The sequence below is a fragment of the Macaca thibetana genome, chromosome 5, assembly GCF_024542745.1.
Source record: "Macaca thibetana thibetana isolate TM-01 chromosome 5, ASM2454274v1, whole genome shotgun sequence".
NCBI classification, from domain to species: Eukaryota; Metazoa; Chordata; class Mammalia; order Primates; family Cercopithecidae; genus Macaca; species Macaca thibetana.
Window position 1 is genome coordinate 112,975,389 of NC_065582.1, and position 144,179 is coordinate 113,119,567.

Consider the following 144,179-nt stretch of genomic DNA (forward strand, 5'->3'; position numbering starts at 1 on the left):
CTTCTCTCACTCTCTCATGGGTGTTGTTCCCACAAGCACACTGGAATAATCCTATTCTCAGATTCTGATCCCTAAGGACTGTAGCCTACAACAGTTGGTGCCAGGAATTCTAAGAGGAAGATTCAAAAATGGAATTTGGGAGCTGGATTGCCAACCGCTCACCTAACAATGAAGACCACCTCCCTAGTAGGAGGAATGCTGATAGCCATTGGCAGGCAGAAGTGAAATTGCTGAAGCTTTCACTGATGATTAACTGGATTTTTTCATGAATACCAACATAAATGATTGAAATGGCAGGTATAATATCTCAGAGAAATTTATGAGGGTTGGGGTACAAAAGTATGTATAAGAACTATGGAATTGGATGATTAATTTGGAGGGATAGACGCACACACACACTTTAGAGAAGGACAATAAAATAATGAGAGTGATTATTACTAACTTAAAGTAAAACGTGAAGGTGGCATTACCTCCTTAGATGTTTGTTAAGGAGATTATTATCACTTGCAGAACAGCCAGAGTGCAGAAAAACTCAAAGATCTTGTTTGAAATTGCATTATATGGGCAGTGGAGATAATAAATTAAAATTATAGTCCTGACTGGAATTGAATGGGACCCTAAGATGTTGGATAGAGGCATTGATATGGTTTGGCTCTGTGTTCCCACCCAAATCTCATCTTGTAGCTTCCATAATTTTCATATGTTGTGGGAGGCACCTGGTGGGAGATGATTGAATCAAGTGGGTAGGTCTTTCCCATGCTATTCTCCTGATAGCGAATGGGTCTCACGTGAGCTGATGGTTTTAAAAATGGGAGTTTCTCTGCAAAAGATCTCGCTCTTTGCCTGCTGCCATCTACATAAGATGTGACTTGCTCCTCTTTGCCTTCTGCTATGATTGTGAGGCCTCTTCAGCCATGTGGAACTGTAAGTCCAATAACTCTCTTTCTTTTGTAAATTGGCCTGTCTTGGGTATGTCTTTAACAGCAGCATGTTAATATAGTAAATATTGGTACCAGTAGAGTGGGGTATTGCTGAAAAGATACCTGAAAATGTGGAAGTGGCTTTGGAACTGGGTAGCAGGCAGAAGTGGGAATAGTTTGGAAGGCTCAGAAGATAGGAAAATGAAGGTAAGTTTGGAACTCCCTAGAGACTTGTTGAATGGTTTTGACAAAAAATGCTGACAGATAGTCCAGTCTGAGGTGGTCTCAGATGGAAATGAGGAACATATTGGGAACTGGAACAAAGGTGACTCTTGTTATGTTTTAGCAAGGAGACTGGTGGCATTTTGCCCCTGCGCTAGAGATTTGTGGAACTTTGAACTTGAGAGAGATGATTTAGGGTATCTGGTGGAAAAATTTTTAAGCACCAAAGCATTCAAGAGGTGACTTGGGTGCTGTTAAAGGCATTCAGTTTCAAAAAAGAAATGGAGCATAAAAGTTTGGAAAATTTGCAGCCTACCAAAGCAACAGAAAAGAAAATCCTATTTTCTGAGGAGAAATTCAAGCCAGCTGCAGAAATTTACATAAGTAACGAGGAGCTAGAATAGAATGTTAATAACCAGGACAATGGGGAAAATGTCTCCAGGGCATGTCAGAATCCTTTGCAGCAGCCCCTTCCATCACAGGCTCAGATGCCTAGGAGGAAAAAGTGGTTTGGTGGTTTGGGCCCAGGGTCTCCCTGCTGTGTGTAGCTTAGAGACTTGGTGCCCTGCATCCCAGCTGCTCCAGCCATGGTTGAAAGGGACCAATGTAGAGTTCAGGCCATGGCTTCAGAGGGTGCAAGCCCCAAGTCTTGGCAGCTTCCAGGTGGTGTTGAGCCTGTGAGTGCACAGAAGTCAAGTTTTGAACTTTGGGAACCTCCTCCTATATTTCAGAAGATGTATGGAAATGCCTGGATTCCCAGGCAGAAGTTCACAGTAGGGGCAGGGTCCTCATGTAGAACCTCTGCCAGGGCAGTGCAAAAGGGAAATGTGGGGTCGGAGCCCCCACACAGAGGCCCTACTGGAGCACCACCTAGTGAAGCTGTGAGAAGAGGGCCATCATCCTCCAGACTCCAGAATGGTAGATCCATGGACAGCTTGCACAGTGCACCTAGAAAAGCTGCACACAGTCAACGCCAACCCGTGAAAGCAGCTGGGAGGGAGGCTGTACCCTACAAAGCCACAAGGGTGGAGCTGCCCAAGACCATGGGGACCTACCTCCTGCATCAGTATGATCTGGGTGTAAGAGATGGAGTCAAAAGAGATAATTTGGGAGCTTTAAGATTTGACTGCCCTGTTGGATTTGGACGTGCGTGGGCCTTAGAACCTCTCTATTTTGGCCAATTTATCCCATTTGGAATGGCTGCATTTACCCAATGCCTGGACCCCCATTGTATCTAGGAAGTAACTAACTTTCTTTTGATTTTACAAGCTGATAAGGGGAAGGGACTTGCCTTGCCTCAGATAAGACTTTGGACTGTGGACTTTTGAGTTAATGCTGAAATAAGTTGCAAGCTTGGGGTACTGTTGGGAAGGTATGATTAGTTTTGAAATGTGACAATATGAGATTGGGAGGGGTCATGGGCAGAATGATAGAGTTTTGCTCTGTGTCCCCACCCAAATCTCATCTTGTAACTCCCATAATTCCCACGTGTTGGGAGAGGGACCTAGTGAGACATGTTTGAATCATGGGGGTGGGTCTTTTCCATGCTGTCCTTCTGATAGTGAATGGGTCTCCTGAGATCTGATGGTTTTAAAAATGGAGGTTTCTCTGCATAATCTCTGTTTGCCTGCTGCCATCCATGTAAGATGCGACTTGCTCCTCCTTGCCTTCTGCCACGATTGTGAGGCCTCCCCAGCCATGTGGAGTGTAAGCCCAATACTCCTCTTTCTTTTGTAAATTTCCCAGTCTTGGGTATGTCTTTATCAACAGCATGAAAATAAAATAATACAGGCACTGAGATTATCATACTCAAAGCTTTGCAAACTCTAAGTCCCTTTTAACCCTCTGGAATTACAGTACTGACCAAATTCTGTGAGTTAACAGTAGTATTCTTTCTTCCTCAAAGATGGAACGGAGGCCTTTGCCTAAACAGACAACATGTTACATCCCTAGGTATCTACCCTAACGTTTCATCTTGACCCTTAAACCCATACCTAGAATGAAGTGGCAGTATAATTTGTTTGGAAAAATATCATAAGATCAGAATACCCGCAAGCTGACTAATATGCACAAAAGGGCCAGAGGACACTCTTTTTACTACAGAAATCAGAAATGCTCCATGGAGAACACAGAAACTTCATTGAATAGCTCAATAAGGCCTCTCTTCTTAGGCTAGAGCTGAAGGTAGGAGAGGCTGTTTCAGGTTTTCCAGAGGAGGAAACAGACTCTACCCTAAAATAACTTCAGTATATGTACCAGCAAGAGTAAAGACCTTGGAAACTGCCACTAAAAAATGCTGAATCGAAGAGAGTGATATATAAAGTTGGATAAATGAGATTTTTCAAAAAATGTGAGCACTCTCCCATAATGTAGAGTTTGAAAACCTGGCAAAGCCCCAGGAGAAGGTGCTAACACACAGCTGGGATGGCTCTCAGAAGCAGGGATAAATTGATGGCCCACGCTATGGGAAGTAGAAATACCAGAACTGCCATGGCAGACAGTGGAAGAAGAGATTATAAGTTAGAATGGATATAAAACATAAGGCAGAATACTCACAAGCTGACTAATATAGACAAGTGGGCCAGAGCACACTCTTTTTACTAAGGAAATGAGAAATGTTCCAGAGGGAACACAGAAACTTCAATGGGGCTTGTCCTCCGTAGGCTAGAGCTGAAGGTAGGAGAGGTTCTTTCAGAACTGAGGTGCCAAAAAGTAAAAGTCAAGAGAGGCAATAATAATCAGGCATACTTAGTGGATGAGTGGCTGGGTAGGAAGGCAGCCAGAGGTAATTTAAAACACACAGAGTTATGGAGATGATTAATAGAACACACCCCTAGGAAGAACCTAGATGGGCAACAAAAGTGTTAATCTAGATAATAAATAGAAATCAAGGTTGAATAACCAGGAGCTTAGAGCAGTTGACCTTTAAAAATGTCAAAGACCACAATTGAACAATGAGAACACTTGGACACAGGGTGGGGAACACCACACACTGAGGGCTGTCATGGGGTGGAGGGAGAGGGGAAGGATAGCATTAGGAGATATACTTTCTTTTTTTTTTTTTTTTTTTTTTCATTTTTAAAACTTGTTTTTATTTTTATTTTTTTTTTTTTTACATTTTTATTTTTTTATTTTTTTTTATTTTTTTTTATTATTATTATTATACTTTAAGTTCTAGGGTACATGTGCACAACATGCAGGTTTGTTACATATGTATACTTGTGCCATGTTGGTGTGCTGCACCCATCAACTCATCATTTACATCAGGTATAACTCCCAATGCAATCTCTCCCCCCTACCCCCTCCCCATGATAGGCTCCGGTGTGTGATGTTCCCCTTCCCGAGTCCAAGTGATCTCATTGTTCAGTTCCCACCTATGAGTGAGAACATGCGGTGTTTGGTTTTCTGTTCTTGTGATAGTTTGCTAAGAATGATGGTTTCCAGCTGCATCCATGTCCCTACAAAGGACACAAACTCATCCTTTTTTATGGCTGCATAGTATTCCATGGTGTATATGTGCCACATTTTCTTAATCCAGAGATATACTTAATGTAAATGACGAGTTAAATGGGTGCAGCACACCAACATGGCACATGTATACATATGTAACAAACCTGCACGTTGTGCACATGTACTCTAGAACTTAAAGTGTAATAATAATAATAATAATAATAATAATAATAAAGTCAAAGACCAGCTGGGCACGGTGACTCACACCTGTAATCCCAGCACTTTGGGAGGCGGAAGCGGGTGGATCACGAGGTCAGGAGATCGAGACCATCCTGGTTAACATGATGAAACCCCATCTCTACTAAAAATACAAAAAAATTAGCTGGGAATGGTGGCAGGCACCTGTAGTCCCAGCTACTTGAGAGGCTGAGGCAGGAGAATGGCGTGAACCCGGGAGGTGGAGCTTGCAGTGAGCTGAGATCATTCCACTGCACTCCAGTCTGGGCGACAGAGAGAGACTCTGTCTGAAAAAAAAAAAAATGTCAAAGACCTCGAGCCAATTTTCAGTCTTGGAATTCATTGACTGAGAGACCAGATTCCTCAGGAACAAGGACCTGCAAGACCACAGTAAATATATAAGGTAATAATTTTATATTCCTAGTGGGATTTATGGGACATTTATTCATATGACTGTTCACTGAAAAACAAAGGGTGAAGAGAATATTCCAATATTAAAATGATTATTGGGCATAAAGTCTGAGTTGAAATTGATTTCCAGTGACCTAAAGTGTCAGGAAAAGGTAGGTTGCTGTTACGCCATAGGGGAAAGGAAGGATATGCTTGCCATGTATGTGACCCATTGGAGCATTTATTAGTATTTTAGTATTCCCCTGCCCAAGGTTTTATACAAATTTATCTTTCTATTTCCAGATTGTGATTCCTGAGGACCCTAGCCTACAGCAGTTGGTGCCAGGAATAATTCTAGGAGGCAGATTCAAAAATGGGATGTGGGAGCTGGGTTTGCCAGCCACTCAGCTAACGACAAAGGCCATCTCACTGGCAGGGGGAATGCTGATAGCACCTGGTAGGCAGTAGTAAAATTGCTGAGGCTTTCACTGATGATTAACTGAATTTATTCATATATGCTAATGTAAATGTTTGAACTGGCAGGTATAATATCTCAGGTGTTTGTGAAGTTTGGGGTACAGCATGAAAAGATAGTAGATACATGAGAAGACAGTATATACAGCATGAGAAGGGCATGATAAGTGGAGGTGCAGACCCATCCCACAAAGTAAAGCACCTAGGCCATTGGAGTTTCTAAACGAAGATGAGGAAAATGTAGACTTGTTCGTGGAGCAGAGAGGTGGTGAAAGACCAACTGTAATTGGTGACTAAGACCAAATATGATAGGTGACTTATAGTTTGTCCCACTAAACTTCCTCCTGTGAGTTTTTACAGGAATTAAGGCTAATAAGAATTTCTGAGGATCTGTTCAAAGCCGAGTCCCATTTATTTCATGAAATAAATGGATCTTAGTCGCACAAAAAGTGAACTCCAGTAGATGCTATGCTATAAAGCTCCTTTCAGATAACACTTAGGATTGAGGCTTTCATTCTCCAAAAATTGATATGAATCAAAAGGAATTGCTTCACTGGAGATTGCCATCTTCTCAGGGGCAGTACTCATCCAGTGGTCAATGCAGGGATATAAAATCCAGACCCCCTTACCCGAAATAAAGACATCTCAGATTGAGAGCTTTCTACGTAGCATTACAACTTTCTCATTCCAGTCCTTCTTCCATCACTCCATAATCGGTGTTGATCCTGAGAGCACTCCTTAACAAACTACAGGCAAGCAAATCTCCATCTCAGAGTCTGTTTCCCAGGAAACCCTACTTATGACAGGGGTTACTTATTTTCACTTTTAAAATTTCTAGAATATTTTTGGACATACTGTCTTGTAGTTTGTCTGAAGGAACCCTAAATACCAAAACTTAAATGCATTACAGATCCTTTCCATAGTCAAACAATCAAACCATATTTTTAAAAGTTCAGGTAATATTTTCTTTGACACAGAGTATAACCAACATCTCCAACAGCCATCAGTGCACAAACTTGAGTCTAAATTATAGTTAAAATTAAATCTCAAACACCTTTAATTATGCTTAAGGATTGATTCCTTTGTGACAGGAAGTATGACATATACCCAGTGTCAAGGATTTCTACCATCATGTCTTGGTTCTAATAAAATGACAAGATTTTTTAAAAAGGAAGGAATGAGATGTTGCTAGTTACACCGACCAAAGTAAAATCGAAGAGAGGATATACTCACTAACTGCAAGTCAATTTAGCAGAAAAAGGAAATTATGAAACCTGAAATTTACTTCCTTTCCTCTGCTAAGAAGCAGGATCTTGAACCTATCCAAACGGAAGGATAAATGCATAACCTGAAACAGAAGCTAAAGATAATTGAGAAGATAGTGAAAGAACACAACTATACTCTTCAATGAATGCAACTTTCAGCCACAGAAATAATCCCTAACAGACTACTGAGTAAAGTTGTAGTAAGATTATAAAGGCATTGGTAGTAATTTCTGAGTAATCCTGGCTAGCTAGATAGTGATAAAAGAAAGATGGAAAGAATGATATCTTAATTGTGGAAAGGGCAAAAAAGGTGGGAAAAAATTACCATCCAGGAAATCTGTAATTAGATCAAATCTTGGATTGTTTAAAGCAGTGTCTGTATTTGGAAAGGGAAATAGTTACAGCTAGATGTCAGGCATGTTAGAATGACATCAATCTCTTTATTGATTCAAATATTAGAAAACCAGATCAGATGGAACCATAACATAGAGTACTTTAGAATGTCAGCAACACATTAACAAAGTCTCATAGTCATCATATGTATAAGAAAAAATTAATCAGTAGAATGATGGCAAAGTTTGAAACTCCATAGAAAAAAATACAGACAATACACTCAGGTCAACTGGAAGTGAAGTCCAGAGCACTTTGGCTGCAAAGATCCATAAAACGTTTCTTAATATTTTGTACAATTATATAGTCATCAATACTTTTTTTTCTTTTTTTGAGACAGAGTTTCAGTCTTGTTGCCCAGGCTGGAATACAAATGTGTGATCTCGGCTCACTGAAACCTCTGCCCTCTGCCTCCCAGGTTCAAGTGATTCTCCTTCCTCAGCCTCTTGAGTAGCTGGGATTACAGGCACATGCCACCACACCCAGCTAATTTTATATTTTTAGTAGAGATGGGATTTCTCCATGTTAATCAGGCTGGTCTTGAACTCCTGACCTCAGGTGATCCACCTGTCTCAGCCTCCCAAAGTGCTGGGATTCCAAGCGTGAACCACTGTGCGCAGCCTGATGGTCATCAATACTTCTGAGGATAATTGAGAAGACAAAAATCAGAAATCCAAAAAATTTCATATGTTATCAGATAACATAAACACAAAATGAAATCATGAATAGTAAGTCATATATTTAAGTAGCAACAGTCCAGGATGAGAAGAACACTAGCTTACTGCTGCTGTTTATGTGAAAGAGACTAAGGTTTCTGTTGATTAGAAATAGGAAGAAACATTGCAAAGGGTTACTGTATTGATAGCAGAATTATTATACGAGTAGTCAAAAAATGATCATCACAACCATGGGCTTGTGAAAGTGAATCTTAAAGTCTGTCTAGAGTTCAAATTGTTACATATTAAGGGAAAAAAGGGTGAGAAAGAGCATCAACATTAAACAGCATTTATTATATTCCAAGCACTATGTTAATTACACCAGAGCAGCCAATATTTATTTTTTCAATTAATTTTTCACAATAAGTCTTTGATGTAGATAAAACTATTCTAGTTTTATAGCCAAATAAACACAAACTCAAATTGTTTAATAAATTTGGTCAAGCAAAAACAACCGTAAGTGGAGAAAGTGAGCTTTAACCAAATTCTGTCAAACTCCAAAACTCTTCTCACTTAGAGTTCCTAATAGAAACACAACTCTTAGGTCCTTAATGAAGAAGCTGAAGTTCATGGAAGGTGTGGTGGCTATAATCTATAATAATGGACCTTTTAGCTCTACTCTTACTCATTATCACTGTGACTAAATCAGAAGAATCATAATTCTCTTGGTCTAAGTTTTGAAGATATTTTCCTTTGTACTACTGTTTTTTATTCCGCAGAGCCTCTCTCTCTCTGTCTTCTTTCTCTTCATGAATATAAGTGAATGCTACAATGTTATTTGTAACCACTGAAAATACAGCACAAATGCACAGTTCCCTAGCTCTTTCCAACTCACTGAAATTCTTATCTAGAGGTGAATGATTATTTTCATTTTATCACATGGTTTCTTAAGTAAGATTATTCTGTACATTTTTAATATCACACAAACTGAAACACATTGCATAGATTCCTTCACATTATTTATTGCAAGTGTTTTGTACTAAGTGATGTCTTAAGGGTGCTTTCTGTAACTTTGCTTACACATACACACAAAAGTTATCTCACAATTGGTTTTTGAATTGTTTCTTGAGGCTTATCAAGATCACTATAGTGCAAATCTGTTGGATGTGACAACAGTGGTGAGAATTTTCCGAGGCCAAATGGCTATCAGACTTTCAGTTGATCAAAGACAGTTGAGAGCCATTTTAATAGCTAACTAGTAATGATAAATAGATAAATTTTTAAATTTTGACTCTATTGGCTTAAAAGAAAATGTAAAATCTGTAACAGAAGACATTCATTTTTGGCATGAGGTCTCTGACTCATAAGACTATAGGCTCTAAGAAGGTTACTTTCTTTATGTTTGACTCCATTCCATGATATACTCTTGCAATCTTTTAAGGTTGTTTATTTTTAGACCTTGGAATACAAGGGCCACGACCCTTCAATCTGGGCTTACTACCTAGCTTCAGGATTCCTGACCTACAATGTTCTACCATGTTATTCACTATTTTGTCCTTTGCTTTTATGTAGATATTCCCCCACTGTAGACCTGAGGCATTATAATAGCAGCCCTATTGTCTGGCTGACTCAAAAGCAATAGTTTTCAAAACTTGTATATTTAAATTCTGCTACTCACTAAAAATAGCTTTTAAAATGTTTGCTTACTTATTTACATATTGTCTAGAGAAGCTTCTTTTATTTTGATATGGTAGAGAATCTGATTTGTAGTTAACCCAGGGCATATTAAGCTCATACTAAAATATTCAAACACTACGTTAAGAAATATATCCTAACTGGTCACAGTGGCTCATGCATGTAACCCCAGTGCTCTGGGAGGCCAAGGGAAGAGGATTGCTTGAGTCCAGTAGTTTGACAGCAGCCCAGATAACATACCAAGACTCCATCTTTACAAAAAATTTAAAAATTAGCTAGGAGTGGTAGTGCTTGCCTGCAGTCCTAGCTACTTAGAAGGCTAAGGCAGGAGAACTGCTTGAGCCCAGGAGTTAGAGGTTACAATGAGCTATGATGATGTCATTGCACTCTACCCTGGGTGGCAGAGCGAGACCTTGTCACTTAAAAGAAAAAACAATGTGTGTCCCATTTCTAGTCTGAGAGTACAGTTTAGTAGGTAAAACAGCAATGCATGACCTTATGATGATATTAATGATACTATAGTTTTCAAAGCTAAGTTACCAAAGAAGTAGTGTCCGAACTCAACTATTAAAATCCTAATCCTTAAGGAATTCACATGTGGGATGAAAAGTTTGAGTTATTTACTGAAGAAAATAATTATTAAATGCCTAAGTATAGAAAGATAGTGAAATAACTTTCTAAACTTTAATAATGTTGTATTTTTATTGTTGTGGTCTGTAATGTTTTATTTATTAATGATTTATATTTATGAATCAAAGTAAGATACTCTAATATTTTAAATATGAATTTAAATATTGTTTCTTCAATTTATGAGAAACAAAGGCAGAGAAGCATATGAAGCAATATTGTTTTATTTTAAAAGGAAAAAACAAAAATTATGAAAACTTAATGGTGTTTGTTAAAAGTAGATTCAGATCATCTTTCAATCTTAAAATATTGCTTGTATTCTAGTATAAATTGCTATACTCAATATGAATAATAATTTTAACTTATTACAACTTGTGTAATTCTTACATTGCTTGGTTAACTATAGCCCCATACATGTTAATGTATTTAGAAGTTGCTGTCATTGACACCACATAGGAACTATGTGTGGTATCAGCTATGGTGCCGTAACTGAAATATGTTAACAGCTGTTGCAACAGACCAAAGAAATAAATACGAATTAATATCCTTCTTGAGTTGTTTGAAAGTGAGAATTATTACAGTGATATTAATGATGAGTGTACAAATCTAGACCTATATACAACGTTCTACATATATATAATTAGATAGACTTCGATGGATAGATTAGATAGATAGATGCTACTAAGTATTGATTAGTGTTAATAAAAAACAAAATTAATTGAAGCACCAACCATGTGCTTCACTGTGCTAGGCCTTTAGTCCTAATAGGAACTCTATAAGGTAGGTAATTTTATAACTCTATATAACAGATTAAAAGACTGAAATTAAGAATTTAGGTAATTTTCCCTAATAGTCAACCAGGAGATAAATGAAGAAGGAGTCTTGACTCCTTCACATTTGGAATGTGAAGGCCAAAGGTGTTGACTCTAGCACTTCAGTTCTTGAATATGCCTTTATTTTATTTTTCACAGATTATTTTTTCTTCAAGAATCTCCATACTTGGAGATTTTTAAAAAGAACATACATATATGTATAAGTGTGTGTGTGTATGTGTGTGTGTGCGTGTGTGCATAAATAATAGCTACAGCAAAAAAACCTCCTCAGAAAGAGTGATTTAAGTTATATTCAAAATGGGGTGATTTAGCATAAGTCTATAAATATAAAAATATAAAATATAAACTTCAACAAAAAAGCTATGTCATGGTTTTCCCTGGTACATTAGTTCAAAGAAAACATATTTATTTTGCTCCTAGTGAGATACCTTGAGAACAAACAAGGATGAATCAGATATCAAGCCTATTATCAAAAATCTTATAATAATATAGAGGCAATGTCTTTTACAAGAATAAGAGCAAAACGTAATAATGAAATGTCATTTATAAAAGCATAAATAAAATAAATCTTGGGGGAGTTATAACAGGGGAAATGTCTACTTGGGAGATGATGAGCAGTTTCACTAGAAAAAAATAAGAGGGAAAATGACATTTCAGCTAGCTGTGAGTATGGACACATCAAACTGGAAGAAATAGAAGGACCAAAAAAAGAGAGGCTGTATAAAGGCAGTATGTCTGTTAAGCCAGATACGTTAGTGGAAAAATGGGAGGTAATATGAAGGAAACCTAGAGGCTACGAGACTGAGTTTTAAACTTTTTTCCATTACTGAGGGGAGACTTCATAAAGATGTATGTGCAGGAAACCAACATGTTCAAAAATGGACTTCAAGGGCATCAGTGTGTAAAAAGGATCAGAGCTGAGAAAGTCTAAAGCCTACCTGATAAGTTAGCTACTGCCATATTCCACTTAAATGTCACCTACACTTTGGATTTAAAGGTGGGTACCATATTACACAGAGTTCTACACATCTCTCTGGTAATAAACAAAAGTATTAGTAAATTTTTGTCATCAAGGGCAAAAATCAGCCTATGGGACAAATTCAGGGGCCATGAACAAAATATAAAGTAGCACCTATATTTTTTAAAATAAAACATAGTCATGCTCATTCATTTACGTCTTTTCTATGGCTGCTTTTACTCTGTGATGGCATAGTTGAATAGCTGCCACATATACCATGTGGCTATACCACTGTTTTTTCAAAAGTGGGAAAAGGCATTTTAATAGAAACGGGAAGTATTTTGAAATACTTTTCTCAACAAAATTGTTAGAGAACACACTTTTTACATAAATGAAACATATCTCCATCTGTTTCATATATAAATATCTCATGTGTTTGACTCATTTAATTTGCCTATATAGTCTCATAGGTATATAATAAGTTGTCAACCACTGTTTATTATTATACTTTAAGTTCTGGGATACAAGTGCAGAATGTGCAGGTCTGCTACATAGGTATACACATGCCATGGTAGTTTGTTGCACCCATCAATCCACCATCTACATCAGTTATTTCTCCTAAAGGTATCCCTTCCTTAGCCCTGCAACCCACAACAGGCCCCAGTGTGTGATGGTCCTCTCCCTGTGTCCATGTGTTCTCAATGTTCTACTCCCACTGATGAGTGAGAATATGCAGTATTTGGTTTTCTGTTTCTGTGTTAGTTTGCTGAGAATGATGGTTTTCAGCTTCATCCATGTCCCTGCAAAGGACATGAACTCATCCCTTTTTAAGGCTGCATAGTATTGCATGGCGCATGTGTGCCACATTTTCTTTATTCAGTCTATCATTGATGGGCACTTGGGATGGTTCCAAGTCTTTCCTATTGTGAATAGTACTCCAATAAACATATGTGTGCATCTGTCTTCATAGTGGAATGACTTATAATCCTTTGGGTATATACCCAGTAATGGGGTTGCTGTGTCAAATGGTATTTCTGGTTCTAGATCCTTGAGTAATTGCCACACTGTCTCCCACAATGGTTGAACTAATTTACACTCCCACCAAGAGTGTAAAAGCATTCCTATTTCTCCACATCCTCTCCAGTATCTGTTATTTCCTGACTTTTTAATGATGGCCATTCTAACTGACATGAGATGATATCTCATTGTGGTTTTGATTTACATTTCACTAATAAATCGTAATGATGAGCTTTTATTCATGTTTGTTGGCCACATAAATGTCTTAAGAAGTTTCTGTTTATATATTTGCCCACTTTTTGATGGGGTTGTTTGGTTTTTTCTTGTCAATTTGTTTAAGTTCTTTATATATTCCAGATATTAGCCCTTTGTCAGATGGATAAATTGCAAAAATTTTATCCCATTCTGTATGTTGCTTGTTCACTTTGATGATAGTTTCTTTTGCTGTGCTGAAGCACTTTTGTTTAATTAGATCCCACTTGTCAATTTTGACTTTGGTTGCCATTACTTTTGGTGTTGCAGCCATTAAGTCTTTGCCCATACCTATGTCCTGAATGGTATTGCCCAGGTTTTCTTCTCAGATTTTGATGGTTTTAGGTCTTACATTTAAGTCTTTAATCCACCTTGAGTTAATTTTTGTGTAAGGTGTAAGGAAGCGGTCCAGTTTCAGGTTTCTGCATATGGCTAGCCAGTTTTTGCCACACCGTTTATTAAACAGGAAATCCTTTCCCCATTGCTTGTTTTTTTCAGGTTTGTCAAAGATCAGATGGTTGTAGATGTGTGGTATTATTATTATTTTTATTATTATTATACTTTAAGTTCTAGGGTACATGTGCACAATGTGCAGGTTTGTTACATATGTATACATGTGCCATGTTGGTGTGCTGCACTCATTAACTCATCATTTACATTAGGTATATCTCCTAATGCTATCCCTCCCACCTCCCCCTTCCCCACAATAGGCCCTGGTGTGTGATATTCCCCTTCCTGGATCCAAGTGATCTCATGGTTCTATTCCTACCTATCAGTGAGAACATGCAGTGTTTGGTTTTCTGTTCTTGTGATAGTTTGCTGAGGAGATGGCTTCCAGTTGTATCCATGTCTCTACAAAGGACACAAACTCATCCTTTTTTATGGCTGCATAATATTCTGTGGTGTATATGTGCCACATGTTCTTAATCCAGTCTGTCACTGATGGACATGTGGGTTGATTCCAAGTCTTTGCTATTGTGAATAGTGCCACAATAAACATACGTGTACATGTGTCTTTATAGCAGCATGATTTATAATACTTTGGGTATATCCCCAGTAAAGGGATGGCTGGGTCAAATGGTATTTCCAGTTCTAAATCCTTGAGGAATCTCCACACTGTCCTCCACAATGGTTGAACTAGTTTACAGTCCCACCAACAGTGTAAAAGTGTTCCTATTTCTCCACATCCTCTCCAGCACCTGTTGTTTCCTGACTTTTTAATGATCGCCATTCTAGCTGGTGTGAGATGGTATCTCATTGTGGTTTTGATTTGCATTTCTCTGATGGCCAGTGATGATGAGCATTTTTTCATGTGTCTGTTGGCTGTATGAATGTCTTCTTTTGAGAAGTGTCTGTTCATATCCTTTGCCCACTTTTTGATGTGGTTGTTTGCTTTTTTCTTGTAAATTTGTTTGAGTTCTTTGTAGGTTCTGGATATTAGCCCTTTGTCGGATGAGTAGATGGCAAAAATTTTCTCCCATTCTGTAGGTTGCCTGTTCACTCTGATGGTAGTTTCTTTTGCTGTGCAGAAGCTCTTTGGTTTAATTAGATCCCATTTGTCAATTTTGGCTTTTGTTGCCGTTGCTTTTGGTGTTTTAGACATGAAGTTCTTGCCCATGCCTATGTCCTGAATGGTATTACCTAGGTTTTCTTCTAGGGTTTTTATGGATTTAGGTCTAATATTTAAGTGTCTAATCCATCTTGAATTAATTTTCATATAAGGAGTAAGGAAAGGATCCAGTTTCAGCTTTCTACTTATGGTTAGCCAATTTTCCCAGCACCATTTATTCAATAGGGAATCCTTTCCCCATTTCTTGTTTCTCTCAGGTTTGTCAAAGATCAGATGGCTGTAGATGTCTGGTATTATTTCTGAGGGCTGTGTTCTGTTCCATTGGTTTATATCTCTGTTTTGGTACCAGTGCCATGCTGTTTTGGTTACTGTAGCCTTGTAGTATAGTTTGAAGTTAGGTAGCGTGATGCCTCCAGCTTTGGTCTTTTCGGTTAGGATTGTCTTGGTAATGCGGGGTCTTTTTTGGTTCCATATGAACTTTAGAGCAGTTTTTTTCAAATCTGTGAAGAAAGTCATTGGTAGCTTAATGGGGATGGCATTGAATCTATAAATTACCTTGAGCAGTATGGCCATTTTCACAATATTGATTCTTCCTATCCGTGAGCATGGTATGTTCTTCCATTTGTTTGTGTCCTCTTTTATTTGACTGAGCAGTGGTTTGTAGTTCTCCTTGAAGAGGTCCTTTACATCCCTTGAAAATTAGATTCCTAGGTATTTTATTCTCTTTGAAGCTATTGTGAATGGGAGTTCATTCATGATTTGGCTCTTGAAAGTGGGATTACTAGGTATTTTATCTCTTTGAAGCTAGTGTGAATGGGAGTTCATTCATGATTTGGCTCTCTGTCTGTTACTGGTGTATAAGAATGCTTGTGATTTTTGCACATTGATTTTGTATCCTGAGACTTTGCTGACGTTGCTTATCAGCTTAAGAAGATTTTGGGCTGAGATGATGGGGTTTTCTAAATATACAATCATGTCATCTGCAAACAGAGACAATTACTTCTTTTCCTAACTGAATGTCTTTTATTTCTTTCTCTTGCCTGATTGCCCTAGCCAGAACTTCCAACACTATGTTGAAGAGGAGTGGTGAGAGGTGGCATCCCTGTCTTGCTTGTCTTGCTCCAGTTTTCAAAGGGAATACTTCCAGTTTTTGCCCATTCATATGATATTGGCTGTGGGTTTGTCATAAATAGCGCTTATTATTTTGAGATATGTTCCATCAATACCAAATTTATTGAGCGTTTTTATTTTTTTATTTTTTTTTATTTTTTATTATTTTTTTATTTTTTTGGTTTTTAACTTTTATTTTAAGTTCAGGGGTACAGTGCAAGTTTGTTACATAGGTAAACTTGTGTCATGGGGGTTTGTTGTACAGATTATTTTATCACCCAGGTATTAAACCTAGTACCCATTAGTTATTTTTCCTGATCCTCTCCCTCCTCCCCACCTGCACCCTCCTATAGACTCCAGTGCGTGTTGTTTCCCTCTATGTGTCCATGTGTTCTCATCACTTAGCTCCCACTTATAAGTGGGAACATGTAGTATTTGGTTTTCTGTTCCTGCACTGGTTTGCTAAGCATAATGGCCTCCAGCTCCATCCACGTCCCTGCAAAGGACATGATCTTACTCTTTTTTTGTGACTTCGTAGTATTCCATAGTAAATAGGTACCACATTTTCTTTATTCAGTCTATCACTGATGGGCATTTAGGTTGATTTTATGTCTTTGCTATTGTGAATAGAAAGCACAAATATTTAGTGAGGTCATCAAGTGATTTTTAGTTTGCAAAACTTTTTAAAATCTTTTAGTTAGATGAGTCCATTATCATTACTTGGAAGCATTTTCCATGGTTATCATCATCACCATCATCTCACTAACATGATCTGTGCATTCTTTTTTTTTTTTAATTTATTTATTATTATTATACTTTAAGTTCTAGGGTACATGTGCATAACGTGCAGGTTTGTTACATATGTATACTTGTGCCATGTTGGTGTGCTGCACCCATCAACTCGTCAGCACCCATCAACTCGTCATTTACATCAGGTATAACTCCCAATGCAATCCCTCCCCCCTACCCCCTCCCCATGATAGGCCCTGGTGTGTGATGTTCCCCTTCCTGAGTCCAAGTGATCTCATTGTTCAGTTCCCACCTATGAGTGAGAACATGCGGTGTTTGGTTTTCTGTTCTTGTGATAGTTTGCTAAGAATGATGGTTTCCAGCTGCATCCATGTCCCTACAAAGGACACAAACTCATCCTTTTTGATGGCTGCATAGTATTGCATGGTGTATATGTGCCACATTTTCTTAATCCAATCTGTCACTGATGGACATTTGGGTTGATTCCAAGTCTTTGCTATTGTGAATAGTGCCACAATAAACATACGTGTGCATGTGTCTTTATAGCAGCATAATTTATAATCCTTTGGGTATATACCCAGTAATGGGATGGCTGGGTCATATGGTACATCTAGTTCTAGATCCTTGAGGAATCGCCATACTGTTTTCCATAATGGTTGAACTAGTTTACAATACTACCAACCATGTAAAAGTGTTCCTATTTCTCCACATCCTCTCCAGCACCTGTTGTTTCCTGACTTTTTAATGATCGCCATTCTAACTGGTGTGAGATGGTATCTCATTGTGGTTTTGATTTGCATTTCTCTGATGGCCAGTGATGATGAGCATTTTTTCATGTGTCTGTTGGCTGTATGAATGTCTTCTTTTGAGAAATGTCTGTTCATATCCTTTGCCCACTTTTTGATGGGGTTGTTTGTTTTTTTCTTGTAAATTTGTTTGAGTTCTTTGTAGGTTCTGGATATTAGCCCTTTGTCAGATGAGTAGATGGCAAAAATTTTCTCCCATTCTGTAGGTTGCCTGTTCACTCTGATGGTAGTTTCTTTTGCTGTGCAGAAACTCTTTAGTTTAATTAGATCCCATTTGTCAATTTTGGCTTTTGTTGCCATTGCTTTTGGTGTTTTAGACATGAAGTCTTTGCCCATGCCTATGTCCTGAATGGTACTACCTAGGTTTTCCTCTAGGATTTTTATGGCATTAGGTCAAACATTTAAGTCTCTAATCCATCTTGAATTAATTTTCGTATAAGGAGTAAGGAAAGGATCCAGTTTCAGCTTTCTACTTATGGCTAGCCAATTTTCCCAGCACCATTTATTCAATAGGGAATCCTTTCCCCATTTCTTGTTTCTCTCAGGTTTGTCAAAGATCAGATGGCTGTAGATGTGTGGTATTATTTCTGAGGACTCTGTTCTGTTCCATTGGTCTATATCTCTGTTTTGGTACCAGTACCATGCTGTTTTGGTTACTGTAGCCTTGTAGTATAGTTTGAAGTCAGGTAGCGTGATGCCTCCAGCTTTGTTCTTTTGACTTAGGATTGTCTTGGAGATGCGGGCTCTTTTTTGGTTCCATATGAACTTTAAAGCAGTTTTTTCCAATTCTGTGAAGAAACTCATTGGTAGCTTGATGGGGATGGCATTGAATCTATAAATTACCTTGGGCAGTATGGCCATTTTCACGATATTGATTCTTCCTATCCATGAGCATGGTATGTTCTTCCATTTGTTTGTGTCCTCTTTGATTTCACTGAGCAGTGGTTTGTAGTTCTCCTTGAAGAGGTCCTTTACATCCCTTGTAAGTTGGATTCCTAGTTATTTTATTCTCTTTGAAGCAATTGTGAATGGAAGTTTATTCATGATTTGGCTCTGTGTTTGTCTGTTATTGGTGTATAAGAATGCTTGTGATTTTTGCACATTAATTTTGTATCCTGAGACTTTGCTGAAGTTGCTTATCAGCTTAAGGAGATTTTGGGCTGAGACAATGGGGTTTTCTAAATATACAAGCATGTCATCTGCAAACAGGGACAATTTGACTTCTTCTTTTCCTAACTGAATACCCTTGATTTCTTTCTCTTGCCTAATTGCCCTAGCCAGAACTTCCAACACTATGTTGAATAGGAGTGGTGAGAGAGGGCATCCCTGTCTTGTGCCAGTTTTCAAAGGGAATTTTTCCAGTTTTTGCCCATTCAGTATGATATTGGCTGTGGGTTTGTCATAAATAGCTCTTATTAATTTGAGGTACGTTCCATCAATACCGAATTTATTGAGCGTTTTTAGCATGAAGGGCTGTTGAATTTTGTCAAAAGCCTTTTCTGCATCTATTGAGATAATCATGTGGTTCTTGTCTTTGGTTCTGTTTATATGCTGGATTATGTTTATTGATTTGCGAATGTTGAACCAGCCTTGCATCCCAAGGATGAAGCCCACTTGATCATGGTAGACAAACTTTTTGATGTGCTGCTGGATTCGGTTTGCCAATATTTTATTGAGGATTTTTGCATCAATGTTCATCAGGGATATTGGTACAAAATTCTCTTTTTTTTTTTTTTTTTTTTTTTTTTTTTTTTGCTGTCTCTCTGCCAGGCTTTGGTATCAGAATGATGTTGGCCTCATAAAATGAGTTAGGGAGGATTCCCTCTTTTTCTATTGATTGGAATTGTTTCAGAAGGAATGCTACCAGCTCCTCCTTGAACCTCTGGTAGAACTCGGCTGTAAATCTGTCTGGTCCTGGACTTTTTTTGGTTGGTAGGCTATTAATTATTGCCTCAATTTCAGAGCCTGCTATTGGTCTTTTCAGGGATTCAACTTCTTCCTGATTTAGTCTTGGGAGAGTGTAAGTGCCCAGGAAATTATCCTTTTCTTCTAGGTGTTCTAGTTCATTTGCATAGAAGTTTTTATACTATTCTCTGATGATAGTTTGTATTTCTGTGCGATCGGTGGTGATATCCCCTTTTTCATTTTTTATTGCATCTGTTTGATTCTTCTCTTTTCTTCTTTATTAGTCTTGCTAGCAGTCTATCAATTTTGTTGATCTTTTCAAAAAACCAACTCCTGGATTCATTGATTTTTTGGAGGGTTTTTTGTGTCTCTATCTCCTTCAGTTCTGTTCGGATCTTAGTTATTTCTTGCCTTCTGCTAGCTTTTGAATGTGTTTGCTCTTGCTTCTCTAGTTCTTTTAATTGTGATGTTAGGGTGTCAATTGTAGATCTTTCCAGCTTTCTCTTGTGGGCATTTAGTGCTATAAATTTCCCTCTACACACTGCTTTAAATGTGTCCCAGAGATTCTGGTGTGTTGTATCATTGTTCTCATTGGTTTCAAAGAACATCTTTATGTCTGCCTTCATTTCGTTACATACCCAGTAGTCGTTCAGGAGCAGGTTATTCAGTTTCCATGTAGTTGAGCGGTTTTGATTGATTTTCTTAGTCCTGAGTTCTAGTTTGATTGCACTGTGGTCTGAGAGACAGTTTGTTATAATTTCTGTTCTTGTACATTTGCTGAGGAGTGCTTTACTTCCAATTATGTGGTCAATTTTGGAGTAAGTGCGATGTGGTGCTGAGAAGAATGTATATTCTGTTGATTTGGGGTGGAGAGTTCTGTAGATGTCTATTAGGTCCGCTTGGTGCAGAGTTGAGTTCAATTCCTGGATATCCTGTGAACTTTCTGTCTTGTTGATCTGTCTAATGTTGACAGTGGGGTGCTAAAGTCTCCCATTATTATTGTATGGGAGTCTAAGTCTCTTTGTAAGTCTCTAAGGACTGCTTTATAAATCTGGGTGCTCCTGTATTAGGTGCATATATATTTAGGATAGTTAACTCTTCCTGATGAATTGATCCCTTTACCATTATGTAATGGCCTTCTTTGTCTCTTTTGATCTTTGATGGTTTAATGTCTGTTTTATAAGAGACTAGGATTGCAACCCCTGATTTTTTTTGTTCTCCATTTGCTTGGTGGATCTTCCTCCATCCCTTTATTTTGAGCCTATGTGTGTCTCTGCATGTGAGATTGGTCTCTTGAATACCGCAAACTCATGGGTCTTTATCCAATTTGCCAGTCTGTGTCTTTTAATTGGACCATTTAGTTCATTTACATTTAAGGTTAATATTGTTATGTGTGAACTTGATCCTGTCATTATGATATTAGCTGGTTATTTTGCTCATTAGTTGATGTGGTTTCTTCCTAGCATCAATGAACTTTACATTTTGGCACATTTTTGCAATGGCTGGTAATGGTTTTTCCTTTCCATGTTTAGTGCTTCCTTCAGGATCTCTCATAGGGCAGGCCTGGTGGTGACAATATCTCTAAGCATTTGCTTGTCTGTAAAGGATTTTATTTCTCCTTCACTTATGAAACTTAGTTTGGCTGGATATGAAATTCTGGGTTGAAAATTCTTTTCTTGAAGAATGTTGAATATTGGCCGCCACTTTCTTCTGGCTTGTAGAGTTTCTGCTGAGAGATCTGCTATTAGTCTGATGGGCTTCCCTTTGTGGGTAACCCAACCTTTCTCTCTGTCTGCCCTTAACATATTTCCTTCATTTCAACTTGGCGAATCTGACAATTATGTGTCTTGGAGTTGCTCTTCTCGAGGAGTATCTTTGTGGCGTTCTCTGTATTTCCTGAATTTGAATGTTGGCCTGCCTTACTAGGTTGGGGATGTTCTCCTCGATGATATTCTGCAGAGTGTTTTCCAACTTGGTTCCATTTTCCCCGTCACTTTCAGGCACACCAATCAGACGTAGATTTGGTCTTTTCACATAATCCCATATTTCTTGGAGGCTTTGTTCATTTCTTTTTACTCTTTTTTCTCTAAACTTCTCTTGTCACTTCATTTCAATTATTTGATCTTCAATCACTGATACTCTTTCTTCCAGTTGATCGATTCAGTTACTGAAGCTTGTGCATTTGTCACGTAATTCTCGTGTCATGGTTTTCATCTCTATCATTCTTTTATCTGCATTCTTTTATCTGCATATCAGTTTTCTCTGCATTCATTATTCTAGTTATCTATTCATCCATTCTTTTTTCAACGTTTTAATTTCTTTGCACTGGGTACATACTTCCTCCTTTAGCTCTGAGATGTTTGATCAACTGAAGCCTTCTCTCAAATTGTCAAAGTCATTCTCCATCCAGCTTTGTTCCATTGCTGATGATGAGATGTGTTCCTTTGGAGGGGGAGATGCGCTCTGATTTTTTGAATTTCCAGCTTTTCTGCACTGCTTTTTCCCCATCTTTTTGATTTTATCTGTCTTTGGTCTTTGATGATGGTGATGTACTGATGGGGTTTTGGTGTGGGTGTCCTTTCTGTTTGTTAGTTTTCCTTCTAACAGTCAGGACCCCTCAGCTGAGGGTCTGTTGGGGTTTGCTTGAGGTCCACTCCAGAGCGTGTTTGCCTGAGTATTAGCAGTGAAGGCTGCAGAAGATAGAATATTGCTGACAGTGAGTGTTGCTGTCTGATTCTTGCTCTGGGAGCTTCATCTCATAGGTGTACCCAGCCATGTGAGTTGTGAGGTGTTGGTCTGCACCTAGTGGGGGATGTCTCCCAGTTAGGCTACTCAGGGGTCAGGGATCCACTTGAGCAGGTAGTCTGTCTGTTCTGAGTTCACAACCTCCATGCTGGGAGAACCACTGATCTCTTCAAAGCTGTTAGACAGGGACATTTACATCTCTAGAGGTTTCTGCTGCTTTTTGTTTAGCTATGCCCTGTCCCCAGAGGTGGAGTCTATTGAGGCAAGTAGGGGTCCTTGAACTGTGGTAGGCTCCACCTAATTCGAGCTTCCTGGTGGCTTTGTTTATCTACTTAAGCCTCAGCAATGGTAGGCTCCCCTCCCGCAACCTCGCTCCTGCCTTGCAGTTAGATCTGAGACTGCTGTGCTAGCAATGAGGGAGGCTCTGTGGGTGTGGGACCCTCTGGACCAGGTGTGGGATATAATCTCCTGGTGTACCATTTGCTAAGACCCTTGGTAAAGTGCAGTAGTAAAGTGGGAGTTACCCAATTTTCCAGGTGTTGTGTCTCAGTTTCCCTTGGCTAGAAAAAGTAATTCCCTTCACCCTTGTGCTTCTCAGGTGAGGTGATGCCTCATCCTGCTTCAGCTCTTGCTGGTTGGGCTCCACCCACTGACCAACACCGACTGACACATCCCAGTGAGACGAACCCAGTACCTCAGTTGAAAATGCAGAAATCATCTGTCTTCTGTGTCGCTCAGGCTGGGAGCTGGAGGCTGGAGCTGTTCCTATTCGGCCATCTTGGGTGCCACTCGATGTGTGGTGTTATTTCTAAGGCTGCTGTTCTGTTGCATTTTTCTCATATCTGTTTTGGTATTAGTACCATGCTGTTTTGGTTTCTGTAGCCTTATAGTATAGTTTGAAGTCAGGTAGCATGATGTGGCCAGCTTTGTTCTTTTGCTTGGAATTGTCTTGGCAATACAGGCTCTTTTTTGGTTCCATATGAAATTTAAAGTAGTTTTTTCTAATTTTGTGAAGGAAGTCAATGCTACACGGGGATAGCATTGAATGTGTAAATTTCTTTGGGCAGTATGACCATTTTCACGATGTTGATTCTTCCTATCCATGAGCATAGAATGTTTTTCCATTTGTTTGTGTCCTCTTTTATTTTCTTATTTCCTTAGTTCTCAGTTCTGTGGGATCAGTGGTGATCTCCTCTTTATCAATTTTCATTGTGTCTATTTGATTCTTCTCTCTTTTCTTCTTTATTAGTCTGGCTAGAAGTCTATCTATTTCTTATTTCCTTAGTTCTCGTTCCAGAGGTGCTTAACATCCTTTGTAAGTTGTATTTCTAGGTATGTTATTCTCTTTGTAGCAATTGTAAATGGGAATTCACTCATGATTTGGCTGTCTGTTTTTCTATTATTTGTATACAGGACTGCTTGTGATTTTTGTCCTTTGATTTTGTATCCTTATATTTTGCTAAAGTTGCTTATCAGCCCAAGGAGATTTGGGACTGAGATGATGAAATTTTCTAATTATACAATCATGTCATCTGCAAACAGAGACAGTTAGACTTTCTTTCTTCCTATTTGAATGTCATTTATTTATTTCTCTTGCCTGATTGCCCTAGCCATAACTTCCAATACTTTGTTGAATAGGAGTGGTGAGAGAGGGCATCCTTGTCTTGTGCTGGTTTTCAAAAGGAATTCTTCCAGGTTTTGCCCATTCAGTATGATATTGGCTGTGGATTTGTCATAAATAGCTCTTATTATTTTGAGATATGTCCCATCAATATCTAGTTTATTGAGAGTTTTTAGCATGAAGGGGAGTTGAATTTTATAAAAGTTATTTTCTGCATCTATTGAGAAAATCATGTGGTTTTTGTCATTGGTTGCATTTATGCATTCAATTACGTTTATTGATTTGCATATATTTAACCAGACTTGCATCTCAGGGATGAAACTGACTTGATTGTGTGGGATAAGCTTTTTGATGTGCTGCTGGATTCAGTTTGACTGTATTTTATTGAGGATTTTTGCATCGATATTCATCAGGGATATTGGCCTGAAATTTTCCTTTTTTTTTTTTTTTTTTGTTGTGTCTCTGCCAGGTTTTGGTATCAGGATGATGCTGGCCTAATAAAATGAATTAGTGAGGAGATCCTGTTTTTCTATTGTGTGTAATAGTTTCAGAAGGAATGGTACGAGATCCTCTTTGTACCTCTGGTAGAATTTGGCTGTGAATCCATCTGTTCCTGGGCTTTTTTTTTTTTTTTTTTTTTTGGTTGATAGGCTATTAACTACTGCCTCAATTTCAGAACTTGTTATTGTTCTATTCAGGGAGTCAACTTATTCCTGGTTTAGTCCTGGGAGGGTGCATGTGTCCAGGAATTTATTCATTTCTTCTAGATTTTCTAGTTTATTTGCATAGAGGTGTTTATAGTATCTTCTGATGGTAGTTTGTATTTCTGGGGAGTCAGTGTTGATCTCCTTTTTATCATTTTTTATTGTATCTATTTCATTCTTCTCTCTTTTCTTCTTTATTAGTCTGACTAGCAGTCTATTTTTTTTTTGATCTTTTCAAAAAACAAGCTCCTGGATTCATTTATTTTTTGAAGTATTTTTCATATCTCTATCTCCTTCAGTTCTGCTCTGATCTTAGTTATTTCTTGTCTTCTCTTAGCTTTTGAGTTTACTCTTGCTTCTCTAGTTCTTTTAATTATGATGTTAGGTATTGATTTTAGATCTTTGACTTTTAATTTTGGTTCAGGGTACATGTGCAGGTTTGCTACATGGGTAAATTATGTATCACTGAGGTTTGGTATACAAATGATGCCATCATGTATGTAGTAAACGTGGTACCTCATAGGTAGTTTTTCAATCCATTCTCCCCTCACACCTTCCCACATCAAGTAGTCCCCGGTGTCTATTGTTACCATCTTTATATCCATGTGTACTCAATATTTAGTACCCTACTTATAAGTAAGAATGTCAGAATTTGGTTTTCTTTATCTATGTTAATTTGTTTAGGATAATAGCCTCCAGTTGCATCCATGCTACTGCAGAGAACGTAATCTCATTATTGTTATGGTTGTGTAGTATTCCATGTTGTATAGGTACCATATTTTCTTTATCCACTGCACAATTGATGGACATCTTCGTTGACATTATGTCTTTGTTTTTGTGAGCAGTGCTGCAAGTGACACATGAATACATATGTATTTTTGGTAGAATGATTTCTTTTCCTTTGAAAGTTTGGCTTTTTTGAAATTACTTGTGGGGACTAAATTATAAATTATTTGGCAAGGGTAATGTCAAGAATGGTATTTCCTATTTTTTTCTGTGAGTTTTACTGTCTTATATTAAGCTTTTAATCATCTTTGGTTGATTTTGTACATGGTTAAAGGAAGAGGTTCAATTTCAATTTTCTACATAGTGCTAGCCAGTTTTCCCAGCACCATTTATTGAATAGGGATTCCTTTCCCTGTTGCTTGTTACTGTGGATTTTGTCAAACATCAGATGGTTGTAGGTGTGTGACTTTATTTCTGTGTTCTCTAACCAGTTTCATTGGTTCATGTATCTGTTTTTGTACCAGCACTAGTCTGTTTTGGTTATTGTAGCCTTGCAGTATAGTTTGAAGTCTATTAGTATGATGCCTCCAACTTTGTTCTTTTACCTTAGGATGGCTTCGGATATCCAGGCTCTTTTTTGATTCTGTGCCAATGTTATAATAGATTTTTATAATTAGGTGAAAAAAGACATTCTTAGTTTGATAGGATAACATTAAATCTGCAGATTGCTTTGAGCAAAATTACCATTTTAACAATATTGATTCTTTCTATCCATGAGCTTGAAGTCTTTTATCATTTGTTTTTCATGTATCTGATTTCTCCCAGTAGTGTTTTTTTGTAATTCATATTTTTGAGATTTTGTTACATTGCTTAGCTGTGTTCCTAGGTATTTTATTCTTTTTCTGGCTATTTTAAACGAGATTTTGTTCTCTATTTGGCTCTCAGCTTTAATGCTACTGGTGTATAGATATTTTACTAATTTTTGTACTTTGATTTTTGTATCCTGAAATTTCACTGAATTAGTTGATCAGTCCTAGGAGCTGGTTGGTAGACTCTCTGGGTTTTCCTAGTAATAATAGTTTGACCTCCTCCCTTCTTATTTGATTGCTTTTATTTCTTTCTCTTGCCTGATTGCTCTGGCTTGGTCTTCCAGTAGTATGTTGAATAGGTATGGTGACAGTGGGCATTCTTGTCTTGTCTCAGTTCTTAAGGGGAATGCTTCCAGGTTTTACCCATTCAGTGTGATGCTGGATGTGGGTTTGTGATAGATGTCTTTTATTATTTTGAGATATTTTCCTTTGATGCCTAGTTTGTTGAGGGTTTTTAACATGAGGGGCTGTTTAATTTTATTAAAAGTATTTTCTGCATCTGCTGAGATAAGCATGTGATTATTGTTTTTAATTTGGTTTGTGAGGTGAATTACATTTACTGATTTTTGTATGTTGAAACAACTTCGAATCCCAGGAATAAAGCCCACTTAATTGGAGTGAATTAACTTATTGATGTGCTGCTGCATTTGTTGTTGTTGTTGTTGTTGTTGTTGTTGTTATTTTCTTGAGAATTTTTGCATGTATGTTCATTAGGGATGTTGGTCTGAAGTTTTCTTATTTCAATGTGTTTCTGCCAGGTTTTGATACAGACATGATGATGGTTTTATACAGTAAATTGGGGAAAAGTCCCTCCTCCTTTACTTTTTGAAATAACTTCAGCAGGATTGCTACCAGTTCTTCCTTGTATGTCTGATAAAATTTGGCTGTAAATATGTCTTGTTCCGGGGTGGGTTTTTTTTTTTTTTTTTTTTTTTTTTTTGGTTGGTTTCTTTTTTTAAAATATACTGAATTTATTTTTGAACTAATTATTGGTCTAACTAGTATTTCTATGTTTTTCTGGTTGAATCTTGGGAGACTATGCTTCCAGGAATTTATCCATTTCTCTTGGGTTTCTAGTTTGTGTGCAGAGATGTGTTCATAATAGTCTCTGAGGGTTTTTGTATTTATGTGGGGTTGGTGGTAATGTCACCTTTGTGATTCCTGATTGTGCTTGTTTTGATCTTTTTATCTTCACTAGCCCTGCTCTCAGTTTATCAATCTTGCTTATTCTTTAAAAAAAATTTTGTTGATTTTTTGTGTGAATTTTTACATCTCAATTTCATTCAGTTTAGCTCTCATTTTGGTTATTTCCTATATTCTGTTATCTTTGGAGTTGTTGGCTTTTTTTTCTAGGTCCTCTAGGTGTGATGTTAGGTTGCTAATTTGAGATCTTTCTAACTTCTTGATGTAAGCATTTAGTGCTACAAACTTTCCTTTTAACACTACTTTAGCTATGTCCCACAGTGTCTGGTATATGTCTCTGTTTTCAGTAGTCTCAAATAATTTTTTGATTTCCGCTTTAATTTCATTCATTGCTCAAAAGTCACTCAGGAGCAGTTTGATTTATTTCCATGTGATTTTTATAGTTTTGAGAGACCTTCTTGGTATTGGTTACTATATTTTATTGTGCTGTGGTCCAAGAGTGTGGCTAATATGATTGTTATTTTGTTAAGACTTACTTTCTGGCTGAGCATGTGGTGAATCTTAGAATATATGTTGTGTGAAGATGAGTATATTGCATATTCTGTTGTTGTTAGGTGGAGTATTATGCAGAAGTTTGCTAGGTCCATTTGATCAAATGTTGAGTTTAACTCCTGAATATCTTTATTGGTATTCTGCCTTGATGATCTGTCTGATACTGTCAGTGGGTTGAAGTCACCATTATTTTGTCATTATCAAAGTCTTTTTGGAGGTGTCTAAAAAATTATTTTATGAATCTGGGTTTCTGATGTTGGCTGAGTATCTATTTAGAATTATGTCTTCTTGTGGAATTGAACCCTGTATCAAAATGTAATGCCTTTCTTTGTCCCTTTAAATCACTGTTGGTGTAAAGTTTGTTTTGTCTGATATAAGAATTTTCACCCCTACTCATTTTTTTTTGTTGTTCTCTGTTTGCCTGCTACATCTTTCTCTATCTCTTTACTTTGAGCCTATGTGTGTCATTGCATGTGAAATAGGTCTCTTGAAGACAGCAGACAGGTGAGTGTTGTCTCTGTATCCTTGCCACCCTATGCCTTTTAAGTGGGTCATTAACCCCTTTATATTCATGGTGAATATTGATATGTAAAGATTTGACCCTGTCATCTTGTTTTTAGCTAGTTGTTACATAAACTTGATTGTCTAGTTGCTTTATATTGTCAGTGAGCTATATACGTAAGTATGATTTTTGTGGTGGCATGTATCAGTCTTTTGTTTTCATATTTAGCACTCCTATGTGGACCTCTTCTAAGGTAGCTCTAGTGGTAATGAATTCCCTTAGTGTTTGCTTGTCTGAAAAGGATTTTATTTCTCCTTCACTTAAGGAGCTTAGTTTGGTGGGATATGATATTCTTGGTTGAAATTTATATATATATTTTTTTAAGGATGCAGAAAATAGGCTCCTTGTCTCTTCTGGCTTGTAAGGTTTCTAGTGAAAGCACAATTGTTAGTTTAACAGAATTTCATTTACAAGTAACTGGCCTCTTCTCTCTAGTTACCATTAATATCTTTTCTTTACCCTTGACCTTGGAAAATATGATAACTATGTATCTTGAGCTGCTTGTGTTGTATATTGTCTCACAGGAGTTCTTCGAATTTATTGAATTTGCATACTGACCTCTCTCATGAGATTGAGAAAAACTTTGTAGACTATATCCTTAAATATAATTTCCATGTTACTTACTCTCTCTTCTTCTCTTTTAGGAATGCCAACAAGTTGTAGATTTGGTCAATTTACATAATTTCATATTTCTTGGAGGTTTTGTTAATTTATTAAAATCTTATTTTCTTTATTTTTGTCTGTCTGTGTTGATTCCAATGAGTGGTCTTCAAACTATTTGATCCTTTCCTCAGCTTGGTCTACTCTGTTATTAATGTTTCCAGTTGTATTATGAAATCCCTGTAGTGAATTTTTTAATTCTAGAAGTTCAGTTTGGTTCTTTCTTAAAATGGTTATGTCATATTTTAACTCTTGGATCGTTATATTGTTTTCCTTGAACTGGATTTCAACTTTCTCCTATATTTTCATGAGTTTTCTTGCCATCCAGATTCTGAATTCCGTCTGTCATTTCTGCTGTTTCAATCTGGTTAAGAAGCATTGCTGGGAGCTAGTTTGATCATTTGGAGATAAGAAGAAAATCTGGCTTTTAGAGTTGTCAGAATTCCTACACTAGTTCTTTCTCATCTGTGTATACTGATGTTTCTTTAACCTTTAAAGTGGTTATACTTTGGATGAGGATTTTTGCTTTTATATTCTTTAATAACCTTAAGGGTTTGATTGTGGTATAAGCTGGGTTTAGTCAATTGGCATCATTTCCAGATGCTTTCAGAAGGCCAAAGCTCAGCTCAGCAACCCTCGGCTGCATGCTCTAACCACTGGGGACAGTCCTGCAGGAAAGACAGCTCTACTCTCTCCAGGTCCATCAGTTAACAAAGATTAATGCCATCTAAAGACAGATGGCCATGGAGGATAGGCAAGTATGGTCATGTTCCACTGCAGTTGTCCCCATGTGAAACCCTTTGGGCTCTGTGCAGACTCAAGTTTTGTCTCTGCTGACTCTCTTGGTAGTTCCCCCACCCAGTAAAATGTCCATGGGGCTTGTGGGGTTTCCTGCAGTTAGGATCTCAGAGGTCAATGGCAGGTGTGCAGCACTCCACAGTTATTTCACTCTCCTCTTCCTTGGGAACTCTTCAGGGCCAGAAATGAGTCCTGGCACTTGGTAACACTACATGGTTCACAGCTTCCTCTCTCATCAGCCTTGGTGTCTGTGTTGTCTCCCCTTCCACTTTAAATGCATTCTGTCAGAAGATCTGTTTGGATTATATCAGTCTACTCAATATTCTACATTCTCAGGAGGAGAAGCTCTTCCTGGCTGCTTCAAGTCTGCCACCTTGGATCTATATCTTTTAATTAACTTTTAATTCTTAAGACATTAGAGATATTTTTTAAAACAGTCACATGTAGCTAATCTCAGGCATCTCCCCACTATTCTATATCATATTTCTTTCTTAGGTATTAAACCACCCAAATGAGTCTTTTTTTACTTTTAGCGATTGTGTTGGTTCCTAAAGTTGCATAATACATTACCAAAAAAACTGATGGCTTAAAACATCAGAAACCAGATGTTTTACTATTTCTGATCTTAAATATGTCCCTTTTCTGTCCCTTTCAGTACTTTTTGGCAGTGTTTCTGCTGTTATAAAATTGCCAAAATCCTTATTTGTCTTCTGTCAATATAAAGACAAGACATGACATTAAACATTAACATTCTGTACAAATCCTTCCTCAATAACTTTGTTTTTATTTCTAGATTCTACTGAGATGGTTGCTAGATCCTTAAGTCACACACCTACTTATATGCCTAACCAGTATCTTAGTATACAATTGTGCAACTACACACTTGACCCAATTTTCAGATCATTTTATTTGGGTGGACTGAAAACTTTCAAAATAATCAAGTGCTCATTCATTTTTACTTAATAGTTTATGCCCTAATTTATCTCTTTACTGTCACAATTATAATAAAGAAACAATGAGAAACTAAGCTGTTCCTTCCACATTTGACTTAGAAATCTCCTCAGCTAACTATCCAACTTAATCAGTTAGAAATTACATCTTCCACTCAGTGGCTGCAAACAATTCAGCTCAGTTTTCTTACACATTATAAAAAGGATAGCCTTTCCTCCAGTTTCAAATAGCATGTTCCTCATTACCATCTGAAATATCACCAGAAAAACTATTACTGTTCATAATCTAGCAACATTCTGCTCATAATATATGTATTCTCTCAGGTAGTAGAGGCTTTCTCTCTAGCTCTCCTCATTATTTTCAGAGCCCTCACCAGAATCAACAGTAACATCTGTATATACAAGTATTCCCTTCAAAGCAGTTTAGTCTTTTTTTTTTTTTTTTTTATCATGTGCCTCCAATCATTAATAGGCTCTACTTGTTACCTTTAATAGAACATTTTATTTATTTATTTATTTATTTTTTATTTTTTAGATGGAGTCTCACTCTTTAGCCCAGGCTGGAATGCAGTGGGGTAATCTCGGCTCACTGCAACCTCCACCTCCTGGGTTCAAGCGATTCTCCTGCCTCAGCCTCCAGAGTAGCTGGGATTACAGGTGTACACCACCACGCCCAGCTAATTTTTGTATTTTTAGTAGAGACGGGGTTTCACCATGTTAGTCAGGCTGGTCTCCAACTCCTGACCTTGTGATCTGCCAGCCTCAGCCTCCCAAAGTGTTGGAATTACCGGCGTGTAATTCCAACCTAGAATTCTACCACATCCAACCTAGAACACATTTTTTTTTTTTTTTGCATAAATAACAAATATTTTCATGTGTTTGAATAGCCACTTTCCCATTTTAATGCATTTGTTATACCAGTACCTAAATTCTCAATACCAAAACTTGAATTTGTTTCTTGGACCTACTGTACAAATTACCAAAAATGTATCTATTAAAACAATAGACATTTTTATCTCACAGTTCCAGAGACTAGAAGTTCCAAATCAAGTTGTAAGCAAGACCATGATTCCTCTTAACCCCGTAGGGGAAAATTCTGTTGGCTATAAGCAATCTTTGGTGTTCCAATTTTCCCATGTCCTTCTTTCTATGTCTGTGTTTGTGTGTCCGAATTTTCTGCTTATTATAAGAACAGAAGTCTTATTGAATTTGGGTCTACATCAGCTCAATTACATTTTCTAAGATCATGTTTCCAAATAACATTCTATTCACAGGTTTTAGGTGCATATGAATTTTGGAGGAATGCTATTAAACACACTATAAAGTTATTTAAAAAGCTTTGAGAAAGCCATGGAAATTCCATTTGGAATAACCTATATCTAAAATTTTTGTCTTTCCTAGCAAAATAATTCAAATAACTTTTGTTAACACTTATTAATCTCATTAAAAAAATATTTTGGGCTTTATGTAAGTCATAAGTTATGTTTAGGTTTTTACTTTTATAGAGGAGACCCAAATATGAGGGTTTAGGAGGCCAAAAATAGAATACCTTACTATGTAAAATGGGAAAAATAGTATTAATGAGTAAATTTTCAGAAGAATTGATATATGCAACAAAAACCTAAATTTAATTCAAGGTAGGAAGCCATTTATTCTTCTGATGGCATCGATTACCATTTAGACACAAGCTTGATTAAACCAAACAAAGGAATACAAAACATACCATTTTCTATTCCTCTTTTAAACCATTTTACTGCAGTGGTTGATTGGCTCCAGGCTTTGGTGCCCCTGTGCCAAGGGTCTTTGTGTAAACATCAGGTTTTGTTAAGGGTCTACATGACAACAGATCTCCTTCCTTTCCAGGTGATTGTGTTGGCACCCAGATATAAGCTGCTTTCATCAGTCACAAATCAAACTCTAACACCAATTAGACTGCATAGTCACTAAAGGGAGATTTCCTGAAAGGACAGAATTGGCACATGATGTGCCAGACAGGTTGCCAATATCCTTGTTTTATTTCTATGTATCATTTTATGCTATTCCATTATAATGTGTGACTGGTCACCTAAAGATTACATTTTCCTTTCAGCATATTCTACCTCAAAGCAAATGTAAGATTGGCATTCTACAAACACTGTGGAACTTACGTATGATAATGAAACAACAAATAGGTAAAAACAGAAATAATCATTTATAGTTATCTAGAATGCTATTGACCCATTTATTTATTTATTTGCTCTTCACTGATGTCTACTATATGCCAGGTATCTTTGCATATAAAGATGTTAAAAACTAATTTTACTGTTTTTAAAATTTAGTTTTAGTAGAATAACAAATTTTATTCTACAGCACATTTAACAGCTTTACGTAAAACGTGAACAAGGGGCTTCATTAATCTACCTTGAATAAATAATTTCAGCAGGCATATTCTTCATGCGAGTAGACTGAGGGTTTCTAGAATGTTCACTGACAAAGTGCTTATTTTTTATATTGTCAGTGAATCAAAAATGCAAAAATCATGTCATAAAATAAAAATAATTTACCTTTCTAACAGTAGAGGTCAATTCAATTCAATTCACTTCAATTCAACTCTCAGGAGGTATATTAGTCCCTTCTCATGCTGCTAATAAAAACATACCCGAGACTGGGTAATTTATAAAGAAAAATAGGTTTCATGTCCGGAGAGTCTTCACAATCATGGCAGAAGGTGAAGGAGGAGCAAATATAGTCTTACATGGTGCAATAGGCAAGAGAGAGTGTGCAGGGAAACTGCCCTTTATAAAACCATCAGATCTCTTGAGACTTATTCACTATCACAAGAACAGCATGGGAAAAGCACACCTCCATGATTTAATCACCTCCCACAGGGTGCCTCCCACAACACATGGGAATTATGGGAGCTACAATGAAATATGAGATTTGGGTAGGGATACAGCCAAACCATATCAGAAGGGCCTACTACATTGCCAATCTAATGGAAGTTTCCACTAAGAGTAGATCAACCATTATCTTTCTTCTCCAAAAATAAAATAGTAACTTCAACTATATACATATTCATTTATCTTCTTTTGTTTGCTATCCTGTTATGGTGATTGTGTGTCATATGTCATCCTAATTTGCTCCTGTACTTAAAAAATATCGAAAATATATTAAACTGGTGAACAAATTCACAATTTACTAATTGGCATCCTAACAATTATTATAATATGTCAAGGAAAATCAAACAGGAGTAACATATAATCTTAATTTATTATCAATGTGAAGAGAGTATAACTGACACTTACCCCTGCAAGAAAACCCTCTAAAGTGATGTCTGGGTCTATAGGAAGTTCTTTCTTCCTACTTCAGTAACATAAGTTAAAACTTGGGTTGAAACAATACTGCTGTCTTTCAGTTACATACTTAAAGAACAAAATCCATACCAAAAAGGAAGAGAAAGGGAGATATTAAAATTTACAGGGCATCAATACAGAAATTTCACCTCATTTAATCCTATTAATCATCTACACGATGTTATAAATCAAAAAATTGACTTCTTTCTTCAGTGATGTGTATTGTCACCTTCAAAATGCTGTCAATCTGTCTCACATCTCTGTATAAATCCTTAGGGTTAAATCATTTTGTTTACACTTCCAAACATAAAACAGTTTAAATCTCCTCCATTTCAGTTCACAAAAGGCTTTTTTTTTCCTCTTTTTTTTTCTTTTTGTCTATGACAATGTATTATAGGTAATGTAAAAAAAAAAGAAAGAAAAGTCAAAATGATGGGACCTAATTCAGAATAGGTAATTAACTTACTTAGTTAAATGGAGGACAACAGTATAAAAATATAATTCCAAATTTTCTTTTTTAATTTTTTATAGCTGCCATAAGAGAAGAAACTTTGATAGCAGTTGAACATTGAGAGTGGAATCAACTTGCATTATTGTGATTCAGACTCTTTACTGAATTGTTGTCATGATGGTTTTAAGTTATGTTTTATAGCACAGAGTTAGATCTTTCAAATATTTGTATCTAGTGGTTTTTGTTTTTAGTGTTTCATTATCATTATATTTAAAATCGACATTCAGAAGAATTCTTGTTTTTCATTACAATGTCTCCAATTGTGTGTGTAATTCCAACTTATCTCTTTAATTGACTGGGCTTTATTAATACTATTTGTATTTACAAGGAAAATGCATTTTATTGAGGTTGGCTGCTTAATTTTTTGAAATAGATAAAAAGAGAGAAAAGTGGAATGTTTTCACAATAACTGATGCAATTTTTCTTTAATATTTGTGTTTTCTTGTTGCTCCATTTTTGTATATAATATCTCTTCTTCATTTATACAAGTAATTTTCTATAATTATTATCATAGTCACAGTTTTTTCTATTAAACTCCTGTGCCTTCTTTTAAAATTAATTTCCATATAGTCATTGTATTTATTGTTCAATGGTGAATATCTTATGTTTTACTGTTTACTAATTATTTCTGGTATTTAAAAATGCAATTTTTATATTGATCTAATATATAACATAATTATCAAACTTTTAATTATAAAAGTTTGTTAGTAGTAATCTATTTTTCTGACAATCATACAATGTGGCAATATTAATTTCTTATTATTCTAATCTTACATCTATTTTTCTTGTCTTGTTAAGTTGGCTAACAACTCCAGAAAAATATAGAAGAAATACACTGATAATGGCTGTCCTTTTATATTTCTTGATTTTACAGGTAATTCTTCTCTTTGATTGTGGCCTAGACTTGATTGACCACTTGCTGTTAATGAACAGAATATTGTAAAAACGATGGGATGCCATTTTCAATACTAAGTTCTAAAAATACTGAAACTTCCATCTCATTTACTCTTATGTGCATTTCTGTCTTATATAAATTTGTTCTAGATGTGTGTTGTGAGCAGCCTTATGCAGAGAACCACATGGCTCCATTCATGAGAGCTCTGCTCTTATGACCTAATGACCTCTTAAAGGCCCTGCTTCCATATAGCCTCACACTGGAAATGGGATTTCAACATGTTAATTTTGGAGAACAAATGTATTCAGACTATGGCAACTACTTATTTCTTAATATTCTGAGTGTCATATACATTCTAAACCATCTAGGACTTGTGTTTTCTATCTGGGAAAATTTTAAATTTCAGACTTAATTTTTTACTTAAAGGAATTATTTGAACTTATTTTTCTTGTCAGTTCTGTTAATTTATATTTTTCTAATAAGCAAACTGTCTAAATGTATTTTATCATATTTAAATACCTTCTGTCATTGAAGTTATATTTTTATTTGTGCTCTTTCTTTTTCCTGAATATTTTTAAAGTTTCGTCAATGTACTAATCTTTTGAAAGAATCACATTTTGTGAGTTTAAAAATGTTGTTATATCTTGATTTTCTATCTCCTTAATTTATTTTTCTTATACTTTCTTTTTATTTTCTTTGTGTATACATTAGTGTTCATTTTCTAAATGCATAACACAAATGCTGCATTTATTTGTTTAGTCTTTCTTTTTCTTAATACGTATACTTTAGACTATAAATTTACCTCTAACTACTACTTTACCAACATCTCACAAGTTTGATAAGTAGTATTTTAATTGTGTTAGCTGAATTTCCATTTTTATTTCATCTGAACTCAAATATTATTTAGAAATGTATATGACATGTAAATTCCTGAAGATTTATTTTTTCATCTTTTTGTGGTTTTTGATTTATAAAAATCCTATTTTGGTAAGAAACTGTTCTGTATAAAATATTTTCTTTGGATTTCTTTGGCTCATATTATAATTCATTATATATGCTTAATTTTACAACTTGTCTGTGCATGCTTTCAAATGTTTATTTTGTAATAATTGGCAGAAGTTTCTATATGGCAATTATTATTATTGATTGTTTTTCTATTCCTTTAATAAATATGTACCTGCTTGACAAAAATACTAGAATAAAAGTGTTCCGATATAATGGTGGATTTGTTTCCATTTCATTGCGATTGTGTGAGATTTACTTTATATATTTTGAAACTTCATTATTAGGTTTGTAAAAATTTGTAATATTTCTTTCTCTTGCCTGATTGCTCTCCCGGTAGTAAGTTGAATAGGAGGGGTGAGAGTGGGCATCCTGTTCTTGTTCCAGTTTACAAGAGGAATGCTTCCAGCTTTTGCCTGTTCGGTATAATGTTGACTGTAGGTTTGTTACAGATGGTTCATTTTATTTTGAGGTATGTACCTTTGATGCCTAGTTTGTTGAGGGTTTTTAACATGAAAGGATGTTGAATTTCAACAAAAACCTTTTCTGCATTTATGGAGATGATCATGTGGGTGTTTTCTGAACTATTGCACACTTTCAAATTGATCTACTTTTTCAAATTCTGATACCTAGTTCTCATTTTTACTGGTTAAGAAGATATGCATTTTCTTTCTATTCTTCAGGTAGTTGCTGTTGAAATGATAACCTGCAATGTTAGCTTTACGGTGTCTTCTCTTAATAATTTACTCTCTTCTCAAGACATAGGAGGATCATAAGCTACTATAATGTCAATCACATTTCTTTCACTTTGCTTAAATGCTATAATTCCCAGTATTTAATGTATTTTAAACAACAAAATCTAGACATCATTCAAGTATTTTTATACACTATATACTTGTTTAAACACATACAAGCATTTATCATTATCTTTAGTCATCATTTCTTCTTTTTTTGACCTTGCTTCTAGAATCAGCTCCCATCTATTAAAGTAAGTTATTTAAGAATTTCCCATACGATTCTCTTGACTGTAAATTCTTCATTTTTTCCACCCTTTTTTTTGAAAAAAAAAAAAAAGTTTTACTAAAAACGCAATTTTATTTGACTGAGAGTTTCTACAGAATTTTGATTACTATCTGGATTCCACTGGTGCCCTTGAGAAGTCACCTTTCACCAGAATATTTTATTTCTCCCTTGTTTCTGATTATTTTTAAAGTTTCCTATTGCTCTTTAAAGTTTTACTGTGTGACTAGAAAATTTCCATTATGCATATTTATCTTTGTCAACTATTTTGAAAAATATTTGCTATTACCTCTTTGATTATTACCTCACATTATTGTTTTTATGTTTCCTTTAGATCATGATTAAGAAATAGCTTTTGAGTCTTATCCTCCTAAGAGTAGAATTTTTTTTTTAGGCTTTTATTTCTTTCACTTTTTCCATGACCAGATCACAGCCAAAAATCAATCTGTGGAAGCCGTTAAGTTACTTGGATCTAAATACATGCTCCAAAATTACCCAGTGTTCATCACCATGTGATTTACCTGGCTTGGTATTTATAATTTGTTTTCATCCTTTAAGTGATTGTATTTACTTTTTGTAGGCTTCACCATTAATTTAAAAATATCCATTTTCGAGTGTATAAATGTGTATATATATATGTGTGTGTGTGTGTGTGTGTGCGTGCACGTGTGTTGTGTTCATACAGTCCATAACTCTATAGTCAGGAGATATCCAGAAATTATATTTCTGGGAAAATATTTTTTGTCTTTTTTTCTCTTTTACAAAATCATACTTAAAATTCAAAGTCCAGGTGTCTTTTTAAACCTACCATAATTCTTTCAACCGGAGTTATCACACATTCCTCTTTGCTTCCAAGGCATTTTGCACATCCCCAAATTTTAATAACTACCAATTAAGTGTGAGGAATTATAGTCTATCATTAGAGATAAGTTAGATGAGAAATAAGCATTGCTCATCATTAAAAATGTCACATGACCCAATTTAAGTTACAATTCACGTATCCATGTACTAATAAGAAAATGGAAAAAAAAATCGTTGAAGAAGAGCAAACAGATTTTCTGCAGTTCATTTTTAGTCAACTTGTTAAAAATAGTTTATGAGGCCGAGCGCGGTGGCTCACGCCTGTAATCCCAGCACTTTGGAAGGAGGAGACAGGCGGATCACGAGGTCAGGATATCGAGACCATCCTGGCTAACACGGTGAAACTCCGTCTCTACTAAAAATACAAAAAAATTAGCCGGGCGTGTTGGCGGGCGCCTGTAGCCTGTAGTCCCAGCTACTCGGGAGGCTGAGGCAGGAAAATGGCATGAACCCGGGAGGCGGAGCTTGCAGTGAGCCGAGATCGCGCCACTGCACTCCAGCCTGGGCAACAGAGTGAGACTCCGCCTCAAAAAAAAAAAAAGAGTTTATGAATTTGGCATAATAACATTTTAGTTCCAAATTATAGATACAATTCAAAATTTTAAGGTACTGGTTGTGATGGACAATATTTGAACACTTGGATAGAGTTAGGATTTCAAAAAGATTTCAGCAACCTAGTGATACACTGGATAGCTACTATTCCATTTTATCCTCAGAGGAGAAGCAATTTGTTGTGTAATAATATGACCAATTTTTTTACAGAGATTATTTTATAAACTGAAATTAAGTTGTCTTAATAGGAGACAGTTGGATAATTCTAATTACCAAATCTAAATTAGCAAGATTTTCCATTTGATCAATGTATAAAGTAAAAAACATATAAGAACCTAAAAGGAAACATTTATTAAATACTTATCAAGGAAGTGTCTGAGCTCATTAGTCCTAAAGGACTATATATATGGACTATATATATATATATTATGCTGAATATATATCAGCATAAAAGCAAATCTGAAGGCATATTTAAGGAATGTATATTGCAAGTATTTTAAGCAATAATAATGAAATGATAATCGTTTTGTAAATAAAGGAATTAATTAGAAATAATACATATAACTGATTGCATTTATTAAATCATTTACTAAATGTTTATAGTAAAAACATATTAGATATGTACTATTGTCTTTTAGCTACAGAATCTTTCCTCTATACAGGTTGCTCTGTGTTCCCATAACAACCTAGCTGAGTCTTCACAGTTAAACCACCTTGCTAATATTTTGTATTTACCTGCTTATTTTCTTTGCCAATTGTAAATTTAGTGAAGGCATGAATTTCATTTATCTCGTTCATTGTGATAACGATGGTCTCTGGCACAAAGTCTAATATATAAAAAAGGTCACACTGAATGTATTAAACTAAACTCATTATACATAGCTTAGGCAATTGCAGAAATAAACAAAAACCAAGCAAATGAGAACAGACATAGCCTATTTATTCTGACTTTGCTGTAGCAAGGGAGTCAGGCGCCACCCCTTCTGGTTTCGCAGAGAGTCAAAGGCAGACAGAGGAGTGGGAAAACTTCATGGTGGAAAAAAAGGAAAGGTTTATGTATGTTCTAACAAGAGGATATTGGCATGAGGAAGCTGTAGGCAGGTTAAATAGAAATGGGGCATCATAGGTGAGGGTTGTGTTTTTGGCTTTTTTTTTGCTTGGCACTAAGTTGGAAATAGGGACAAAAATTAAGTAAGCTGTCAGTTACTAATCAAGTCCTGGCCATTTGGGTCCCATTGTTATAGAGGCTTTTGTTTTGCTATCTGGATAGTTTCATAGAGACAGTGGTTTGATTTCCTACAAGTCTGACTTATAGATAACAAGATGAGTTGGTTGCTGCAGATTGTAAGTTAGTCATAATATTATATATACTTTGACTATTGTTTCTGTATTTAGTCTCTCATAAGCATGTAATTGAGAACATAAAGAGTTTAATGGTTATTGTCATGCTTTTGTGAAGGATATACAATATACACTTTTGATTTTGTGATATATATATATGCTTCACAAAAAACACTCTTCAAAACATATCTATATAAAAGCATGAAGATGCATAAAAATAAAGCACAAAGCCTCTCAGTTTCAATATTTGATCTAACTTCAGCTGAATATATAAGCAATTTAAAAATTCTATTTTAGACCTGTTTAAGATCACGAATCTTCAAATATGTCTAAAAGTAGATGAGAATAGATAAATGTTGCAGATATAAAAATAAAAACAGTAACCATAATTGAAGAAGAAAAGGATATTGAACTAGTACTCATCAGTGCTAAATCAGATGTTAAAACATACAGACCCTGATGTCGAATACGATAGTTTACTATGATTCATTGGTAACTAACTGAAATGACTTTAACTGATTCTAGAATAGCAGGAAAGCTGGTTTAGCCTATCTTGTCATCATTACCAAGCCACAGAGGTAAGTTTGAAAAATATTGGTTCTATTACTCTGTTGATGTTTGGTGACCAGTGAGCAAGATAAATCTTTTCATAGAAGTCTACATTTGGTTTGCAAATCATAGATAATTATAATAACTGACATAAATTGTATGAATATACAGTCTCTCAGCTGAGAAGTAGATTTAGTAACAATGAGCACAGATTAACATAAGACTTAAACACCGTCCTCACCAATAACTCATTGATACTACAACAGACGCATCATGGCAAAAAAAAAAAAAAAAAAAAAAAAAAAAAATCAAAAAGTGAGCTAATTTCAACAGTACAGAAGAAAGATTAGTTAATTTAAATATGGTATTTAATGTCACCCAACTTTAGAGGACTTTAGTAGAAAACAAAACAAAATAAAACACTATACCTTGATTACAGTTTATATTCATAAAAATGTGTACAGAATTTAAGCCACAGGAGATACTAATAAACAACTTCCCTGGCCGAGCGCGGTGGCTCAAGCCTGTAATCCCAGCACTTTGGGAGGCCGAGACGGGCGGATCACGAGGTCAGGAGATCGAGACCACCCTGGCTAACATTGTGAAACCCCGTCTCTACTAAAAAAAAATACAAAAATCTAGCCAGGCGAGGTGGCGGGCGCCTGTAGTCCCAGCTACTCGGGAGGCTGAGGCAGGAGAATGGCGTGAACCCGGGAGGCGGAGCTTGTAGTGAGCTGAGATCTGGCCACTGCACTCCAGCCTGGGTGACAGAACGAGACTCCATCTCAAAAATAAAAAAAAATAATAAAAATAAAAAATGAACAACTTCCCCAACCTCTGATGAAAATCCCAAACCCATTTGGCTAACCAGAAGTAATACAGGGAAATTTCATTTTCAGTTCACTTAACTTGGTTTATTTCCTTCCACTTTGATCTGTGCTTCATCAACTCTTGCTGACCTAGGTCTTCTTAAAATGTCCCAACATAGACCAATCCTTTAGAAACTCCCTTCCTGTGCTCCCTAAATTATCTTTAAATTATCCAGGCTTTCACTAAGACTCTCCTCTATCAAAATATAAGAACTGTTCCACTTCCACTTATTCTTTTGAAGTACAATTATGTTGTTATCTTATTCAAATTCAGTAAGTAAACATGATTAAGGATAAACATAATTCAATATGCTCGTATTTTGTGAAGAAACATGATTACTGCCGTCCTGGAATCTGATAAACTTATTTGAGTTACCATCAATAAATCATAATAAACTACCATTCCATGTCAGAGTTTATCTCTATGTTTTTAACGTAAAATTATAATTAGCCTAATATTTATTGACTTCATACAATGTACCATCCACTTTATTAGGTGCCTTCAAAAATTATCTCATTCACTGTTTACATCTGGAGGAATAGTAATCTCTATTGAGTAGATGATAAAACTGAGTGTCTGAAGGTTAATTGCTTTGTTAAAGGTTACATGGGGCGTACGCAGTAAAACTGTGATGCAGTCCACCTCTTTTCTGATCTGCTGATACCAAAGCCAACATTCTTTATGCCCTCCCTTCTGGCTCAAGCTATAACACGGAAATGTGAGATAACTAATGAAACTCAAATTCAGCCTGGAAGGAAAAGATATTAGAAACAGAACAATATTTTCTGTTATCCTTCCACAAAGTTTATTGGCTTTCAGATATAGTAGAAAAATTAAACACTATATATGTCAACATATTCTTTTCCTTTTCGGAAACTAAACCCCAAAGTATGAGTCTTTCTCAAGCTCCAAAAACTATTATATACACAGATCCAAAACTAGAACACTTCTCATCTGACACAGGCACTATTCTGTATGCCTCAAGATCATATTGAAATCACACTTAATTGTGTGATATCTCACCTGTGTCATTTTAAATGCTCATTTGTTAATGTAATGTTATTTGAATTAACAGAGGTGTGATGGGAAGTTAGACCCAGGGACGATCCATGTGCCTTGAAATACATTTTGTTGGCCGGGCGCGGTGGCTCAAGCCTGTAATCCCAGCACTTTGGGAGGCCGAGACGGGCGGATCACAAGGTCAGGAGATCGAGACCATCCTGGCTAACATGGTGAAACCCCGTCTCTACTAAAAATACAAAAAACTAGCCGGGCGAGGTGGCGGGCGCCTGTAGTCCCAGCTACTCGGGAGGCTGAGGCAGGAGAATGGCGTAAACCCGGGAGGCGGAGCTTGCAGTGAGCTGAGATCGCGCCACTGCACTCCAGCCTGGGCGACAGAGCGAGACTCCGTCTCAAAAAAAAAAAAAGAAAAAAAAAGAAATACATTTTGTTAAGTGCTTGTTTATATATTTAATAGTAAACCACTTAAGAGTTTAAATAAACTCAACTTAGAGAATTTCTGGAGATAACAGCAGAATGAAGCCTGTAAACTTGTTATAGAGATTTAAACACAAAGATTTTGTTTCCCTCTGTTCTTATTTATTCAATGTAGCAAACTTTACGTAATCAGAAAGAGTAACGTTTTTATGCCAAAGAAAAGATGAGGCAGGAAGCATTTATCTCAGAATTAATCAAAAGATTTCTTAAAATTCAATAAAATCTGTCTCCTTTTTGTTATATTTAGTATGTTAATAAGGAATTAATGACCAAAATTAAATCATTTTAAGGTTGGTTAAGCAGAGGCACTTAAGAGTAAATTTTGTTCTTGGTAGAAGGATAATAAATGCTAAGCTTTATCTCTTGTCATAGGGAGATTTTAAAAGATGATAGAATTTTTATGACTACAGATTCCAATATCGTCTCTATGTAGAATCATTTAAAAATATTATAGTATTATTTTCTATAATACCATATATACCCAATAGATCTACATGATGCCAAAGCAGTTTTTAAATGTGGAAAGTTTAGTTGACTTTTTAGTCTGAATACTTCAAACAATCAATAATTAAATTGTATCCCTTTGTTTGTATTGATCAGTGATACCATCCTGGATACTTCAGAAAAATAAACATAAATATTCAAACACTTGAAAAAAAGGTTTTGTACAACATATATCAATAAAGGTATATTCCTGTAGATATCAATTTCCAAGTATCTTTTTCTAGTATGATAATTCCAAGTATATTTGCTAATGTCACATCATATGACACTAAGTCAATGTAAAGTAATGTAATTATTTTTACTCTATGATTACTGAGTATACACTGGCATTATGAATATACTAATAATGTTTAATCAAAGGTATTTATAGAAGTTAGTGCTGCATTTTGCAGAAAATTATTAGACACACACATACACACAAAACTTTCTTTAATAAATTAGTTTTTCCTCCTCATTTAATTCGTTCAGAGGAAGAGAGTGCAAGGCTGGCACAGTGGTTTTATGATATATTCACTGTCCCAGGCACCTTCTACTGTTTCTGTTTGGAATCTTCAGTCTATGCATGTCAGAAGATGTTTCTCTACTTTTAGCATCTCATTATCATTCTTGGAAAGTTATATAGGAAAAGAGAAGGTGATGGCAAATGACCATGAGGCAATAGGCAGCCCAATTTTAAAGGGGCTTCCTCAAGCCCCATCTAGTGTCTACTGAATTACATCTCGTTGACCATAACTACTAAGGAAGTAACATAGCTTTTAGTGGGCACCTCCCCCTAAATAGGAGTTATGCCTTTCCATAGAGAGTATAAATATTGAATAGGTAATTACCAGTGTCTGCCGCAGTATTCTGTAACTGCTGCAGAATGGTAAAAAGATTTAATATATCGCAAATAGGTCAATCTAATCGAGTAAAAAAGACGTCAAAGCATTCCTTATTTCCACCCCTCCACAAAAGAAATAACATAGTTATTGATTAACTAAATTTCACTAAGTAATGAAACACGCACAAAGCATACTGTCTTATGAGAAGACATTAAACAATGAGGAAATGGAAAAACAGCTATGAACAGAAAAACCAGGAAGGTGTACATGGCAGAAAACATACTTTGGAGTCCATATTACATTTATAGTAAAAAGAGAATAACACATGAACTCCGTAAATTTACATAATATAAACCACACTGTGCTTAAGAGATAAACTTTTCTGTACCCTAATGCTTCAGTGATGCAATTCTAAAACACGGGAGGAACAAGAGGGCTTGGTAAGAAAATCTATGCCTACCAACAGGATCAACTAGATGATGAAAGAATGAGTCTTTTAAATTAAAAAAAAAATTGTTAAACTAATTCGAGTTGGCTAGAGAGGGCATCTCCTAATCTACAATAAATTCAAGGTCATGAAAATAATGAATTCCCATAGTTCTAGAAAAGAAAGTCTATACTAATGATTATAAGGGAAGACTCAAACAGGTTTTACACTTTTAATTAGTGGCCGTTATTTAATCATGACAAGCAACACCATAACAGATTTTCATGTTTAATTGATCAATGCCAGATCACTACAGTGAACATTCTGAAAGCAAATCAATTGGTAGCTGCCTCACATTTTGAAAGTCAGCTGATCTGTGGTAGATTCATTCTCATCAACAAAATTTAGGAGGTAACTTCAATCCCTTCTTGTCTTTGAACTAACACAAATACTCTCCTAATGCAGAAATAAACTGAGTCTTTCCTCAATGGATATCACATTTCTAGAACAAACGTTCTCCAAAATCTCTAAGTTTGGCTGGGTTCTGAAATAGGGATTTTCCAAGAAATGTGAAGGTATTTTCTTTTTCTTTTGATTTCAGTCCACTCTTTGGTTGTGCTCTGTGTCAAAGCTACAGCAGAGTACATCAGGGATGATTCAGATCTTCACTATTGTTATTGACTTTCTTTGAAAAAGCTTTCATTTACAGAGAGAACTAGTCTTACTCTTCAAATGTCATTCGGAATGACTTCACCATGTCTTTGTCTTTGAGTCATTTGTCTGAATCCTTTGTAGAGGCAGTGAGCATAAAGATGCATTTTAAACTCAGAACAAGTGCCATTGAAAAACTTTGAGAAAAACAAACATAATGAATGATGATAGGTTTTACTGTGATGTATTAATGTCTGAATATGCTGTTAGATTCTGTTGCTAATGTTTTATTTATAATTTTTGTATCAATATTCATTACTAAGCTTTGTGTATAATTTTCCTTTGGGGGTTCCATTCATCAGGTTTAGGTATCAACTTTACATATATTCTGGAACAACTTATGTGGCAATGCAATTTTCTAACCTTGTTGCTAAATGCTGCTAAATGTCCCCAGTGAAATCATCTGAAGTTGGTACATTTCTGTAGTTTATTTTAATAACTTTCCTTATATCTTCCATGGAAATTTTCTGGTTTTTTCCTCTATTGTAGTCAAATTTAACTACAATCCATGTAGTAAAAATCCATGTATTTTCCTTAAAAATGTATGCATTTCAGCAACATTTTCTTTTTTTATTATACTTTAAATTCTGGGGTACATGTGCAGAACGTGCAGTTTTGTTACGTAGGTATACACATGCCATGTATACTACTGCACCCATCAACCTGACATCTACATTAGGTATTTCTTCTAATGATATTCCTCCTCTAGCCCCCCTGTCCCTGACAGACCCCAGTGTGTGATGGTCCCCTCCCTGTGTCCATGTGTTCTCATTGTTCAACTCCCACTTATGAGTGAGAACATGTGATGTTTGGATTTCTGTTCTTGTGATAGTTTGCTGAGATTGATGGTTTTCAACTTCATCCATGTCCCTGCAAAGGGCATAAACTCATCCTTTTTAATGGCTGCAAAGTATTCCATGGTGTATATATGCCACATTTTCTTTATCCAGTCTATCATTGATGGACAGTTGTGTTGGTTCCAAGACTTTGCTCTTTTGAATAGTGCCACAGTAAACATATGCGTGCATGTGTTTTTAAAGTAGAATGATTTATAATCCTTTGGGTATATATCCAGTAATGGGATTGCTTGGTCAAATGGTATTTCTGGTTCTAGATCCTTAAGGAATCGCCACACTGTCTTCCACATGGCTGAACTAATTTACACTCCCACCAAGAGTGTAAAAGCGTTCCTGTTTCTCCACATCCTCTCCAGCATCTGTTGTTTCCTGACTTTTTAATGATAGTGATTCTAACTGGTGTGAGATGGTATCTCATTGTGGTTTTGATTTGAAATTCTCTAATGACCAGTGATGATGAGCTTTTTTTCATATGTTTGTTGGCTGAATAAATGACTTATTTTGAGGAGTGTCTGTTCTTTGGGTAAAAATAAATGAAAAAATTTGAAAAAACAGATCTTCAAAATAAAAGATTACAAAGGAAAACTAAACATTGCAAAGAAAATTAACAAAAACAGACACTTTATATAAATTCATTAAAAATGCTTTGAAAATTTTTGAAAATTTTGAAAATTTTTAACGAATTTGGGGAAAATGTCAGTTTTTCTTTTGTGTAAAATGTCTTTTGTGTTAATTTTCTTTTGCAATGTTTAGTTTTCCTTTATAATCTTTTATTTTGAAGATCTGTTTTTCTAATTACTTTTATTTATTTTTCAATTATTTTCATTAGCTTTTAATAAACATTTTGATTTATTGATTGCTCATTATCTTTGTATTTGTTGTCTTAATCTTGTATTTCCCTTTGATTTACCTTATGCCTTTTCTACCTTGTTGAGTTGATTTGCATGTGCATTCTTAAATTTTCATTGATAATGCCCACCTCTTTAAAATGTATTCTTTTCATATTAGTTGTTTATACTGTCATATTTTACAAGTTCTACCATTTGGATTTATATTTTCCTTTTCATTTTGGAGATTTTCAATAGAAAGTTTTCAAATTTCCAGATGGAAAGATTTTTTTGAATTTTTATTTTGAATTTCTAGTCTTTTTATATAATTTTATAAGAAACTATTTGTAATTTCTCTATGGCATGTAACTTAATGATGTTGTTTTAAAATGTAATGTTTGAACAATTGTTTGTTAAAGTTATCTGTGTGCTTGAGCAGAATATATATTCTTTCTTACAGGGTAAAATGTTTGAGACATCACCTAAACTTTTATGTTAAGGATTATGCTGTTCACAAATTTTATTTCCTCATTTTTGGTTCACTTGGCCTATATTTAACTGTGAGTGCTGTATCTAACTCTCTTATTAGTGTTTTCTGTTTATATCTTCTTGGGTCTCCTGTAGTTTCTGTTTATGTAGATTATTATCATGTCACTTTATATGTAGATATTGGTAGTTTTTATACCTCATTGTGAATTGGGGCTTATACAATACTGAATCATCTTGTTTGGCATATTTAGTTCCTTTTTGTCCTGAATTCCTTTGTCTGGTATTTGGAATGCAACTTCTACTTTCTTGATATTCAAACATTTCTCCTAAGTACATATTTGCCCCTTTATTTTTAGGCCTCTTTTATACAGCTCAGAGTTATGTTTTATTTGTGAGCCAATCTGAAAATCTTTAAGTGAGTTAAACCTATTTACATTAATTTATATGACTGAAACGTCATGTTCCAACTCCGCCATCTTATTTTGTTATACTTATTGTATGTTTATTTTATGTATTATGTTTCTTTCTTTATGTGATATAATTCCTTAGATTTCTTATTAATTTATTTTAATTCATTTTGATATGTAGATTGTTTAGATTGATTTTATTATTATGTATTATTTATTTTATGTTGTTTTATTTTTTCTTCCAGGTACTCTAATTGAATATGTTATAGATTTTCATTACCCCTCATTATGTATGCATGTGGTGTTTTTGTTCAAGATTCTTTCCTGAGTTTGATTAATTTTTGTTTTATGTCTTTGTTTTTCATACATTTCTATATTGTTTTTGAATTCTACATTTAAGGTATTTCTCTTATCTGATAATTCTTCAAGTATATTTTATTCTGGCTGGAGTATTGTGATGCAGTTGTCTTGATGCCTTGAATTTATATTTGGTGAGAAAAATTCATAATTTGAAATATTTTCTGATTTTTTCTTCTTTCTGAACCATTGTATCAATGGTGTCTTCCACTTTCTGTTCACTTCCCAATTTTATTTCCCCAGAGACCAGCAATAACAGTTATTTCACTCATACAAGAAAGAGTGGGGGTCTAACTAGGTTTCTTAGTTCAAGACTGCCCTCTTCCACTGGCATAGAAAAGTGCAGTTTCTTTAAATTTATTGTGTTCTTTTATTTGGGTAGGAAGGCAATGCTGTAATTTTCAATAATGGGCCCCAAATATTTTCGTGTTCTCGTCCCTGGAACCTGTGAATGTTACTTTATATGACAAAAGGGAGTTTTGTTATTAAATTGAGAATCTTGAGATGTGGCAATTATCCTGGATTATGCAAGTATACCCAATATAATCAAAACAGTCTTTATAAGGAGGAAACAGGAGGATCAGAGACAGAAGGCAAAGCAATGATGGAAGCGGAGATTTGAGTGAAACACTTTGAAAATAAAGGAAAGGCTCATACGCCAAGGCCTCGGGCAACCACTAGAAACTTAAAAAGGCCAGAAAGAGACTCTTCGCTAGAGCCTTCAGAAAGAAGCGGTCTGGCTAACATCCTGACTTTGTGAAAGTCAAGTGAAATGATTTCAGTGAAAATGATTTCAGACTTCTTGTTTTAGCTACCAAGATATGGTAATTTATTATAGAAGCAATAAAATAGAAAACTAATTAAGGGCCTGACTTATGAATTTATAATTTCCTTGTATTTCAGCAGGATCATTTATGTCTTATTTATTTAAATATTTATTTTAAGTTGAGGGGTACAAGTACAGGTTTGTTACATAGGTAAACTTGTCTCATGGAGGTTTGTTATACAGATTATTGTATCACCCAGTATTAAGCCTAGTACCCATTAGTTATTTTTCCTGATCCTCTCCCTCCTCCCACACTTCACCCTCTGCCCTCCAAAAGACTCCAGTGTGTGTTATTCTCCTGGATGTTTCCTTGGGTCTTCATCATTTTGCTCCCACTTACAAGTTAGAACACGTGGCATTTGGTTTTTTGTTCCTGTGTTAGTCTGCTAAGGATAATGGACTCCAGCTATTTCTTTTCCTGATCGTTCTTTTTCTTTACCACCAAATCTCCAAGAGATGATTCCTCTTTCCATGTTATCACCTTATCCTAAAGAAGTGGCGCCTTCTCAGTACACGTCCCACAACCTTTCAAGCTTCTCCCTTTTGATTCCTCAATAGCTATCGCTGTAATGTATCAGATATCAGATTTGCTCTCAGTATTCTGCATTCCGCATGGTATCTGTCTTTCTGAAGTTATTGTGTCTGTATTCTGTCACAGCTAGGTATACAGTTGGGAGCTATTTCTGGTGAATTGGTGTGTTTATTTTCCATATGTACAGGTAGTTTGAAGTTCGTAGTACTGTCCATCTCACAGTTATGATGAAGACGTGAGTTTTAATTTTAATTGAGGTTATACTGCCATCGTTTTATGATAAACCAGAAATCAAAGCTGTATCTATTGACTCCATAGGAATGATGAGGATTTTGCTATTTTCAAAATTTGCTCTCTATAAATTAGGATTTTTAATATGTCTGTTATTATTTTTCTATTTGTTATATTTATTATTGTAAATTATATTCTTGAAACTCCATCAAGGTTTGAAAGGTTTCTTTAGCTCTACCCTTTGTCAGATAAGGATATTAGTGAGTAACACGAATTTTTTCTCCCTTTTCACTGCCCAAGTTCTTTCAGCTACACATTTACTTTCACTTTTACTTTTGCATTGCCGTGATGATTATCATTTACTTTTTGTTGTCCAATAACTTGCTTTTTCTTAGACTTAATCTGAAATTCATCTCCCAGTAAAGTATATTTATATGATTTTTTAAATCTTTTTTTATATCAAGTTGTGAGTTAGAATTATATTTATTTATTTAGCAAATAACATGAGCCTGCCCTTCTAAAAGGACATTGTATCTAGGAACAAGGTCAACTGGAAACTTTTATTATTCTCTTTAAGTCACGACATATTTCAGAAAGTTAATAGTTCTCGCAATCACTTTTTCTAAATACTTCATTTGTCTTATCATATCCTCATCTTTCCTTCATCTCTTACATATTGGTTTTTTGCGTGTCATGCATTGTTCTTATTCATTTATACATTTTTGCAATAATTTTTAATTTATTTTTCATTCATTTTTACAATAACGTTACTATATCAATACTGTGGTATTGATGAACATAAGTTACAGAGTTCATGACTTTTTAATGAAGCCTACTATCCTGATGTTAAATCACGTAATCACATAATCTTTTATTTTCAGTCCTCCTCACCCTTACACTGACCCTCTCTCTGGAAAGCTCCCATTTAGAGCTCTCTCTCCTGCTGCTCCAATCTATAATGCTCACAGTACAGGCCTGCTGACATGTTGACCTGTGACTCCTTGCCTTCCTTACACTGCTCTTCTGGATTAGATAGAGTGAATTATTTGACAAGTGCTAAAGCAAATCTGCTGGCATCCAATCTGATTGGTCTGTACCTAAGCTCTACAAACTGCACCTAGTTTATTTCCTAGTTTTCCTGGAGTACATCCCAAAAAAGTTTCCTAAGAATAAGTACATATCAGGTGAAAGTATTAAGTCCACAATGTTTTAAGAACATCTTATGATACCTTGGCAATTAATTTACAGATTATTCAGATGTGGACGATAGGTGAAAATTTTTAAATACTTTTTGAAGACGTCGTTACAGTGCCTAAGAAATTAGTTTCATGCCATGTTTAGCTTTAAATCTGCTAAAACCACCATTTGTTTTTCCTGAATATCCTAATAGGAGAAAAACTAGACACAAGGGACTAATATTTTTTCTACTAATAGAAAAGCCTGAACTCTTTTTATAGACTTCAGTAAGATTAACACAGTTCATTAACTTATTTTCCTACAACAGTCTATAGATTAAATAAACATTGAAATGTTTTGCAATTTAAATAAGACCCTTTTTGCACTTGTCTGATATATTAGTAGCAATCTCATTTTACCATGTTCCTGAGGTTATAGAGTTTAAATATCTCTATCTTACCAGGATAAGAATATTTTATTCTTAAGGCTTATCGAATACTTTTAAGACTACGATTTTTTTTTTTTTTTTTTTTTTTTTTTTTTTTTTTTTTTGAGACGGAGTCTCTCTCTGTCGCCCAGGCTGGAGTGCAGTGGCGCAATCTCGGTTCACTGCAAGCTCCGCCTCCCGGGTTTACGCCATTCTCCTGCCTCAGCCTCGCGAGTAGCTGGGACTACAGGCCCCCGCCACCTCGCCCGGCTAGTTTTCTTGTTTGTTTTGTTTTGTTTTGTTTTGTTTGTATTTTTTAGTAGAGACGGGATTTCAGCGTATTAGCCAGGATGGTCTCGATCTCCTAACCTCGTGATCAGCTCGTCTCGGCCTCCCAAAGTGCTGGGATTACAGGCTTGAGCCACCGCGCCCGGCCAAGACTATGATTTTAACCAAGGTGATATTATAAGTTGAGGTGATGTTACAACACATACAAATAGCTAAGTGTTTCAATTTGTATTGGAGAAGATACCAGTTAGAAAGCACTTCTACATAAACCTTTTTACTCTAAGGGAAAATTAATAACCACTTCTTTTGTCTTCCGTAGACCTGAAAGTGATAAACAATACTATTCTTAATTTGAAAGGTTGCTTCATTTCACTCAGTAGAAGAATTTAATAATGCTGTTTTTCAACCACTTGTGTACCATGGAAATTTTGGGAAGGAAAATTACTGACAGTAAAATTTCTGAGAACATTTGTTAGTTTTCTTGTGGTTTGTTCCTTGATACATTGTGTTCTACACTTGAGTATTGTTGACAATCTGTGGAAAGATATGATTCTTGTGTTCAGTATGATAAAATAAAAGCCTTCCTTTGGTATGTGAATACATATATGCATACACTGAAGCCGAATGCTATATGCAGTGTCTTTTCTGGGTCATTTATTTTTTTTTCAAATGTTACATCATTATGAAAATTTCCATTTCAAAGTGAAAAAAATAATAATATTATACTGTCACTGAAATGTAAGTGCTCTGTCAGGAACACATTCTATAGCAAAAGTGTATTATTATATGTTCAAACAAACAAAATAGTAAACCCAGTAATTATTCACATATTTAGAAGGAAGTAGTATTATGCATTTGCCAAAATATTCAACTACTACATCCAATACCACAGCATTTTATTTTACAAAGAGATAGTCCTTTGAGTAGAGTGTTTCACAAACTGATCATCTCATTTGCCACAGTACCATGCATCCAGACAATAAATCCTCAAACATATTTTCTAAGTAACAAATACTTGCAAAACTTTCCAAAATTTTGTCTCCATTTATTCATGTGGATGTTCCCTCTCAACAACACTTTTTTCCATATTAAGAGACAAAATAGCTTAATCTAGAACATTAGTATTCTTGTGTACCAACATAGAGAATATATTTAACTAAAGAATTTTGGCTCATGTCTGTAATCCCAACACTTTGGGAAGCTGAGGGGGTAAGATCGTGAGGTCAAGAGATCAAGACCATCGTGGCCAAAATGGTGAAACCCCATCTCTACTAAAATTACAAAAATTAGCTGGGCATAGTAATGTGTGCCTGCAGTTCCAGCTACTCAGGAGGCTGAGGCAGGAGAATCACTTGAAACTGGGAGGCAGAGGTCACAGTGAGTCGAGATCGCACCGCTACACTCCAGCCTGGCAACAGAAGACTCCGTCTCAAAATTAAAAAAAAAAAAAGAAAAAAAGAAAGAATTTCAATTATGCCTTTAAAACAAGTGTTCTTTGTAGCGTTGTTTAAATAGAAAATCTTTGTGTTTCAGAAGTGAGAAATCATTTGCTTTAGCAATGATTTATTAAATACAAGTAATCATATATTAAATACTAGAAAAAAATTTAGTGTAGAATTTGATCTTAAAAATAACTTTTATAATGTATGTTTATTAGACTACACCTTTTTGCCTAATTACAAATATTTTGCTTCTTTGTTTTTTAATCTTTTGAGACAGGGTCTTGCTATGTTGCCCAAGCTGGAGTACAAGGGCAATTCACATGTGTGATATTAGCACACTGTAGCCTAGAATTCCTGGGCTCAAATAATCTTCCTGCCTCAGTCTTCTGAGTATCTGGCACCACAAGAGTGTGCAACCACACACAACTCCCTAATTATAAGAATTTTAAAAATTATGGGGATGTCTGAATATCTGTCTTCTCTAAGTAGAAATTCAAGAGACAGATGTTACTATACAACCCATACATGAACTCTTAAGTTTTTGACATTGTATTTCCAATAAATAATTCACAAAGATATTAACTAGTTTGGTGAATTGTGTTACTTTAATGCTAATAAACTCTCTCTTTTTTTTTTTTTTTTTTTTTTTTTTTTTTTTGCTGTGTAGAAAAATGAACCTTTTCTGGTCATAGAGATTGATATGGTTTGGCTGTGTCCCCACCCAAATCTCATCTTGAATTGTAGTTCCCATAATCACCATGTGTCATGGGAGGGACCTATTGGGAAGTAATTGAATTATGGGTGCAGTTTCCCTCATGCTGATCTCGTAATAGTGAGTGAGTCCTCATCAGATTTGATGGCTTTATAACCATCTGGCATTTCCCTGCTGGAACTCGTTCTCTCTCCTGCCACCCTGTGAAGAGGTGCCTTCTGCCATAATTTTAAGTTTGATGAGGCCTCCCCAGCCATGCAGAACTGTGAGTGAATTAAACCTCTTTTCTTTATAAATTACCCAGTCTCGGGTATTTCTTCATAGCAGTGTGAGAACAGACTAATACAGTAAAGTGGTATCACAGAATGTAGGGCATTGCTATTGAAACGGGATACCTCTCTTGATCCCTACATGGGACATGTAAAGGCATTGGCTCATTTACTCAGCCTATGGCTCTCAACCCTTCACAGGAGGGGAAACATGCATGTGAGTAGGTACAGTGGCCAGAACAAGTGATTCTGGATGCCAGCAGGAGTAGATCGCTGTGCAGCCCTGTGACAGCATCTAAGGGGATGCCTGCAACCCCCAGAGCCCCAGAGCACATGTGATACAGTGTGTTCATTTAGCTTTGCCATCCATGGATGGCTTAAGTGTTTAAAAGCTCAGTGGAGGATGAGGGTGATAGCCTTTTGCACACCCCCTTGGTACCTGAGCTCTTGTCTGACATCCAGGAAGAATCAGGCTGTGTGAATGAATTGAAAGGTGGTAAATGTGAAGGATTTTATTTAACAACAGAAATGGCTCACAGCAGGAAGGGGAGCTGGAAAGGGGATGAAATGAAAAGGTGGTCTTTTCCTGGAGTTTGGCCATCCCCAGTCAAACTCTTATCCAAAGTCCCACCATCAAGCTATCCCTCTGAAGTCAAGCTCCTTCTCTCTGACACCCAGCTGCTTCTTCTCTTCCTTCCTTCTTTGCCAGTGGAGTCTGGAGTTTTATGGGTACAGGATGGTGAGGCAGGGCAGGCCAGAGTGGTTTTGGAAAAGCAACATTCAGGCGAGAACACAGGAATGCGTGTTCTCACTTTAGGTCATGGTCCCAGGCTTGAGGGTGTGACTCCTGCTGGTGGTCACCCTCTTCTACCCAGTATATCACTGCTTCCTGTCTGTGTCACCATAAACATACCCAAAAATGTGGAAGCAACTTTGGAACTGGGTAACAGGCAAGGGTTGGAACAGTTTGAATGGCTCAGTAGAAGGCAGAAATATGTGGGGAGGTTTGAAACTTCCTAGAGACTTGTTGAATGGTTTTGACCAATATGCTGATAGTGACATGGACAATGAAGTCCAGGCTAAGATGGTCTCAAATGGAGATGAAGAACTTCTTCGAAACTGGAGTAAAGTTGACTCCTGCTATGCTTTAGCAAAGAGACTGGTGGCATTTTGTCCCTGCCTTAGAAATCTGTCGAACTTTGAACTTGAGAGAAATGATTTAGGGTATCTGGTGGGAGAAATTCCTAAGTGCTAAAGCACTCAAGAGGGAGCAGAGTATAAATGTTTGAAAAATTTGCAGCCTCATGATGCAATAGAAAAGAAAAATCCATTTTCTGGGGAAAAATTCAAGACAGCTGCAGAAATTTGCATAAGTAACTAGGAGCCAAATGTTAATTGCCAAGACAATGGGGAAAACATCTCTAGAGCATGTCAGAGCCCTTCATGGCAGCCCCTCCCATCACAGGCCCAGAGACCTAGGAAGGAAGAATGGTTTCCTGGTCTGGGTCTAGGGCCCCCCAGCTTTGTGCAGGTTCAAAACTTGGTGCCCTGCATCTCAGCTGATCCATCCATAGATAAAAGGGGCCAAAGTACAACTCAGGCCATTGCTTTAGAGGGGGCAAGCCCTCAGCGTTAGCAGCTTCCATATAGTGTTGGTCCTGCATGTGTTCAGAAGACAAGAACTGAGGTCTGAGAACCTCTGCCTAGATTTCAGAGGATATATGGAATTGCCTGGATGTCTAGGCAGAAGTCTGTTGCAGGGGAGGAGCCCTCATGGAGAACCTCTGGTAGGGTAGTGCAGAAGGTTGGACCCCCACACCAAATCTCCACTAGGACATTGCCTAGAGAAGCCATGAGAAGAGAGCCACTGTCCTCCAGACCGCAGAATGGCAGATCCATGGACAACTTGCACAGTGTGCCTGGAAAAGCCAGACACCCAACACTAGCCCATGAAAACAGCCATGAAGGGAAACTGTGCCCTGAAAAGCCACAGGTGCAGAGTGCGCAAGGCCATGGGAGCCCACCTCTTGCATCAGCATGACTAGCATGTGAGATGTGGAGCCAAAGGTGATTATTTTGGAACTTTAGGGTTTAATGACTATCTTCTTAGATTGTAGATGTGCATTGAGCCTGTGTCCCCTTTGTTTTGACCAATTTATCCAAGTTTGAACCAGTACATTTACCCAATGCCTATACCCCGATTGTATCTAGGAAGTAACTGACTCATTTTTTATTTTACAGGCTCATAGGCAGAAAGAATTTGCCTTGTTTCAGGTAAGAATTTAGACTTGGACTTAAGTTAATGCTGGGATGAGATAAATCTTTGGGGGACTGTTGCAAAGGCAGTATTGGTTTTGAAACATGAGAACATGATCTTTGGGAAGGGCCAGTGGCAGAATAATATGGTTTGGCTGTGTCTCCAGTCAAATCTCATCTTGAATTGTATCTCCCATTGTCCCCATGTGTTGTGAGAGGGACTTGGTAGGAGGTAATTGAATCATGGGGGTCGTTTCCCCCATGATGTTCTCATGATAGTGAGTTCTCACCAGATCTGATGGTTTTATAAGAATCTGGCATTTCCCCTGCTGGCACTCATTCTCTCTCCAGTTGCCCTGTGAAGAGGTACCTTCCACCATGATAGTAATTTTGATGAGGCCTCCCCAGCCATGCAGAACTGTGAGTCAATTAAAGCTCTTTTCCTTATAAATTACAAAGTCTTGGGTATTTTTTCATAGCAGTGTGAGAACAAACTAATAGAGCGATGGAGTAGGGATATTATATATCCCTCTTAAAATCTAATAAATACCAGGAAAATGCAGTGATGGATATGCATACAAACTTTTTCACATATTTTCTATATTGATCATTAAGGATATGTTTGAAGGATGTGTTAGACATAGCACTATGGTGAACCTGAGAGTTAGAGAGGAAGAAAACGGGTAATAATAGCTGTAGCCTATTTCTTTGAGCCTAAAAAACTAAACATTGTTGAAAATGAATGATAGCAGGCAATAGGCCTTGACTCATCAAATAACTTAATGACATAGTGCAAGTTTTCTGGGAGTTATGAAATAGGAATAATCTTCCTTGAATCACCTAGTCAAAGTAGCCTCCCTGGAAAAAGATGAAATTTAAAATTTTGTTCCATAATAGTTTATTAAATAATTTAAATTTGAAAATAATTGGTAAAAGTTGATATAAAAAAGTTTTAGCGTGCTTTCTTTCATCAAAGCTGAATAAATTAGTTAAGACTCATTGCAACCTGAATTTTGACAAGTGGAAAGATTTGTGAAATTTGAATACAGTGACTGGAAAGTTAATTGTGAACAGGAACACAAAGAAGGCATAAAGACAATTGCAGAATGAATAAAATGTTTATTAGACAATGTTGACAATACAAAGCTCTGTCCTTGTAGCTAACATTTCAACTTTTGGAAAATTGTCATTGTCTATTAAAATTGTATGAACAGGTAAGCAGTAGTATTGATTTCAAATCTGATAGAAGCCTAGTTTAACAAAAATAGTATTCAAGATAGTCAAGGTTAAAAACAATGGCTTTTAGTAGAGAATACAGCTCAAAATGCTTGAGAAATTTTCTTTGTGAATGCTCAGTTAGGAACCATTTTGAAGAAATAAAATGTTGATTAAGTATGTATGCCATGTGCCCCTAATATTTCCCTATTGCCATCAAATATAATAATCTTTACAGCTTTCTGTGCAATTATTATACAAGATCATTTACCCTGAAAAAAAAAAAAAAAAAACAAAAACAAAAACTAAGATCAGAAAGGAATAAGGAAACCATACAATCTTATTATCTCATTTTCTATGCTTGATGTTTCTCTGTAATTATATCTTGTGCTATCTTTTTAAGTAAAATGACAATACATTTGTTCCTAAATCTATGCCAGTGTTTTCTCTTGAAGAGTAAAGTGTAGACAAGTATCTTGTTGGGTTGAACTTCCTGGGTTTTTTCCACTTCCATTCATCAATTGTTTCCTGTATGAGGGAATAATTATGAAAAAAAAATCCTGTGGGCTGAGTTTTTGCACATTATAGGTACAAATGAAAACAAGAAACAATGTGTGTGAAGTGTTTTGTAAACTTTGAAGTGCTATACAAATTTGTTTATTAGAAAATATAACTGGGGATGAGTTATCTCACTTTCCTACACATTGCCATCTGTTTTGAAAAATATTTTCATGCCCTCTTTTGTGCCTTAATCAAGAAATCAAAATTTTGTTGGCATTTTGTTTCCATTAAGAATTTTTATAGTAAATATTGTTTCAAGTGTGTAATAATATGTAACATTCTTGTAGTCTATTATCTCATTACAAATAGACATTTGATTATTTGATAATTCTTAGTCACTTCTCAAAATATCCTGAAATTCTTCCTTGTATTGACAATTTAAGTAAATATTACAATGTTGAGGAGATTAATATATTTTAACAACCCTATTAATTTACTAAGAATGTTCAGTAGATAAGATAACTACACTCCGAATATCTCATAAGTTTCTAATGATTTTGTAGATAGAGATGATAAAATTTCTACAGATGATTTGTTTCTACAGAAAAACATAGAACAAATTGGTGATGATATTCAAAGATTTTACTCCTGCATGCCCCTTTATTAGGATTTATTAATAACAGAGTCTTACATTTGTATAGTCAGCATTACCTTCATGTTAACTTCAAAGCTTTTACTAGGTTGGTGCAAAAGTACTTGCATATTTCGCTATGACTTTCAATGGCAAAAATCGCAATTACTTTTGCACCCACCTAATATTTTCAAGAAGAAGCAAAAAATAGTCCAATGCTGCATTTTCTGCTCTGGGCTGGAGGCTTTTGTATGATAGCACTGCTTAACTGATATAAAAATAGTCACTCTGATACATAGTAAGGATAATATTTTGCTTATACATGATACTATATCCCATAGTCCCTACATAAGCATTGAGCCATGTATCAGTCAGGTTTCCTTAAAGAAAAAGTAGTAATAAGATATGCATCCTGTTTTAGAGAAAGAGAGAAATTGTTAAGAATTGACTTGCATGACTATGGGAACTGGCAAGTCAAAAATCTGTAGAGCAGCTGGCAGGCTGGAAGGTAACAATTGATCTTGAGTCCAAAATCTACAGAACAGACCTACAGGCTGAGTACTCACACAGGATTTCTATTATAATAATAAGGCAGGATTATTTCTTCTCCAGAAAGCCTCAATTTTTGCTCTGAAGGCTTTGCACCAATTGGATAAAGCCTATCCACATTAGTGGGAGTAATCTGCTTGACTTAAAGTCAACTGATTATAAATGTTAATCACATCTACAATATACCCTCACAGCAAATTCTAGACTAAGAGTGTCACCAAACAACTAGGCACAATAGCCCAGTCAAATTGACATACAAAATTAACTATCACAAATTCTAAAACAACCTAGCCAATACTTGACTTTTCTTTTACATTCTTACTCTTGAATTAAAAATGTGTTGAAATATATTATTTAGGGTCCAGGAAGGCATAAAAATAATATATTACATTTTTATTTAGAATTGGAGCTAATGTTGGCTGGGCACAGTGGCTTACGCCTATAATCCTAGCACTTTGGGAGGCCAAAATGAGTGGATTACCTGAACTCACGAGGTCGAGGCCAGCCTGGGCAACAGGGTGAAACCCCATCTCTACTAAAATACAAAAAATTAGCCGGGAGTGGTGTCATAGCCTGCAGTCTCAACTACTCAGGAGGCTGAGGCAGGAGAATTGCTTGAATCCAGGAAATGGAGGTTACAGTGAGCCAAGATTGCACCACTGCACTCCAGCATGGGCAACAAAAGTGAAACCCTGTCTCTCCCAAATAAAAAATAAATAAAATAAAATAAAATAAATAAATAAACACATAAATAAAATTGTAGCTAATGTTTATTAGAAACTAACTGAACTAGTTATAACCAGTATTGATACATTATTGATGATTTGTTTCAAAATTGTGTGAAGTCACTAAACTAGGGCATGACATGGACAGGTACCCACTGCTAAAGGGAATTCTTTGTTATTTACCTTTCCATGACAGCATAAGTAAAGACATGTGCAATTCATCACATTATGCAAAGAAAAGCAATTACATGTACCAGTAGTTATGTTAACTTTTCATACACAAGACAAGTAAATGTTGCTTCCATTTGGCAGAAGTTATTTACTAGCTTGATAATTTCATGATTCATCTATTTCCCTTCAGAGCTTGTTTTGTTATAACATTGGTAGATGTACATTTCAATCTTTCCTGGAAGGTAGTGTTTCAGAGATTTTTACATCTATCTTTTCAATTCTTGTGCAATATTTTTCTATTTCAGAAAAAAATATATGTATATATATATATATAGGTGAAAATCCAGCCAGAGAACTAAACAGTAAAAGCCGTAACTGCTTCTCATGTGGCACCAAACAACCCATCACCCTCTTTACTCAAATGTTATTTATATAATCTTTTTATTCATCTCCCTTTTAACAACTCTTTTTCACCTTCCAGTAGAGATGAGACTTAAAATACAAGGACATGTTAGATCTTCTTCAGTTTAGTTAAAGTCAAACTGAAGATTCAGAAATCTCTCTGAAGATTTTAGATTTTTCACCACTTTGACCATGTCAAAATATGAGAAATTAAGTTGACAGTTTAAAGTCTTTTACAATATTTATAATTCCACTAGTTTTTTTCAGTGCCATCTTATTTACTATCATTTATGAAGGTCATTTGAATAGCTCTTTACAAACTGTAAAAGAATTCAAATATGACAATATGACATCAAATCTCTCACTCCCTATTAGACTTTTCTTTCTAAATAGATTCACTGTGGCTGTTTATAAACATTCAGGTGACTTTCCATACTGAATACATTTTCATACACAGGCCAATACAGCCTAATGTCTTAAGGACTTTTCAAAAATGGTAAAAGCACAAACTAATCCTTTAAATATCAGAAAATAGGGCCAATAAGTCCTGCTAATTTGCATATGATAAGTTTTTCCAATTACTTTTTAGTTTTCTCTTTTGAAACAGGATTACGCTCTGTCACCCAGGCTGGCATGTAGAGGCAGAATCATAGCTCACTGTAACCGCAAACTCCCGGGATCAAACAATTCTCCCACCTCAGCCTCTCAAGTAGCTAGGGCTACAGATGCATTCCACCACACTCAGTATTTTTTATATTTTTTATATTTGGTAGAGATGGGGATCTCACTATGTTGCCCATACTGATCTTGAATGCCTGGCCTCATGATCCTCTTGTCTCAGCCTCCCAAACTGCTGCAATTATAGGCATAAGCCACCATGCCCTGATTAATTTCTATTCGTTTATCTGCTTTTTTGTCAAAATTTTCAGGTCTGTCTTTCTCAGTTATAATTTTATGAGAAATTGACAAATAACATGATAATACTGTTCTATTTTAACATCATCATTAATATTCTTCTTTTCTGGACGATTGCTCTGTTAGATTTCCCCCGGGTATGATATCTTTGTAAAGGCTTTTTATTATAATCTTAAAAGCCATTAATAAACAATAAACTCATTCTATATTTGATTTTCTTCTTCAATGTGCTCTCTTAAATTATATGTAACTTTTTATATTCTGTTTCTTTTTTTCTCCTTGTTTCATTTTCAGAATGTCTATTCCTCTTTCCTTCTATAGCAGCTTTTTGTTCAGTTACCTCTTTTTCTTTTTTTTTTTTTTTTTTTTTTTTTTTTTGAGAGGGAGTCTTGCTCTGTCACCCAGGCTGGAGTGCAGTGGCCGGATCTCAGCTCACTGCAAGCTCCGCCTCCCGGGTTTACGCCGTTCTCCTGCCTCAGCCTCCCGAGTAGCTGGGACTACAGGGGCCCGCCACCTCGCCCGGCTAGTTTTTTTGTATTTTTTAGTAGAGACGGGGTTTCACCGTGTTAGCCGGGATCGTCTCTCGATCTCCTGGCCTCGTGATCCGCCCGTCTCGGCCTCCCAAAGTGCTGGGATTACAGGCTTGAGCCACCGCGCCCGGCCAGTTACCTCTTTTTCAAATAGAACTATAATTTAAATTACTTTTATTGTAATATCTTTTTATAATACAGCATCTTTCTAATTTTTTTAGATTTCTATACTTAATTTTTCCTTGTTAAGCCTTATAGATGCCTTAGTTCACTGAACTTTCTCTAATTGAAGTGAAATATCATTTCCCATAGTACTTAAAAGTAATATTCTACTATATTGAAACAAAGTAATTTCTGCTGCAAGACTGTTTTTAAAATTTGCAATAAAGATTTAATAATCATAAAAAAAGTTTTTTGTTTATATTTAATATAAGCTTAATAGAGTGGTCTATTTTGATTGAATTCTGTATTTTCTGGTTAATAAGGTCACTCAAAGTGAAATTTAATAATCTATTTGGTATAGTAGATTTAGCTGCATTTGTTATCTAAAAATAACTGATATATTATTAAAGTATAAAATATTACCAAATATTGTAAACTGCTTAAATAGCAGTCCAAACAACATATCTTCAGAAGCTGCTTGTGTTTCACGTGTTATTGTGTCAACTAAATAAGAGACAAGAACCACCTGTGTTATTTACTGTGTCATTTATTCATTAAGCAATTATTTTTTCATTATATGCTGGGCCTTGGTCTGCATTTGGGACCCAAATGGGACACCAGACAAGGCTCCTAATTTCACAATGCAGGGTAGAAGGGCAAAATAATCAATAAAACATCAATACGTAATTTAATGAAAAGAAAATAGGGTGAAATAATAGTGACCAGGAGACTTCTGAGAGGAGGTGTTTAGGGAAGGCTTTTGGATGACATGACATTTGAGCTGAGGTTTTACTAATAAATGGGAAACTGTCTTATAGGAGAGCTTCCCAGGTAGAGAGAAAGCTAGAATTAAAGCTCTGTATCCCAAAAGGCATGGCGTGATAAACTATCAGAAAACGAGCTGTGCAGTAGAAGCATAGAGACTTGAAGGTAGATGAGGTACCACACATTTGCCCTAGTTTTGCTATCTGAAGTGATATGTTCTCTCTTTCAAATGGCATTTCTTTTCATAGCTGGTTATAAGAAACATTTCGAGTTAATCAGTATCTTTAGGTACCAGAGTAATAGAGTAGTAATTGATGAAGAACAGTTGTTTAGCTTAATGGTCCTAAGAGCAATTTAAAGAGTCTTGCCTGCCTTGTGAGAGTCTCTGGGTTCTGCCTTGCGAGCAAGAAGAATATGTGAGTGGCTGCAAGGGTTAGAAGAGAGGAAAAACTCGCAGGTTTGAAAAAAGAGGATATTTTCATGGGATGTAACTTAAACCATATGAACCTAACATCATAGTAGGATCTGTACAGCAGCATCAGGTGCAGCAGAGACCAATACCCAATACCCTTGTCATGCACAAGACAATCTACGTCTGAGAAGTGGCCAGCAGAATACACTCAGGAAAATCCACCTCCTACATTACCAAATGTTGCTTTAATAAGTGAACTTATGCTTGAAAACTGAAATTCCCTTGGGAGAAAGAAATGAGGGGAAAAATAATGATTCCTGAACTAGGTAAGTATTCAACTGAGAATTGATTCACCTTAAGTCAGCAAGACATGTTCCAATCATAAGTTGATACTGGGGGAACTAGAACTAAGGTAAGTTAAATTGTAGGAAGCTCAGGTTGCATATTTGCACATCCAAAATTATAGCTATTAAAATATTAAACTTTTCCTCTTGTCTATGGACAGGACCTGTGACTTGAACTAACAGAATAAGACACAGTTGATGGGATGTCATTCTTGTAACAGATTATGCTATATATCAAAGAATTTCACTCTCATGATTGTTTTCAATAGATAACTTTTTGTTCATTTGTTTCTTTGGTTTTTGAGATGGAGTCTTACTCTATCACCCAGGCTGGAGTGGAGTTCATTGTCTCAATCTCGGCTCACTGCAACCTCCCCCTCCTGGGTTCAAGTAATTCTCCTGCCTCAGCTGTCCAAGTAGCTGATATCACAGGCTCCTGCCACCACTAAACATTTTTGTATTTTAGTAGAGATGGTGTTTTACCATATTGGCCAGGCTGGTCTCGAACTCCTGACCTCAGGTGATCCATCCGCCTTGCTTACCAAAGTATTGGGATTATAGCCATGAGACATCAAGCCCAGCCTCAATAGGTAACTTTATATGGCAAAGGTTGTGTGATGTCTTTCTTATAATTACATTACATTATATAAGACTTTATCTTGGCAGACTAGAGTGAGAAAGACTCTCTTTGTGACTTTGATGAAGTAAATGACCATGCTGAAGAAGTCCTTGTGGTAAGGAAATGCAGGTGGCCTTTAAATAATTGCAAGCAACCAAGTGATGTCAGCAAGGGGGCAGAATAGGAAGTCTCAGCCTCCACTCCCCTCTACAGAAAGTTCAACTAGCAACTAGGAACATTTTAGAGCACGCTTTTGAAAATCCCAACATTTGGAAACAAGCTCGAGATACTCGTATGGTACACAGAACTGAATGAAATCTGAATTAGTAAGGTAAGAATGGTTTCACTACAACTGTGCCTCTATCCCCACCAAACCAGCACAATGTCAGATAGAGGGGATTTTCCTGGGCCCATAGTTTCTGCATGAGGAAAGAAGAATTGAGAAAGTCATCCAGCTTCCCTAGCATTCTGAGACTCTTGCCAGGAGTCCCACTCTAGTTTTACCTCACACGGAGAACACTGGAGGAAATGGCATAGATAGAACACCCCTCCTAGCCATGTACAAACAAAAGAAGGCAGAGGTTATAGTGACAGGCATGCAGATCTTGGTGGTAGCTCTGTGGCTCTGTATTTCTGCCATCTTTAGCTCAGAGTCAGAGACATCAGCCAACCTCATAGTCCACAGCAAAACTGAGTGGTGACCTTCAAAAGCCTGATGGGAAGTGCAACCTACCTTGAGTGCCCAGATTGCTAGTCTCTCTGCCCAGCCTCAGATCCCACCCTAATGACCTTGTCCAGGTAGGAAGACTAATACCTCTGCACATTTCAAAGAAGCAGAGGGGCTAGATCTCTTGATCCAGGAGGTGAAACAGCCACTGAACTCAACTTAAAGCCCACCCCACAGTTCCACCCTGACAATAAGGCAATACTCAATTGCACATTCTTATTCTTTCATCCTTCATATTATTATTTACAGTGGCAAATGATAAGATACAATTAATTAGATTGAAAATGTAGGTAATTGATTATTTCAGTGAAATACACTTATTTATCTCACAGAATGACCCATAATAAAGGCAGATAATGTGTCCTCACCTTTTGTAACCAAACCAGATACCTAAAAATAAGTTAATCGAAACTAAAGAGCATAATCTTTAAATGATGAAATAATTTATCTATAAGTATAAAATATAAATATTTTTTGATACATTGCTATCTAATGGCTTTTTAAATCATTTTTATTTTTTCTACTAAAATTTTGCCAGATTGAATGAAAAGAGAATCTACTGTATTTTCATTTGCATCAGCATTAAACATCCTATAAATAGAAGCAAATTTTTATTATTTAAATTCTGCACAAAATGCAAGATGGCTACATTATTTTCAGAAAGATTGAAACAGTCTCAAAGAATAAGCCGATTCTCTTATAATTGCTATGAAATTCCAAGTTCCAATGTAGAGAATATTTTTGAGTCTAATTTTTATCTGATCTTCTACAGTAACATTACCATGGCCATATTAATTCATTCAAATTGACAGAGTTTATACTCAAAGATATAATACAATGCAATAGAAAAAAGTAATGTAGCCAAAATTTCAATGTTTTAGAGTCAAAGAAACATGCTTTCATAGCTACCTACTTGAATGATTAGAGATATATTCCAATTTCTCTGAGGCTGAGTTTACTTCTTAAATTGGAAATAAAATATTGTTTGTATTTTCTTATTTTTGGTAAGAAATACATAAAATATTCCTGTCATATAGTTGGTACACAAAAAAATGACAGTTGGTATCATTAAGTATAAACATCACTGATTAGGAAAACAAGATGTCAATTCATGATGAGTTAAGAAGGCCTAACATAATTTTCTAAACCTAATTAGAAAATAAACATTGAACATGCAGAAAACCAAAAATTATGTTTAATGATACTCTTCCTTACTGCTTTATTTTGTCTTTTCTAGTATCTATTCACTTATACTTTCTTATTCTGTAATTACATAATTCTGAAAAGTTAAGCTTCTACATGTTGGTACTACATAGCTGCTTGATGAAGAAGAAAAACGTCAGATCTCTGTCACTCAAAAAACGCAATATATAAAAGCTGACCAAATCTTTTGTAGCTCCATTGAGATTTTTTTAAAAAATGGTGTATTAAGCAGCTCATGACTAGGAGAAATAATTTAAGCACTATTCCTATTCCTAACTCAAGTGATGTGCATGATTCTGGAAAAAAACACCTCATTCATCAGGTAAAACATGTAAGATTATAGGTAAAAATAAACATGTTGCTTGATATAATCTTATTAACTTTAAATATTTTTCACACCAAATGAAAGGATTTTAAGCAACATCATATACAATTTAGGTTGGATGAGAATTTCCTTATTGTAGCAGTAATCAAATATTAGAATGACATATAAAATATATTTTGACGTCTTTCACAGCAGATTAGCATCTAAATTGGCAGCAGTTAATTATGTAAGCTTATGTTAAATAATTTCCCCAAATTATGTCTACCTACAGCATTATAAATGTTCAATAATTTAAAAAAATAAATTACATATGCTCATTTATAGGCACTCATTATAGGCACTCATTAAGTGCCTATAAATAAGCATATTTACTTAGACTGTACTTAGACTACAAATACTAATAAAAATTAGCTTCTAAGAGAACTATTTATTCTTCTTCCCATTATAAAAGATGTAAAACAAAACCTATTAGAACAGTTAGTTTAAAAAGAACCGATTTTAAGTTGTTTGTTTGTTTGCTAAATACCGACAGCTGTCATTGTGGATAGGAAAGGTACTAAAATCATATGGCTGACACATGTTTGAGACAAATACCTAGATATCACCAGTTTTAGATAGTCTCTTTAATATACAGTTAGATTTGCAACAGGAGCTTAGTGTTTGTCTTCAGTGCATTCTGTATTTAGCAATGTTTATATAAACACAGTGTTCAGTCCTTTTTTGTTCCAACTAAGACGTGCACATATGATAAGAAACTAATTTTTGTATATGCCTCTGCCCCCATTTGCTGAGGGCCATTCATGATCAACTATAATCAAATGTAAGCCTGTCACAAATTAAACACATAGTATTGTAGTATTTAAAAACATAGTATTCTAATATTTAAACATGTAGTGTTGTCATATTGTAGGCAGCCTTAACAGAAAGCTTCATGTACAAAAGCATGCTTTTATGTATTTATTTGCCTTAATAAAGCTTTGAAATTACAGACCTTTCAACTCTTGTAGTCAATATATACAAGAGTTTATAAGGATTATTTTCACAAGCATAAAGAAGTAGAGGAGTAGAATTTATGGCTTTATTATGTTCAGCTAAATTTCGCTTTTTTCTAATAAGAAAACACTCCATTACCCTATCAGCTAAGTTGCATGTCAGACACAAGTCAATTTAGTAATTACATTTTTTAAAATAAACTGTTAATTCATCAAACATGTAGAGTAGTTTGTATGGCACAAGCATTATTCTAGGTACTCTGGGCAGCATAAACTAGAATTGTATACCAAGTGGCTATATCTTTCAAAATTAAAAATGATAATATGGTTTTAAAACAAAAATGCTGTAGAGTTAAACAGCAACTGATTCATAGTAATGGATATATTGAAGGAGTTCTTCAATAAAGAAAATTATTGCAAATTTAACCATGAGAAAGAAAGGAAAGAGGGAAGGAAGGAAGGAAGGAAGGAAGGAAGGAAGGGAAGGAAGGAAGGAAGGAAGGAAGGAAGGAAGGAAGGAAGGAAGGGCAATAAAAGGTTGAATATGTGATTAAATCTAACATGGTGGTAAACAGATGGTTAGACCTATTTGCTAATAAATTAATAATAATAACGACTTGTAGAGTTTTAATATATTTTAGAATTAAATTATATAGCCACAATAACTGAAAAAGATAGGAATGAGGTTCATTAGAGTTAATATTGTCCAAAGTAATGCTATTCAATTTTAACATACATAAAACACACCCGGAATTCTTATAAAACTATGGGATCTGATATACTAAGTCTAGGGTGAGGCCTGAGCATTCTGCAGTTTTAGCAAGCACCCAGGTGATATCAATACTGTTTGTCTGTGAATCAACTTTGTGGTGCACGTGTCTGTTTTATCATCATTTGGAATATAGTTAATATATTATTGAATACAATAATTTAGGTAAGTTAACATTGCATATTGTAATCTCCAAGATACTCTCAAAATAATAGTTGTAGAATGTATAAATAACATAGTAACAAAGCGGAAAAATATTTAACAAAAATCCTAATTAACTCTAAATAAGGTCAAAAAAGGAGAGAAAATTGAGTATGGAACAAGTGACACAATCAATAAGAAACAATAAGATTATAGATTTAAACCCAAACACACGTAAATGGACAAAACAATCTAATAAAGACAAAGACTTTTAGGCTGGATTTTAAAACAATGCCCTGTTATATTCTTTTAAGAGACATCCCTTAATTATAACACAATTTGCAAACTGTAAGCCTAAGGAAAAAGATACAAAATAAACAACTAATAGAAAGAAAATTGACTTTAAAACAAAGGTCATTACTAACAATAAAAAGGAATAATTTCTTAATGATATAGGAGCCAATCCACTAGGGAGATACACAAATTTTAACATCTAAAATCATATTCTAAACATAAATAAGTTAAGAATTAAGAGAGCTAAAAGGACACATATGTAAATGTATAACTTGGTGTGGGCTAATATATCCTTTTCAATAACTGAGAAAACAGAAGGCATAGATGTAGACTATTTGAAAAGGTTTATGTGACTTCACCTAATTGACTTATATGAATGCTTTACTCAAAAATTTCAGGATGGAAATCATTTTCTTGTGTTTTGGAACATTTATATATACTGGCACGTTGCATGTTCAAATAGCAAATGTTAGCAAACTTCAAGATCATGCAGAGCACAACAAAATTAAGCAAGAAAAAAGTAAGATAGCTCAAAAATCTCTAAATATTTGGGAAATAAACAATACAGTTCTTACCCACTCATCAAAGAGAACTTCCAGTGGAAATTTCTTAAAAAATATCAGAACAATCAAAAGTTGTGGGATCTGGCTAAAGCTGTGATTAAAAAGAAACTTGTACCTTTAAAAATGTACACTAGAAAATAGTTAAAACCATAAAACAATAAGGTAAGAAATATCTAATAGAAAAAATTGCCTAAAGTTAGGAAATAATAAAATTGTAAAGACCCTACTAAGAAGGACCAAGAGAAAAAAAGAAAAATACATGTTGTATTATGAATGTAAAAAGGATAGCACCAGAGATTCTAGAAGACACTAAATTTAATGAGATCATTTAAGTAAATTTCTGCCAATAAGTTTGAAAATTTAAATGAAAAGAAAAAATTTCTTTAAAAAATACAGAAATTACCCAAACTAACAAAGGAAGAAATTTTAAAAATATATTAGACCTTTATTTATTAATGAATTTAATAATTCAATTTCTTTTCAACAAGGAAACACCATGACCAGAGGACTCCACAGTAAATCCTTACATTTAATAAAATAATAACCTAAACTCAGAGAATAGGGAAGTAAGAATCAATTACACTGCCTGAGAATAAGAAAAATATAATCTATTTTCCAGCTTGTTTCAAAAAGCCAACATAACAGTGATCTCAAACGACATAATATTACAAGAAAAAATATTATATGCCAATCTTTCTCATGAATGTTAAAATTGTAAATGAGTTTTTAGCAGCCAAATCCAGCAATATTTTTTAAAGAAAGAAAATCAATTTTAATCAAATTATATTTGTTCAAGGAATGTAAGCTCATTTAACTAGGCAAGAATGTCTGTTTGTATCACTTTTACTCAACCTTGTATTGGAGGGCAAGAAGAAGAAATGTTAAGTCATGAAAACTGAAAAATAAAAAGTAACACTGCCTTTCTTCATAAATGATATGATTGTGTACATTAAAAATTTAAAGATGTCTTAAAAATACTATTGAATTGCAGCAAGGTCTCAGGATTCAAACTTAATTGATGAAGAATAAGAAAATAAAATGATATGTGCTGAATGATGTACATTTAATTAACATTTATTTCTAAGTTATTAGTAGAAGAAATGGAAAAATGGCAGTTATCAAATATTATAGAACTGTTAATATTGATGCCAAATGATTAAAGCAATGCTGAGATCATTTTGTGAATATAAGTGTCTGGTAGATTTAAACATATTTGATATTCATAATTTCTTCCAAAATTCATAATTTCTTTTCATAATTTATTCATAATTTCGTTTCATACTTCTTTTGTCATCTAACTGCATAGTCCTTTATTCTTTCTCCATTAGACTAATTCTGCCTAAGGGTATATTCAAGTTAGCTATATATTTTTACAAAAGATTTGACATACATTATACTGCCGCAAATGTAAGCAAACTTTAATAAAACACAAAAGTGCAAATGTTGCAAATAGAACTATAAGCCTAAGAAAATATGAGCGTACTGGGATTTTCTTATATTATACCATCACCGGTAACATCCAGAAATATACCTATCAAATATTATATGTATTTGATCAATAAACAAATGCCTTTTAAATGATTGCCTTTTTGCCATAATCCAGGTTGATTCTCAAATCTAGGAAATTCAGTGCTCATCTAGTCTTGTGAGGAATCTTTCATGAGAAGACATTACTAAGGCCAGTTGGGAAAGTTATTTTCCATGGGAATGTTATTTTCCATGAACTATTTATTAAATTTACGTATAACATTTTGAAAGCACAGGGCAATCTCTGCCAGTTTTATTAATCTGTTAGTGTCAAACCACTCGGGTACATTAGTTTTGTGTCATTTTATTTATTTTCTAGAGGTTCTAAAGATACTGTTTTCTTTTTTCTTTTTTTTTTTTTTTTTTTTTTTTTTTTTTTTTTTTTTTTTTTGAGACGGAGTCTCGCTCTGTGGCCCAGGCTGGAGTGCAGTGGCCGTATCTCAGCTCACTGCAAGCTTCGCCTCCCGGGTTCACACCATTCTCCTGCCTCAGCCTCCCGAGTAGCTGGGACTACAGGCGCAGGCCACCTCACCCGGCTAGTTTTTTTGTACTTTTTAGTAGAGACGGGGTTTCACCGTGTTCGCCAGGATGGTCTCGATCTCCTGACCTCGTGATCCGCCCATCTCGGCCTCCCAAAGTGCTGGGATTACAGGCTTGAGCCACGGCGCCCGGCCTAAAGATATTGTTTTCTAAAGCCTCTCTCCCTATGGCATGACATTCAATGCTCCCCAACAGTGTGGAAATGTTCTGTGTGCTGCAAGGTGTTTTATACCACATCCTAAATACTTTAGTCTCTCTCAAAATTCTATTTTTCTAGAAAGTTCTCTGAAATAGTTATGCCAGGCATAAAAATATGGGGAAAAACTTCATGCCTGGTTTGTAAAAATTCTGTCAGTTGTTTATTTTTTTAATTAAATATTGTCCTCCCCTCCACTAAAGGATTTGGGCATTCCAAAAGGAAAAATAGTCACATAATCCCATATTTGCTCAATGCCCTCAAATCGACATTGGTTGGATGGCTGAATTTCCTCCTTACCCTCAAGTTACCATGTATACTACCTCAACAGCAGTGGCCCGAAGATGTGACTTTTCCAATATAACCACCAAATACCTATACCTCTATACTATGCTGTTGAAAATCACTGTCATTGATTTCTGCAAGTGTGCCTTTGATCTCTAACCCTAATTTGTTTTTCTCCTCAGGGAATTGCTTAGTGATCTGCGCTAATAAATCTCGGCTATGGGTTATGAAGGAGAATGTGAGTCTTGGTGTTCTTTTTAGATAAGAATCTTAACCTGATCTTTGGTTTTTGGATTTCACTACTGTCCTCCAACCAGAGGTTAACTATTATAGTGCTCAATCTTCTCCATCATAGATGATTGGGATAAACTTGATTAGCATTATAATTAACGCATATGCTGCAATTCTAGGGCCATCCTTCATTTAGTTAAGTGGGTGGTTCTATTCATTATGCCAACTCTTCCTACTCTATCTTGAATCACATGCATTGTTCTTAATATAATGGCACCTGAAAAATTCTCCTAAATTCTTAACTTACCAAATACTGGGCCCTTGGTCCCTCAGCATGCTGAAATTAAACCATCATTAATCCATACTCTTGGAGTGGACAGACAAATAATCCTAAATACACAGCCATGGCCATCCTGAGTTCCTCTTCTTTCTTCTTATAGAACTGTTAATTTTAATCGCACGTTTAAGACTTTGGAAAGTAACATTCATTTTGAATTTTAGAAAACATATAACACTTTTAAAATGCATATATTATTTTCACATATGTTTGGTAGCTTTAACATTTATGTTGACGCTGTATTACTTATATTTTCTTTTTTCATCGTGCCTTCCAAATATAAACTCCAGCAGAAGTTACTGATATGCAGATCTGTTTATGCTACCACATTTCTTATTTCATTAAGTCTAACCCCTTCAATCTGACATTCAATGCCCACTTTCATTTGACATTGTCTTAGTCTTTCAGTTTTGCAAAGTGCTTACGTCAGGAAACTAAAACATCTGAGTTCAAGTAAAGATCTCTTAGTAAGTTCGGATTGCTATAACAATTTCCATAAAGTAGGTGGTTTGAACAGCAAACATTCATTTTTCAAAATTCTGGAGGCTGGAAGTCTGTGTTCAGGATGCATGCTTAGGTTCTGGTGAATATCCTCTTCCAGGTTGGAAACAGCAGACTTCTCTTTGTATCCCCAAATAGAAGACTGTAGAAAAAGAACTAAAGAGCTCTCTGGACCTTCTTATTAGGGAATTAATTCAATTTCTGAAGGATTTACCCTTATGACCTAATTACCTCCCAAAGGCCCCACCTCCTAATACCAAAATATTGGGTGTAAGGATTTCAACACGTGAATTTGTGGGGTGGGAGGGACACAAACATTCAGTCCATAACATATCTTCTACTTTACTAGCTCTGAGACAAGTTACATACAAGTAAATGAAATTATTCAATAATATAATTGTTCATATTAAATAACTTCTGAATATTCCTACTTTCTTTGTGCTTGCTTATTCATTCCAAACACAGATTTTACTTTCAGCCAATTTCCATGCTACACTTATGCCACTCTCCATTCTTGCTTTCCCTCGTATCTCCCTCAATCTAACTTTTTCATGATTTGTATGTGCAAATAACCTATGAATTTCTAAAGTCAATCTATGGTAATATTTCCCTTGAGTTTCTAAAACAATTATTTGAACAATATTTTATATTATCTATTAATATTTCTTAGAGTTAATATCCAAGTAATTGAAACTCCTGATGTAAGTAATACAGATGTATTCAGGAGGGGTACTTCTAATTTTATGAGGACTCAAATTTTGCTTTAAATAAAAAGTTCCCCAAGAGTGAGGACTTATTATTGAATCTTTTAGAGTCCATGACAGAGCAGAGCACTTATGGAATACTTAATAGGCGTTGTAAATAAATAATTAGTTACAATAGATAACTTAACAATTGGCACACAGAAATTTTTAAGCAATAAGGTAATGTGAGTCTTATTAATATATTTGTTAACTATGTTTCATGTTCTTTCCATACATTTGGTTACTATAATTTAAAAAGTTTATGCTTTACTATTTGTAGTGTATAAACTTAGGTGTCTATATGAAGAAATTATATCAAGGAGACTTTTATAAATTACAATTGTGACCTGGAAGCAAGGTCACAAAATATAGCTTCATTACCATTCAGCTGTGCATAATTTCTTTATTTTGTTTAACATGCACCTGGACATTCATCAAAGCCTGTGTCTGGTACTAAGGTGGCAAAACTCACCTGAATGTTTAATTTGGCTTAAAGTTAAATCAATGTGATAATTTTAAAAGTTCCTTCAAGTAGCACTCATTCCTTCTTAAATGAAAGGATATTGATACCCTTTACAATTCACCCTTACTTCTATTTCTTCTTCTTTCAATGGCCTCTGAGAGTCTGAATATGTCTCGGCAAAATTCATATGTTGAAATGTATTCACCAAAGTGATATAATTAAGAGGTGGGGCTTTTAGGAGGTGATTAAGTCATGTACCCTCATGTATTAGTCAGGGTTCTGTAGAGGGACAGAACTAATAGGATAGATGTATATATACAGGGTAGTTTATTAAGGAGTATTGATTCACACGGTCACAAGATGAGGTCCCACAATAGGCCATCTGCAAGCCGGGAAGAAAGAATGCCTGTCTGAGTCCCAAAGTTGAAGAACCTGGAGTCCAATGTCTGAGGGCAGGAAGCATCCAGCATGGGACAGAGATGTAGCCCAGCAGACTAAACCAGCCTAGTCTTTCCACGTTCTTCTGCCTGCTTTTATTCTGGCCACACCGGCAGCTGATTAGATTGTGCCTGCCCAAATTGACAGTGGGTCTGCCTTTCTGAGTCCACTGACAAATGTCAATCTCCTTTGGCAATATCCTCATATACACACCCAGGAACAATACTTTCCATCCTTCAATCCAATCAAGTTGACACTCAGTGTTATCATTACACCTCATTAGTGGTGTTAATTCCCATATAAAACAGCTGCAAGAGAGCTATTCACCCCTTTTTTCCCTTCTGCCATGTGAGGCTGCACCAACAAGGCACCATCTTGGAAGAAGAGATTGGGTCCTCACCAAATACCAAACCTTCAAGTGCTTGTATCTTGGCCTTCCCAGCCTGTAAGAAATAAATTTCTATGGTTTATAAATTACCTAGTCTAGGACATTTTGTTATAGCAGCATTATCGGACTGAGACAGGGAGCCCAGGATGACAGACACGGGGCTATGCATCCTTACGATTTAGAATAAGGGAGACTTTATCCTGGACTTTGGTGACGTGCTGCTTGCATCAGCTTGTTTGCTTGACAATATCACTTGTCCAGTCACCATTGATTTTTCTGCCATTTTCTAATGTGGAAATCTAAAAACGATATATTTGTAGTCTCTTTTCATTTTATGTATTTACTTTTTATTCAGTAAATGCTCCCTTCCAAATTTGATGTTCTCCTCCAGAACTGAATTAACTGGTTTCATATATCAAAATCTGTAACTGTTTTTCTCTATCCACCTCAGTGGCCCAGAGGTCCCCCAACCTCCACTGCAGGGTCACCCCAGTCTGTCCACATGACACCGCCACAAGCCTAATGGCTCTTACCCCAGAACTCAATGTCACTAACAAGCACTTATTTTGGCTCAGGAGAGTTAACGCTAAAACTCTACCTTGGTCTAATCTCATCTGGATTGTCGCCTAGATTAACATAGAGAAGCCTGAAATGTGGATTATTTTCATAATTTCAAGCAGAAGCTGGAGGAGAATGCTAGACCACTGTAGGCGATTATTCCTCTCCTCATTTCCCCAATCATACTTTGTTCCTCTCAATCCAGAGTAGAAAGGTAGAAATTCGGAATCTGCCTGATTATCTAATCTCTTCTCTCTTCTTTCACTTTCATAACATTCCTTGGAGGCAATGAAGAATTGTGCTCTCTTTGAATGCCCTACAACATCCCCTCTTTCCATCACAGCTAAAATTTAAGAGGGTACTAGAGCGTTCTCCTGCACTATGTACTTCTGGGCACTTAATACTATCAGCTAGGTGATAATTGAGATACTAAGTGGAGAAAAAAGAAATTTGAGAGATCCTTTCTTAGAACAATATCTGGATCGAAAATGTATACAATTGCATAATTGTTTTTTTGAATATCAGAAGCTAAATAATACTAATATGCCTATTTCACTCTATATTACCTCTGTCACAAGTTCCAATCTCCTCTTGCCTCTTTCCCACTAATATTCTCATCCTTACAGATGGGTACCCCAATATTAATACAAAAGCCCTATACACTTCACACGAAAGGACAAGGACAGTAAAATATATATTAATATATTCTATAAATAACTTGCATTAAGTATTATAACCAATCAGTTTACACTTAGAAAAATGACTATAATTGCATTACCTCTTGCTACCTTTTCTATTTAAGGTATAAAATATCTTCATACCTATACAGAGAGAGATCTAGTAGTCTTATTTAAATTTATAACTGTATGAGCTATAGAAAGAATTTACAACATGTACTTTTTAAAACTAGAAGTTGCTGAATATTATTTTTGTGTGTGTAGAACCAATTGTTTTCAGATTTTTATATATTTATTCTTAATAGAATGCTATTAGAATTATTAACTATTTTCTTTTCTGATTCTTTACATATAATTTTGAAATAAAATATCTAATTGGTATTGATCTTTTTAAAACTAATATAAATGTTTTACATTCGTCATTTAAATTCCAAGTCACTGTATGTTCTATTTTAAACCTCTATTTACATAAAATATTACGTTCTTAATTAAATTGGTATGAATCTATATTACTGAGTCCTGATACACTTGAAGACAAGGTTTTTGTACTTTGTAAAACTATGTATAAGTTTTGCTGTTCAAAATGAAAATATAATACAGCAGGTGTAATGTCTTCGTTTAAAAGCTATCTGAATTTTTTTCAATATATTATTTGGATACTAACATTTGGGTCACGAATTTGACCTTGAGATTCCTTTTCAAGTTTTTACTATAATTAATAGCGACCTTGTGAATGCCATGTCTCTGCAACTGAGCAGGCAGGCAGGCAGTCATCATTCAGTTGGTAGTCCAAATGGATCAGTTGTCAAGGGAGTATGGAATTCAGCATTTCCTTCTGCAGGGGCTGTTTGTTTCAACTTGGGCTTAAGGCACACTTCTAGTCTCAAGGAACTATTTATAAAAGAATTGGGCCAGGTGTGGTGGCTCATACCTGTAATCCCACCACTTTGGGAGGCCAAGGCAGGTGGATTGCTTGAGGTCAGAAGTTCAAGACCAGACTGACCAACATGGTGAAACCCTGTCTCTACTAAAAATACAAAAATTAGCCAGACGTGGTGGTGGGCCTCTTTAATCACAGCTACTTAGGAAACCGAGGCAGGAGAATCGCTTGAACCGGGAGGTGGAGGTTTCAGTGAGCCGAGATTGCGACATTGCACTCCAGCCTGGGTGACAGAGCAAGACTCCATTAAAAAAAAAAAAAAGACAATGGAAATAATATTATAAATCAGAGGTCAGCAAACTATGGCCTATGGGCCAAACCTGGTGCATCATCTGTTTTTGTAAACACATTTTATTGAAACACAGCCACACCGATTTATTTATGTATTGTCAATGACTGCTTTTGTCCTTTCACAGTAGTGTCAAGTCATTGCAACAGAATCCCTATGGTTTACAAGGCTGAAAATATTTACTACTTGTCTCTTCACCAGAAAAGTTTGCCAAAGCATGTCCTAAATTAAAAATAGATTGTAGCTATTTAAAAGCATATCAATTCAGAAATGAAATGAGTGGCCTTGTGATTTAAAATAATTATTACATGGCATTTACCATGTGTCACCTATTATGAATAATTTTGGTATGTTAACTAATCAAATCATCACAATAATCTAATGAGACAGTCAGGGGGGCAGAAAGGGGATTTAAATTTTAAAAAATCTGACTTCAGAGTCTGCTGTTAACCGGCAATTTATACTAGCCCCTGTAAATGGTAAATGTCTCATTATTGGAGATGTTCAGCCAGTTTAATGAAAGCTTGTCAGAGATTGTAAGAAAAAAAAAAGTAATTTTAAGGTCATTTTCCACAATACAATCCCAATAATTTGTCATATCTGAATCAACAAAAAGCAATGCAGAGAAAAAAAAGTATTTGATTTCAAACTCACTGAGAGTTTTATGATTCAATAACAATGAGATATTCTTAAAATTAAAAAATAAGCTAAATATTCTAAAAGTTAAGTATTTGAGCTTTTAACCCCCCAAAAAGAAGAAAAAAATCAGTTCCAATGAAGAGGTGGAGCGTGAAAAGAATTTTTACACAGTTCACTTGGTCTCTGACTTACTAATGACTATTACTATATTATATGGAATCTTCCAACATAAAGTCATTAAAACAATAAAATCTGACTTATTGGCAATAAAATCTGACTTATTGGCACCTGTTGCTGTTAGCCAAAAACAAATATCCGAGTAATATGCAGGATTATTTATGGTTCAGTCATGTTAAGGATGTGTTTATGTCTGAGATCAACTCACTCTGTTTTTCCAATTAGACTTATACCAAAGTCCCCGTGGAAGAACCCTTCATTCCAGTCACTATCCTGCCCAAGTCACTGTCAGAGGAGATGTTTAGAATGCAGAATCACAAAATTCATCCCCTCCTGACTTACTATGTCTTTCTTAGGAAAGGATATCTAGAATGGCAAGGTGGTCTTATTCCCTCTTTCCTGGTCTCCATGTAGTTCCAAGTCCAGTCCTCACTCTCCTCCTGCTCCATCCCTTGATCTCACATGAGCATCTGACTCTCCTTCTCTGCTGCTATGAAAAGATAATTAAGCCTGAAGTGAGAGGACCTGGTACCAGCCGGATTCTTAATGATTCAGTGTGTGTCTATGCAGTGAATAGTGACTCACTTCTTTTTACTTACTTTCATTTTCCCGTTAGAAACAAGACATAGTAACAGTAGCATTGTATTATTTGGAGAAGGTAAATGCAAAGGTTCTGTAAAACTAGCAGAGACAACTGTCATATATTATTTGGTATTCGGTGTATATTTTTTCAGTCTGAAACTAAATGATCAACTAATGCTGAGAAAAGTTATATACAGTTACTTCACATCTAAAAAATATATTATTTAAAGTCTAATGGAGAAGATAATCTTAGGGCATAAGATTTATTTTTTTTTCCAATAGATTTTGGATGAAACTAAACCTCTTGTCTGTATGAATATTTGTCTCACATTTGTATGTGCATAACATTATTTTCTATTACATCTAACAACACCATGTGATTTTCCCAAATATTTTTATAATAGTTACTTTAAGCCATGAAGGAGAACTGTGGAATGCTGGGGGAAAAACAGTTAAGGTCATACAAAGTCAATCCTGAGCCAAAAGCAATGGCCTGACTCATTTCAAGTGAATGTGTATTTCGGTAATGGCTGGAACCCAAAATGTAACAGAATCTAAAAATAATGATGATCAAAATTTGGGCACAGTGTTGGCTTCTAGTTATAATTTGGTCTTTTTAGACACATTGATCTTTAAATAATAAGGTAGGGGGCTGACTGTTACCATACGTTTCTTTAAATTTTCATAAAACATATCAAGTTAACTTCTCCTTCCATCCATAGACAAGATGCAGCTATTCTGAGTCAAATAACATTTCAACTATATGTTCTTCTTTTCATACTACACAATTCACTAAAGGATTAAAAGAATGGCAGATATATCTTATTTTCAACATCTTCCTCTTTTCATTTATCACAAAAATTAGTAGAATAATGGGATAACACGAAGTACTTTTGCTTTGGAACATCTCAAAAACAAATACACAATGTAGGCTCTGACTGATACGTAGAGTTTGTGGGCATTATGCATTATTAGTATTCTATTACTAAAAAAGGCAGTCAGGAACAAGTAGGTATTACATATTTTGTACTTTATGAATACTCTGTTTTCATAAATAATAACTTTATAAGTATAAGCTATTAGCACCAAAGCTGTAATTTTAAAATAAATTTTGCTAAAGAATATTAGCTCTTATGAGAGTAAGCTTAGGTAGCATAAATGTAATCTCTCTTTTTTTTTTATTATACTTTAAGTTCTAGGGTACATGTGCACAACGTGCAGGTTTGTTACATATGTATACATATGCCATGTTGGTGTGCTGCACCCATTAACTCGTCATTTATGTTAGGTATATCTCCTAATGCTATTCCTCCCCGCTACCCCCTCCCCACAATAGGACCCTGTGTGTGATGCTCCCCTTCCTGTGTCCAAGTGATCTCATTATTCAATTCCCACCTATGAGTGAGAACATGTGGTATTTGGTTTTCTGTTCTTGTGATAGTTTGTTGAGAATGATGATTTCCAGCTGCATCCATGTCCCTACAAAGGACATAAACTCATCCTTTTTTATGGTTGCATAGTATTCCATGGTGTATATGTGCCACATTTTCTTAATCCAGTCTGTCACTGATGGGCATTTGGGTTGATTCCAAGTCTTTGCTATTGTGAATAGTGCCACAATGAACATACGTGTGCATGTGTCTTTATAGCAGCATGACTTATAATCCTTTTAAAATATCCCCAGTAATGGGATGGCTGGGTCAAATGGTATTTCTAGTTCTAGATCCTTGAGGAATCGCCACACTGTTTTTCCACATGTTTGAACTAGTTTACAGTCCCACCAACAGTGTAAAAGTGTTCCTATTTCTCCACATCCTCTCCAGAACCTGTTGTTTCCTGACTTTTTAATGATTGCCATTCTAACTGGTGTGAGATGGTGTCTCATTGTAGTTGCCTCCAAGAAGTATGGGATTATGTGAAAAGACCAATACTATGTCTGATTGATGTGCCTGAAAGTGATGGGGAAAATAGAATCAAGTTGGAAAACACTCTGCAGGATATCATCCAGGAGAACTTCCCCAACCTAGTAAGGCAGGCCAACATCCAAATTCAGGAAATACAGAGAGTGCCACAAAGATACTCCTCGAGAAGAGCAACTCCAAGACACATAATTATCAGATTCACCGAAGTTGAAATGAAGGAAAAAATGTTAAGGGCAGCCAGAGAGAAAGGTCGGGTTACACACAAAGGAAAGCCCATCAGACTAACAGCAGATCTCTCAGCAGAAACTCCACAAGCCAGAAGACAGTGGGGACCAATATTCAACATTCTTAAAGAAAAGAATTTTCATCCCAGAATTTCATATCCAGCCAAACTAAGTTTCATAAGTGAAGCAGAAATAAAATCCTTGACAGACAAGCAAATGCTTAGCGATTTAGTCACCACCAGGCCTGCCCTATGAGAGATCCTGAAGGAAGCACTAAACATGGAAAGGAACAACAGGTACCAGCCATTGCAAAGACATGTCAAAATGTAAAGTCCGTCAGTGCTAGGAAGAAACTGCATCAACTATCAAGCAAAATAACCAGCTAATATCATAATGACAGGATGAAGTTCACACATAACAATATTCACCTTAAATGTAAATGGACTAAATTGTCCAATTAAAAGACACAGACTGGCAAATTGGATAAAGAGTCAAGACCCATCAGTTTTCTGTATTCAGGAGACCCATCTCACATGCAGAGATACACACAGGTTCAAAATAAACAGATGGGGGAAGATCTACCAAGCAAATGGAAAGCAAAAAAAATAGGGGTTGCAATCCTAGTCTCTGATAAAACAGACTTTAAACCATCAAAGATCAAAAGAGACAAAGAAGGCCATTACATAATGGTAAAGGGATCAATTCATCAGGAAGAGCTAACTATCCTAAATATATATGCACCCAATACAGGAGCACCCAGATTCATAAAGCAAGTCCTTAGAGACTTACAAAGAGACTTAGACTCCCATACAATAATAATGGGAGACTTTAACACCCCACTGTCAACATTAGATAGATCAACAAGACAGAAAGTTAACAAAATGTAGTCTCTTTGAGAATTTGTACTAAGTGTTTTACTTTGAAATTATGTTCCTATCAGGCATAAGAAAATAATATCTCTGCCTAGTTAAATGGATTTTGCATACTAGCAGAAGACCGTTTTATATCATTGTCAATTCAATTATATGCAGCATTTATTAATGTTTACCATTAATATTGACACTTCATACACATTAATTCAACTGTCATAGACTGTCAGATATCTATCAATTCTTTCATTACAATGAATTTATATTAATTTACATGATACATTCATTAAAGCATGAAACTAGTCCATAAATTAAGCTAGGACATTATTTTCTAAATATTATGTTAGGATATGTTCAGAGATACATGTTTAGTATTTCTTTAAAAAATGGTTATAAACACATAGGTTTTAAATGATATTTCTTTGATCTTGTTTGAATTATTTTGACCCTCCAACTCCCATTTCAGGTTTGTTGTTGTTGTTTGTGATTTTGTTTTGTTTTATTTTGTTTTGTTTTATTTTGTTTTGTTTTGTTTGATACAGGTTCTCTTTCGCCCAGGCTGGAGTGCAGTGGTGTGAAATCTGTTCACTGCAACCTCCACCTCCCAGGTTCAAGCAATTTGCATACCTCAGCCTCCCAAGTAGCTGGGATTAAAGTGCCCGTCACCATGCCTGGCTAATTTTTGTATTTTTAGTAGAGACAGGGCTTTGCCATTTTGGCCAGACTGGTCCTGAACTCCTGACCTCAAATGATCCACCCACCTCAGCCTCCCAATGTGCTGGGATTACAGGCACAAGCTACTGCGCCCAGACTCAACACCCACATTTTAAAGGATTATTTTACCTGTAGTCCAAAACAAAGCATTCAAAATGATGCGCAAATAGCACAGATGCTCCTCAACTTATGGTGAGGTTATGTCCCAATAAATTCACAGCAGTTTGAAAACATCAAGTCAAAAATGCAGTTAATATAGCTAACCTACTGAACATCAATTATAACCTAGCCTATCCTCCCTTAAATATACTCAGAACTCTTATAATAGTTTACATTGAACACAATCATCTAAGATAAAGTCTATTTTAAATACAGTTTTTAATATCTCATGTAATTTATTGACTACTGTACCGAAAGTGAAAAACAGAATGGCCATACAGATAATCAAAGCATGGTTTTGACTGAATGTGTATAGCTTTTGTAGTATCATAAAGTCAAACAATTTTTAGTTAAACCATCAAAAGTCAATGGACTGTCTGTACATTGAAAGCAATATAATTTGCACTTTAAAGATTTCATGTTATTTTATTAAAGTATAATCTTCCTGACTAATTATAAGACTTTATGACCAAGTAATATCATTATGTCAGAGAATTCTATAGCAGATGTTTTCTAGTAAGACCTATGTAGTAACTAGTTTAATATATATTTTATAAAATTCTTACCCCCTTTGGCTTCCCCTATGACTTTTACTTGGATCTACAGAAATCTCTCACCTTCAGGCTCAAACCAGAACTGTTCCTGTCTGAAGTGGGAAATATATCAGCAGCCTCAGTTTCTCAATCTTATAGAATTTAGTCGTATCACCAGTTCTAGCATTTCATAGGCAATGACTGTCAACTTCTTTTTAATTCCTACCTCTATCACCTGCTACCCCCATTAACTTTTGTCCTAGGAGCCCAGGTTATGATTCATACAAAAAAAACAAAGATGTTCCTGAAACCCAGACATTCTCAAACTCTACTTCCTCAATAAGGGAACCTAATAATCTTATTGTGAGAGTTTCAAAAGGTATGCATCACAGTCATATTTATTTCTTGCAAACGTAATTCCACGGCTCTGAAATATGTGGAAACTCACTGTACTAACTTTATAAGTTTTCCATTATTTTAAAACTGTTCTAAAATTTCCATTATCTAAAACTACTCTAAAATTATTTTTTAAATGCAGCTCTCTGGGTTCTATAATACATCTGCTAAATTCTAATTCCTAAAAGTGGCATGATGGGGAGCTACTTTTAATAAACACCTTAACTGATTCTTATGTACACCAGAGTTTCTGTACTGACTAGGAACAGGCTTATGCCCTTTGTACTCTTCCGTATTGTCAAATTGGCCAACTAATCCACCTTTAAGGAGAAACTGGAACCCAAGATGTTTTTATTATCACCCACTGTCTACCATTCCTGTTCTTGTTCTGTGTCTACAAGAACAAGAGTAATAACTTTCCAAGCATAGAAATTAGCCTGGCAGCACTTGTAGGCAGGTCAACATACCAAGTAGACTTCCTGGATTAAGTAATTTGGCATAAACACCAAACTCCTTTCATCAGGTTCAGCTTGAAGTCCTGGACTAGTCCTCCCTCCCTTGCTAACTCCCTTTTCTTAGATCATGAAATATCTCCTTCCACTGACATGTTCCTGAGTTAGAATGGAGGCAAGAAAGAGAATGATGAACACTGTTTTGGAAAATAAACAAAACAACAAAAAAAATGCATCACCAAAACAAAATTCTAAAATCTAAGCACAGAGTTGTAGTAAATGAGAATGTTTAATGTGTTTCTTATGACTTTCTAGACTCAGAATTCTATTACTTATTATTTATACTACTTACATATGTTTATATACTACTTATTTATTTTTAAATAACTTTTACATTAAATAAACTCAAAATATAAATGTTACTAGTTATCTAGCTGTATTGACTGATCAACTATATTAAAATTGCTGAATCCACTCATCAGTAGTTGTAAGATAAAATTTGTCACATTAGCTTTGCATGAAAGATTCTTAAGAAATCCTGAATATAATTTTGAGAAAATAGCCAGATCACTATTGAGTCTTTTAAACATAGTCTTTACCACTCTTTCCTCTCACAGGAGCTGAAAAAATAAAACTAGAATTATTTTAAGGTACAAATTGACCATTTAACACTTCAACCTCTCATTTACTCATTTAAGATCATTTTCCATACATTTCAATTTCCATATGTAGCAGTCAAGTCTCCTGAATAATTGCAGAGAGTTATGTTTGTAATAAATTTCTTAAATTATTTGATTTCAATCTGGTCTCCTTTTAAAAGATTTAAATTAAATTAATGAAGAGGAAGTGTCTCTGTGTGCCCAAGTAGAATAAAAGCCAAAATATTAAAGCAACATGTCAAAACCTGATTCACATCATTCAGGTGGGAAGCTGGTATCAGGCAGCCTGAATCCCTGTGCTACTTTTGTCCCATGGGGACCAAATCAGAAACAACTAGTCATTGTGGAGTATTGTTTAAAAATGAATGTGCTGAAGATTTTCTGATTCGCATTTATTATCCACTGACCTGTTCTCAATGGATTTGACAAAAAGTAGCAAAACTAATTACCTCAGGCCAGGTTGTCTGGAAAATAATGACATGATGATTTAGGTGAAAGGATTCATTCTTTAGAGGCATTTGGAATAGCACATATTTTTTAAAGTTAAATATGACACTTTTTTGATAATAAAGCTTTTGCATTTGAGCTAATGCACCCTCATTTCTTTGAATTAAAAAGTCAGTGCTAAACAATGAAGACCTTTGTGTACTAAATATTCATAACATTAGTTTACTTCATCTTAAGTGATTGTAGCATACTTGAAAAAAGACTTGCACAATACAGGAGATTATATGGGAGTGCTTTAGAAATGAAGAGAGAAAATAATATAATAACCCATTAAGAAGTCTTAGAGCACAGGAGGTCATCACTTAACGTTGTTGATAGGTTCTTCGAAACTGCAACGTTAAGCAATACATAGAAGGTACTTAAATAAAGTCATTTCATTATGACGTTGATGAGAAAAAATTTGTTTCTTTTATATGTCGTTTTACTTAAAGTCATTGTGTCCAAGAATCTATTGACAACATTGTGAGGACTTATGTATATGTGAATTTAGTAGATTCTGGAAACCTGTAGAGATCACAAGACCTTAGAGAAAAATAGCTAAAATTAAAAGGGGAATCTGTAGAATGATTATACACTTATGACCACAAAAGTAAAGCTAATCAAAAACACAGTGGAAGTTTGACCAAGCAGGCAATATAATATCCACTCCCAGAAGCCCTAATTATGAGGTGCTCTTGTGGTTAGAGAATAATCATGAAAATTAGTAAAGAGGAGCTAGAGATGAAACTTTAGTGATCCAAATGGTTCCAATTTGGATAAGGTCTAGAAGGGTTTGGAAGAGAATTATACTGTCCAGGTATACCTCATTTGATTGTGCTTCATTTTATGGTGCTTGGCAGGTGTTGCATTTTTTACAAATTGAAGATTTGTGGCAACCCTACATTATTCAAGTCTATCGGTTCCATTTTTCCATAGCACGTGTCACAGTATGTCTGTGTGTCACATTGTGGTAATTCTCAAAATATTACACAATTGTTATGATTCTTAATCTGTTATGGTAATCTGTGATTGGTGGACTTTAATGTTATTGTTGTAATTGTTTTAGAATGCCACAATGCACACCCATATAAGATGGGAAATTTACTTGATAAATGTTTATGTGCCGACTGCTCCACTAAGTGGCCACTCCTTCATCTCTTTCTCTCTCGCCTTGGGCCTCCCTATTCCCTGAGACTCAACAATATTGACATTAGTCCAATTAATAACCCTACAATGGTCTGTTCATGTTCAAGCGAAAGGAGGAGTTGTATAACTCCCTCTTTAAATCAAAAGATAGAAATGATTAATCTTAGTGAGGAAAGCATGTCAAGAGCTGAGACAGGCCAGAAACTAGTCCTCTTGTGTCAGTTAGCCATGTTATGAATGACAAAGAAAAGTTCTTGAAGGAAATTAAAACAGCTACTTCAGTAAACACGTGAACACTAGGGGGTGAAATAGCCTTAGGGCTGATATGGAGAAAGTTTTATTGGTCTGATAGAAGATCAGACCAGCCACAACCTTTTCTTATACCAAAGACTAATCCAGAGCACTCTGTATCTCTTAAATTCTATGAAGACTGAGGAAGTTAAGGAAACTGCAAAATAAAATAAAAGTTTAAATCTAGCAGAGTTTGGTTCACAAAGTTTAAGAAAATAACCTGTCTTCAAAACAAAAAAGTGCAAGGTGAAGCAGCAAGAGCTGCTGCAGAAGCTCCAACAAGTTATCCAGAAGATCTAGTCAGGATCATTGATGAAGGTGGCTATACTACACAATAGGTTACCAATGAAGGCAAAATAGTCTTGCACTGAAAGAAGATACTGTTTAGAACTTTCATAGATAGAGAGAAGTCAATGTCTGACTTCCAAGCTTTCAAGGAAAGGCTGATTCTCTTGCTAGGGGCTAATAAAGCTGGTGGCATTAAATCAAAGCCAATGTTCATTTACCATTCAGAAAATCCTATGGCCCTTAAGAATTATGTTAAACCTATGCTGCCTGTCCTCTATAAATGGAATAATAAAGTCTGGATGATAGCACATCTGTTTACTGCATGGTTTACTGAGAATTTTTATTGCGGGATCTGGCCAGCAGCCCACAATACAATGGGGTGATCTCTTTGTTCTCAGGAGAATCGGCAGGTCGAGAAATAATAGACACACACAAGATAGTGAAAGCTGGGTCCGGGGGGTCACTGCCTTCTGGTTCAGCATTTATTATTAAGTTTAGTGAGGGCAGTGGTAAGTTAGTGAGGGATTTAGGGTCATTTGATTATGAGGTGAGATGGTCACATGGGGATGAAATAATTCTTTAATATAACATCTGTATGCAAAAGTACAGTATACAGAGGTAAGAATTTACAAAACAATGTGTGCATCAGTAATTTCTAACAGAGCCTTAAAGCAGAAACACAGTCTTTCCATAACCTATGATTAGCAAGATATTAATCAGCAGTAACAGTTACAGCAAAAGCTGGTTACGAACAATCCATAGAAACAGGATGTGAAGCTAGACAACCGGTTAGACCAGAAATTCTCAGAAGAGAGTGTGCCTTAACCCTAAAGAGGCCTAGAAGAGCCGTGGCAAGATGAGGGCATTTATAGCTCTATCTTATCCATATGGACAGGCTCCCCCCATGCATCCATTTGTAGGCTCTCCATGAGGGTCGCATTCCATTCCCAGGGCTATGAACATCTGCTTTTCTGGGATAGGAATCTTGGTGATGTGAAACTTCCCTGACTGCACATCCATTCATAGGCTCTCTGCAGGGGGAAGCACATCACGCACTGTTGGCTCATTCTGGCAGTCCAACCTGGCATTGTCTTTACACAATCCTGCATGCAATTTTGTATTTACAATAATCAGGAGCGTTTCATCTTTTAATCCGTAGCAATAGTTTCAAGGGATATCCCTACAAATTTTAAGCCCAATGTTGAGATGTCGTGCTCAGAAAAGAAGATTCCTTTCAAAATATTACTGCTCATTGACAATGCACCTAGTTACCCAGGAGCTCTGATGGAGATGTACAAGAACACTAATGTTTTATGCCTGCTAACACAACATTCATTAGATAGCCCAGGGATCAAGAATTAATTTTGACTTTCAAGCTTTATCATTTAAGAATTTTATTTTGTAAGACTATTGCTTCCATAGGTAAATTATTACGATGAATCTGAGCAAAGTAAATTGAAAACCTTATGGAAATAATTCCCAATTCTAAATGTCAATAAGAACATTTGTTTTTCATGGGAGGAGGCCAAAATATCAGCATTAACTTTGAAAGATGTTGATTTCAACGCTCATAGATGTACTTTGAGGGGTACATCTTTGTACCCCTTTGGCAGAGGAAGTAACTACAGATGTGATGGAAATAGCAAGAGAATCAGAATTAGAAGTGGAGCCTGAAGATTTGATCAAAGTGCTTCAATTTTATGATACAATTTTAACGAATAAGTAGTTGCTTCTTATAGATGTGCAAAGAAAGTGGTTTCATAGAAAGGAATCTATTCCTGGTGAAGATGGTGTGAACATCGTTCTAATGACAACAAGGAATTTAGAACATTATATATAAAACTAGTTGATAATGTAGTGGCAGACTTTAAGAGGATTTACTTCAATTTTTGAAAAAAGTTCTACTGTGGGTAAAATGCTATCAAACAGCATCACATGCCACAGATAAATTGTTCTTGAAAGGAGGGGTCAATCAATGTGGCAAACTGCATTGTTGTCTCATTTGAAAATATTGCTCAGATAGAAGACATAACAATACTTGTCCAGAAAAAAAATTGAATTACATTTGTTTTTGAAGTTGTATGAATTTTTTTATACTTCCTGTCAAATTGGGTATCATAAACAAGAGTCCCGGACCAGATGGATTCATAGCTGAATGCTACCAGAAATACAAAGAGGAGGTGGTACCATTCCTTCTAAAAATATTTCAAGCAGTTGAAAAGGAGGGACTACTCCCTAACTCATTTTATGTGGCCAGAATCATCCTGATACCAAAACCAGGAAAAGACACAGGAAAAAAAACTTCAGGCCAATATCCCTGATGAACATCGATACAAAAATCTTCAACAAAATACTGGCAAACCAATGGTTCAACATATGAAAATCAATAAACATAATCGATCACATAAATAGAACCGATGACAAAAACCACAGATTATCTCAAAAGATGCAGAAAAGGCGTTTGATAAAATCCAATATCCCTTCATGTTAAAAAGTCTCAATAAACTAGGTATTGATGGAGTATATCTCAAAATTGTAAGAGCTATTTATGACAAACCCACAGCCAATATCATATTGAATGGGCAAATTGAACCTCTGAAAACTGGTACAAGACAAAGATGCCCTCTCTCACCACTCTGATTTAACATAGTGTTGGAATTTCTGGCCGTGGCAGTCAGGCAAGAGAAAAAAATAAAGGGTGTTTGAATAGGAAAAGAGGAAGTCAAATTTTCTCTGTTTGTAGACGACATGATTTTATATTTGGAAAACCCATCATCTCTGCCGCAAAACTCCTTAAACTGACAAGCAAGTTCAGCAAAGTTTCAGGATAGAAAATTAATGTGCAAAAATAACAAGCATTCCTATACACAAACAGTAGACAATCAGAGAGCCAAATCATGAATGAACTCCCTTTCACAATTGATACAAATATAATAACGTACCTAGGAATACAGCTAACAAGGGATGTGAAAGACCTCTTCAAGGAGAACTACAAACCACTGCTCAAGGAAATAAGAGAGGACACAAACAAATGGAAAAACATTCCATCCTCATGGATAGGAAGGATCAATATCATGAAAATGGCCATACTGCCCAAAGTAATTTATAGATTCAACGCTATTCCCATCAAATTACCATTAACATAATTCACAAAATTAGAAAAAAAAAACTATTTTAAATTTCATATGAAATCAAAGAAGACCCATATAGCCAAGACAATGCTAAACAAAAAGAACAAAACAGGAGGCATCAGGCTACCTGACTTCAAACTATACTACAAGGCTACAGATACAAAAACAGCATGGTACTGGTACCAAAACAGACATGTAGCCCAATAGAGCAGAACAGAGGCTTCAGAAATAACACCACACATCTACAACCATCTGATCTTCAACAAACCTGACAAAAACAAGCAATGGGGAAAAGATATCCTATTCAGTAAATGCTGCTGGGAAAACTGGTTAGCCATATGCAGAAAACTGAAACTGAATCCTTTCCTTACACCTTATACACAAATTAACTCAAGATGGATTAAAGACTTAAATGTAAAACCCAAAACCATGAAAATCCCAGAAAAAAACCTACGTAATACCATTCAGGACATAGGCATGGGCAAAGACTTCATGAACAAAACACCAAAAGCAATTGCAACAAGAGACAAAATTGACAAATGGGGTCTGATTAAACTAAAGAGCTTTTGCACAGCAAAATAAACTATCATCAGAATGAATAGGCAACCTAGAGAATGGGAGAAAATTTTTGCAATCTACCCATTTGACAAAGGTCTAATATCCAGAATTTACAAGGCACTTAACTTAAACAAATTTACAAGAAAAAAACAAACAGCCACATCAAAAAGTAGGCAATGAATATGAACAGATATTTCTCAAAAGATGATATTTGGCCAAGCGCGGTGGCTCACACCTGTTATCCTAGCACTTTGGGAGGCAGAGGTGGGCAGATCATGAGGTCAGGAGTTCAAGAACAGCCTGACAAAGATGGTGAAACCCCATCTCTACTAAAAGTACAAAAATTAGCCAGGCGTGGTGGCAGGTGCCTGTAATCCCAGCTACTCAGGAGTCTGAGGCAGGAGAATCGCTTGAACCCAGGAGACGGAGTTTGCAGTGAGCTGAGACTGTGCCACTGCATTTCAGCCTGGGCAACAGAGTGAGTCTCCATCTCAAAAAAAAAAAAAAAACAGACATTTATGTGGCCAAAAAACATCTGAAAAAAAGTCAACATCACTGATTATCAGGTGAATGCAAATCAAAACCACAATGAAATGCTATCTCATGCCAGTCAGAATGGCGATTATTAAAAAGTCAGGAAACAATAGATGCTATCGAGGCTGTTGAGAAAAAGGAACGCTTTTACACTGTTGGTGGGATGTAATTTAGTTCAACAATTATGGAAGACTGTATGACAATTTTACAAGGATCTAGAAAGAGAAATACTATTTGACCCAGCAATCCCATTACTGTGTATATACCCAGAGGAATATAAATCATTCTACAATAAAGACACATGCACATGTATGTTTATTGCAGTACTATTTACAATAGCAAAGACAAGGAACCAACCCAAATGTCCATCAGTGATAGACTGGATAAAGAAAATATGGTACACATACACTATGGAATACTATTTTTTTAAAAATTTATTTATTATTATTATACTTTAAGTTGTAGGGTACATGTGCATAACGTGCAGGTTTGTTACATATGTATACTTGTGCCATGTTGCTGTGCTGCACCCATCAACTCGTCATTTACATCAGGTATAACTCCCAATGCAATCCCTCCCCCCTCCCCCCTCCCCATGATAGGCCCCTGTGTGTGATGTTCCCCTTCCTGAGTCCAAGTGATCTCATTGTTCAGTTCCCACCTATGAGTGAGAACATGAGGTGTTTGGTTTTCTGTTCTTGTGATAGTTTGCTAAGAATGATGGTTTCCAGCTGCATCCATGTCCCTACAAAGGACACAAACTCATCCTTTTTGATGGCTGCATAGTATTCCATGTTGTATATGTGCCACATTTTCTTAATCCAATCTGTCACTGATGGACATTTGGGTTGATTCCAAGTCTTTGCTATTGTGAATAGTGCTGCAAGAAACATACGTGTGCATGTGTGTTTATAGCAGCATAATTTATAATCCTTTGGGTATATACCCAGCAATGGGATGGCTGGGTCATATGGTACATCTAGTTCTAGATCCTTGAGGAATCGCCATACTGTTTTCCATAATGGTTGAACTAGTTTACAATCCCACCAACAGTGTAAAAGTGTTCCTATTTCTCCACATCCTCTCCAGCACCTGTTGTTTCCTGACTTTTTAATGATCGCCATTCTAACTGGTGTGAGATGGTATCTCATTGTGGTTTTGATTTGCATTTCTCTGATGGCCAGTGATGATGAGCATTTTTTCATGTGTCTGTTGGCTGTATGAATGTCTTCTTTTGAGAAATGTCTGTTCATATCCTTTGCCCACTTTTTGATGGGGTTGTTTGTTTTTTTCTTGCAAATTTCTTTGAGTTCTTTGTAGGTTCTGGATATTAGCCATTTGTCAGATGAGTAGATTGCAAAAATTTTCTCCCATTCTGTAGGTTGCCTGTTCACTCTGATGGTAGTTTCTTTTGCTGTGCAGAAGCTCTTTAGTTTAATGAGATCCCATTTGTCAATTTTGGCTTTTGCTGCCGTTGCTTTTGGTGTTTTAGACATGAAGTCTTTGCCCATGCCTATGTCCTGAATGGTACTACCTAGGTTTTCCTCTAGGATTTTTATAGTATTAGGTCTAACATTTAAGTGTCTAACCCATCTTGAATTAATTTTCGTATAAGGAGTAAGGAAAGGATCCAGTTTCAGCTTTCTACTTATGGCTAGCCAATTTTCCCAGCACCATTTATTAAATAGGGAATCCTTTCCCCGTTTCTTGTTTCTCTCAGCTTTGTCAAAGATCAGATGGCTGTAGATGTGTGGTATTATTTCTGAGGACTCTGTTCTGTTCCATTGGTCTATATCTCTGTTTTGGTACCAGTACCATGCTGTTTTGGTTACTGTAGCCTTGTAGTATAGTTTGAAGTCAGGTAGCGTGATGCCTCCAACTTTGTTCTTTTGACTTAGGATTGTCTTGGAGATGCGGGCTCTTTTTTGGTTCCATACGAACTTTAAAGCAGTTTTTTCCAATTCTGTGAAGAAACTCATTGGTAGCTTGATGGGGATGGCATTGAATCTATAAATTACCTTGGGCAGTATGGCCATTTTCACGATATTGATTCTTCCTATCCATGAGCATGGTATGTTCTTCCATTTGTTTGTGTCCTCTTTTATTTCACTGAGCAGTGGTTTGTAGTTCTCCTTGAAGAGGTCCTTTACATCCCTTGTAAGTTGGATTCCTAGGTATTTTATTCTCTTTGAAGCAATTGTGAATGGAAGTTCATTCCTGATTTGGCTCTCTGTTTGTCTGTTACTGGTGTATAAGAATACTTGTGATTTTTGCACATTAATTTTGTATCCTGAGACTTTGCTGAAGTTTCTTATCAGCTTAAGGAGATTCTGGGCTGAGACAATGGGGTTTTCTAAATATACAATCATGTCCTCTGCAAACAGGGACAGTTTGACTTCTTCTTTTCCTAACTGAATACCCTTGATTTCTTTCTCTTGCCTAATTGCCCTAGCCAGAACTTCCAGCACTATTTTGAATAGGAGTGGTGAGAGAGGGCATCCCTGTCTTGTGCCAGTTTTCAAAGGGAATTTTTCCAGTTTTTGCCCATTCAGTATGATATTGGCTGTGGGTTTGTCATAAATAGCTCTTATTATTTTGAGGTACGTTCCATCAATACCGAATTTATTGAGCGTTTTTAGCATGAAGGGCTGTTGAATTTTGTCAAAAGCCTTTTCTGCATCAATTGAGATAATCATGTGGTTCTTGTCTTTGGTTCTGTTTATATGCTGGATTATGTTTATTGATTTGCAAATGTTGAACCAGCCTTGCATCCCAGGGATGAAGCCCACTTGATCATGGTGGATAAGCTTTTTGATGTGTTGCTGAATCCGGTTTGCCAGTATTTTATTGAGGATTTTTGCATCGATGTTCATCAGGGATATTGGTCTAAACTTCTCTTTTTTTGTTGTGTCTCTGCCAGGCTTTGGTATCAGGATGATGTTGGCCTCATAAAATGAGTTAGGGAGGATTCCCTCTTTTTCTATTGATTGGAATAGTTTCAGAAGATATGGTACCAACTCCTCCTTGTACCTCTGGTAGAATTCAGCTGTGAATCCATCTGGTCCTGGACTTTTTTTGGTTGGTAGGTTATTAATTATTGCCTCAATTTCAGAGCCTACTATTGGTCTATTCAGGGATTCAACTTCTTCCTGGTTTAGTCTTGGAAGAGTGTAAGTGTCCAGGAAATTATCCATTTCTTCTAGATTTTCCAGTTTATTTGCGTAGAGGTGTTTATAGTATTCTCTGATGGTACTTTGTATTTCTGTGGGATCGGTGGTGATATCCCCTTTATCATTTTTAATTGCATCGATTTGATTCTTCTCTCTTTTCTTCTTTATTAGTCTTGCTAGTGGTCTGTCAATTTTGTTGATCTTTTCAAAAAACCAGCTCCTGGATTCATTGATTTTTTGGAGGGTTTTTTGTGTCTCTATCTCCTTCAGTTCTGCTCTGATCTTAGTTATTTCTTGCCTTCCGCTAGCTTTCAAATGTGTTTGCTCTTGCTTCTCTAGTTCTTTTAATTGCGATGTTAGAGTGTCAATTTTAGATCTTTCCTGCTTTCTCTTGTGGGCATTTAGTGCTATAAATTTCCCTCTACACACTGCTTTAAATGTGTCCCAGAGATTCTGGTATGTTGTATCTTTGTTCTCATTGGTTTCAAAGAACATCTTTATTTCTGCCTTCATTTTGTTATGTACCCAGTAGTCATTCAGGAGCAGGTTGTTCAGTTTCCATGTAGTTGAGTGGTTTTGATTGAGTTTCTTAGTCCTGAGTTCTAGTTTGATTGCACTGTGGTCTGAGAGACAGTTTGTTATAATTTCTGTTCTTGTACATTTGCTGAGGAGTGCTTTACTTCCAATTACATGGTCGATTTTGGAGTAAGTACGATGTGGTGCTGAGAAGAATGTATATTCTGTTGATTTGGGGTGGAGAGTTCTATAGATGTCTATTAGGTCTGCTTGCTGCAGAGATGAGTTCAATTCCTGGATATCCTTGTTAACTTTCTGTCTCGTTGATATGTCTAATGTTGACAGTGGAGTGTTGAAGTCTCCCATTATTATTGTATGGGAGTCTAAGTCTCTTTGTAAGTCTCTAAGGACTTGCTTGATGAATCTGGGTGCTCCTGTATTGGGTGCATATATATTTAGGATAGTTAGCTCTTCCTGTTCAATTGATCCCTTTACCATTATGTAATGGCCTTCTTTGTCTCTTTTGATCTTTGATGGTTTAAAGTCTGTTTTATCAGAGACTAGGATTGCAACCCCCGCTTTTTTTTGTTCTCCATTTGCTTGGTAAATCTTCCTCCATCCCTTTATTTTGAGCCTATGTGTGTCTCTGCGTGTGAGATGGGTCTCCTGAATACAGCAGACTGATGGGTCTTGACTCTTTATCCAGTTTGCCAGTCTGTGTCTTTTAATTGGAGCATTTAGTCCATTTACATTTAAGGTTAAGATTGTTATGTGTGAACTTGATCCTGCCATTATGATATTAACTGGTTATTTTGCTCGTTACTTGATGCAGTTTCTTCCTAGCCTCGATGGTCTTTACATTTTGGCATGTTTTTGCAATGGCTGGTACCGGTTGCTCCTTTCCATGTTTAAGGCTTCCTTCAGGGTCTCTTGTAAGGCAGGCCTAGTGGTGACAAAATCTCTAAGCATTTGCTTATCTGTAAAGGATTTTATTTCTCCTTCACTTATGAAACTTAGTTTGGCTGGATATGAAATTCTGGGTTTAAATTTCTTTTCTTTAAGAATGTTGAATATTGGCCCCCACTCTCTTCTGGCTTGTAGAGTTTCTGCCGAGAGATCTGCTGTTAGTCTGATGGGCTTCCCTTTGTGGGTAACCCGACCTTTCTCTCTGGCTGCCCTTAAGATTTTTTCCTTCATTTCAACTTTGGTGAATCTGGCAATTATGTGTCTTGGAGTTGCTCTTCTCGAGGAGTATCTTTGTGGCGTTCTCTGTATTTCCTGGATTTGAATGTTGGCCTGCCCTACTAGGTTGGGGAAGTTCTCCTGGATGATATCCTGAAGAGTGTTTTCCAACTTGGTTCCATTTTCCCCCTTACTTTCAGGCACCCCAATCAGACGTAGATTTGGTCTTTTTACATAATCCCATACTTCTGGCAGGCTTTGTTCATTTCTTTTTCTTCTTTTTTCTTTTGGTTTCTCTTCTCGCTTCATTTCATTCATTTGATCCTCAATCGCAGATACTCTTTCTTCCAGTTGATCGAGTCGGTTACTGAAGCTTGTGCATTTGTCACGTATTTCTCGTGTCATGGTTTTCATCTCTTTCATTTCGTTTATGACCTTCTCTGCATTAATTACTCTAGCCATCAATTCTTCCACTTTTTTTTCAAGATTTTTAGTTTCTTTGCGCTGGGTACGTAATTCCTCCTTTAGCTCTGAGAAATTTGATGGACTGAAGCCTTCTTCTCTCATCTCGTCAAAGTCATTCTCTGTCCAGCTTTGATCCATTGCTGGCGATGAGCTGCGCTCCTTTGCCGGGGGAGATGCGCTCTTATTTTTTGAATGTCCAGCTTTTCTGCCCTGCTTTTTTTCCCCATCTTTGTGGTTTTATCTGCCTCTGGTCTTGATGATGGTGATGTACTGATGGGGTTTTGGTGTAGGTGTCCTTCCTGTTTAACAGTTTTCTGTCTAACAGTCAGGACCCTCAGCTGTAGGTCTGTTGGAGATTGCTTGAGGTCCACTCCAGACCCTGTTTGCCTGGGTATCAGCAGCAGAGGCTGCAGAAGATAGAATATTTCTGAACAGCGAGTGTACCTGTCTGATTCTTGCTTTGGAAGCTTCCTCTCAGGGGTGTACTCCACCCTGTGAGGTGTGGGGGTGTCAGACTGCCCCTAGTGGGGGATGTCTCCCAGTTAGGCTACTCAGGGGTCAGGGACCCACTTGAGCAGGGAGTCTGTCCCTTCTCAGATCTCAACCTCTGTGTTGGGAGATCCACTGCTCTCTTCAAAGCTGTCAGACAGAGTCGTTTGCGTCTGCAGAGGTTTCGGCTGTGTTTGTCATTGCCCTGTCCCCAGAGGTGGAGTCTACAGAGACAGGCAGGTTTCCTTGAGCTGCTGTGAGCGCCACCCAGTTCGAGCTTCCCAGCGGCTTTGTTTACCTACTTAAGCCTCAGCAATGGCGGGCGCCCCTCCCCCAGCCTCGCTGCTGCCTTGCCGGTAGATCACAGACTGCTGTGCTAGCAATGAGGGAGGCTCCGTGGGTGTGGGACCCTCCCGGCCAGGTGTGGGATATGATCTCCTGGTGTGCCTGTTTGCTTAAAGCGCAGTATTGGGGTGGGAGTTACCCGATTTTCCAGGTGTTGTGTGTCTCAGTTCCCCTGGCTAGCAAAAGGGACTCCCTTCCCCCTTGTGCTTCCCAGGTGAGGCAATGCCTCGCCCTGCTTCAGCTCTCGCTGGTCGGGCTGCAGCAGCTGACCAGCACTGATCGTCCGGCACTCCCCAGTGAGATGAACCCAGTACCTCAGTTGAAAATGCAGAAATCACCGGTCTTCTGTGTCGCTCGCGCTGGGAGTTGGAGACTGGAGCTGTTCCTATTCGGCCATCATGCTCCCCCCCCCATGGAATACTATTGAACCTTAAAAAGGAATGAGATCATGTCCTTTGCAGGGACATGGATGAAGCTGGAAACTATCATTCTCAGCAAAGGAACACAGGAACAGAAAACCAAACATCACATGTTCTCAGTCATAAGTGGGAGTTGTACAATGAGAATACATGGACACAGAGAGAGGAACAACACACATCAAGGCCTGTTGGGGGGTGGGAGGTGAGTGTGGGAACTTAGAGGATGTGTCAATAGGTGCAACAAACCACGATGGCACACGTAAACCTATGCAGCAAATCTGCATGTTCTGCATATATATCCCACCTCTTTTTATATAATAGAGAAAAAAATGGTTATCATTATTTCTTCCTTGTTCCTTTCTACCACAGAAGAGGCTCTCTCATCTGCAAACCGTGACTCAAAATACTTTTTTAGAGTCACCTTGACACCCTACTGTAGAGTCCACCACCTCCTGTATCTATTATCTGATAACCTTGACTTAATGTTTCTATTACTAAAATTATCACTTTACATTATAATTGTAGATGTGCTCTCCATACAGTTTTCAGTTGAATGCCAAATAGTTAAATGTCAAAATTAATATTTAGGGGAGGCCAACTAACAGTATTCTAGATTGAAATTATGGGACTTCCAGAAAAATCTGAAAATGTTCCCGAAAATGTAATTACGATTATAGTTTTACTAATAAAAATGTTAAAAGTCAATTCTAAGGGTTTCAATATTTAATTAGAAAAAATAATTTCTCCACTCACTTTCAACTGTGGATAGTGGGTATGCAAAAGTTTTGGAGTAACTCTGCCAGTACAGGCTACTCTGTGGATAGTGACGTTGCCACTAAATTTGAAAGTTTTCCATTATCTAGGTAAAGATTTCAATTCCTGTGAGGTCATAGCATCAATCCCTCAAATGGAAGTTTTTCTCACTGAATGAAGAAGATTCTGCATATTTTCAAAACTGTCTTCACATATTATTTTATTGGGCATATTTTTATGTAGTTGTTGCCTTACACTTACCTAAGGTAATTTTTTTTTACTCTTGGATTTAGCAATATAGCAATGGAGATATTTAATTGGTTTCTGTATAACAAATCTCTAAATTCCCACCTGTACCTCAGCTTTCATTCCATGCACACTAATTTCAGCAGGTTCTGTGAAGCAAAACGTTGGAAGATATTTTGTTTTTATAGAAAGCACAATATAAGAAATACTTCTGTCCTCAAGTCATACCAGTTTGGTTATTTCCTTAGCAGATTCTAATAAACTGTTATTTGCAAGCAAGTTGTCTTTTATGTTGGTACTGTCATTGATGTAATACAGTGTTAAAGCTCTCTTAACATTAATCTCTTTAAAAAGTGTTATACCTTCAATTCCATCTTGTTTGAACATCTGATATCTGGCAAAGCAGTTCCATTATCTTTCTTATGTCATGTAGATTATTTTTGGATAAGGTAGAGTGATAACATGAAATCACTATTTTTCTGCTTCAGGGCAGTATTTATGTTATGCTTTTTGTGCTCTAATTACTTTTCCAACACATACTAAAGTATGTGAACTAAATATCCATCATCTGCTTATTCCCATGCCACTCACAGTCTTCATCACATTTGTTTCATTGTTAGTCACAACTATATGACATTTTGTTTGCCGATTTCCCATTCCATAAATAAGTCACCAGATTCACTCAGTTGTTAGTTTTGTGAGACTCAGAAAATTTTCAAACAGAAGAATGATGAAAATCTTCATTGGTTCAGCATACTCAGACTTAAAGATTTATGGTAATATCTTTATATCTAAATATGTAATTATAAAAATAAGAAAAGTACTTATTCAATAATATCACAAACTTTTTGTTGCTGTATACAACAGAAATAAGTCCAGAACAAGCTTTTCGACAACATGTCTTCTACACAGAATTCTGTTGCTTAGAATTTACAGCTTGAGTAAAAATAAAAACTTCTTGATATTCTTTCACAGAAAATGCTTGCTATTCTGTTGCAATCATTATACTAGGAATCTCCTCCACATTTTTGCCTCTACAGGCTTAAAATAATAATTTTTAAAAATCTGTTGCTAAATCATTTGTGAAAACTCTGTATTGTAGTTTGATACATGAAAACAAAATTGAATTTTTGATACATTTTTCCCTGACTTTTAAAAATTTTCTTTTTACTGCTTATTTTTATATCATAGTTAAAGATGATTTATCAGTGCTATTTTGGAGTCTTGGAATCTCATGAAATTTTGTAATGGCATTCTGGTCTTAATTCATTTTCCCAACTTGTACAAAGATTCCCATAAAAGGAATACTAAGGCCAAAACCAAATTTTCATGCTTCCCAAAATATGTGTTTATGTGAATATTCTCTCCATTAGGCTATGAGAATCATTAAAAACATTCATTTTATTTATCTTTCCATCTCAGTGTCAAAAACAGGGCATGACAGATACCAGGCACTCAATGAACATTTATTAATTGAAAGAACATTTATTAATCAAAATGAGGCAGCATGTTACCTCATTTTAAAAGTAATTTAAAAGTATTGCATTTGTGTTCAGAAAGATATATTTTTGTATATGATAGCACTGTAATATTGGACAATTTAATAAACATCTTTGAACATAAATTTCCTTATTCACAGAATACTCCTTGAACTCCCTGATTTTTATGATACTTATGGGTGTATTTCAAATCCCAGCATAATACCTGTCATCCAGTAGGTGCTCCACATGGAGACTACTAGGGAGGAAGGAAAAAAGTAAAAATGTACATTAAAGTTTGCATTGATTAAATAACTATTTTGCTGTCCAATATATAAATAGACTTTAAAGATCTAATTTACTAAACTGAATTTATTGAGCTGAAAAAAATAGCATTCTATCATTAAAATTACAAACTTTTTTTTCAGTGGATGGTTCAAGGATAGATTCAAAACATATTTTCAGAGAAGTTTCTTAAAGTATATCCATTTAACTCCTCAGTATCAAAATTTCATTTTTAGTATCAGATCTCATTTGTCTAATGCGTATGAATGAGCATTTCTGCATATGGATCATGTTTCTACCAAGTTACAAGTAAAGGCTATAAATCATTATGTTATGTCCTCACAGTCTCCCTTATTTCTAGTAATTAGTGGGACTATTTCTTGGCTTGCAGCAGCAAACTCAAAGGAATCTCTACACTTATGTTAGCTCTGCAGACTTTCCGATTTATATGAGAAATGACCTCAATTACTCACATTCCTCACCCTTCCTAATTCCTTTAAGTATTGCAAAAGTATATTAAGCAGAATGATGTTCTAAAAATTAATATTTCCATCAGTCATTTCAGTTTTCTCAGTCTTGATCACTGATACTAATCACTCTTTGTATAAATACTAATTAGATTCAGGCAAATTCTTTGGAATTAATGAAAGTCTACTATACTCAGGCTCTAGTTTTTCTCTAGTATTTAATATTTTCTCTATTGGTATTTTGGTCACTGATTCTCCACCAAACATATAATTTTTTAGTGAAATTATGAGGTTATAATATTTAGGAATTCATTAAAAATATTGGTCACTTAAAATAAACTTTTAATTTTCATTAAAGTAATACAGTACATATTTAAAAAAAAAAAAATCAGTTTGACCTAGATTGGGAGCGGTGGCTCACACCTGTAATCTCAGCACTTTGGGAGGCTGAGGCGGGTGGATCACCTGAGGTCAGGAGCTCAAGACTAGCCTGACCAACATGGAGAAACCGCATCTCTACTAAAAATACAAAAATTAGCTAGGCATGGTGGCAGGCGCCTGTAATCCTAGTTACTCGGGAGGCTGAGGCAGAAGAATCTCTTGAATCTGGGAGGCGGAGGTTGCAATGAGCCGAGATCCCACCATGGCACTTCAGCCTGGGTGACAGAGTGAGACTCCGTCTCGCAAACAAACAAACAACAAGAAAAAACGGTTTAACTTAAAGATCTTATAGTGATAAAACGATACTATTTCTAAATCCAGAGTACCCTAGCCCAACTCAATTCAACACCCATTTCTAATTCTTTTAGCTGTTTCTATTGCCTGATATTTACATAATCTAAACCAGGGGTCTACAACCCCTAGCCCATGGACCAGTACCAGTCTGTGGCCTTTTAGGAACCAGGCCACACAGCGGAGGTGAGTGGCCAGTGAGTATTTTCACCTCCTGTCAGATAAATGGCAGCGTAAGATTCTCATAGGAACTCAAACCCTATTGTGAACTGTGCATGCGAGGGATCTAGGTTGTGCAATACTTATAAGAATCTAACTAATGCCTGACAATCTGAGGTAGAACAGTTTCATCCTGAAGCCATCTCCACCCCGCCCCCACCACCCCTCACAACCCTGGCATGGAATAATTGCTTTCCATGAAACCAATCATTGGTGCCAAAAAGGCTGTGGACGGCTGATCTAAACAATATGGCGATGTAGGGATTGCTCAATGTTAGAACTTCATTAACTTCGTTTATGAGAGATGATCATTTAGTTCTCTAGCAAACACTTTCTCATCAGCACTCTTTCTACACATTTATATATATATAATATATATAATATTGGAATATATAATATTTATATATATCTACACATTTATATATAATATATATAATATTGGAATATATAATATGGAAACATTGACTTACTTGTGCACTTTATACTTTGTGTTTATTTGCTGTGCATATATTAGCAATGTTTTCCCCAACTCTGTTAAATGTATATCTTATATTCAAAATAACAAGTTATTAGTGTTTCTTTTCTTGCTCTGGGTTTCCATCTTTCAGCATATCTCATCCTTCTGCTCCTGTCTGACTTCCTTGTCCTGCTGTAGAATATGTGTGTATATATATATTTTTTTTTTTTTTTTGAGACAGAGTCTCGCTCTGTTGCCCAGGCTTGGGCACAGTGGTGTGATCTTGGCTCACTGTAAACTCTGACTCCCAGGTTCAAGCAATTCTCATGCCTCAGCCTCCCGAATAGCTGGGATTACAGGTGTACGCCACCAAGACTGGCTAAGTTTTGTATTTTTAGTGGAGATGAGGTTTCACCACGTTGGCCAGACTGGTCTTGAACTCCTGACTTCAGGTGATTCACCTGCTTGGGCTTCCCAAAATGCTGGGATTACAGGCGTGAGCCATCACTCCCAGCCAAGAAAAAAATTGAAATTATGCATTTCTAAAATGGACATTATTTATTGATATTTTGATGAGGTATTATTTTTGCAGAATTATTGACGTGTAGTTTGATGCACTTCTCATTTCCAATAATAACAGTTGAGAATTTCCAATATTGGCCATGCATTGTGGCTCACACCTGTAATCCCAGCACTTTGGGAAGCTGAGGCGGGCAGATCACGAAGTCAGGAGATCGAGATCATCCTGGCTAGAACAATGAAACCTTGTCTCTACTAAAAAATACAAAAAATTAGGCCTGGTGGCAGGCGCCTGTAGTCCTAGCTACTCTGAGATGAGAGACTGGCATGAACCTGGGAGGTGGAGCTTGCAGTGAGCCGAGATTGCACCCCTGCACTCCAGCCTGGGTGACAGAGTGAGACTCCATCTCAAAAAAAAAAAAAAAAAAAAAAAAAAGAATTTCCAATATCTAGTTTATGATTATTTGTACAAATCTATTCTTTTTTTATTTTCCTGGAAACATTTTGTGTTCTCTTTATGACCTGCCTTCTTCAATTTGTAATGTCATCACACATTTTCAAAATCTCACATTCTATAACTCCTAAAATTTGAATGTTTCACATCCTGAATTTATCATTTTATTTTTATGTTTCTTGCATTTATTTCTATTCTTCTCTGTTGCATTTTGCTTTTCTTTTCTCAAAATTTCTGGAATTTTAATTCAAAGGAACTACTAAATGCATAATTTTCATGACTAATTTTTTAAGCTGCTTTTTCTCATTCTTATTCTTCCTATTTTAACAGCCTGTTACTATTTATGAGTAAGATATCTAATTTTCCATCTCTTCATGCAGATTATGTTCCTGTAATAGTGAAGTTCTCTTCTGTTCTCTCTATTGTCTGGTTTTCCTTTTGGTTGCTTTAAAGAAAAGAATGTTTAAATAAAGGTATGTTTTTTGCTATCAAAAATTCACATCCAGAATACATAAGAATTTTTACAAATCAGTAAGAAAGGAGAAATTCCAAATTTATCGTGGGTAAAATACTTGAACAAAAACTTCAAAAAAGAGTATACCCAAATACCTAATAAGCATATAACAATGTAGAACAAAAACTTCAAAAAAGAGTATACCCAAATACCTAATAAGCATATAACAATGTATTCAGTGCCATCAATCATCAGAGAAATGCAAAATAAAACTGCAATGTGATACACCTACACACACTCCCAGTGCCTAAAATTCAAGATTGATAATAACAAATATTGACAAAAAGCGTGGAGTAATTAAAAGTTGCAGTAGTAGAATATATCCCATTTCAGAAAGCCATGTCACAATTAAGTCCAGTGTATACTTTGTTTCCTTATCTATGACCTCTTTTTGTCTACTTGTTTGCTGTGGAAGAGATGGTAATAGTCAAAAATTCCTGTTGCTGCTGCTGCTGTATATCTGTCATTTATGTGTTTTTCAGTATTTTTTACTTAATATATCATGATAACAAGATAAAACATGTCATGTTCTCATATGTCTTTTATTACAATGAACACTATAATATTTTAATATAGACAGTTCTATTTATTACTATAAAATAACATTCTTTGCGTAGTGTATTTGTTCTCAAATGCTTTATTTATCAGATATTAATCTCAACCCTATTGCTTTGGACATAAACGTGCTTGCCTTCTAATCAACTTTATCTCTTTCAACTTGCTGTGTATATTTTCTCAAATTTGTCTCTCATATGCAGCCTATCGTTGTATCGTTGTATCTTTTAGTACAACCTGGATAAGCTTTCCCTTCAACTTCCTTACCATTAATTTAAACACTCACTGTCAATGTAAAGCTCCATTTATTAGCCTACCTGTAACCACATAACCAAACAAAACATTGCTCTGCAGCTAAATCTCAGAATGATCTCTAGGCTATACCCTAAATAGAGATCACAATATTGGTCTCATTTTAAAAATTGTTAAATACATTTTTGGCTTTGTACATGGAATTATCTTTTTTTATCCCAGCTATACAAGGTAGGCAGTTGGAACTAAACTAACTCTCTGACTTGAGATTTAGCAATGTTCATAATACTGCTTTCAGTTTTGCTTCATCAGAGCTATTCATAGGCTAGGGTTGTGATGCCAACATAACCAAGCTGAAACTGTTAAATATGGCACCTTAGCCCAGAAGAGCTCTGCTGTGATGTCACTTGTCCAGTTAGGATGGCAAATCATAATTGCAATGTTTGAACTACCTCCTGAAGTAGTATTTTATGTGTCTAAGGGTGATGTGTGAGTGTGTGTGTGTGTGGGGGTGGGGGGGTCAGAGATCAAAAATGATGAAAGTTTTTCAACCTTTTTTTTTTTAATCTATTCCAGTATCCTATTCATTACCAAGTTTGTTTATTCCTATTATAAAAATATCAACATAAACATCTTTTGCACATTTGTGTGAGAATTGCTATAGGACTAACTTCTAGGGATTTAATGGTAGGTTAAAATGTGTGCACATTTTAAGGCTTTTGATTCATGTTTTCAGGTTGGCCTCTCAGGCAGTGCAAGAACATGCTGTTTTCTCACCATATTTTTGCCAGTTCTGGAAGTCTCTGTTCTTTTTACCTTTGTCAATATATTATGTGAACCACATTTTTGGAAGTATCAAAATTTACTTTTACCTAATATTAATTTACTTAATATGTGCTCCAATTTTTTCCAGGGATATAAAGATCAAGGAGAAAGAGAAGGATAGACTCCAGAATTTGCATTATAAATAGAAACAGATTTATCAAACATATGGTATCAAAATCAGAACGATACAAATGCCCAGTCCATACTCTCATAAATATTGGCTCAATTATCCTGAAATTGTGTCTGAGGTTGAGTAATGTTTTTTAAGCTCCCCAGATAATTCTAATATGACATTTGACCCAAAAACCATTGACTAGTTTATATACTACGTTCATTTCTCTCAATAAATGTGCTATCCCTGATAAGAAAATAGAATCTTCTAGAGGCAAAAAATCTGGAGTTGAAAAAGCATCTTCACATGGAATATTGAGTAAATAATTTAAGTCTTTCTTTTCTCAGTTTTTATGTATAGAATCAGAAACATAATAAATGCTCACCTCACAGTAATGTAGCAATATTTGGATAAGTATATATAGTAAGATATATGATTTTTTATTAGAATAATAGCTACCATTTAGTTATATTTTAATCATCAATTAGTATGCTTTTAAGTTAACTCAATAAGTATTCATTGAGCATTTACTGTATGCCAGATGCTGCTAATAAATTAGAAAACAAAAATAAACTTAAATTCCTTCCTAGAGCCTAGATTTTGGAGGGAGAACAAAAAACTATAAATAAGTAAATAGACTGATAGCTAGATAAATACATAGATAATATAATAGTAAAAAGCATTAAGTGTCATGTAGAAAATAAATCATAGAAATAAAATTAAAAAATAAGAGGGCATATAATTTTGATTTAGATAAATAACTCAGAGGGTGAAATATTTGTGTAAAAGCCTGAAGGAAATAAGGAATAAACCACTGGGATATCTGCAGAGAATATTCCATTTAGAGTTTACAATTAAAAAGTCCTAAGGTAGGTATTGTTTTGTTGTTGTTGTTTGGGGTTTGGGGGGCTTTTTTTTTTTTTTTTTTTTTTTTTTTAGACAGAGTCTTGCTCTGTGGCCCAGGCTGGAGTGCAGTGGCAAGATCTGGCTCACCGAAAGCTCTGGGTTTGGGGGGCTTTTTTAAAACATTGTTTGTTTATTGAGATTAGCTAGCAAGCCAGGGACCAAATAATGTAGTGTCTTATAAGTATAATACAAATTTTGCACTTTATTCCAACAGTGAAAAGAAATAATTTTAGGTCTTTAAAAAATGTAATGACATAAACCAACTTTTTTTCATATCTGTCACCTAGGTTGGAGTTCAGTGGTGCAATCATATTAGGTTGGTGCAGAAATAATTGCAGCTTTTGCCATCCAAAGTAATAGCAACCACCGCCATTACTTTTGCATCAACCTAATAACTCACTGCAGCCTCAAACTCCTGGCCTAAGGCAGTCTTCTTATCTTGGCCTCTCAAAGTGCTGGCATTACAAGCATGAGCCATGCCTGGCATTTTTTTTTAAAGATCACCACGGAGTGGTGTAGAGGACAAGAGTGAAGGGGAAGCATGTAGTTACAAGGCATTTGCATTTGTTGCTGATTCCATTAGAGCTATATTGGTGAAGGTGTTGAAAAATGAATATATACATATATATATATATATATATACACTTTGAAAGTCAAATCAGTTTGATTTGCTAATGGATAAGATGTAGAGTTAAAAATAATATGATAAATCCAAAATAACTCCAAGTTTTATTATATACTGAACAATGAACTTCATTCATATATATTATCTCATTTAATCTTTTAAAAGGCCCTCAGGCTCAGAGGCATTATGCTGAAGAGGATCAAAACATGCCACCTCAAAATATGCTACTATTGTTGCATATTGTTTATTTTGAGCTCAAGGCTATTGAGGAAAAAGGAGATACAGGAAGAAGTCTCTGATCTCCCCTTTCTACCTAAATGCAGGCATAAAATTTCCCATGAGAAAGGTGCCCTCTCTGTACCAGGAAGCAGAGCATATTTTCATTCCTAGAGGTGAGAAGTCAATGTTGAGATAAATCAGTACAAACAAACCTACTAAATAACCTTTATCTTCCATCGCTCATATATTTCCTAGTCACTTTCCCACAAGTTGCTGCCCTAGCCCAAACCACCTTTTCCTTTGCCTTGACACATATCCACAATGTATTGCTCTTTGTTACAATATTATATAAGCTCTCAGGCCTCTCACTTCATTTGGGTCTTTATCTCTTATATATGAAGGCCTTCATATACAGGCAAACACATTAATATCAACATTTGTACACATTTATTCTATTAATCTCTCATCAATTTAAACCTCAGGTTCAGCCACATAAGCTGAAAGGGTAGAAGAGAAATCTTTTCCCCACTACACTGGCCATTTTACAAATTAGAAAAGAGATTACAGAGAATTTTACTTTTTGTACAACATACAAAGCATAAATTGTTTTATTTTGTTTTGATTTTATTCCACATTCTTGTTCTTGTGAGAAGTTATGAAATGTTCTTGTATTTTACAAGTTTATTTCATTTACTTTTTGATGTAAATAAAATCCCAATTTATTTCAGCATATGATGAGATAGCAGTAAGAGTGGAGAAATCTAAACAGAGTTGGGAGTAGAAAAAGAAATTTGGACTTAGCATAAGTTATGACCAGAAAATGATTAACAGTTTATTATTTCTGAGTTATAATGTGAGAAAGGAGATAGTAAAAGCATGATAAAAGGTGGAGAGATGAGCAGAAGCTTCTGGGAGCAATTCACCTACCATATTGAGTAGCATGGACTTTACCTTCAACCAGAAATTCTCTGCAAACCATAGTCTTTAATGGCAATTTTTTTTTTTTTTGAGACGGAGTCTCGCTCTGTCGCCCAGGCTGGAGTGCAGTGGCCAGATCTCTCAGCTCCCTGCAAGCTCCGCCTCCTGGGTTCTTGCCATTCTCCTGCCTCAGCCTCCCGAGTAGCTGGAACTACAGGCGCCCGCCACCTCCCCCGGCTAGTTTTTTGTATTTTTTTTTTAGTAGAGACGGGGTTTCACAATGTTAGCCGGGATGGTCTTGGTCTCCTGACCTCGTGATCCTCCCATCTGGGCCTCCCAAAGTGCTGGGATTACAGGCGTGAGCCACCGCGCCTGGTCTAATGGCAAATTTTTAAGTCAAAGGCCTTAAAATTGCTAGTCTTTCAACAAACTACAGAAAATCACACTACAATGAGCTAATTCTTTAAAAGTGAGTATACACTTTACACACAAAAAAATTATTTTAAAACAAATTGATTAAAATAAATTCCTCTGGTAGTTTTGACTATAGCTAAAATATGTTTAAATAAAATAAAAATAAAACATAACTATTGCAACATTGTCATTCCCTGCCCAATTTAGTCTTTATATTTTTTATTATTGGAATAATAATTATTGGATTAGAATCATAACTTACCAAATAAAAATTACCTCTAATTATTTTCTTAAGTATTTCAAAAGCCAATAATTAATTACTATGAATTAATTCATAAATTAGAGCTTTAAAGACTTCAAAAGTCTAGCAGTTTTATATTTTTTATGTTTAATTAGAAATAATTTTATTTTAATTTCTAGGCCTCTGTCACTTTTTTGGATGTGGTTTAACCACCATGGTTACTGGCAATCAAGTCTGCTAATATAAATCAGAGAATTACAGCTAGTTGCCTGAAGAAAATATTTCTGACTGTCTTCTCTCTGTCTGCCTCTGTATCTCCATGACTTTAAATTATTCCGACAAGTAGCATATAATATCTTCATGGTATATACCTTTTCAATAAGAAAATCACAGTAAAGAACATGAAAATAGTTGACAACAATGACCAGATTTTCATACTTTCCAATCTATTTTCAGATTGTTGCTGAGCTTCAGCTGGTTTTCCAGAGTATAAAGAAATAATTTTCCATTTTCATAGTTCTAATATCTCCTCCCACTCTCTCTCTTTTACTATTCAAAGGAACTTAAGGTCTTATGTTTCATAGATTGCGTTAACAGTAAACCCCAAAGTTGGCCGGTGGGTGTTACATTTTCTGAAATATTTTAGTATTTGGCAGTTTGGTTTGGTTTGGTTTGATGCACTATTATCTATAGTTAGGAAAGATAAATTTAAAAGTAAATGACATTAACCATCATTTAAAAAGCTTGGCTTCAGGTGTACTTCATAACATGAAAGAGGGAAATCTCTAAATGAGAGAAAAGGTTAGAACAATGGCTCATTGTTCTGTTGTACACAGCAAAGGCTCCCCCAGTGGACCACCAGTATCACTATAATTTTAGAACAGTACTACTGATTTGCAGCCCACTCCAATTCTAACAGAGTTTGAGTTTTTGGTCTTGGCTCAAGTACAAAATCATTTCATATTAAAGGTGTTGATCTCATTCTTGTTATCATTTGGTAGTTATAAACATTGCAACAGGTTGTATTGTCTCTCGTTCCTCCATTAACTCCTCATTTCATGAAAGTTTTATTAGCTTTTCTGGACACAGCTGGTAATGTAATATGAAATAGTGGAGTTTTACTGTTATAAGATGATCTTGAATTGACTGCATGGAAAGCTCTAACCCTTCTCTCAGACATTCTGGAAATGATTCTAGGTGAAGGAACTAGCAGACCCATGAAGAGAGCATGACTCCTCTCCAAGAATCAGATGATCAATGAGACTGAATAAGCCTGTGAGAGAGAACACTGTAACACGACACTGAAGAAATAAGCTGGAACCAGAGGTTGCAAGATCTAATCAAGCATATTTAAGATTCTGTTCTTATTTACAGAATACCAGGAAGCCACCAAAGGATTTTAACTGGAAGACACATGGTCTTATTTTTGTTTTGGAAATATCATTTTGACTGAAAAGGAATAAGACAAGAATATGTACAGAGTCAAAACGAATGAATGGTGACATGAAGCCAGAATTGGGTCACTACAGGGACCACTGTAAAGTTGTTCCATCCCGATCAAAATCTTCCTCTTCCTACATAATGAAACCTGAACCTCAGTCAAAAGACCACCCTTTGAACTTAAATCTTTCATCATACGTTAATTTACAAATATTCTTAGAGAGGATGTGAGTTGTAGTTTAGTGGGTATATGGTTATAGTTCAGCAAAATAAGAAGAGTTCTGAGGATTGGCTGCACAACCATATGAATGTATTATACATTATGAATTCTACACTTTAAAAATAATTAAGATGGTAAGTTTCATGTTACGTATATTCCACCATAATTAAAAATTTTCAAAAATTATAAAAGTGGAGAGATATTTGTGAATCATTCAAATGTTTACAAAACACTTAATATGCATTTTAACAATCTGATCTATATCAAATGAGCAGTATTAGTCTCATTAACAATTTAAAATACTAGAACTCAGGGCAGTTAAATAAATTGTTTGATATTAAATAGATCTGTAAGTGGAGAAAGTAATTTAATTCATGACTTTTGATGCATAATCCCATATTGTCTGTACTGCCCCCAAAAGGTTCTGATGTTTGATATTGAGAGGAAGTTGGGATTTCTGATTTTATCATTGAATAAAAAGAAAGAGTATGTCAGAAGTCAGACATTAACAAATAATATTTTAAAAGACTGGGAGCCTTGCAATCAAATTCAACTACCTCAGATTATATTTTTAACTGTGCTCCTCTCTGCCTGGTATAATATCATCCCATTTGTGGGGGAAAAAATACTAGTATAGAAAGAAAAGACAACATTGCTCACCTTATCACAAGTATTAGGAAGACTAGTGAAAGGAAAGGAAAACAGGCTCAAGAAAAGAAACCAGTCTCAGGGAAAAAAGAAAAAAAAATCATGTGGGGCCAAATGAAGACCATCTAAATAAGAACTGGCAGATGCAATTTATTCAGAGCTTGCTATGCCAGGAAGTCGGACACCATCACTTACTTTTGACAGAGACTCAAAATCAGGGAAAGGAGTAGGAAAACTTTACAGTGAACAAAAAAGAAAAGACTTAAGCTGTGCTCTGGGGATTGTTGGCAGAGTGGGATGCAAGCTACCTAGAAGCAGGCCATGTGATTGGTTTGGGAAACATACAAGACTTTCTCTGGTCCTGAGAAACAAAAATTATGGCAACTGACGGTCATTGACCAAGTCCTGCCTGTTCTGTGCTGAATGCTGCAGACTGTGGTTTGACTTCTTGGGCAGGTTGCTGTTGAGATTATATGTATGATTTCTGTTTTCATATATGGTCCATTGTACATGCATTGTCTCAAGCACATGGGAAAGATTTAGAGATTTCAGATGAGAAATCAATGAGGGAAAATCTGTTAAAAGTTCTCTGTGTGGCGGCAAAAGTTTCAATAAGAGTCGAAGTCCAAGGTAACATGAAAAGTAAAGTGTAATACTTGAAAAATACTGAATATTTTAAATAAATAAATGATACTTTACTTAAGCCAATGTATACAGTCTTAGCCCGGGAAGAAAGAAAAAAATAAATAAAAATAAATCAGCAACAAAATATATGGCTTTTTTTCTAATTTCTCAATATGTTAACCAAAAATGAATTCTAGCATATCTCCTAAACACCTGTCAAGTTCTCAATTTCTAACAACCAGAAATCTCCATTATTCATTTAAGGAAGAAATCATTCAGGCATACACAATTTACACAAAGAAATTATGCAAAAACTTAAGTTGTAATACTTTCAGTGTTTTCAATATAGTTATTCTTATGAAATATGTAGTCATTCAGTTATCTCAAATCTACCTACTTTTTTCTTCACTCTTAGAGAAGTCAATCCATATAAGACTAAAAGCAGTCTTTTCAAAACCGTAAAATTATCACTAGAATATTATAGTAAAATCATTCCGACTTAAGAATTAGTCCAAGGGAAATAATTTTTCCTTGTTTCCTCCATTCTTCCTCTGTCCTTTATTTTCTCTTACTCCCTCTTCATTTACCCTTTCCCCCCCTCTTTTTCATTCTCTCTCTTCAGTGTCCCTCTTCCCCTTAGGTCTTTCTTTCTTTCTTTTATTCTATATAAAAACATATTTTCTTTTATCCTTTGTGATTGCATTAATTATGTTTTTGCTTTCTATATTTTTTGATGTTTTGACATCTTGGCCTTTCTGGCCTGGAAAAGACTGCCTCTTCCAAGGCAAGCAATTTCTAGAGATAATTATGAACTCACCTGCAAGTGTGGCTTTCATGCCTTTCAAGTGCAAACCAACCAATCTAAAGCCCATATGCCCCAATCACCTCCTTCACAAGGTTCTTACACTCCAGATCCCTATTTCCCTATTCTAATTTTCCTGGGTCCAGATATCAGACAAGAAACAGCCCCTGTGCTAGTCCATTTGTTTTGAAATAAAGAAACACCTGACATTGGATAATTTATAAAGAAGAGACATTTATTTTGGCTCACAGTTCTGCAGGCTGCATGGAAAGTGTGTTGCTGGCATCTTGTCCTGTTGAGGGCCTCGGGAAGGTTGAAATCATTGTGGGAGGGAAAGGGGAAGCCGGCACATTACATGGTGAGAGGCAGCATGAGAGAGAGGGAGGAAGGGCAAGGGTCTTTTAAGCAACCGTATTTCACATGAACTCACACAGAGAGAACTCACTTATTGCCTTGAGAACAGCACCATTCCATTCATGAGAGAACCATTCCATGAATAAAAGACCCCCCACAAGGCCCACCTCCAACATTGGATGTCACATTTCAATGTGAGATTTGGAGGGGAAAAAAAAAACATTCAAACCATATCAGCCCCTATGACCAGAATCCACTGAAGTTCTTTAAACTAGACAATTTTAAACCCATCCTACTTTGATTTTCTTGTGAAAACCACAATAAAGGCTCTTGCCACATTTTCCTCCAGCTCCTGCTAGCTCCTGCCAGCTCCTGCTTGCCCTCTGTGCTTCCCTGCATGGTCTTGCATGGTATGGTGTGCCCCTCCCTCCTCTTAAAAACACTAATTACAATCTTTTTAATAGACATTGTCTCTTAATCTGTTGCCCTGACCATCCCTAAATAATAATAAAATGTACATTTTTAAACAGACATATCTGAGGGAAAGGAGGGCAGTGGATTGCTGAGTGAGAGGAAAAAAGTCAGCACAACAATTTTTTACAGACTTTCTTTGAGTTCAAACAACTGATTGGTTTTCTGATGAATTCTCAAGCCGTGCATGTATATAGTCCTTAATGAGCACTAATGCCCTGACCTTGTTTGATGAGAGCCTTCTGAAGTAAATTTATGGTAGATAGAAAATTACACTTAAAGCATCTGGAACACTTTTAATTTTCTTATCCTCAGAAAATAATAGAGAATTATCTGACTTACCCCTACAACTTGTTATGCATTTTTAGAAGAAATTGAATAGGCTCATTCTTCAAAATAGCCAACCTGTAAGAGCACCCAAATAATTTAATCTTCTCCATCAGAACGAAGGATAAAGGCACAAAGACATTTTACTAGGGACACATACAGAAGAAAAGCTTTCCATAAAATTGCTAAGAATAGAGTGCATATTAATAGGGAATATAACGCTGGTTGGTGTCAAAATCAGTATTTTCCAAAGATTTTTGGTGACCTATCTCCTCAATACAAAATCTTGACTCATTCTCCAATATATTAACTTATTTCTGAAGCATAAGTATGTGTGTTCTGTCAAGCTACCAATTAAATAGCAGTGAGGCATAATTTATTTTCTAATTTGTAGATTAACACAAATAAATAGAATGTATTATTTTCTTTTTACACTTCATTGCTTCATTTATGACAATTCCTCTAGTGAACAAGCCTCCTTTTAGAAAACTTTAGGCAATCTATAGCTTGCAGTCTAGTCCGGATTACTGAAATACCCTGTGTAGGGGAGAAAACATCTTTTTCAGGTTGTTAGTTGCGATAGTGTCCTGAAAACAAAAGTCAAATTAACAAAAGAAGCAGAAGTTTATTAACATGTTCTATATCCATCACACAGTACCTGCCTCCATCCAAAAGTATTTATTTGTCAAGGCAATGGTTTAGGGGCCTCACTTAAATAGTATTTTAACAAGAATCATAAATCGTTTCTAGGAAGAAGAAAGGTGCCTTCTCTGGGCCCGTAAGTGCGTGCTCCGGTAAGGAAGGATTGATGTCCTGCCACCGGGCAATAGAGGCTGAGGCAGAGTGTTCCCCTGTGTTTCGAATGCCTTTAATTTCACAATTCTCAGTACTTGGGGTAGAAATATTTTGGTTTTTTTCAGTTGCCCCTTTGAAATTTTACTTTTAGAAGGTTTTACATATGAAAAGCCAAGATGGTAGCTTTGGAAGGATTTGGGTTAGAGGTTTTGAGATAAGAGATTGGCAAAAAGAGAGAAACCGTGGAAGCAGAAGAGAAAACAAAGGTCATATATCCTAATGAAACAGTTCTTCAGTCTTGAGAATAGTAAGTTCAGTTAAGCAGTTGTGTTTCAGTCCAGGAGGTGGTGGTGTAGGTGGGATGTTATTAAAGTTAATTCTCTATATGGTATAGGTAAACAGGTATTTAGTAAGAAACATTGCTATGGGAGCAAAAGAAAAACAGAGATTAATGTCTGGAGCTACCTACCAACTAGTCTTGAGTTTCGGAGGGCAGTTAGCCGACAAAATTTTCAGATTTGCGTTTGAAGTATCTACAATTGGGATGCAAGTAAACAGTGACAATCTGACAAATTTTCCTGGATTATAGTTTGTACCAGATGTTTCTTTAAACAGTGAACCTTTTGTCCATAAATAAATTTATGTATGTTTTCTCTGAAGTTAATATCAAGTTGCCTAACTTCAGCTTGTAGGGCTTCAGAAAAGCATGGTTTACATTTTAGTGATTTTAAGTCAGGAAACTGGGAGATAAAAACATTAGTCTAGAAAGTTGAGGCCAGATAATAGAAGAAACTAAAATTTAAAATTTAGTTCAGAAATTTTTTTGTAAAATTTAACAATGGAGAAGGCTAGAATCTAATAACAGGTATATAGTATAGGATTTTAAAAAAACATTATATATATATACACACACATATACACATACATACATAATGATGGATTTTCTTTTTTTTTTTTTTTTTTTTTTTTTTGAGACAGAGTCTGCTTCTATCAGTCAGGCTGGAGTGCAGTGGCATGATCTCGGCTCACTGCAACCTCCTCCTCCCAGGCTCAAGTAATTCTCTTGCCTCCGCCTCCCGAGTAGCTGGGATTACAGGCATGTGCCACCACACCTGGCTAATTTTTGTATTTTTAGTAGAGATGGGGTTTCACCATGTTGGACAAGCCGGTCTTGAATTCTTACTTCAGGTAATCTGCCCGCCTCAGCCTCCCAAAGTGCTGGGATTATAGGTGTGAGCCGCTGCGCCCGGCCCATATATAAGATGCTTTTAAAAAATATATATTATGCTATTATATATATATAATGTGTTAGAAAAATCATATATATGTATGGATGTGTGCATGTGTATATGTGTATATATACATATATATGTGTATATATACACACATACATGTATATGTATACACATATATACACACACATACATGTATATATATACACATATATATACACACATACATGTATATATATACACATATATATATACACACACACACGCACACACTCAAAATTAAGCCAATTTTTACTAAAATTGGAATCTCACTCTTGTCCCCCAGGCTGGAGTGCCATGGTGTGATCTCTGCTCACTGCAACGTCTGTCTCCGGGTTCAAGTGATTCTCCTGCCTCAACCTCCCAAGTAGCTGGGATTACAGGCACCTGTCACCACGCCTGGCTAATTTTTGTATTTTTAGCAGAGATGGGGTTTCACCATGTTGGCCAGGCTGATCTGGAACTCCTGACCTCAGGTGACCCACCAGTCTTGGCCTCCCAAAGTGCTGGGATTATAGGCGTGAGTCACCGCGCCTGGCCACTAAAGATATTTATAGTAAGACTAATTTAATTGTAAAATAAGTTTTAGCTTCAATATACTTGGCCTAATTATTTGCATAAAGTGAAGCAAGCATAGTGACTGGCCACATCGACTCTTTTTTCTTTAATCTACTTTGTTGGAAATTATCATAAGAAATCTGAGAGTAGACCTTTAAAACTTCTTTAGGCTAGGAAGTCAAGCCACGGACTTCTCATCAGATTTCGTCTATAGTACCTAGGTAAATTATTCATTTCTTGAGGTCTCATATTATTTTGAGGTTCCTGAGCTGTCAGAAAGTTACATTTTTTTACTTACCATAACACTGAAACCTTGTAGGGGAACTGCATAGACCAGGTACCAGGTCAGTTCTTTCAAGAATGTTAATGGCTCCTTAGCATTAATTTTAGTTTCCTGAAGTAGTCTAGTCATTTCAGAAAATGTGACATCCCAGTCAAGGCCCCAGTAACATAACCTGTGTTTTAAATTGTTCTACTAAAGAGAGAAACATTTTATTGAACTTAGGAAATAACTATATTGTTTTAAAATATGAATACTCAAAAATAATTTTAAATTCTCAAGGAATCAAGTAGAGAGAAAGCAAATGTTTCAATTTTGTTTACAAAAGCACATTTTACCTAATTGCTGCAAGCTACACGAAACTTATTAGAAGAAAAAAGTTTCCTTGACTCCAGAAAGAAATACATAAAAATAATCAATAATAATTTAAGCAAAAGAAAGTCCTGAAAAAATCATTTTATTCCCATATCAAGTTTAGTCCTATGTGATTAACTCTTGTTCTTCTAAAAGTTGGGCTAGTAATCTTTATGAACCCATCAATTTTTTCATTTGAGTTCTTAAAATTTTTACACAGTCCAACGGTATGATCTACAAAGTTATCAGAAATCTATATTTAAAAGTATTTGTCATGATCCTTTTCCATTAATTTTCTTGAATAAGAAGTAAATTTTAAACTATAACCAATTGCAAACAGTCTTTTGAGAAGAATAAAAGTAAAACAATAAATGCCTGTGGATGACAAAACACTTCAAATAGCTATGGCTAAAGATGCAATTGACAAGTAAATTTGGTTATTTCTAAGGCATACAACAATTTAAAATAATAATCAGAATTTTGACTGGTAACATATACCAAGATAAAATTTTTAAAAGTTTTATACAATTTTGGAACACATACTAATAATACACTTATATAAATAGAACACAAATAAAGTTAAACATTATTTTTTATTTGACAATGCTGCCCCTATAATTTAAGATATCAAATGAGCCTAATATGTCTCTTTTGGACTTCTGTCTCTTTTTTTGAATGCCTAAAAGCTAGTTTGAGGTCAAAAAGACTTAATTTAGGATTTGAAATCTGATTTTGAGAAGCTTGCCAAATGTGTCAAAGGTTCAAAACATTTGATCATAATAGGATCACAGGTCACTGTGAAATAATCATCATTTACTTAGTCAAAGTGATAATTAACAGATTTCAAAAAGTAAAAACCTTTACTCTCTGATTGGTAAGAGACATAGTTTTTTGATAAAAAGACCTAATAAAGACAGGGTGAGACAAACATTTCTATTTTTTTTTTTTTTTTTTTTTTTTTTAGTTTTCTCAAAAAGAAAACCAAAGTCTTTTATTATCTCTTATTAATATTATACAAAAAAATATTCAAAAGAGAAAATCAAATTCTATCTTTGTATCAGTTGTATTATTCATACTAAATATAATTTCCATAAAACCTTATAAATAAATCCATCCAATCTTAATTAGTTTTGACCACACAAGATTTCTCTAAACCTTTTACTATCTCTTATAATGTTTTTCAATTTTCCTTTTTCTCCAACTTTTATATCCACTTAGTTTATTTAATTGCTTCCTTTTTTCGTTTATTCTAAAGTGCCATATAAACTAGGAAAAAATCACTTTTTTAACAAAAATATATTTTCAAATTTCATAACCTCCTTTATGAAAAAGTCTTACTTTTATTATATATTCTGTATACAGAATTGTTTCCCTTTTCATCGCTACTTTAAGTTACCACGTATTAGCCAGAATTTTAATTTTTAGGAACCTTTATAATGAATATCTAAGAAGTAGATAATTTTTAATGGTCAGTCACTTACTAACAATTTATTAATACACATTTTATAATTTTTAGAAATACAGCTTTTTAGTGGAATTATTTTTCCATGCAGAACAGAATATATTTACTAACATATCTAAAGATATTTTATTTGTCTGAAATAAGAAGCCTAGATTTAGTAACCAGTGTCTTAGCATTCTATCTTTTTTGAAAATGATGTAGATATTTAATGACTGTCTATCATTTAACTGAGCTGAGCAAAATTTTTAGGCTATGGTTACCAAAAAGATTTGAGAAATACTTTTCATTAAACATAAAAATAATGATTAAAAGTTCATAAACTTTATCTCATTTTCATCTATTTTATTTATTTAATTTTAAAAATTATAGTTGGAAAATGTTATGAGACATTAGACAAATCTAGTGATCATCTCAAGTTAAATTTTCTACTTACCATTTTTATATTACCATATGTTAGACAAGTACCATAAAATAAAGAACTTTAAAATTAAACACATGTATGTTTTGCTACTAGCTCAAGACATAGTTCTTTTTATTAAACCAAGAATTTTAAACTGGTCTTATTCATCAAAAAAAAAAAAATGTATTCACATCACACGAGCTTGAAAAATTTTGGGGCTATTTATTTTCTTTATGGGTACTTTCTATCTTTGAGTTAATTTGGTACCATGTAGACAATATGCATATATGTGTAGACATACATACATGTAAATACAACATGTAAAATACATATGCACATATATATGCATCTAAAAGCCAAAGAGATCAAAGAGTTTAATGCAAAAGAGCATAAAGCTTTGGATTTGTCTACTTACAACTATTGGAGTTGTAAGGAATCTGTCGACTGAGAAATATTGCTCATGAGAAATATTCCATGAGAAAATAATGGCGATTCCTTCCCAAAAAAGGACTCTTTGGCACCTTTTCTGTTGTTCTCAAGGGGTCCTAGTGTTGTTAGAAATCTTCCTTAGGTTGCTTCATGACCTCAAGGGTAGCAACTGGAAGCAGGGACAGAGAAAAGTAAATGGAAGAGCAAGTCCTAGTGGCAAAAATTATGTCACCAAGAAGATAGACAGGCAGAGGGAGTTTATAGATGAATAGTTAGCAGGGCTTTACAAAGAGAGGAATTTAGTCAACTGAGAAGCCTCTATAGAGGAGAGAACAGGAGTCTTAATATATATATATACACACACACTTATATAACCTAAATATATGTATACTATAGGTAAAATTTGAAATACATAAGTCTTAAAAAGATTAGCAGATTTTAGCTGGGCAAATGACAAATATTCTTGTGCCTTGGTTCCCGGACTTTTTCTTTCTGAAATGTAACTGTTTTTCAAATCTGATCTCTGCAAATTCAAATTGTTCCACTAAAGAGAATGCTACTTAGCTGATTTCCTCTATGTTAACATTTTAAAGTCATGGTAGGATTTACAACTCCAAGGGACTGAAAAGGCTCTCTTTAAAAAAATGCTTTCAGATACAAAAGTCCAAATTTTCAAAGGTATACCCACTTTAATTGTAACTTAGTACCAGTAAGCCTGTTTTTTTTTGTTTTTGTTTTTTTTTTTTTTTGGAGACAAAGTCTCACTCTGTTGCCCAGGCTGGAGTGCAATGTGCAATGGCACAGTCTCGGCTCACTGCAACCTGCGCCTCCTGGGTTCAAGCGATTCTCCTGTCTCAGCTGCCTGAGTAGCTGGGATTATAGGTGCGTTCTATCACACCCAGCTAATTTTTGTATTTTTTTTTTTAGTAGAGATGGGGTTCACCATGTTCGTCAGGCTGGTCTTGAACTCCTGACCTCGTGATCTGTCCACCTTGGCCTCCCAAAGTGCTGGAATTACAGGCGTGAGCCATTGTGCTGGGTCAGTAAGTCTTTTTATGGCTTACAATCAGATGCAAGAATAGAATCCCTAAAGAGAGTATAAAAAAATAGTGGCCCCTCAAGATCTAAAGTTTCTTTCAAAGAGTATGGGTGCAGTGGCTCAAGCGTGTAAACCAGCGTTTTGGGAGACCAAGGCAGGAGGATTGCTCAACGTCAGGAGTTTGAGGTCATAGTGAGCAACATAGTGAGACCCCATCTCTACAAAAAATTTAAACATTAGCCAGGTGTGGTAGTGAGTGCTTGTAGTCCTAGCTACTCCAGGAGGCTGAGGCAGGAGGATCACTTGAGCCCAGGGGATTGAATATGTAGTAAGCCATGATTATGCCACTGCACTGCAGTCTGGGTGACAGAGTGATACCCTGTTTCTAGAAAAAAATAAGATAAAATGAAACAGGCAAAAAAGAGGCTCTAAGATAGTAATATCCCTCCTTACAGCAAGGCAATGAAAGTTGAGACAAGAAAAATTCCTCAAAGCTGGCACATTTGGACAAATAGACATTTGGTACCCCCAGCTGAACTCCCAGATGGCTGCCTTACATGATACCAAAATCTGTGCCCTTCAAGGTGTTAGAGATGAGAAAATAAACTCGCTTGTTAGAAAGCCAAACTTCTTCAGAAAGAAAACAAGACAAAAGGAGAACCTTATGAGACTTTTCCTTCTCATGACAAACCATGCGAAGATACAGAAACAAGGAAAACAAAGCCCCTCGTAGGAAAACGACAGATCAACAACCAAATAAGTCACAAATTCAAATAACTAATCTACAATTCAATAACAAATCTACAAGAGTCACAAATTCAAATAACTAGTTTTTATAGATTTTTTTTCCTGTTAATATGAACCTGGAAAGGGAGGGACAAGGAAAAAAAATTACTTTCCTCTCTCCACCAGGTACCACAGAGGGAGAAGCTGGCTTTAGTAGGAAATCTTACCTTTTTCTGCAGACTTTTGCCAGTTCTCTTTCAGGATTCCCTCTATAGGTCCCAGAACAAGTGGATTATCTCTGTTTTTCCAGGCTGGATTGACAAATTGTAGCGGAGAAATCATAATTTCTTCTCTTTTTCTTTTAAAGTTCTTAGTTGAGACATCTTCTAAAAACAAAAAGTCAAATTAACAGAAAAATAAAAAACAACCAGAAGTTTATTAAAACATGCTGTACCCATCGCGAAGGAGAGGCCTCAGTTTAAAAGTATTTCTCTCTCAAGGTAATGGTTTAAGGGCCTTGCTTAAATAGTACTTTAACAAAGAGCCATAAATCCTATCTAGTGATAAGACAGAGGAGAGAGCAGTTCTCAGTCTTTTAAAAGGCAAGAACATGTGAAAATATTGTAAAATCTGTTCCCAGATTCTTCTGGTGCTTCGTAGTGCCTTCTCTGGGCTCATAAGCAAGTGCCGTCTCCAGTAAGGAGGGATTGCTGTCCTGCCACCAGGCAAATAGAGGCTGAGGCAGAGCATTCTTTTGTGTTTTTAGTGACTTTAACTTAACAATTCTCAATGTTTCAGGGAGAAATATTTTGGTTTCTTTCATCTGTGATACAGTTTGGACATTTGTCCTTACTCAAATCTCATGTTGAATTGTAATCCCCAATGCTGGAGATGAGGCCTGGTTGTAAGTATTTTGGTCCTGGGGGCAGATCCCTCATGGCTTGTTGACTTCACCATGGTGAATGAGTTCTTACAAGATCTGGTCACTTAAAAGTGTGTGGCACCTCTCCCTCCACACTCTCTCCCCACTGCTTTTGCCATGTGACGTCTATGCTCCCCCTACACCTTCCACCATGAATGTGAGATTCCTGAGGACTCCCCAGAAGCAGACACCAGTGCTATGCTTCCTGTACAGCCTGCAGAACCATGAACCAATTAAACTTCTTTTCTTGTAGTCAGTCTCAGGTATTGTTTTGTAACCATGCAAAAACAGCCTAATACAACCTGCTTACCTTTGTTCCTTATTCTCCGCTTTCCCCCAGCCCCCATTATCGGTTCTTCACACAACTGCTGCAGTGATATTTTTAACATGAGTCAGTTTTTGTTTTTCTCTTTAGATTTCTCCAAAGTCTTCCAACTGTCAGAGGTTGAGTGTCCCAGATGGAATGTAAGCTGAGCTTTGGTATGCGAGTGATTTGATAAGAAATTGTTCCCAGGGAAACTGGTAAGGAGCTGTCCCCAGGGGAGAGCTGAGAAAGCAGGCAAGAAAGGGCAAAATCCAAGCAAGGGTGTCATCACAGGCAAAATCCTGTAAAACTCAGCTTCAGCCTAATCCCACAGAGCAACTCTGGAGAGAAAATTCAGCCTCAGTGTTTTCCCAACTATTAGCTGCACCTATTAATTATCTAATTATTGGGCGGCAGATTGTGGGCACACATTTTCAGATATTTCTCTGCAGTGTAGACCAGGCAGGATCCAGTAACTTAAGGACATTCCTCCAAACAAGATTCATAGAAGAAAAGTGCACAGAAACTGAAATATGCACAAAAATGGTCATCTAGATCCTAGGGAATTGGGGGACCAATATTATCCATTCCATGATTCTACTTAGAAAGACATCCAAACTACTTAGCATGGTTTTGTTTAATTAAGCCCTGACAAATTCTACAAACGCCTGTCTCCCACCCAACTGCTCACAGTAACCAAACTAATCTCCATTGTCTTGCTTGGTTAAACAAGGTTGATCCCTGTGGCCTATTTCCTTTGCCCAGATTCTCAGTTCAACTCCATTGTTACATGATTGACCCTATTGTATGATTCTGATTTAGTTAAAAATGATTCCTTTTCACAGAGTCCTTCCCTCATCATCTGCTGCAAACTTCCATACTTCCCAAACTCTTGATTAAATGAATTTGTTTTATTTTCTTTATAGCAGTTAATGCCATTTGAAATGACCTTGTTGTTTTATTGTCTCTAACTCAACTCATCGCAACATAAGCTTCATGTCTGTCTTGTTTACCCTTTGAACTCCACCACACAGAGCAGTGCCGGATACAACACAGGTGATCAATAGTTATTTATTTAATAAGCAAATAAAGGGCCATACATGACCTACTTACATTTTATGCCTACTCCACCCTCACCTCCTTGGATTCCTAACTCCTATTAATAGGGTTGCTGCTAGGAAATTAAGAACACCTCATCGAGAATAAAATAAGAAGAAATTTAAGAAAGACCTTCCTTAGGTTATAATGATGCAGTTATATAAGTTACTAGAGTGCACTGCCATGTTGTTCAAACTTCCTGTTTGTGAATCTCAATGAATCTTTGACGGATCTTGCTAAGGTCCCTTATGGAAAGCTGTTTCTTTTTATATAAGCTATACTCTAGAAGTCGTCAATATATCAGAACATAACAGGAAGAGAATACAACCCAAGATCTCTGATTTACAAAATGGCATATATGGGTGTCCACATTAAGCTCATAATACCTCAGATATACAGACAGAAATATGCCTAATTTAGTTTGTCTATAAGCAATGTCTGTGACTCCCCAAGTTTCATCATGGGTTAAAGGAAAAATTTCTACTTTGGAAATTGTGTGTTGAAAACTTAATCCAATTCAATAATTTGATTAAAAAATTTATAGGAAGTCATTGGTTTGGATTGAGTTCCTGCACTAGGCTTCAACAGACAAAACCAAAATGGAGTAACTCGTGCTAAACTTCTTCATTTAACAAACTGACACTAAGTTGTTTATCTGACCTACCAAGAAATCAGAACAGAGAAAGATAATAGCCAAATCCCCAAACACTCCTGTTTTAGCAGACATCATAAAAAACAAAAAGTCTCCTCTGCTTTAACTCTGAAAAGGAAAGAAACCTGGAGTAATTTAACAAATGCTAGCCAATCTGCTTTTTGTTCCCTGTTTCTAACTTCTTCAGCCCTTTTCTTCCTATAAAGCCAATCTCCTCTGCTCAGTTCATCTGAGTACCTTTTCTAAATCTTTAGATGGGAAGCTCTCTGATTCACAAATTGCTACAATGATCGATCTTATCAGGAAAAATTTCTCAGTCACTCAAATATCGCAGGCATAGGCATAGTATTATTTTTCTGTCCATTTTCATTTGGTCTATGTTCTAAGATTTTTTTTCATTGCAGGTAGAAAATATAACAAGTATAAAAAGACATTTTTAGAGAATATGCATAGCTCAATATTTATATGTGAAAATAAGTAATTAATATTATTGAAATCATATTCAGTGCATTTCTTAATATAATATGCATGAAAAATTAAAATTATTTTATTTATATTACTACATATAATTTTTTCTTTCATATTTTTGTCACACTGGGAATTACAATATTTTATAATTATAGTCTTGGAAATTAATAAATTAAACTTTCCATTTTACAAATGGAAAAGCTATGACATACAACAGGATATAAGAATTTTTTTTAAGTCTCAGAAATCCGGAAGTTTCAAATATGGAGTCTAGGTCCTAATTCCCAAAATAATGTATTTTCATCTATCTACTGTCTGTGTGTCTCTGTGTGTGTGTGTGTGTGCATATAGACAGCCACAGAGAGAGAGAGAGCACACTTTTATAATACATTCATTTATTGATGGCTGATTCCATACCTTCATTATGGTAAACAATGCTGCAGTAAATGTGAGAGTATAGTCTTCTCTTCAACATATTTATTTTATTTCCTTCGGATATATACTCTGTCGTGTTGGGACATAGAGTAGTTCTATCTTATTTTTTTTTAAGGAACTTCCATATTGTTTTCCATAATAGCTGTGCTACTTGATGTTCTTAGCAACAGTGTACTATGGTTCCCTTTTCTCCACATCCTCTCCAACATTTGTTACCTTTTTTTCCTTTCTTTTGGTAATAACTTTTCTAACAGATGTGAGGTGATGTGTCATTGTCATTTCAATGTGTATTTCTCTTGTGATAAAGGATTTTTAAGCATTTTTTATATACCTATTGTTTATCTTTACGTTTTCTTTTGAAAATGTTCTATACAGATCCCTCGACTATTTTAAAATCCGGTTATTTTTCTTACTACATGGTTGTTTAAGTTCCTTACATACTTTGATTAAAGTTGTAAAGTTTAAGTTGCTTACATACTTTGACATAATATTTGATTAAATATTAGCTAATTATCAGATATATGGTTTGCAAATATTTACTGTCATTTCACAGGCTGTTTCTTCACTCTGTTGATTGTTTCTTAGGTTGTGCAGAGGCCTTTTTAGTTTGATGTAATCACATTTATATCTTTGCTTCTTTTGTGTGTGGTTTTGGGTTCATATTGAAAAATCATTGCCCAAACCAATGCTATCAAGATTTTCACCTATATTTTCTTCTAGTAGTTTTACATTTTCAGGTCCTACCTTTAAGTCTTTATCCCTTATGAACTAATTTTTATACATGATGTGACATAAGGGTTTAATTTCATTCTTGTGCATATGGATATCCAGTTGTCCCCAAAGAATTTATAAAGAGATTGCCTCTTCCCCACTTTGTGTTATTGGCACTTTTGTCAAAAATCAATTGATCAGAAATATATGAATTTCTGGACTCTCTTTTCTGTTATATTGGCCTGTCTTTCTAGTTATATGTCAGTACCATACTGTTTTTACTATAATAGCTTTGTAGTATATTTTGAAGTCAGGTGGCATGATGCCTCCAGCTTTTTTTTTTTTTTTTTTTTTTTTTTTTTTTCTCTCAAGGTTGCTTTGGCTATTCAAAGCTTTTTGTAGCTCTATACAAATTTCAGGATTGCTTTACCTTTCCATGAAAACAGTCATTGTGGTTTTGCTAGAGATTGCATTAAACCTGTGGATAGCTTTGGATAATATGGACATTTTAATAATTTTGGTTCTTCCAACTCATGAACAGAGAATATCTTTCCATATGTTTGTGTTTTCTTCAATTTCTTTCATCAATGTTTTTTAGTTTTAGTGTACAGATCTTTCATCTTTGGAGAAATTACTTTATTCTTAAGTATTTCATTTTTTATAGCTATTGTAAATGAGACTGTTTTTATCATTTCTGTTTTTAAATATTTCACTGTTACTGTATAGAAAAGCTACTAATTTTGTATATTGATTTAACATCCTGCAACTTTGCTAAATAAGTTTATTTTCAATTTTTGGTGAAGTCTTCAGTTTTCTATGTATAAAATTGTGTCATCTACAAACAGGAATAATTTAACTTTGTATTTTCCAATTTGAAATTATTATCTAATTAATGCCTCATTTCCTCTTCTTCATTCTGCAATTTAACTAGAAGGGCCCCTACTTCTCACCAAAGCTGTTATCCACTTTTTAACATATTTTTCTTTCTCAGGACTCTGTGAGTCATGATTCTATCTTCTCATTAGTTACCTCTAAGGAGATGATTCACAAATAATCTTTTAAAAGAACTTCTTTCAACTTCCTCCTGTCATTTACCACCCACACTGAATTTCTTTTCCTGTAATCACATTCCTGTCAGTAGCAGAGTAATTTGCCCACTATTTTAAGTATTAGGTATATCCCAACCACTAGCTTGACAGGGCATTCAGTATTAAAATTAATATCTCAACAAATAAATTGAGTTCCTATAATTTTTTTTTTCTTCCAACTACAAAGACCTGGACATTTCTGGTGCAGAGAAGGTGAGACATACAACTGTGAGTCTCCAGTGATACTCACATTCTCACATGAAGAGAACATGAAAATTCAATTTCTACTGCTTTTTCTACTGCAAGTATATCTAAGTCTTCTCTGTATGGAAATATACTTTACAGATTATAAAATTCCATTCTCCTTTACCATAGTTCTGTGATGATAGAGAGGCCAGGACTCCAAGTTGAGAATCATTGGCTTGTTAGAAAGAATTAACAGGTAACTTCTATGTTGGGCTATATATACGTTGGACTGAACCTCAAAACAGAGACTGTGATATTACATAGCCATTAAAATATGTGTTTATAGGGAATATTTTTTAATGTTGGAGACTACTTAAGCAATATTATTTCAAGGAAAACAAAGAATAGCATCTACAAGAAAGCCCAAATAAAAATATGCCAGAATTTTAGTAATAGTGTTTTCCTTTGCAAGGACGTAAAGGGAAGTGAGTTGGTTACAGTTTTGTTCTTTGATTCTTAATCCTTGTATTCATTTTCCATTAAAACCAATTATAATAAGAATAAAAACTAAAATTAGATGGTTAAATATAATTTTTTTTGTCTGGAACTTTGTAAAGGAAATTGCATTAATTGTACAACTTTGAACATTAACCTCTGCTGTGAATTTAAGAACTCTCTCTCTCTTTTTTTTTTTAGATGGAGTTTTGCTCTTGTTGCTCAGGCTGGAGTGCAATGGTTTGATCTCAGCTCACTGCAGTCTCCGCCTCCCGGGTTCAAGCGATTCTTCTGCCTCAGCCCCCAAGTACCTGGGATTACAGGTGTGTGCCACCATGCCCAGCTAAGTTTGTATGTTTTAGTAGAGACTGGGTTTCACCATGTTGGTCAGGCTGGCCTGGAACTCCTGACCTCAAGCCATCCACCCACCTTGGCCTCCCAAAGTGCTGGGATTACAGGCGTGAGCCACTGTGCCCACTCAAGAGCTGCCTCTTGGTTTATTTATTTACTCAAATCATTTTTTTCTGGCTGCTATTTCTCATTTGTCTCACACTCCTTAGGAAAATATTCTGAAGCATATTCTCTTATTTTATACGTGGTTACTTTACATAGACATTGAACTGAACCTCATCACAGAAACTGTGATATTATATAACCATTAGAATATATGTTTCTAGGGAAATTTTTTTAATGTTGGAGAATACTAAAGCAATATTATTATGAGGAAAACAAAGAATAACATCTAAAAGAAAGCCTAAATAAAAATAGATAAAAATTTCAACAATAGTGTTTTCCTTTGCAAGGAAGTAAAAGGAAGTGAATTGGTTATACTTTTGTTCTTTGACTCTCAATCTTTTTATTCATTTTCCATTAAAAGCATATATATAAAATATGGTTACATGTATATACAAGTATATAATCATACTTTATATGTAACCATACACAAAATATGTTCGTACTATGTATGTGTTTGTGTCGCATTTCTTTTGACTATAAAACAGTTTTTTGTTTGTTTGTGTGTTTGTTTTGAGACGGAGTCTCTTTCCGTCATCCAGGCTGGAGTGCAGTGGCCGCGATCTCGGCTCACTGCAAGCTCTGCCTTCCAGGTTTACGCCATTCTCCTGCCTCCGCCTCCCGAGTAGCTGTGACTACAGGCGCCCGCCACCACGCCTGGATAATTTTTTGTATTTTTAGTAGAGACGGCGTTTCACCGTGTTAGCCAGGATGGTCTGGATCTCCTGACCTCCTGATCCGCCCGCCTGAGCCTCCCAAAGTGCTGGGAATTACAGGCGTGAGCCACCGCGCCTGGCCTGTTTTGGGTACATCTTATTACTCGTTCAAACTCTTGCATAGTATTCGATGGTGTATAACTTTATTATTTTACTTCTCTCAGTAATAGATTCCCAGGCTGCCTTCAAATCCCCAATAGCACAAACAAAACTGAAATGTAGATTGTCATTTCAGTGAGAATTTTACTAGAAAATGTATATAGAAGCAGAATTCATGGATATGTATGTATGGATGGATTAATAGATGATAGATAGATAGATAGATAGATAGAGATAGATAGATAGATAGATAGATAGATTTTGTTCCGGAAAAGCTGAAAAAGTCTATTTTCTCATCAGCTATACATGATAATTTCCCATACCCCTAAATTCTACCAACACTTTCTGAAAAACCATTTTTTCAAATATTTACTAATTGAAAGAGTCTAAAGGAGTAGTTTTGGGGAACTTTTAAGATGATTGAAACAATGATATAGCTATATTTTAATTTTTCTGAAACTAGGGACAGGAACTAGGATACTAAAATGAACATATGATATGTACAAAGAGGTAGATAACAATATATTACCATGAACTCACAAGTATGTGTGAGGGGGGACAAACCACTAATCACTGTAAGAGTTACATGGTAAATATGATGGAGAAACAAATGAGAAACAACAGCTCTTGTGAAAGATGAAGAAATTACAAAATAGTCATTAGGTATGTATTAGTCAGTGTTCTACAGAGAAACAGAGAAATCAATAGTGTATGTATTTTGTACTATTGGTTCTGTTTCTCTGAAGAATCCTGATTAATGTGTGTGTATGTGTGTGTGTGTGTTTGTGTGTGCGTGAGTGTGTGAGAGAGAAAGATTGATTTATTATGGAAATTTGGTTCACACGATTGAGGAAACTGAGAAATACCACCATCTGCCTTTTGCATGCAGGAGAACCAGAGAAGCTGGTAGTATAATTCACTCTGAGGCCAAAGGCCTGAAAACAAGGAGCGACAATCTCTCAGGGGGAAGAGCCAGAGAGAGCAAATTCGTCCTTCATTTGCCCTTTTGTTCTATCCAGACAGTTAAAGCATTGGATGATGCCTGTCCACACTGTTGAGCTCCGTGTCCTAATTTAAAGGCTAATGTTTTTCTGAAATACCCTCATGAACATACAAAGAAATAATGCCTTACCAGTTATTTCAATATCCATTAACCCAGTCAGGTTGACACAGAAAGTTAACAATTCACTCACTGTAAATCTCAGAGGGACAGTTTAAAATTAACAGTTGGAACTGGAGATAATTTTATACCCTGCAACAGTAGACAGTAGATGAGTCTAAAAGTAAAACAGTAACATCTGTAGGATGCCAGAGCTTTCTGAGTCTCAGAATTCTCAAAACTAAAAAAGTTGCTGAGAAAAGAATAAAAAGTGAGCATCACAAGAACAACAGAAAAAACTGAAAGATGAGTTTGCCATAAAATTGGGAGAGGAGATCAGATCCAGAAGATTTTAAAAAGTAAGCTGCCATGTTTATTTAAGTACATGAAAATAACAGCAGAGACAGCCAGGTTAAGCCAGAAAAGCTACCTTGAACTTTAACCTTCTGAATGCTGAGTAAAACCAAATTAACGTAAAAACTAATAGAAAAAGAGAAGGGTCCAGTCTGCAAAAAGTTAAAATAAAAGACAATAAGAAGCAAAATAACATATCTATAGATAACAAATGCATGCTAGGAAATCATGCCTATAGTTAAAATAATAGCTTATTATTTCAAAATAAACAAAAAGCATCCATAAAAGTATATGATTATGGAAAAAATTACAAAAAATAAATTAAGAAATATAAATAATATTATTCAAAGAGAAAACTAGAAAAAATGCTCACAGATGAAGAGAATGTTAAAAAGATTGCAAAGGTAAATAAACAGCAATTAGTTCCCTAAAGCTAGAAAAAAAGTGATTTTAAAAATGAATAAAAGACATTAACTCAAATCAAAAGAAGAGGAAATGTTTAAGAAATAAATGATGTATATTCAACAGAGATATAAGAGGGATCTTGAGGAAGAAAAGTAGTTTAATCCAAGAAAAAAATGTCCTGAAGCTAATACAAAGATTCACAATTACATCTTGAGAAAACACACTACATAAGCTGACCCTACATGAACAATTACTTGACTTCAGGAAAAAATAAATCTACCTAAAGAAGCAGACAGAGCAGATGACTCATTTTATACTTTTGATATTAATGAGTTGTTCCAGAAGAAGATGACATAAACACTTTAGTATACTGAAGGAAAGAAATTGAAAGCTGAGGATTTTACATTCAGATTATACAACTTGCAAACTGTTAAGAGCAGATGAGAACTCCGGTTAAATTAAGCTATAAGTTCTGCCTAAGGAATCTTCCAGGGAACAAATTCTACACAATCAAAATAAGTTGAGCCACACTGACAAAGTACTGGCAGAGAACATTAAATATGTATTCTTCTGTATAACTAAGAGTATACGAAGTTAAGGAGTATTATGTAATGAATACGCTTTAACAATGTAGAGCCCACAAAGACTTAAAGGAAAAATAATAAAAAAGTTTGTGTTCTAACCACAATAAAATTAAATTATAAATAATAGAAACATATAATTTCCAAAATATTGAAATCTAAACAATACACATTTGCCTCAATGTTCAAAGAAAAAAGTATTAAAAATTAGAAATTACTTTGAATTGAATGACAATAGAAATAGAATATAAAAATTATTTTTGTGTGATGCAGTTAAAGCATTAAATATCAAGCAATTGACAGCACTAAACACCTAGACTGGAAAAGAAGTTTTCATTGCAACAATCTAGGCTTTCATCTCAAGAGGAGAGAAAAAGAAGAGCAAATGCAACCCAATGAAAGCTAGACAAAGAAAATTTAGAAGTAAAATAAATGAAAGGCAAAAACAGTAGACAAAATTAACAAAAGCAAAAGCCGTTTTTATGAGAAGATAAATAAATAAAATGGATAATAGACGGATAACCATTTAGCAGCCTGATGAAAAGAGAATAAACATAAATTGCCAAGGTGAGGATAAAAGGGGGATACCATTAAAGATCTGGAAGATATTGAAAGAAATCATAAAGGAATATTTTAAAAAGTGTCGTGACATTACATTTGACGGCTTAGCTGAATAGAAAAATTCCTTGAAAGTCTAAAATGACCAGAGTTCACTTAAGAAGAAATAGAAAACCTAAATAGACCTTGTCTATTAATGAAGTTTATCTTGTAGTTAAACCCTTCCCTCAACACATACCACACATACACAGACACATACACACGGCTTCACTACTGATTTTTACCAAACATTTAAGGAATGAGTCTGCAATCTCTATTTTTTTTTCTATTGCATCAGTCTATCTATTTGTTCTTTCATTGATCCTGTTCTGTTTTCATTAATGTGGATTTGTAATACCTCTTACTACACACTCCTTTTCTCAGAATTAGCTTACCTTCATTAGGACCTTTATTTTTCATACTAATTTCAATTGTTTTTCAAATTTCTCAAATTTGAAATTACAGAGTTGTTGAATTAGATAGTTACAAATTAAGTTTTATAATTTTGATTAATTTATATTTTTCTCCTCATCGATGTAAATTTTGTGTTTTACTCTATTTTTAAGATTTTTTTCATAGAAGTTAGATATTTTTTGTTAAGATCAATATTCTTTTATGAATGTTTGCATTAGTATTATCTTATTATTTATGATAATTTCTTCTCAGTTATTGCTACAATAGGAAAATAAAACTCTGTAAGTGGTCTTATATATGACAACATTGAACTGCATCATTTCCATTTGATAGGACTTCTACTTTTCAATACTTCTAACATTTGCTATAGTAAATTTATTACTTTATTGTTGGAAATAAAATAAAATATAAAATAACATAAGAACATGTGTTCTAATGTAAACATTATCGTATTTTACATACACTTGAATTCTGCTATCATTGCTTTTTATTAAAATAAATAAGAGAACTATCAACTGCAGGACTAAAGAAAATCCTTGTTAACCAATAGTCATATACTGCAATCCATACTGTCTTTAATCTCTGGTGGAGTAATCCTTCCAGTTTGTTTTCGGAATAGCTCTGAGACCTTTTATATTATGATACACTTCCCCTGCCCTGCACTCCACAACCCATTCACTCAGGGAATGGCACTGGAACTAATACTAAGCATTAGGGAAGAATACATCTGTTGTTCTTCTGAAGTTTTTTTCCTTGTAAAATAATCTTCCATTAGAGAAACCCTCCTAGCCTCTTGCCACCTATTTGCTCATTTTTCTTCAGCAAAGAATTGACCTATCAGATTATCAAGTTTAGAAGGATGAGTTAGATGTACGATCAACCTTCTGTTTATCTGAAATCTGTGTGGCAGCCAAAGTCCTGCTCTCTGTCCTTGGTCTCAAGTTCATTGCTAAATTTGATTAAATATAAATGCTTTGACTATGGCTTTAGTTTTTCTGTAGTAAAATGTAGCTTAATTTACTCATGAGTGTCAGGTTTTCTTAATAAGAAGAAAACTTATAAGACTATCCTATCTACATTTATTTAAGGACATAAACAATGAAATGATTGGAAACTCAAAGGTTGACAAGGTTCTTACAAAGACCTGTGCTTGGAAATTCTGGCTCTGAGAATAATACTTGCTCAGAGAATCAAAGACAAATTGAAATGACTAGAAAAACTGCTTCAATGTTCCCATCAGGTAAGGAGCAGCAAAGAATAAAAACAAAAGAAAAACTGACTATTTTAGGGAAAGAGATAGTTCCTCAAAAGGAATGTTAAATCTTAGAAAGAAATTAAAAAAGATATAACTTAGAAAATAAATTCTGGAAGGGCAGGACAGAAAGATATAAAAAGGGAAATGAAGTAGAAAGGGTATCTGGAAATAGAATGTTGTTTTAGTTGTTAACAGATCAGCTAGTATAACTAAAGCTTCAAATGTCAAGATCAAAGACTGTAATAACTTCCGAGGTGAGATTTAGGGTCCAGGGAAATATTGAGAAGTTATAGAATAAAAAACAAGCACCTAAGAATTGACACAGGTATCTCAGATGGTTATATAAAACTGGTAGAGATCTTAGGGAAGATCAGAAAGACCATTGTAAGACACTATAAGAACTACTGGGTTAGTTCTAAGGGAATTTCTTTAAAATAGGTGGGATACAGGTATTACATGTGCTGGGCCAACATGCTGAAAAGTATATTAAATTAGGATTTAATACAGAATCAAAGTTAGAGAAAACTTTAAGTAGGGCCCATGGCTATCCAATAGGCAAAATTTTGCCAACTGAAAACAAGTTGCTCTGTGATTTGGGTAGACACAGCACCATGTAAGGGCACACAGCTCCACAACGGAGATACAGGTTGGATATCTTTTTTTTTGCAGTTTACCACCTATAAGGCATAATGGCTCCTGGGTGTGATTATCCAACTCAAGGTAAGAAGGAAGAATAAAATTTTTGAAACAGTGGATATATTTGGCAGATCTATGGTTCTCACTAAGGGAAACTCCCAAGAAAAAAAATCTTTAAAAAAAAAAGTTAAACAAAAAAGAATAGTTACTGTACAGAATGTTTAGAAATGGCACAACCAACTAGGCACTCAACTCCAGCAAACAATAAGCCTGGCATATGTTGAAAAAAAAGAAAAAAAAATCAAAAGAAGAAAGGCTAAAACATAAAGAAGAATCATTCAATTATTTTTAAAAGAGCAGAAAAGTGGTTCTCAGCACATACTCAAGCACCTAGGGCATTTTAAAAAATAATTAAGGCTCCTGTCCTAGCTCATAGTTACTGAATTTAAAACCATGGGGGGTGAGATTATTTTTAAAGAATTTCCTTCCTGATTCCTGTGTGCTGTCGGAGTTCAGAGGCGTCACATTAGAGGCAGATTCTACTGCTATATAATGATATGGATTGGAAGGCTGCTGCACCAGGTCCAAGTCATTCAGAGCTAGGTTAACACAGTCTCTTGAGACAGGCGTGGTAAAAGTATTGTACACTGCTAGGTCCCTAGTGGAAACACTTTGGGCAGATTAAGAGTTCCTTCAATTTAGGAATCTTTTGGAGGTAATTCTACAGCAGAAACAATTACAGGGACTGGGGACAAAGTTTCCCTAGGAGGCAAGTTTCACAGGCGTAAGCAATAGCAAGAGGTAATAACAGCAACCAATAGGCAGAGGACAGAAAATGCTTGATCATGAGACCATAGAAAAGCTATGCCACCAGGCAGAGTTCACACTGAATGCTGCCCTAGCAAGACAGAGACATAGGGATTCAGGAGGAAATGAAAATTAGGCATCTTAAACCATTCCGGATTTAGATTTTTGGTTGAGGCTGCCAACGTTGTACATTTCTAACCAATTTCAGAAGACAGGAATGATTCAAATGTCACTCTCTAAGAAAGAATCAAATAGAAATTATTTTATACTTCACAAAACCAATCACTGTATTCCTGAAAATGGGCAACAATCAAAACAAAGCAAAAACAATAACATCAAAGTTACAATTTTCCCTTTTATGATGCAACTGCTTCTCTAATTTTTATGCATTGAAGAAACAAACCAGTAGGCTGGCTTTCTTCTCACTTAGATAAGTTACCACCTTTGCTTATACCTGTTCTAGAAACTTAAACTGCTGAAAGTCAGGATTCCATCTTTCTGACTCCTATGAATGTAATCTTCTCCCCTGCACAGTAACTGAACCATTTCATCCATTGGTGAGCCAGCAAATTCAAATTATCTTCCATTTGTTGTCCTTCACCAGGCTTTAGTTTTCTTCTCTCATTTGAAAATGCAGTAAAAGTCCTACGATCATGTGATATGTAAGATCTAAAAAATGTATCATTTTAAATGCTGGATCATGTTTTGAGGTTAATGACATGTCTTGAGTAAGCCTGTGCAGCTCCTTGATCAGGGAATCTGAGCCTGTGAGCTCCAACTCCATCCAAGGCCTGCCTGCAATCTGGTGCCACCTGGTGGCAGTTGTTCCCTCCAGCTTAAATAATAAATGGGGATGTTTCTGGTTCCTGTAAGAGGCTGGAACTTCTAGGACAGAAGCAGTGATTTCAGGAATGTGCCTAGAAATGGACCCATTTTGTTGGTCCAATCTGGAGTCATCAGCGTAGGAGAATAATGAGGATATGAAGACCCACATTCTCAAGATGCAATTGTCTGCTATTTCCCTACGTGTACTTGTCTTCCCTCCAGAAGAAAAAGACTACTTCCATTTGAGAACACAGGTTGGTCATAGGCTGAGAGTTAATCACTAATTACATTATTTCCAAACTTGGATTAACCCTGGGTGAATTATTGCAGGGATTTGCTGTACTATTTTTCTGGCTCATGTCTTTTCTAATTTTAACTTTTAGCTTCCTTTACAAGAAGCTTCTACTAGACAATCACTGCAACCTTCACTCTATTTCTCCGAGTCTTCAAGATTCAGCTAAAATATGTTGTCTTTTCCTAAATGCTTCTCAGTCTCCTTCCCCTGACTTCCTTGCCCTCCCTTACTCTGTGCCTCTTCAGATCTGAATAAACATGGATGTAGAACGTATCACCCTCCCATAATTTATTGATTACTTATCAGCCCTCTTGATCTTGAGCTGCTTTAGGATAATAACTTATCATCATTCTATTCCCAGAATTGACCACAGTGCCTAGAAAATTGTTGATGATTATCTAAGTATTACTTTATGTATTCCCTCTATGTTACACATCCATAACATTATAGATGATTTCTTTATTGGCCCTCTAGTTCCTTGAAGAATGCTTTATTCATAGTAGCAGAATCACAGCTAACTTGAGTTCATACTGAAAGCATCTTTTTCTAAAACTTTAACATTTACTCTTTCTGTTTAATATAGAAGCTACATTTGGACTGAAGGTTGTTAATTTTAGCATTACCACTGTCTACATAAAGCTACTTTACCCCTTTATCTTTTCTTTTTCCTCCTTTCTTTTTAAACCAGTGTTAGCTTTTAATCTGGAGTATTTTCTGTGATCCACTATAAACAAGACACAGTGCTGGCAATGTGAAAGTTAAAAAATAAATACCACAAGAGTGTGTCCTCATCCTCTTAAGCCTAAAACATAAAGAACTGATGTTGATACTGTTGTAAATGACGATATTTTAAAGAAAAGTGTCATGTTTTAAAAAGCAGACTACATAATAGGTACTACAGTAACTATTTTATAATGACCTGAAACTAAATATGTACTTCTCATACCTCATGGACAATGAATTAAAGGAGGTTTGAGAATGTCAACAACCTGCTCAGATATATAGAATGAGTAAATGTATAATTAGCACGTGAACATTGACTCTTCAGTTCAATGACTCATGTACTTAACCATGACATTATGTGTCTACATGTGAGAAAGGCAATGCAGGCAATGTAGAAAATACTGATATGCAAGATGAAAAGGAACAGATTACCTTCAGGTGGACTATTCAGGAGAAGTTTCACAAAGGAAGTAGGATGTGAATTGGTTCTTGAAATCTATGAAGGGGAAAAGACTGGCAGGGTGAATTACATAATACATCTGGAAAAGAGGTGATTAGATATTCTATTAGTTTTTTTGACACTTCTATAAATAAATACCTGAAACTGGGTAATTTATATTGAGAAGAGGTTTAACTGGCTCATAGTTGTTTGGGCTGTACAGGCTTCTGCTTCTGGGGAGGCCTCAGGAAACTTCCAATCATGGAGGAAGGCAAAGGGAAGCAAGCATGTCTTCACTTGGTCAGCAGGAGAGAGAGAGACAGAGACAGAGAGTGAAGGAGAAAGACCTACACACTTTCAAACAACCAGATCTCATGAGAACTCTGTCAGGAGACAGCACCGGGGGATAGTGCTAAATCATTAGAAACCACCCACATGATTTAATCATCTCCTACCAGGCCCCACCTTCAACTTTGAGAATGACAATTCAACATGAAATTTGGGTGGGGACACACAGCCAAACCATATCAGATATCAAGCTTCATATTGGGTAATTCTAAAGACAATCTTTCTTTATTTGATTTCTCATAAATAAAGCTCTCATTTATTTTCTCTCAATATGGCATTCAAATTAATTTACTGTCCTAGTAGAGATTTGAGTTCAAAGGGATTAATCTGTTAACTAAGTTTTTGCCTGGAGCCTTTTACAGATAAAAAAATAAAGTGGAAAATAATTATTCTGGATTAGGTCTAGTATGTGATAAGGGACAGAGCAATGTAACTATAGAGACCAAAAATAAACAACATTTGTACCAGGGTGACTTCATCCACTTACTGGTAAACTGTATAAGAAAATGTTGTGCACATATCTGTACATCTTTTTACTCTTACAATTATATAGTTTAAGAAGTAATAGAATTGTATATTTGAAATTAAGAAAACAGTAGTAATTGTTTTGTGATCATTAATATAGTGGCCAGAGAAGTTTTCTAGTTGCTTCAACCTTGTGCTAATAGGTCACAGAGACAAAATAATGAGAAATATGAAAGCCTGTATTAATTATAAACTAACTGGAGCGGCAGTAGAAGAATGAGTTTGAGAGTCATCATGTTTTGATATACATGTGAAATAGTTGGTTGCTAATAAAATATGCTTTATGGGAAGTAGGAAGCCTTAAGGGAACAGATATTTTCTCCTGAAAAATTGCTTTCACTCAGACATCACAATACACAAGGTTCTACTTTTTGAGATTTGTTGTAGTAAGAGATGTTCAATGTACTTTCCAGCAAGTAGAGGTGACAGAAAAAGTATCCAGGAAAAAGCTACAGGTACGCTTTTTATATTCTTGTATAATTTGGTCAGTGTTAATTGCTGTTTACTAGCCCTGTGTTCTTACTTTGCAAGGGCAACATGTCCATAACCCTTCAGCAAGGTGAGCAACTCTTTCTGCTTCCTTTTCAGTTGATCTGTTATGAGTATGACCTTTTACTAGTGTGTCACTATATGACCATATCAAATGTACTGCTTCTGTGTGAAATATTTTTTAAATGAGGTAACAGATATAAGAGTACTTTGAAACTGAATGGTGATTGAAAATGACATGGTATTGTCATTACTAATGTTTATTATACTATCTTCTTATTGTACATACAAAACTTCCCCAAGATCTCCAATAATGATACTTTCTCAAAAAAAAAAAAAAAATTGCTCAGGAGAATTCTGTCACTGAAAGCTCTGTTTGCTTATAAATTCCTATGTCTAGAATAAGTACATCCTGCCATTTCATTTTGCCCTCAAATGTGTTACACACAAAAGGCCACATTATATGTGAAAAGTTTGGCTGGAAAAAACAAAACTGGCTGGTCAAAATTTAACAATGCTAACAAAAATATTAAATTATTCTTCTGGCCTCTCAATTTTTTTCTAAATATATTTTATAAAATATGTTCCTAGAATATTGTTTTTTCTGGATGTTAATAGATATTGTACAAAATAAGGTTTTGTGGCTAAAAATGTATTAAATTCATGTAGTCATATAAGTATAGAGATAAAAATTTCGATGACTGTAATCTTTTGAAGAGTTTCTAAGAAATGTAGTGCTTAGAAAATTTAATATTTTTAAAAAATTAACTTTAGAAGTATTATCTCAATCTTGACAAAAGTCTCATTAATTATGCCATTTTATAGGTGAGATATCAGAAACTTATTTAGAGCCATTAAGTAAACTGCTGAAAGTCACACAGTTTGTAGCAGAGCCAAGATCTAAATCAAGGCTTTCTACTCAGTTTGAAATTTCCTTTACATTAAAAGGTAAGGATGTTTTATTTTTTACTCCAGGCTATTTTAGAGCTGCTAATATGTTAATGTGTAACATGCTATATTAGTTAGGATTCTTCATAAAAACAGAACCAGTGGGAGATATATATAGGTAGATAGAGTAAGAGAGAGATCATAAGGAATTGGTTCACATGATTACAAAGACTGAGAAGTCTCAAGATCTGTAATCACAAGCTGGAGACCCAAAAGAGCAGATGGTGTAAATGCAGTCTGCATACAAAGGCTTGAGAACCAGGAGGGCCAATATGTAAGTTTCAATCTGAAAGTTAGGAAGGCTCAAGACCCAAGAAGCAATGACTTTTCAGTTGAAATTTGAAGGCAGGAAAAAGACCGTCCCAGCTCTTCAGAAAAGCAGCAAGAATTACCTCTTTTTGTTGTATGCATGTCTTCAGTTGATTGAATGATGCCCATCTACATTAGGGAGGGTATCTGCTTTACTCAGTCTATTGACTCAAATGTTTATTTCATCCAGAAACAGCCTCACAGACACAACCAAGTAATGTTTGACCAAATGTCTGGGTACTCCATGACCTGGCCAAATTGATAGAAAAAACTAACCAGTATAAATTCATATATGTAAACCTTAGGGTTAAGGTGAGACAGGAAGATGGGTATTTTCCAAATATAATTGATGGCAAAATCTATCTTTTTGAAGAACAATTCTCAGGAGCAATGCTCTATAGAACAGCTTTGAGATTTATCACTTGAGACTTTAAAAACGATTACATTACCTCACACTCTCTCTATAACCTTTGAAAGTTTTTACTCTTCCATTTCATTTTGAATCAATGTGCCCTCAGAAAGCAATAACTCTAATAGAACCCATCAGAATGGAGGGAATTTGTCTTCAAGTAACTACGGTGGATCGTTGCAGTTCTCAACTGAAAAATCACATGATTTATAAATTGAGAAAGGAAACTTTATTTCTTACAAAGAATTTTAGCCTCTACACTGGTTATCCTGACAGGCTGGGAAGCATAGCGTCTAGCAGAGACCATTAGCGGGTATTCTGAAGGAAGAGAGGTTGGCGCAGGAGGTTTATGCTGAAAGGATTTGCTGAACATATATATTCAAAAGGCTATAGGAGAAGATATGCATATTCATTAAGGAGATCCTGATGCATGTGTACTGAGCAAACATGCATGTTACATGCTTTGCCTGTTCACTTTGGGGTGGAGGCTTAACATGTAAATGCATTACAATCAGACTTTATATGTCAAAAGTCAAAGCAGATACACAGAGGCACTCAGTGGCCAGCCTCTGTAAACCTGCCAGAATGAGTCCGTTGTTGGTGATCTCTTCTCAGGTAAAGTTGCTCAAATCACTCTCTTGTCCAATCAAACCTGTAGTTCTGGCTCGTGGAACGGGGTCAGATAGTCAATGTCTGGGGATGAATGAGCTGCAATTGCTTTTTATTGTTTTCCTTGAGACCAGTGCTTATTTAGCTGCTAGAGAATAAACAAACCTTGTGGCAGTCAGAACATAGTTTTTACTTTAAGCGTAGGGGCGCCTGACTTAACCCTTGCCTGCCATGGTCTTAGGTCCTGTTTATAATTTTGTATCTTACTACCACAAAGAGTCTGTTTCATCAGTCTCATGACCTCTGTTTTAACATTAAGACTGGTCAGTTGTTATGTCTAAATTGCAAATGGAAGGGCTTATGATGAAGTGTGTCTGATCTCCCTTCCCATCATTGCTGGGAATTCTGTTTATAAGACTTTGGAGTCCCCTTGGCCAAGAGATGGTCCGTTCAGTTGGTAGTGAGGCTTAGAATTTTAGTTTTAGTTCTCACACTAATGACATCAAGTTTGTTCACACTTATCTGTACCAATGCCTTTGGGTAGTCATCTGGTCCACTGACAATAGACTTGACCATGTCACTTTCTTTGATCAGTGAGACAATAGCAATGAGACACAAGCAAATACTTGAAGAGTGATGGATCATTGGAACTTTTCTTCTTTTGCTGATTTTGGAACCCTGCTGGATAACAGAGACTGGCCCAGTCTACCCTTTCACCTCAGCTGCCAGTCAGCCAGTCCTCAGAGCTGTAACACCTACTTGACTGCCTCTGCTTGAGTAAGTCTAGTCATAATCAGCAAACTATCCACTCAGCTGAATCCAGCTCAACCTGCTGACCTGACCCATCAACCATGTTGTTGTAAGCTGGTAAATCTGGGGAGACTTGTTACTAAGAATTTGGAATTTGAAAACCTGATTCTATGAAGTTTTGGCTGTGTGACTCAGCGTCTGAAAACCTTAGCTCTTCCTCCTTAAAGTTAGGACAATAATAAAATGTACTTGAAATTGCTTTAATAAAGTAAATAATAAATGTGAAAAATATTTGATAAGCTATTGTTGATACAGAAACACTGTATATGTCATTTTATCATATAACATATTACCTATTATTATTTTAGTTATCATGCTAGCTATTATTTGTATTGTTTGAATAATATTATTTACTGCCCTATTAACTGAGTTCTCAATAGCTATACAGATCATCTGGTTCCTTGGCCAGACCTGTGTGGACCTGGCCTCTAGGCCAAGGCAAAGGGTTTAGAATGGACATATAACCAGAATTTGTTATACCTTGTTCAATGAACCCCTTGTGTTGTTCACAGAGAACTTTGTTGGATATCTTTAGCAAGCTTCACACATGGTAGAAACTCCTGCACAAAACAAAGAAATCCAAGGTCTGGCTCTTCTAGTTAGTATCTCTACTGCCTGGGAGAAAGGAGAGGCCAGTCTTAGCCATCTGAGGCCTCATAGTATGAAGCATGATATCAAGCACTTTCTTTCTTATGTTTCTTGATTTCTCTCTGCTTTAGTTTCTTCATCTACAAAACTTGGGAAAATAACAGTAACTACTGCATAGTATTGTGAGAAATAAATGAATTGATGCTTAGAAAGTGATCAGAACACTACCTGAAACAAGTTCTCAATAATATATATCATAAGTGCTCAAGAAGTAAAGAGCTGTCATTATTTTTACAATTTTTGTAATATCATAGTACTGTTGTACTGTTACTACTGTTTTATTGCATTATTTTTCTTTGGATTATTTAGTCTATAAAATCTCTACTAGTTCTCTTGTTATTTTTGCCATATATAAACTATCATGAATATACAAATATTTCAAACTGATCATCTAGGCTATTTTTAATATTATTTACAACATGTAGGTAAAACAATTCCTTGATTATTTGACATATGAATTTAGATAGAAACTTATCAATACAGATTTTGAGAGGGAAAAAGGTATACTTAGTATACATAAATGATTATTGACAGACATAACAAAATATCCCTTAAAAAGCTGATGTCTAAGAGACATCAGCATTTTTGTTCATTGGCTTTTCTCTATTTAAAAACAATGGGAGGAAAATTTTTAACCGAACTGAATTATTTCAGTTGAGGGGAAGAGTCAGAATTTCTTTTTGTGTTTGTTATATGCATAAGGACTTTTTTTTTCTCATTTCTATTCAGTATTAAGTTCATGGCTTTTCACATGTTCAGGAAATGTTATTTACGATAGAGCTTGATAAGAATATAGCTGCTGTATTAGCAATAGACATATCACTGAAAACCGTACTTGTTATTATGGAAAATACCATATCTGCCAATCTGTAACTGCAGCCACTAGACAAGGGAATGAGGTCAAAGAAAATGGATGAAACAGTAAAATACAAAAATCTGAGCAAGAACATTATTATTTCATACCAGATATCCTGAATCCTTAGCTACCCACAGGATAATCATGTAAGAAGAGATAAACAGATGAAAAAAGGAGGCTAAAGCAAGTGAAACCCAAAGAATTCCCCACAAATCTAGAGGCCATGCACTGTAAACATGGTTAATTCCCAGAAATCAGGCATTAACAAGAGGCAGAAAAGGAGTCCCTGAAGGTGTAGGAGGGGAAAGCCAAATGAGTCGATTCTACATGTTACAATCTATGTTTAGAATTAGAGAAAAGAACCAAAAAGAAAAATGATAACTTGAGGAATACCTTTAGAAAAACAGAAATAAAAACAAAAATGTTAAAAGTTATACAAGTACATTGTGCTAAATGTTTT